This window comes from Littorina saxatilis, linkage group LG7 (genome assembly GCF_037325665.1).
Source record: "Littorina saxatilis isolate snail1 linkage group LG7, US_GU_Lsax_2.0, whole genome shotgun sequence".
NCBI lineage: Eukaryota > Metazoa > Mollusca > Gastropoda > Littorinimorpha > Littorinidae > Littorina > Littorina saxatilis.
Genome location: NC_090251.1, coordinates 34,344,420 through 34,464,419, shown reverse-complemented (window position 1 = coordinate 34,464,419; position 120,000 = coordinate 34,344,420). Strand labels below are relative to the sequence as shown.

General features: G+C 41.9%; 1 protein-coding gene across 2 annotated transcripts; it reads right to left on the bottom strand.

Annotated features, from left to right (window-relative positions):
* Window positions 1–41,321: 41,321 nt before the first annotated feature.
* On the bottom strand, window positions 41,322–94,016 carry LOC138971255 (aromatic-L-amino-acid decarboxylase-like). Of its 2 annotated transcripts, XM_070343956.1 has the most exons (15): window positions 93,885–94,016; window positions 92,661–92,709; window positions 91,255–91,280; window positions 78,655–78,874; window positions 73,341–73,454; window positions 72,183–72,302; window positions 65,550–65,684; window positions 63,885–64,028; window positions 58,363–58,429; window positions 57,662–57,756; window positions 55,975–56,042; window positions 54,686–54,776; window positions 53,302–53,400; window positions 45,001–45,102; window positions 41,322–42,308 (listed from the first exon to the last, which is right to left on the bottom strand). In XM_070343956.1, the coding sequence occupies exons 1-15, from the start codon at window positions 93,920–93,922 to the stop codon at window positions 42,012–42,014; spliced, it is 1,665 nt and encodes a 554-aa protein (XP_070200057.1). In that variant the 5' UTR covers window positions 93,923–94,016; the 3' UTR covers window positions 41,322–42,011. The 2 variants fall into 2 exon arrangements, with proteins under 2 accessions (XP_070200057.1, XP_070200058.1); XM_070343957.1 differs by lacking the exon at window positions 93,885–94,016 and having other exon boundaries at window positions 78,655–78,885; window positions 92,661–92,704.
* Window positions 94,017–120,000: the final 25,984 nt, after the last annotated feature.

Genomic DNA, 120,000 nt, shown 5'->3' with positions numbered 1-120,000 from the left:
TCGACTAAGTTGTCTGAAAGGGTTACTAAAGAATTGTGTTTTGAATAAAAATGAGAAAAAAAAGTTACATGAAATTAACCGCTCGACTTAGTTGTTTAAAAAGAATTACTAAAGAATTGCGTTTTGAATAAAAATGAATTAAGTATTGCATCCAATTTCCTGCTCCGTCTGTTTTTTTAAGATGGTTACTAAACAATTGAGTTTTGAGTCGACCGAAATGCAGACAAAGAGCTGTTTGGGCTACAGCGGGAGTCTTTTATTGAAAATGAATAATCATTCATTTTAGTTACTAATTAACTATTATAAATTTTGACTGAGAAAAAAATAAAGCCGAGATTGACGTCATATTAAACAACATTCTTTTGTTTGTTCGTCCTTTCTTTTAGTTGCGAACAAACACCGTTTTGGCTTTTATAAGAGAACCCGAGGTTTCGTCCAGTTTCCCACAGCTATAGCTGGAAAACGTTGAAGCTGCGCACAATAACACGAGAAAGAGCGTCATTATTACATATGCATTCATTGTGGCCTCTCTATTGTCACACGTCCTGACAACACGCGCACGCGTGACAGTGCTTCGATCTTGAAGGCCACTTTTATTGTGGTCACTGGAAACCCGAACCGCTAGCATATGGACATTGGCCAAAGTCCATCTATAAGGTCGCGTGTCTGTTAAAAGCCCTTGATTCCAGTGTTATTCATCATGTTATGTCTGAACCAGTGACCATTTTGTGTGAGTTTTATGTCATCTCCTACTGACGAATCACCGCCCTCGTTTCTTTTATCCACGGCTAAAGTTGACTGAGTGGTAAAATACTATTTGGCCGAAATAAAACAAGTACTTTGTCACTCTCTGATTGACCGTTGGTTTGGCCATTTGGTCTTTTATTGTTAACCCGTCGACACGAGTTTAGCAACGAATGTCCTTTGTGCAAATTGTTCCGAGTTTGACAATTGTCTCCAACGGGTGTGACATTGATGTATAATCAGCAGCATGTCAGAGGATGTGTTTTCGATATTATTGTCCCGCGCACATAAAGAGAGAACGGACTGAATTTTTCTTTAGGCAAGGGAGAGTAGAAAAGGGTATTGAAATGTCTTTTTTTTTAGGATTTTGCCTAGTTCTGACTCACCAAATACAGTAATGACCAAAATCATTTTGAAAATGAACCCAACAACATTAAACACAGTAGTCTGAGAACATGATGATACGTGTTGTTGGTCAGTTTTTACATTCTTTTGTCTGTCGTCTTTCTGTCGACCTGTTATCTGTAATTACATACGAATTTATATCATATTAGAACAATAACATACCGTCTGTCGACCTCCCCAACTGGCTGGACGGCTTGAAATTTATCTCTTTGTTCGTCTCTCCGTCTATATTTGAAGTGTGCGTCTTCTCGTCTGATTTCCTATAAATTATTTAGCATTTGAATTGCGTCTGCTGATTGCGTGTTTTTCGTTCTTGTTTTCACTTTTGCACTTCAGTTATCCCTCTATAACGGTTTAAATCAAAACAAATGCGTATGAAAATGAGCCGTGATTTATTTAAGAAAGTTCAGAAAGTGTATTACTGTATAGTAAGAGATCAGGGCAAACATTGCGTTTAATTGTTCTTCTTTTTACGTTTAGTCAAGTTTTGACTAAATGTTTTAACATAGAGGGGGAATCGAGACGAGGGTCGTGGTACATGGTGTATGTGTGTGTGTGTGTGTCTGTCTGTCTGTCTGTGTGTGTCTGTCTGTGCGTGTGTGTGTGTGTGTGTAGAGCGATTCAGAGTAAACTACTGGACCGATGTTTATGAAATTTTACATGAGAGTTCCTGGGTATGATATCCTCAGATTTTTTTCATTTTTTGGATAAATGTCTTTGATGACGTCATATCCGGCTTTTTGTAAAAGTTGAGGCGGCACTGTCACACCCTCATTTTTCAATCAAATTGATTGAAATGTTGGCAAAGTAATCTTCGACAAAGGCCGGACTTCGGTATTGCATTTCAGCTTGGTGGCTTAAAAATTAATTTATGACTTTGGTCATTAAAAATCTGAAAATTGTAATTAAAATTATTTTTTTATAAAACGATCCAAAATTACGTTCACCTTATTCTTCATCATTTTCTGATTCCAAAAACATATAAATATGTTATATTTGGATTAAAAACAAGCTCTGAAAATTAAAAATATAAAAATTATGATTAAAATCAAATTTCCGAAATCGATTTAAAAACAATTCTATCTTATTCCTTGTCAAATCCTGATTCCAAAAACATATAGATATGATATGTTTTGATTAAAAACACGCTCAGAAAGTTAAAACGAAGAGAGGTACAGAAAAGCGTGCTATGCAGCACAGCGAAACCACTACCGCGCTAAACAGGCTCGTCAGTTTCACTGCGTTTTGCACGAGCGGCGGACTACGGTCATTGTGAAAAAATGCAGTGCGTTCAGTTTCATTCTGTGCGTTCCACAGCTTGACTAAATGTAGTAATTTCGCCTTTCGCGACTTGTTTGTTTTTTATTGACGCCCCGCAGACATTCGTTTGGGAATGACACAGCCCACAACGGACACGTGGCTGGAAAAAAAGGATCAAGAATGGACCAAGCACGTCATCGGTCTTCGTCAGAGAGGGTCCACTGGTCAATTGTATCGGACCAGCAAAGATTCTCCCCCTTCACTTCAAGTGATCAGTCTTTAGCGCAAGTTTTGACGTTCAGCACGTGCGTGTACTAAACACAGAGAGAAATTGTAATATTGCGGCACGCGGGTGATAAAACTGTTTCCAAGGACATGATTAATCATGGTCACAGTTAATGAATTATTACCCATCGCGAATGGGTCAGTGAACGTCAAACTTGTTTCCCTCTTGCGCGAATATTTGTAGGTTATCTGGGCCGAGGTGCATGAGAGAGTCACTAACCGGATGGGAGCCAGCCGCGGTGTTGGCTTGGTTGAAATTGATATTTGTTGTGATTTCAAAGAATCAGACCCCCAGACTTCTTTCCCGTTTAGGTGGCACCCAAACTTGGTTCGTGCGCCTGAGCCCTGGATTCCGATCTTGTTCAATGTAAAAGACCTGTTCGTGCTTTTACATGGGATCATAGCATCCTTTGCTTGGGCACAACCCATCTATACAAAACAAGAAATTCCTCCGAGGTAGGAAAAACACCCCCGTCCTTACCATTCTCACTGCCACCAACTGAGAAGGTTATTTCCCTTTGACCATTAATATGTCCCTCTATAAGTCCTTGTAGAATCTTAATCTACCAATAACTCCCTAACCGTGTGTTTGACTGGTCCCAATTTTTGTAAGGACCGTCTCAGGAATGTATAGAACCTGTTCACCAAGTTTGGTGACGATCGGTCCGTTCATTCTTGAGATGTATATGCGAACACAAACAAACAAACAAACACATCGACCGAATCCTATACACACCCCTATACCGGGGGTGTAATAAGATAAAAAGCGCTATGAACGGACAATACCGGTACATCTCTCACCGCACCCCTATCTCTATTCAATACCCCTTTCCCCTACCCCCCTCTCATCCCTCCTTCCCCCTCACCCACCTCCTCCTCCTCACTCCCTCACCCCTGCAACACCCCACCCCTCACCCAACAACCACCCCACAAATTGAAGCTACAGAGGTAATCAATATTAGCGCAGGAAGAGCGTGGTCTTACGGCACGCGCCATCTAAGCTAAACTTGATGTCATCATTATTCACGCCCGATGTCGTTTATTGGCCAACCACCAAGGTCGACTGAACTCAACTCCGCGTCGCTTCAGAGCCAACCTTGGGCCGAGTAAAAACATTGTAAAGCAACACCCTTGAATGTGCGCAAAAAACTATAATAAGACTCTGCAAAAACTAACACACGCATGCCCGCACGCTCATACACACAGCACGCACGCACGAACGCATCCGCTGTCGTTTAAAGGTCAAGGCAAAATGTCAAAACAATAAAAAAGGACGCTGCAATTGTGTTGCATTCAAGGAGGAAAATTTAGCACATTGTCTGATAACTCTCATATTTCTACAACGCCGAGAAATGGAGAACTCTCATCCGGTTGCAACAGGAAGAGCTGGAAATGCTGGCATGTGTGCGCGTGCATTGTGCACGCAACTAGATAGTCTGCTGTTTGAATAATGTTTTAGTAAGTTTCTGTCCTGCATTGGTTGTCTTTACACTCCCGTTTATTCGGGGGTGTTCAGTTTTCAATCTAGCTGTTTGGTTGTTCGTGTGTGTGTGTGTGTGTGTGTGTGTGTGTGTGTGTGTGTGTGTGTGTGTTGTTTGTTTGTTTGTTTTTAGCGAGTTTTTTCGGGAGGGGAGGGGGTGTGTCTTGCACCGGTGCATGCACCTTTCAGTCAATAGAACCTACGCACCAAATATTTCATGAACATGGGGCACAGTTTCTATTACCAAAAACCATTATGAGAATTCTACCACATGGGCAGTCCTGACCCTGATGAAGGTCAGCCCTTGATTAAAAATCGACTTATTGAACTTGTCAGAGGGATGATATAATATTACACACAAGAAAAGCTATAACTACAATCCGCTGGCAAGGCAGACTGAAACATGGATTAACTATCACAATCATTTTTCAAATTAAAACGGACCAGAGAAAAAGGAAAGCTTTCTGCTGTTAAAAAAAAGCCCTCAACCCGCTCGCTGTCGTAATTAATATGACGCCACTCAATGAAGTACTAATCAAGATTTTCTGAGCGCGGCTGAGAACATGGTTTGCAGGAGACAGCACCGACGAGGCGCGTTGCATAGCCTGTCATCAGCACAGTGGGATGGAAAGGGATGAAGCTAATATGGGACAGAGCACGTGCGCTACGCTTTTATACGAAGTTTTCGGTTTTGCGCAGGTGCGTGGCTTTTCGGTGGAGAGCTAGCTCTGTTGAGAATAATGAGACGGGTGTGTTTGTGTGTGTGTGTGTGTGTGTGCGTGTGTGTGTGTGTGTGTGTGCGTGTGTGTGTGTGTGTGTGTGTGTGTGTGTACAATGTGTGTGTGTGTGTGTGTACAATGTGTGTGTGTGAGAGTCTGTCTGTCTGTCTGTGTTCTGTCTGTGAGGTCTAAGCGAGCAAATGCGTGTGTCTTTGCTGGCTCTTCCTGTCTTTTCGTGATTTTCTGTATGTCCGTCCGTTTGTCATGTTTGTGTTACAAAACCAAGAATCAGAAAAAGAAGGTAGGTTAGTTAATGATTGAAACGAAACATTAACAGGCATTTCAATCTCAGAAGTACTGAAAACCCGTTTCCTTCCAAAGTCTTGCAGTTGATTTCCATCAACTCACTGCGCAAAGGGAAGAGAAAGTGAACCGAAAAGAAAAAGAAGAATCCGAGACAGCCATTGGTTTTTAACCGGCACGGTTGGCCTAGTGGTTAGGCGTCCGCCCCGTGATCGGGAGGTCGTGGATTCGAACCCCGGCCGGGTCATACCTATGACTTTAAAATTGGCAATCTAGTGGCTGCTCCGCATGGCGTCTGGCATTATGGGGTTAGTGCTAGGACTGGTTGGTCCGGTGTCAGAATAATGTGACTGGGTGAGACATGAAGCCTGTGCTGCGACCTCTGTCTTGTGTGTGGCGCACGTTATATGTCAAAGCAGCACCGCCCTGATATGGCCCTTCGTGGTCGGCTGGGCGTTAAGCAAACAAACAAACAAACAAACATTGGTTTTTAAAACGGAGCCGAATGATCTGAAATAGGCACAGTACACTTTTAGATTCCACCAACCCTGCTGATTATTTTCATTGACACATTGGTCTAAAATCTTGGGCCAAAAGCTATTTCATATCTGCCAGACTGAACAAAACACGGGGTTAGGGGGGTGTCGATAGTCCTCCACATGATTGTCACTAACTCATTGGCTTCAAGTCTTCATTGGACATGGAATCTTTTGTTTTTTTGTTGTTGATTTTTTTTTTGTGAGGGATAAAACAAAAATTTGTTCTCCGCATCAGCATGAAAGACTCCTGCAGGTTTGACTCGCCGAGATCACTGCGAGGAAGGCCGTTACACATGACCTGGACACAACAGGAACACCCTGGGAGACAAGCGAGACAAAACGATGACCGTTAGGTGGGACCTAGGACTCACAAACGGGACACCCTAGGGTGCCTAGTTAGGCCAGCCTCGCCACCAGAAAAGCTCTGAAAGATGAGAAGGGCTTCCTGCTGTTTTGCACGTGCAGGGTTGATTAAGTCGGAGTTGTTTATGGGTCGCTTCCAGCAGGCCAGTCATTCTCTCCGCTTTTCTGATCTGTCTGAAGATGATATCTCTGTGGCTTTTTAACCGGGTCATTCCCCGCACTGGGTGATTATTGTCAATGTTCGGGTATTAAACCCATTTTGCCGCTGATCTGGTATAGTTGATTTGTTTTGTTCGAGAGCGGAAAATCGCGGTTGTTTACTGTTGTTTGGTTTCGGTTTTGAAATGTAAAAGGTTTTCTGTATAGTTGATTAGCAGGCAGGAAGTTAACTTCTGGTAATAACGGAGATATATGTCGCTGTCTGTCTCTGTGATTATGTGTGTGTGTATGTGTGTGTGTGTGTGTGTGTGTGTGTGTGTGTGTGTGTGTCTCTCTCTCTCTCTCTCTCTCTCTCTCTCTCTCTCTCTCTCTCTCTCTCTCTCTCTCTCTCCGACAGACGAGCAAAGTACACACACTCACACACACTCACACACACACACACACACACACACACACACACACACGTGCCTTGTGCCTTGTGCAATCATGGATCTGTCAAAACTGAAGATAATAACTAAAATCTCTTTGTGAGTGTGTTTGTGTGTGTGTGTGTGTGTGTGTGTGTGTGTGTGTCTTAATCGTGCACGGTTTTCTCGACCATATTTTCGTACTGTACTCATTCAGAGTAACCCCCCAAAAAGCAAATATGCTAATACATTCTACATCCGTGTGTGTATGTGGGTGTGTGTGTGTGTGTGTGTGTGTGTGTGTGTGTGTGTGTGTGTGTGTGTGTGTGTGTGTGTGTGTGTGAAAGAGAGAGAGAGAGTCGTTTACTATGGTTTTCCTAAAGCCATTGGCCCCTAAAAATAAGAGAAAATAAAAAAGTGACTATATTGTTCTTGGCGAGTAAGTACAACTCGAACATAAAAACAGAAGTCTGAATGTTTTAATGAGTAGGCCTTGGGCCCTTTTCATGGAGATGAGCACATCTCAAGTACCAGCATACAAATGTACATAGTAAACAACAAGTCGCGTAAGGCGAAAATACAATATTTAGTCAAGTAGCTGCCATTTTTCAGCAAGACCGTATACTCGTAGCATCGTCAGTCCACCGCTCACGGCAAAGGCAGTGAAATTGACAAGAAGAGCGGGGTAGTAGTTGCGCTAAGAAGGATAGCACGCTTTTCTGTACCTCTCTTTGTTTTAACTTTCTGAGCGTGTTTTTAATCCAAACATATCATATCTATATGTTTTTGGAATCAGGAACCGACAAGGAATAAGATGAAAGTGTTTTTAAATTGATTTGGACAATTTCATTTTGATAATAATTTTTATATATTTAATTTTCAGAGCTTGTTTTTAATCCGAATATAACATATTTATATGTTTTTGGAATCAGCAAATGATGGAGAATAAGATAAACGTAAATTTGGATCGTTTTATAAATTTTTATTTTTTTTTACAATTTTCAGATTTTTAATGACCAAAGTCATTAACTAATTTTTAAGCCACCAAGCTGAAATGCAATACCGAACCCCGGGCTTCGTCGAAGATTACTTGACCAAAATTTCAACCAATTTGGTTGAAAAATGAGGGCGTGACAGTGCCGCCTCAACTTTCACGAAAAGCCGGATATGACGTCATCAAAGACATTTATCAAAAAAATGAAAAAAACGTATGGGGATATCAATCCCAGAAACTCTCATGTCAAATTTCATAAAGATCGGTCCAGTAGTTTGGTCTGAATCGCTCTACACGCACACACACACACACACATACACACACACATACACACACACATACACCACGACCCTCGTTTCGATTCCCCCTCGATGTTAAAATATTTAGTCAAAACTTGACTAAATATAAAAACAAGAACATCCTACTCATTATATATAATCCTATTCCAATAATTCCGCTGTGCTTTTCACACACTTGCGCGTACATGGGTGTTTGTGTTTACGTGTGGTCATATGAATGGTGTGTGTCTGTGAGTGTATGTTTACGAGCGCGTGTATGCTTTGTAAGGGAGTATCGCCCTGTTTCGTTTACGGATTACAAATGGAAAGCGCCTTCATGACAAATGTAGAAAAACGTAGCAATAGCGGCTTACTAGTGTTTGAAAACAGCATGAACATAAAAACAGAGAAAGAGAGAGAGAAGGATTGGGGTTGAAGGTGGAAGCAAGAAGGAAGAGTGGTTGAGAAGGGGAGAGGGGGAAGGAACAGAAAGAGGGAGGGGGAGGGGCGACACGTGAAGAGAGTCGTTAATTCTCGGTTTGCCGTGCGGGGGACGATGCAGACAGGCAATGAGACAGGAGTCGCGTGCCCAATGTCTGACTGACACGTGCAACGCAGCCATCTACATGCATGTCAAATGACCCCAATGCCGTCGGACACGTGAGCCGCGTCGTGCCGGGACCAAGGCTTGTCACAGCCAAGTGCTTGGAGAACGGTCTCTAAAATGTCCTTTGTTTGCTTTCACTGCTTCCAGAGTTCGCTCCGATTCACTCGTTATGGACACCCGTCTTTATGGCCGCTGCTCGTCCTTGTCCCGTACGCATGCGCGTGGACATGCGCGTCCCAGTCGAGGAGGGAAAGTAGTTTTGTATACGCGCTTGGATTTAAAAGAAGGACTGTACCTCGACAGAGATATTCGTTGAAAAAGACGTCCCCATGCGCGTGGACATGCGCGTGGACATGCGCGGACATGCGCGTAGACATGCGCGTCCACAAGGCTTGTTTTAATACGCTTTGATATGGGGAAGAAAAAAAAGATATTTACTGGAGAAGGCACCAAAAAACCACTTTTTTCCGCAGGTTCCCAAAGCACGTAAAAGAGTAGATGCATACTACTGGGTCTGAATAGACGTAGATCGGAGAGGGGATCGTACAATAATTCTTATACAAACACGAACAAACATGTATATTACAAGAGAAAAGCCAAAGGGCGTCTTACAGGAATGCCTTCTTCTGAATGTAAAAACTAAAAAATAACCTAAAGCATGAATAGTCCTTTAGCGAATCATGGTTAATGATGATTTGAATTTGGGAGTTTCAGGGCCATATCACTGTTACCAGCTATTTGACCAGAGTGCACAAAGCATTTACCGTTGCCTTATCTTGTCAGCAGACTAAATTTGTATATCACCATACATTAGTCCAGGTTATTACGTGCAGTAATAGCATTCCTCCACAAGGACAAAGTGCAAAAAATTACAACTTGACTGCTCTTTGTGCAGAGTGGGAAATATTATTTTCGCAGATTGACTTAGTTGTGAAATTTATTGAACAACAAAAAATTCCACCAGTGCGAGCGTCCGAATCATTCAAGCAGACAATGAGAGATAAATACACAAGCGCATGCGTGCACATGCACACACACACATATACGCAAGCGCGCGCGTACACACACGCATATGCGCGCTCGCGTCCAAACCATTCATATCGAGAGAAAGTCAGTAACACACAAACACAAATGAATACGCGTCCAAACAACACACAGAGACAGATATAGGGAGAGAGCGAGAGGGGCAATAAAACACACACACACATGTGCACACACTTACTAACTAGCTTTCTAACTAACTATACGCTTCAATCCGCGCTTAACGCTTATTTGTTCTGATGGCCTGAGATTTTGGCGTCAGCTGGCAAGCGGGGTTTCTGTGGAGCGTCGTTATGAAAGACGAGAAAAAAAAGCATCTGTTCCAGGCTATCCATTCACTACAGCGTTATGAATGAACTCGCTATTGTGTCTGACTGGCAGTTACTCTAGCGGAGGAATACACGCCGCGAAAATTCGAAACTTCATTCATGTTTTGGTCTCTAAATTATGCCATTGTTGATTCTGATTTGTACCTTTTCTTAATAAATAAACCAAAATCAAGCATCGTCCATCTTTTTATGATTTAACATGTTTCTACGTTTCGTGAGCTTTGATTTAACATAAAAGAATGCTGCGTCTTGAAGACAAATCACGAGAATGTTCAAATTCTACAACGAACTATTTCTACTTGGCGCTTTAAGAATCTGAGTAATATGGCTTGCAAGTTTTCATTCACAATATTCTCAAAAACTTTTTGGAGCAGGTTTGACTCCAGTGTTTTCCCAACAACCCATGTCGGCAAACGTCAGTTTATTTCATGGTAAGTGTTTTAATTTCGGCTTTTGATATACCCCAAAATGTACTCAAACCAAAGTTGCAATCATTATGACTGTGCAAGCTATGTGGTCATGATTATGACTATAATTATTGTCCCCAAAGCGCTTCTCAAAAGAGTGACACAAGTCAAAACAACATTTCAAATGAATGATGGTTGACACACGTATACTACTTTTGTCCACACGAAGTTTACAGCTTTATACCCTTGACTGAATTCTGTGTTAATTTCTTTGTGAGTTTGCCTCAAAACGACTGTGTTTCTTTTCATTAAAAGAATATTTTTGTTTAGTTTCAGATGCATCATGTCTGAGAATCATTCGAGAATAAGCGCAGAATGTTACCAATCCCAGGAATCAGTGCAACAAGATGGCTTCAGCAGAACCCAAGCAAATCTGGAGGCGCAAGAATACTCCAAGCTCAAAGATCTGCTGCCACATTTGTACAAAAGAACAGATCTCACCAAAGTAAGTGTTTCTTAGAGGGGCCTTCATGTTTGCGTAAACTTCTTTTGTTGGTTTAAACAAAATTTTATTCAATTTTAATCATGACAAGAACAATGCATGGATGATTACATACTCAAGCATATAATGCTTATTTTAAGCAATCATAATAATTACAAAACAAAGGTTAGCATGATGGCGGAATAAGTACATTAGCTCATTTCAGGAAACGAAAAACAAAACAAAAGACAAAACAGATACACAAACAAGCAGAAAATGGGAAGGGGTTGGTGATACATGAGGTGGGGAAAGGGCAGCTAGCTAGTAGCTAGCTTAAGGGAAAAAGAAGAAGAAGAAGAAGACTTGGAGCGCCAAAATTTGAGGGGATTTTTTCAATTGTAATAAGTGCACAGAAGACACTCGCACAAAGTTAATGCGTATTGTGATCAGAGGAAAAGTCACTACATTGCGCATAAATCGAGACATAATTGATAAGTCGGAAAACAACAAAAGAACATGAGAGAGGTTATGGGGAAAAATTTGTCAGGCAGCATGTCGCATGACAGTGTCTAATAAATGTAATGAGTGAAGTATAGAGGCTCATTTATGGAACCTGCCCGTCTGTCTAATATAGTCCTGTACAGTTATTGTTGTCTGTCATGTGAGCGTAGATGCGTTGTGCTGCCGTTACGCGCCTGACAAGTCAGGCCCAGCACATCCGACTTCAGCTTGTTTTTATATCAGAGTGTTCGCTCTCCTCGATTGATTGCTTTACCGGGCTGCCGAGTTCAATCTACCTGTTTTCTGGATGGCCGTCGTATCTTCCGCATCCACGCTGACGCCCTGAGCTGTCCAGTCTGCTGTTGTATTCGCCTTCGGTGCCAGGTTGTGGGCATAAAACATCTTTTAAATTGACTACCACAGATATAAAATTATAAAACAGATAGATTGCGAACGTTCCACAATTCAGAATCAAGAACAAGAATTGTAGATTATTGGAACGCCTAATTATTGATAAAACAAAACGTTACATTAGCAGTACCACAGATATGTCAAGGCAAGAGTGTTCTTCCATTTGAGCACATTCGACAGCCTGGCTGTTTTTTGTGGGCATTGTTTTCAATCAAGTGTCACCTATGTCAATCTGCAAAATTAATTTAGAACACACAAATATCACTTTGCCTAAAGAACAGTTAAGTTGTCGATTTTCTTGTATTTTTCAAAGTGGAAGGATTATTCTTATCCATGAAAATGTGTATTGTAGTACCCCCCCCCCCCCCTCCTCGAGCAATTTTGTTTTCAATAAATACATGTTGAGCAGTTGCAAAAATGTTTTCCTCTGTCTGTGTTATTCATCCAGTTTTGTTTTTTTGTTTTTTTGTTGTTTTTTTTAAAGAGAAGAAGAAGAAATAACTAATAACGGGTGTCAAAAAGTAGGGTTGGTCGACTTATATGTAAGGGTGATTTTTTCACTTCTTGCTTTACTAGCAGAAAAAAACTCTCAAGGGAAGATCTGCATTTCCTGACAACTGAGCCTCTCTCGATGTGTTCGCTTCACTGACCGGTGTCTGAGGTATGAACGCCTGACATATGCTACCCAAAGTTCTGCTGTTTTTGCGAAGAATTAGCCCCGGTGGGAGCTAGGTTTTTTTGTGGCTTCTTCAGCAAAACATTGACCTAATCCCATCATCTGCTTGACTGGTCGACAGGAAATGACGCGTTAAAATGGATTTCCGGAAGTTTCGTACCTATTTTCATTTCTTCTTTTTGAGGTTGTTTGGCCGCACTGATAATTTTTTCCGGTTGTGACTTCAAAGCTACATTTTGACTCGAAAAGCTTCGGAAAGTATACTCCGTAATAATATATGTATGAGTATTTCTCTCTCTCTCTCTCTCTCTCTCTCTCTCTCTCTCTCTCTCTCTCTCTCTCTCTCTCTCTCTCTCTCTCTCTCTCTCTCTTTTCCATATCACTCACTGCATCGTTGACAACAGCAATATCGTCAAAAAATGGATCATTGACATCTTTATTTCAACGACAAAGAGCTCGACGTCAGACGTGCGAGCACTTATTGCGTTCTCTAGGATGATTTAAGACCAAATCACACAGCTCACAGTTTTAACTACAAAACCATTTCACGCTAAGTTTAATCTGGCATACATAAAACACAGATTTCTTCATTGGAACAGTGAGAGTAGGAGACGAGGCCAGGGCAAAGAAATCGACCCGGAAACTCTGGTGAACAAGTAAACGAATTATTCGCCTTCGTAGCTCAATTATAATATGAATTTAGCATCAGACGACTGCACAAATCCGACTAAAGCAGCAATTTTGCGTGGACGTTTCCTCCTTCATCTCAGGCAAGTTTTCCCGTGTTATTCTACCGCCTTTACCTGTAACACTTTCAAGAAAATGAGCCCGTTTACCTTTGTCTCGCTGTCTCTAATTACAGAGGCGGCCTATTTCAAAGCGATCGCTGAACCCTATACAGTCAGACCATTAGAGACGTTGTTCTTACGAATGCAGTTTCTCTTCAGTTCTTCAGCTTACAGATTTAGTGTCGCAGTGCAGGTGTTTTCTCACCTTGGGTAATGTCTGTTACTTTCACCGAGGTCACTACGCACCGTGAAATCTAATCTACTTCCTCTTTGGTGGAATTTGTGAAGCTTCCCGACGGAAACGGCGCTCTTTGTTGTCCGTGAGGACTTTCGTTGTGTTGTGATTGAATCATCCCCTCCCTTTTCATGGCTTTGCCTGTTTGCTTGGTGATGGGATCCTCCCATCCCCCCCACTCCCACCCACCCCACTACTCTCTCTCTCTCTCTCTCTCTCTCTCTCTCTCTCTCTCTCTCTCTCTCTCTCCTCACAGTTATACCCGTTTGTGTTGCGACTTAACTATTTTCCCCTCCCTCCTCAAAGTAATACAATGGAACCATTCTTATAAGACCACAACAAATCTGGAAAAAAAATCAAGTGTTAAAAGGAAGGGAGTCTTAAAGTAGAGGTAATTTACCAGACCGTACTAACAGATAATCTGGAGAGAGAGAGAGAGAGAGAGAGAGAGAGAGAGAGAGAGAGAGAGAGAGAGAGAGAGAGAGAGACAGAGAGAGAGAGAGAGAGAGAGAGAGAGAGAGAGAGAGAGAGAGAGAGAGAGAGAGAGAGAAATAGGGTTTGAAATGGGGGTCTTTAAATGGGGAGTCGTAAATAATGGCTCCACTGTGGTCGTATACGGCTTTAACTTGAGAGTGCGGGGAACATAGTAAGGTGCTCCCCAAGGTGCACTGTTGTCGCCTCTTTCGCCGTGGGTAGCAGGGGGAGGCTTAGGGGCTAATACCTTTATAGCGCTGCTCCGAGGCCGCCTCGCCTCAATAGAGATGGGCAGGACAAATAACTGAAGGGGGTCCCGGGGCAGTTACGAGAAGGACATTTGTCGAATAGCTTTCAAAAGAGTTTACCGACAGTTAGTCAACTTAGAGGATGAGGAGTTTTAAGGACGGTACTTTGCTAGTTTTGTGCGTCATATGGAATTCGTGGGTTATATGCGGTCTGTCGGTGTGTTTCATGTCAATTGCCTTCAAAAGGGAAGGACTTCGAGATTCCGCCTTATACCGTGATTAAATGCGTTCTTAGTTTCAGAGATTAGTGTCAGCCGGTTACAAGAATGTAAACCGCGGCAATGATAAAAATCGTATGTGACAGTATAAAGAAACTAAGGTTCGTTATCTCCTAGCTTGAAATGAAAAAGTGATTGTAATAAATTCAATAACAATCTAATAAAATAGATTGCATAAAAAAAGATGATGATGATGATGATGATGATGATGATGATGATGATGATGATGATGATGATGATGATGATGATGATGATGATGATGATGATGATGATGATGATGATGATGATGATGATGATGAATTTCGTCGCTATGAAATAATACACGGTTCAAAACCCGTACGACTTGGATAGCAACGCTGTGCAGACCAACCACACATCTTACACAGAAACTTCAAACGTAGGCTTAAGCGACTTTTTTCTTTTCTTTATTTGGTGTTTAACGTCGTTTTCAACCATTCAAGGTTATATCGCGACGGGGGAAGGGGGGAGATGGGATAGGGGAAAGGGGGGAGATGGGATAGGGGAAAGGGGGGAGATGGGATAGAGCCACTTGTTTTTGCTGTATAGGGCGTCCATGGTCGGTAATCACTTTCATCGCTCTCTCCGCCCCTAGTTGATCCACACCTGGGAACTCCATTCCTTCACTCACTCCATCCTCTCTATCCCTTTCTTCTCCATTCCAATAGAACACTTCCATTTGACAGTGGGCTGAGCTCATTGAGCTATATAACTCAGTGGGTTGACCACACCTGTTAAACTCGTTGCGGCGTATCTTTTGAGGGCAAGGATTTCGGTCAGTTTTAATGGATTGGTCACACTGTGCGCGGGTCTCATTAGTGATCGAAGATATTAGGAAAAGAATCGTTTGCTTTTGTCCGGTTTTAAAAAAAAAAAGAGTACTAAATCGCGTGAAGTTTTCATTTACAGGCAAAAGCTAACACAAATCTATTAGTGTTCACGTTCGTTCGCGCTCTCTCTGTCTCTCTGTCTCTGTCTCTCTGTCTCTGTCTCTGTCTGTCTCTGTCTCTCTCTCTCTCTCTCTCTCTCTCTCTCTCTCTCTCTCTCTCTCTCTCTCTCTCTCTCGTTGATTTACCCCTGGGACTCCATTCGTTTACTTCACTGTGTCCATCTTCGCTGTCCTTTCTTCTCCATACCGATATACGATACTGTCGTTAGCTACACCTGTTACACTTCCTGCGGCGTTGCTTTGATGGCAAGGATTTCTACGGTCACTGTGTTGAGCTTTGAAAGGATTTTGCATCACTGTGGGTGGTCATATTAACTATTTCGATTGTGGACGATAGAATCGTTTGGTATCTTCCATATTAGATAATATCGAATGCTACATGGTGTGAATGGGTGTACACCTTCTCTCTCTCTCTCTCTCTCTCTCTCTCTCTCTCTCTCTCTCTCTCTCTCTCTCTCTCTCTCTCTCTCTCTCTCTCTCTCTCTCTCTCCCTCTCTCCCTCCCATTTCCTAGGCTCTCTCTGAACTTCTTCCCCTCTTAATGGTATGTTTTCACTCTCACAATGTGTCTCTTTGGTTGCTGCTGCTTTTGTGTTTTCTTGTGTACGATTTACTCTTGGCTTTCTTCATTAAACAGCCTGAATCAACCTACACACGCGAACGTTCGCTGCAGTCAAATTCTTTAACAATCTAAGGAGAGAAATAGCACCGACATGTATAGAATTATCCACTAATTGAAACGACGCGGACATAGCAACAAAAAAATCCATTCCATATCGTATTGTGACAGGACGCCAGAAACTAGATATAGACCTTGACCAGCGTCCAGTCTCATGGCAACCCTCTCGTGTTTCTGACAGACAGAAGAACACACAAAGAAGTGAGAACAGCAATGGTGGAAAATTAATTAAAGACCACTGACATAGTCCATGAGCGCACTGCCGTGCGTACGTTCCTTTTCCCACATCCAAGTCTTGTTCTCCTTTTTTGAAACTGAGGAATCGGTCAACCGAACACCGTGTCCGTCACTGGCACGTGGCAGTAATCTCCCTTGCCGGAAATAATTCTTCGGTTTTGGAGAGGAAGAGAAGAAAAAAACAAAGGTGCGGGCCGGTCGCGCAAATGATCAACGGGCATGAACTCTTTGCCTTTTTGCTTTATTTTTTACCCCTCTGTCTTTCTTTTATTTCCACTCTCCCACCTTATTCTCCAACCGAACTAGAAATATTGTTTTGCCACGCTTTCTTTGACAAGTGATTTTTTTCTGCGATTGGAATGGCAGCGTGTCAGGGTATCAAACTGGAAAATCATTCACAAAAGAGCAGTTCCAATTAATCCGGATCGCTGCCATAAACAAAGCATTCACTGGTAAGCTATGGGAGAAGAAAAGGCACAAGACGGCTTTTGAGAGTTGTTGGCCTTTTTGATTTTGAAGATTTGGATTGTGGAGTCTACCGTGAAGTTCAAAGAGTCACTTCGGCCAAAAGCAGGGTTAGACGGGTGTATTGGGGTATGGTGTGTGTGTGTGTGTGGGGGGGGGGTACAGTTTGTCGGTGAGCAAAAGACATCAAACATTGTATGGAAAAATGCGACGTTCTTGGACAACTACGACGAACCAAGATTTCACTAAACAAAAATCAGACGTTAGATGCACAACCTGTATAAAGCACCCGGTTCAGTGCTGTTAATTTCCATCGTAAAAAAAATAATAAATAAATAAATTTGTTGCCAAATACTGCAGTGCTGAAAATAATAACACGGAATTATTTTCACTGTCGCAACTGCTATATGAAAATTGACCGCGACGCATTAGTTTGAAACATAATTTATTGAAAATATTTATCACCAAACAATGAAGTGTAAACAACTTGGGCACGAACTCAAGCAAAATCTTATATAACGTGACCCAAACAATACAAAATTACATAAATGTTCATCATCTTCTTCTTGTCGATCGCCTCATAAATGTTCATGATGGTGGACATGACAATAATAAACCAGGAAGAACAAATCCAGGGGGTCGCAAAAATAAAACAGAGGAATCTACAGATGCATCTAAACCCTTGTTTTGTCGCATACGGAATTCAAATTATCATTTACAAGTTATTTCAAAACGGAATGCATCAAATAAACTTTCAGCAAATCATTCCGGCAGAGACACGTTCGGGTGTGGCACCCTAATAAGAGGCCTTACACATCACATGACTATGTATATATTTTGCTACATCTGCAAACATTGGCAAGCGCTTTCTGAACATTCAGACAAATCTGAAAAAATCTCCTGTTTATATTTATATATGTGTTCAAATTAACTTCGATAAATTTATCCGCCATCGTGTTTATTTCTGTTTTATGAAACCAAAGTTTCACTAATATAAGCATATTGTGTTGAGTACGGATCCTGAATGTCAAATAATGTGCATATATAACTATTCTGATGGACACGTGGGGGAATTCGGGGGCTGTGATTGGATGGTCTCTTCCGATCATCAAAGCATAATGCTACGGAAGTCGGCCATTTTTGCCAATATCCAAAAGCATATTGACAATAACAAAGACGCATGGTTCCGGTTTACCCATCTGTACCACACGATGTTTCAATCGACAACAGCACACACTGACAACTTGAAATTCTTCTCGGGAATGTTTTTCAGCTTTACAAATGTCGATAGCATACCCTTTTCTGCTAACTTCCTGATGAAACAGGACTAAACTAATTATTTTCTGTCCCTAAACACCACAAAATGCCCTAAGTCGAAAGATGTAGTACAAACAGGGGAGTAAAACGGAACAGCCGTTTTTGTGTGCCTGTGTGAGCTAAGTTGCCGACTGACACAAACTTTCGCATTCGGCTTTTCTTATCTCGTAACTCCACACTAAATACCACAATTCCCCTCTGAAGTATTGATGTTCACTAACATTCATGTAGTCGTTTATAACTGAGGTTTAAAAATTCGCTTCATGACGAGACAAGAATAAATGCCATTCACCAAACTGAAAACTTCGCTGCCGCCTGTTCGCGTTGTACGGATTAGCAGCTGTTCTCTTCTCCTCCCCTTGTTGCATCCTAGTTCTTCAGTTGTTTCTAGTTTTCCGTTGATGTTGTGTTTTGGTCTTCTTCATAAGTAGTCTTGTTCAAAATTAAAAAAAACTCAAACTTCTTTTTGTTGTATAGGAATGAACTAATAAAAAGCTGTTTAACAGCTGTGTTGTCAAATCGAGTTTTTTTCCAAAGTCAGTGTGGCGCCTGCGCAAAACTAATGCGCATAAGAAACGGAATCTGCTATCAAAACCTGAGATCAACGCATCGACGCAAAAACTGTCATTTTGTAAGTTTGGAACAACAAATCAAGGTCAGAACAGCTATATAATCGCTATTGTATTTTCAGCGTAGCAATAGGGTCCGATATTTAGACTCGAACAAGTACTCGTCAGCATTATACTTGTCTCGTCTAAATATCGGACCCTATTGCTACGCTGAAAACACAATAGCTGTTAATGTTACGATATCAAAATTGAATACAGTATTGTTCAAACCAAGAGGCATTGAGGAATTCTACACCCGAAGAGAGGTCCACAATTTAAATTGATAGTTTTTGTGTGCATTTTCAGTGCACAATCTGAAGTCATCAGTCTTCATAAAATTGCCTGTGGAAAGCAGCAATAACAAAGTGAACATACATGGTAGGGCTCGGGGATAATTATGGATGCGCAGAAGTCAAGTTACTAGGCGTGGCGATAAACTTCTCCCCTCAAAAAATCTCGGACAATGTCACATTGTCGAAGCTGACAAAAAATCTGTGCACCATCCAACTCCGCACTTTCAGCGTCGTCGCATATGTCACGATTCCGCCACAGGGCGGGGGAGGGAGGGGGCAGGTTAAAGGTCCCCTGCGCGTGCGGGGGGAGTCAAAAATGCACGCGCTGAGAGTGACACGAACGAGTGATGCCTTTCGGGCGAGTTGCCTGGAACAGCGTGCCGCGCTACGCTGTCGTGTGTTGAAGCGCGCTCAGGAAGGGAGCGAAGCGCTCGTGCTACGGTGGCGTTTGTGTGTCTGTCGCGGTGTTCCTCGCTCGGCGCACCTGGCATTATTCTGGGGTCTGTTTGGTTCCTCTTCTGACAACAGATCGCCAGAGATGATCATGTCGATGATGACAGCTGTTGTGGATCTGACGATGGCTAACTTGCCCGGCATTCTTTGCGCGATGATGGACTTAACTGTACTATTGAGGATGGTGGCGTAAAAATGCTGTGCAGTAGGCCTAACAATCAAACCCAAAACAAACATCTTTCATGGCAGTGGTGAATGGTTGTTTTGAACCTGAAAATTCAGCACCGTAATTAGCATTCTGAATTTAAAAAATGTTTCTTGTAGCCTTATCTTTATAGGTACGTAAGAACAGACATGAGGGTGTAAATGAGTCAGTCAGTGAGTGCGTGAGTGAGTGAGTGAGCGAGCGAGTGGGGGAGTGAGGGAGTGAGGGAGTTAGTTAGTTAGCGCCTTGAATCGCCTTGTGGTGAGATATGTGCGCGTTATAAATTCTCGTATTATTATTATTAGTTAGTTAGTTAGTCGGTTAAGGCTGTTTTAATGCTGGGAACGCGACCATGACAGTTAGGATTTACTGTTCTTTCGTTTCGGTGTATTTCAACACTTTCGTTGTGCTTTTCGTATTTAGTTCTTTTAACAACTTGTTCCCTTTTTGGTGGCCTTTTCAGTTATAAACTGTGTCCTCTGTAGTTTGCAAAGCAGCTGCATTAGCAGTTGTGCGGACTTCTAATTCGGTAGTCTGCTCTTCTTTATCTCTCAAATAATAGCCATGTCCTACCTTTTCCCCACCGATAATGATGTCTGGGTTCGAAATAATATAGGGCGGGTATCGATCAGGCTGACTGAGACTGAGAGTCCTGGCAAACGTAAAATACTGTTATCTGTCCTATACACCGGTCGTTGTCTTCATGGCATCACGATCATCAATAAACTCCAGGCATTGCCATGAACGTTAGGATCGTTTTTGCTAACCATTGTTGGCTGTATGAAATAGAATAGGCGTTGCTGAAACAAATGATAGAGTTCTGTTGAAGTTGCTGTTTCATTATCTACGCTGAAGTTTCATTACCGTCATGTGTGTTTTGCCGTCTAAAGAATGGAATTTCATGGAAAGATTTGATTTGATTTGACTGTTGTTGCTTTTTGGCCAAATAGGCCAAATCAGGACCCCTCATGGAAAGATGAAACAGTAGGTGTCTTTGTTGTTTTTTCGTTGAAAGACAGAGAATGATAACGTAGATTTTGTTTAAGTGTTTTAAAGGATGAAGGTTTTTGTTGTTGTTTAGGGGTTTTTGTTTTTTTGCATATTTTACGTATGTGTTGTTTATTTGTCATTCATTTTCTGCATAAATGAAGTGAATGATTACAAAATCAGCAGCAACAAAGCTTTAATGTAAAATATAAGAAATAACCCCAAATCCAGACACCACTAGTAAATATAGCCTAGATCAGCGTATCATAGCGGTTGACATCATGAAACCAACATATCACAGAAAGATATATCATAAAATCAAGGTATCATAGCTACAGCTATAAATAAATCAACCTATGACAGCTACAGATAAACCAACGGCAATGCTGCTCAGTGCAGATAACATCAAATCAGCATATTATCATGATCTGTGTGGAGCCTCTGCAAAAGCTGTTCCGCACAGCAAAAATCACAGCATCGCTTTCTGTCCACGCCCTGCAAGGTAATAATAACGATCATTCCAACATTTGGCCCCACACTCGAGAAAACAATACCCCTCCTCAAGCCCGAGCCCCTCCAGTGTCTTTTGGCGACAGGTCATGTGACAGAGGGCCACGCCGTGATTGGACCATTTTGGGACAGTGGCACGCGCCTCACGCGCACTGTCGGCGCGTGCACGCTTCGTGTCAACTGCCCGGATGTGTTAATCGGGCATTTCATGGGCGTTAATGAAGACAAGCGTAAAAGGAAGATTTAGTTCGCGGGGACGGGTGAGAACAAAGGGAGACTGGCCTTTTTGCGGTGAGGAGAGGCGTGACACGGGGAGAGAGACATGTGTGGCTGTGTGTCCGAGGGGCCCGATGGTCCAATCGGAACATGTGTGCGATATCCGAAAATGTTCCACGGTGCGATATTGGTTTTCAGGCAGTATACTGACACGTCACGGACAGAAGGCACTAAAACTTCAGCCGGATGACGTTGGCGCGGGCAACAAGCGAACATGTGGCCGTGTTCGAGGTGTCGAAAGCTTTGGGAAAATCGAGCATATGGATCTTTGCTTGAAGTTTATTGAGTTTAAAAAGCGGTTCTGAAAGTATTGAAAACATCAGTTACAATTAATACATTTAAAACAAATTAAAAAATTCAGACGAAAGAGAACTTAATGCACGCCAGTGTCCGGACTGTTGTGAATAGAATAAAATATTGTCATCAAAATCTGTTTAAAAAAAAAAAGCCGAATTACGGCTTTTGCACTTGATTTTAGGTCTCAAAATCTGCCAGCCTTTTCAGAAGTCGCCGAATGAGATGTTGTCCAAGAAGCGTTTACCAACTTGTGTAAATGCTTGGAGGTGGGAGGGGGAAGACGTGTATGTGTGCAGTCGTTGTGCACACAAACAACATGTGAACATTCCTAAAATACTTGTTATGTGATGTTACAGGCGGAAATTGTGGACAAAGCTGCGGAGCACATTGAGGAGTTGAACAGACGTATGTGGAGTACTTACTCCAGCCCCTCTGGTCAGTTCAACAACAAACTTACACACACACACACACACACACACACACACACACACACACACACGGAGGCATAGACACACACACACAAAACACACACAAACACACACAAACACACACACACACACACACACACACACACACACACACACACACACACACACACACACACACACACACACACACACACACATAATACAAGTAACAAAACTAAGCGAAACAAACAAGAAAAAACAAGCAGACGCGACTGTTGTTCAACAGCAAATTAGAAAATATAGAAACACTGAAAGACACAAAGTCCTCCCGGTGTCCTTTATGTCTTTACAATATTTCTATAAGTCTAGTTTAAGATACTGTTTTTGAAATTATTACTGCTATCAAGAATGAACAAAGAAAACAAGCGCTACAGGTGTAATCAGGACTGTGGGGGGGGGGGGGGGATCTGACACAAAACTCGTTACATTTTGAAAAAAATACGGTATTGTTACTCCTTATTTTCCCCCATTTTAGAGTCCTCTTGTATCTCATCTGATCTTACTCTAGCGAAGCAATTTTAACTTTTATCGTCCTTTTTTCCCCGAAGCAGAGTCAAACAACATTGTTCCATCGGATGACTTAAATTATGGCTTCACTGAGTACCTTCAGCTGTCGAAATGATCTCTCTCTCTCTCTCTCTCTCTCTCTCTCTCTCTCTCTCTCTCTCTCTCTCTCTCTCTCTCTCTCTCTCTCTCTCTCTCTCTCTCTCTCTCTCTCTCTCTCTCTCTCTCTCTCTCTCTCTCTCTCTCTCTCTCTCTCTCTCTCTCTCTCTCTCTCTCTCTCTCTCTCTCTCTCTCTCTCTCTCTCATTGCCTTTTTTTCGATCAAGGGCGTCACTAGACTCACTGCTGATAATAAAGGCCCTGTTTTTCTTAGCGCTCGTTAAAGAGCAGTTTAAAGACCAAGAAACGCAAGTCATACCAGACGTTCACTTGCTGTTCGAACAGATAATAATGTGCAATTAAGTCACGAATGGTTATTAGTGCATGAGCACGGAGTAAGAAATGACAGTTATTATGTTTGTTCTTCAGATGCTACTTTTCGATAGTCGAATATTAGATCCCCTTTGCGTCATATCACTATTCGTTTCTTTTCTTTTCTTTTTCTTTCTTTCTTTTTTTCTCCCTTTTTTTTTATAAGGAATACTAAAATGATATCCTTGTTAAGACGTTGCTTTTGAGCTGCAATGGTTGTTGATTTTTACATTTAGTCAAGTTTTGATTTATTCTGTACTGCCGTACCTTTCCCTCTCCACCCACCTCTCTCTCTCTCTCTCTCTCTCTCTCTCTCTCTCTCTCTCTCTCTCTCTCTCTCTCTCTCTCTCTCTCTTTCTCACTCTCTCTCGCGCGCTCTCTCTCTCTCTCTCTCTCTCTCTCTCTCTCTCTCTCTCTCTCTCTCTCTCTCTCTCTCTCTCTCTTTCAGCTGCATCATGATCATACAATAATACAATTAAAACTCGAAAATAAGTCTAAAATCATAAATCACAACATTAAAGATTAAAAGAGAGAGAGAGAGAGAGAGAGAGAGAGAGAGAGAGACTCAGAGTGTGTGTGTGTGTGTGTGTGTGTGTGTGTGTGTGTGTGTGTGTGTGTGAGTGTGTGTGTGTGTGTATGTGTGTGTGTGTGTGTGTGCTTGCTTTTTCGTAAATAGTAGGCCTATCTCCTTTGTCTAAAGCGTTTCTCTCTCTCTCTATATAATGCTCTCACGTAATTGCCTTTGTCGGAGTTGTACTGGGCTATGACTTTTTCAACACGCACGCACGCACACACGACTGTCAGCCAACTCTTTGAACTTTGAATAGATGTTGTGAAATAAGACTTGCTCGTTCAAGGTTTCAACGAAAAACAAGAAAACACAACTAAAACGCCACCATCTTTTCATGTTCCAATAAAACTAAATTAAAATATTCACTCCCATGGAGAACAAACAACAAGCTTTCAACGTTTTTTTTCTCGTTTTTATCTCCTTCAGATGCAGCAAAGGCCAAGAAATTTCTTTTTCAGCGAGTCTCTCGGGATTTCAAGGGTTGTCGCCAGAACAGCGGAAGAGAAAAACAACCTAGTTCTACTCTGAAAAGGTCGGCAGCTGCAACTACGTCAGTCGACTATCCAGAAGATGAATCGATGAGCAGAGAAGTTATGAATTGTGATCAACAAAAATGTGAATCGAACAGTGAGGAAGTCGACGACGCTGGAAGTAGGCAACCACCAGACTAGTATTCTTGAAGGCGTATTGGTCGATAAAGTCTAGTAAACCGAGTGCCTGATTGCAACTTGAATGTTCCTGTTTTCTTCTTTTTTCTTTGTTTTTCTTTTTTTTCTGCTTATTTATGTTTCTCGTTGCCATTTAAAAGAATTAAAACTGCATAATTTTGAAGATTCAGTGTTGTTTTCTGTGTTATCAGCGACGATGAGAGAATGTTAGCACAGCAGTCTTGTCGTATCCGTAAATAGTGTGAAACACAACACACATAAAAAGAAGAAATAGGCTGTTCACAACCCTATTATGCAGAGATATGTTATTGTTTTAGAAAGGGTGTAGACCCATAAATTAAGGAAACTGTACTTAGCTAATTTATAACCTCCCCTGTCGGCTATTGCATGTAAGGTACATGTTCTATGCAACCAAGGTCATCCTGGGCTGCAATGCAGGGAACACTCTTAAAGGTACTTAACATCCAAACTATTATGCTCACTCTCAAAGATCTGTCCCCAAATGAGCTTTCTTTCTCGTTGACACATACCAAAATCCATTACGTGGCTGCGTTCCGGGCAGAGTTGGAATATTTTGCGTCAGAATCTAGATCAAGGTACACTGGATTCCTCAGATTCGTCAAATTCGCCAGAAATTCCCACCAAACGGTCAGATCAATTATAGTACCCCTTGAAAGGCTCCTCTCAAGGCCTGATGACCTTCAGTTCACAAGTTGAACAAGAGGCGAAGCCTTCAAGGCTCACGTAAGAAATCGACAAACAGTAACACAAACTCAATCACTCCGTCACACATACACACACACACACACAGTAACAATAGGTGACACTGTGCAAGAAAGCGAGACACTAGATCTAGATCTGTCTGTCTGCATGTAGCCTACTTACAGGGACACGACTGCCAACTAGTCTCGGCCCGCTCAAAATAACAATGACCGAGACTTTCAGTAATTCCTTCGCGTGACGTCTAACCCTCTTACGTCATAATGTGACGTCTTCAAATGACGAAATGTTAAAGTTTCTACCACAGACATACACACGCACACACACACACACACACGCACGCACAGACAGACAAAGTTACGATCGCATAGGCTACACTTACGTGAGCCAACAAACAATTGGTGCTAACGTAATTCTTAACAACAAGAGGTCATAACGAGTCAAAATTAAAAGCTGTGCTCAAGGCCTGGTAACCTCAGTTAAACTTTTGAATTGTATGTGTGTGTGTGCCGACAATAGGCAATTAACAGGTTGCACGAACAGTTGACCCCACTTGAACTAAAAGAAAAACTATAAGGACTAAGAAGGGCTGTTTGTCAAAACATAAACTATGATGACAATGCAAGAAGTCATCGAACAACTGTAAAGGTTGTTTTTAAGGCCTGGTAAACTCAATTAACCCCTTCTTGTGGCCGCGCAAGAAGAGAAAAGTAATCCACACCACAACTTTTGACAATGACAGCTGCTGTGGGGTTAATGCAGTGTCATAGCGCCCCCTATAGTTCTCAGACACGCCTCTCGGTTACATAAAAACACAACCTTGACGCCGTTCCGTGCCGAATATAGCCGAACGCTTGTCGAAAACGAGTGGAAATAAACGGTGGGTTCCGATCGTTTGCGTAAAAGACCGAAGTCAAAAGGGGGGCAACCGCCGTCCGTACCACACTGAAAGCACTCGTTCTCAACGTCGAAAACCTGTCTTTTTCCTGTCTCAAATTGCAAGGTGGCCGCCCTCACTATTTTCCACGCAGCTATCTGAGCGATTGTTGGATGGAGGGGGTGTATCGTTTTCACCCGCATGTCTCAATAAACATATCGACGTCAGGTATGATACCCCTCTGCAATGTTGAGAAAACCTGGATCGAGAATTAGGACCTGGGCTGGATTGTGTGCGTACGTGTGGTGCGACTTTTGACCCGCATGTAGTCAAGATGTCGACTGTCTTGATAGATTAGGGTAATTATAAGCATCTTTTTTTTTTTTTTTTTTTTTTTTTTTTTTTAACATAATGTTTATGATGTTGGTGGTGGAAGTTGATGAAGTGGTTGAAATGGCAGAGGCAGTATTTTAATTCGCTAGGACTGTCTTCGTAATTTGCAATGTGACGATTATTTTTGTCAAGGGCATGAGGGCGAAGTTGAAAGGTCGTAGCTGACATGCTGGATTTTGTTTGTACGTGTAACATATGCTTGTAACTGAATTGTCTGCTTTAAAAAAAAATGTAAAAGACGGAAACAAGAAAAGAAGAACTTAAAGAGAGAAAACAAAAACATTCGCGAACGCAGAGAGAGAAGCGATTACATTTGGTTTAAACAAGTTTATTCAATAAATGTCATTGGTACTATTGCCGCATACATGAAATTAGGAACATGGAGCACAACAAGCTAGGCTTATGAGCGTACTCTTAAAAGCAAATGAAATTTGGCGGACGATTTTTATATAACAAGTTTGAAATAATGTCAAAATAATAATGGTAATTTATGGTAGACAAACATGTAACAATAAAAGGAAAAAACAACAACAACAACAACAAAAAACATTTAGTCAAAACTTGACTAAATGTAAAAACAATGCTAAACTAACAACAGTACTCACAAGCGCTCGCACACTCACTCGCACACACACGCATACAATGACTTTCACATGGTTGAAAATAGAATACTACCAGAACAAGAAAATGTAAACAGTACTGCACATGGTCGTTTCGAACATGGATGAGATAAATGCATTCATTATTCAAAACGTTTGCTTAATAAGATAAACCTGAATAACTGGTCAAATATCAATGCATTTTCGCTGTCTGGCCTGTCTCCATTGCCATTCAGAAAATCATCAGCGGTTATCAAATCATAGTTGGGCAGTGTTGACAAGGTGACTTCACGTACTTGAAGAGATAAGGGGCAATGGAAAATATAGTGCTCCGCATTTTCAACAGGATAACCACAAGTGCATGACGGGTCGGGAATTAAATGTCTGTCAAATAGATCACTATTCAGATTGCTGATCCTCAATCTCAGTCTGCAATGGATAATTTCTGATTTTCGATCAGATGTGTATATATACGAGGGAACAACAGAATTATCAGAACTAATACGTTTTTTAAATAACCCAATAGAATCAAGTTGTTTAACAGTATCTGAAAGCTCATTCCACAGGGAAGTCGAAGACAGAAAAAATGACTTTTTATACAATTCAGTTCGAGAGTGGGGAGTCTGTCTGTCAAGTGGTCTTCGTCTATGGTAAGGGTTCACAGAGGCAACGAGAGGTGGCAGACGTTCTAGTAAGTATGGTGGCACGCGTGCATTAACTAATTTGAAATACAAAATCAATTTGCGATTACATTTGATTGTGCTTCGTCGTCAGCTAAGTAAAGAAGTAAATTAACATACTATTTTATATGTATATTGTGTTTTTCGCCCTCGCATAATAGTTTCATAGAGATACGTTCATCATGTATTCAAAAAGGAAAAACTTACCGGAATGTGCTTGCAACACAAAAAAGAACTTCCTGTTTCTATTCAAGAGTAGTATTTTAGCTTTGAGAAAGCTATTTGACCTAAGGTTTTTTGGAAAGAGAGAGAGAGAGAGAGGAGGCGGTTTAGGAACAAAAAATAACAAAAACATATAGTATTTGGGCTTTTATGAAATAATTAAAATATTCTGCCTGTCCGCCTGTCTGTCTGCCTGCCTGTGCTCAAAAGTGAATGTCTGTTTATACCCTCAAGCCAGATCTCTGTGTGTGAGTCCAGTTGTTCAGTTGTGACAGACGGTCCAGTGTTGTCCGCAACAATCGCGGAGTCCGGTCATTTCAATTTAAGGTCAGTAGGGCCCTGACCTCCGCATCTGCCGGTCACTTTAACAACTGCTGGGTGGACGTGACGGGGTTGGGGTGGAGGGACGGGAAGGGGGGTGAATGGGATGCGTGGGAGAACGATCACTACCTGACATTTGATCATTTCAAAGGTCACGGAATGAAAGATTTTTTCACTTCTGAATAGTAGCTTTGAGTTGTAGGCTTATACCAGGTATACATTTTGCGGTTACAATAAAAATGGTATTGTGAAATCTTGAATCTTTCGTTTTGTCTGTAATCAAACGTTCCATAGCCTATCCTTTCGTGTTTTAGTTTTTTTATTCTTAGTTATGAAATGCTGATTTTCTTACCCACCCCATCCACGAATATTAGACACTTCTCCTGGCTTTGTGGTCCGAGTAATTTCGCGCGCCAGAGCATTCAACTCAGTGTCTAGGCGTAATTAATTAAACAATACACTTTTTTCTTACATGACATTAATATGTGTATTGACACTCATCTTAGTATAGAGACAAAGTGAGTGGTCAAAGTGAGTTGTCTTCGAGATAGAAAGACGTGGACACAACTAATTCTAAGCCATTAGCCATCACACATTACATTTTGTAGGCACAGTCCTTTGCCAAGCGATTCGTCTTCGAGTTTGTGTGTGTGTGTGTGTGTGTGTGTGTGTGTGTGTGTGTGTGTGTGTGTGTGTGTGTGTGTGTGTGTGTGTGTGTATTTTAAGAGCCTGACATTCCAGATTCCTGAGTCATTAGCTATCATCATCACACCTGTGGAGCTGGTCATCCATCACCATGACAACCAGAAATGGAATGCTGAATGTCAAACAACCCGATCTTTTTGGGCGCTGATTCCATCGTCCGGCCCCCTGCAGATTTGGTCAGGGTTGACAACAAGAGCAGAAAACCGACCTGTCACTCTCTGAGAAAGCGAAGAAAGAGGAAGGAAAAGTTAACGCGGCTGTGACGAAACAAAATCTCGTCTGCTTCCTTTACAATCTGGGGTTGCGCCCCCTTGCTGTTTCTGCCAACAGAGTTAATGTTCGTGGATTGGAAACTCGGGAGAAGAAGATGAAAGAGGATGATTTGGGCGTCTTGGTCTCGTCTTTCTTTTCGGGTTGGGACAGAATGGTTTCAGGGATGCTTTCAGGGTCCCATCTTTTGTCGCTGAGATCGTTTTGAGGCTGACAGAAAAACGGGTGTGCGATTGTTGTTTTTGTTCTATGCGAGGGTTGTCCAGTAGTGTAAAGGGGTGCGGGGAACAGATGCCAAACATCCGGACCCATCAGGGACTGGACCCATATGGTTAGCAGCTCCAGGTAACAAGGGTGGGCTACTGGTCAATTGAAATGGGGGGTAGAAGGTCGAGAAGGTCTGCTGATCCAGGTCACAGTGACCGGCTGCCATGACATCTGTTTTGGTCAAGACTGGATTGTCAGATCAATTCAAGTAAATAATTAATTTAACAAGACTTTCAGGGGCACGTGAAAGTAACGATTTTTTTTCTTCAACGAATTAATATAGAAATCCCAAAACAAACAGACTGCCAACGTTCCACAATTCACAACCAAAAAACAAGCAAGGTATGTTTTAGTAACGTTTAATTGTGACAAAACAATTATCGTATTTATTGTATTATTTATCAATCATTGCACATGTACCGTATTGTTTTGTTAGAATTAATATACTAGAGCAAAAGAGACAAGAAAAAAAACCAGAAGAAAAACGTATGATAATATTCTTTTTGAGCGATGGATTAGCGGATGCTGCGACTTTCTGTCAGCAGGCATGCTGAACAGTTTATCTTTCTGTCTTTGGGTTTTTTATTTTGAGATTGCCAGACAAACGAACGGGATTTTCTTTCTTTCCCATCCCAAGCTGAGCAATAGTCTTTCCCTGGTGTCACAGCTTCACCGGTCTTTCTGATCAGTTTTAAAACAAGAGCTCTTCGGAATCATAAGAGCTCATTTTAATCACACGCAAAACAGACTGAATTTGAATTGTTTGAATTCGATGAGTAGTTAGTATTGGTCAGTTTATAATCTTTATACGGTTTCGTAAAAGAGAAACAAAAGAATGCTCACGTATATATACAAGGACTGGGTGGCCGAGTGGTAACGCACTTGCGCTCGGAAGCGAGAGGTTGCGAGTTCGACCCTGGGTCAGGGCGTTAGCAATTTTCTCCTCCCTTTCCTAACCTAGGTGGTGGGTTCAAGTGCTAGTCTTTCGGATGAGACGAAAAACCGAGGTCCCTTCGTTGTACACTACATTGGGGTGTGCACGTTAAAGATCCCACGATTGACAAAAGGGTCTTTCCTGGCAAAATTGTATAGGCATAGATAAAAATGTCCACCAAAATACCCGTGTGACTTGGAATAATAGGCCGTGAAAAGTAGGATATGCGCCGAAATGGCTGCGATCTGCTGGCCGATGTGAATGCGTGATGTATTGTGTAAAAAAATTCCATCTCACACGGCATAAATAAATCCCTGCGCCTTGAATATGTGCGCGATATAAATTGCATAACAAGAAGAGCAAACGCTCGATCGAGTCACTTTCGCAGTTCTGAATATTATATGAGGCATCAGATGGACAGGAAGAAATTGCTATTCACAACACAATGAGTCACGTTCACATAAAATTTGAGCCCGGTCACTTTTATAGTTTCCGAGAAAAGCCCAACGTTAAGTTGTGTGTTGCCGAACAGAAAAGGCTAGTTATCTCCCTTGTTTTTCTGATAACGTTCGTAAAAGGCTACAGATGTAAATACTTTGATGTAAAGAATAATCCTACAAAGTTTCAATCACATCCGATGAACTTTGTCAAAGATATAAAATGTCTAATTTTTCCTTTGACGCTGACCTGTGACCTTGAAAAAGGTCAAAGGTCAACGAAACCATCGTTAAAGTGTAGAGGTCATTGGAGGTCACGACTAAACAAAATATGAGCCCGATCGCTTTGATAGTTTCCTGTCAAAGATATAAAATGTCTAATTTTTCCTTTGACGCTGACCTGTGACCTTGAAAAAGGTCAAAGGTCAACGAAACCATCGTTAAAGTGTAGAGGTCATTGGAGGTCACGACTAAACAAAATATGAGCCCGATCGCTTTGATAGTTTCCGAGAAAAGTCCAACGTTAAGGTGGTGTCTACGGACGGCCGGCCGGACGGCCGGCCGGCCGGACGGCCGGCCGGCCGGCCGGACAGACTAACACTGACCGATTACATAGAGTCACTTTTTCTCAAGTGACTCAAAAAAATTAAAAATAAAAAAATCCCTGCGCTTAGAACTGTACCCACGGAATACGCGCGATATAAGCCTCATATTGATTGATTGATTGATATATTCTCTAAACAACGTTCTTCAGTGTATTTGACTCATGACAACAACAACAACAACAACAACAACAACAACAACAACAACAACAAATGCGTCTTAACCTGTTTGAGCAATATCTATGAGGTAGAAGTCCACTTTGTAGTGAAAGAACTTTGTTTTAGAAAATGAGTGGCAAAGGTCGGGCTTTTTTTATGTTTGGGAAGACGCTATAGCGTGCTCTTGTAATCAATAAAACAATAAGAACGTGCTGCAAGAATAATTGTTGAAACAGGTAACGTTTGTAGCTGCACCACTCTTATTTTTCTTAGTTTGCTTCAGTCTAAACAGACACATGCTTCCTTTCATTGTTCTCCTGCAAGCTTCGTTGAATCTTTCAGCCGACACTAAAATCGGCATTTCATTAATTAAACGGTCTGGAGTTCAAACGTGGCACTCTTTGCATAATGTAGCCCGATTCGCGAGCACGGGTGGAACAAGCTCTCAAGAATTAATAACAAGCTTGGACCATGCTCTTGAGACCTAATAACAGGCCGTAATGGGGACTTCGGACAGGGGTTACATTTGTCTCGCTGACCCGTCCGTCTGTGGTCAGAGACGCTTAGTGACCATGATAGAAAGATGATCACTGAAATTGACAACTTAAAGGTGCTGTTCAACGCTTTTTCTCGGTAGGCACGTTTGGTAAAGGAGCCGTTGATATTTACGAACAAGAAAGACAATTTGTGCTCCACTTCTGTGCTCTCCGACTACAGAAAACCACAACGAACCCACCCACCCCTCCCCCCACCCTCCGCAACACACAAACACACACACACACACACACACACACACACACACACACACACACACACACACACACACACACACACAACTTCTTTTTTACATTTAGTCAAGTTTTGACTAAATGTTTTAACTTAGAGGGGGAATCGAGACGAGGGTCATGGTGTGTGTGTGTGTGTGTGTGTGTGTGTGTGTGTGATTGTGTGTGTGTGTGTGTGTGGGTGTGCTTGCGTGCGTGCGTGCGTGCGTGTGTGTGTGTGTGTGTGTGTGTGTGTGTGTGTGTGTGTGTGTGTGTGTGTGCGTGCGAGCGTACGTGCGTGTGTTTACGTTACAACATGCAAAACCCTTAATTCCGCGACACAAACGCTCTACGAGCAGGCTCCCTACTCACGCCGTGGATCGTGTAACTCTGCATTTGCGCCACCGCAACTTTTTATCGCTTCACGCCGACGAAGAGGCAAGCTGCGAGGTAGGTCTCTCGAATGATAAATTAAATTGTTAGAATGCTAGGCACTCAGCATGTTCTCAAGTGTTGCATTTCACATACTTATATCCTTAGCTATATTTCTGTATATATTTTTGTATGCTTTGATGGCCCTGGTGATCGTGACGATCTGTTTTTCTTCTCGTTTCCCCATGTTTTGGGCATATTATCAGTTTCTGCGTCAAATGCAACAAAACGGAGATTACTGGTTATTCTTGGACATGTTCACTGATAACTTTAATGTTTTATGAATCTCCACGTGTAGTTTCTCTGTATATAGTTCCATATATACTTTGCAAGAAGCAGATAAAAACAGAGTGTCAACAACTCTCTGTAATTCGCCACCGCATCAATTCAATGTTAGATGTAACTCGCCACCGCATTTTTTGTTATTCGTCACCGCACTACGCAAATTGTTATTTTCAAACGCATCAACATCGTGGAGGCATTTAAACCTTTATTTTTGTCACAAAACTGACAGCAATTGATAGGAGCATTTTGGGGTGTTGCAGGTAGCTTTGTTTCCTCCTTGGGGATGAAGCTACCAGGGGAAGGGATTGTGTTGGAGGTGCGGGTAGAGGGGTAGCCCTCCCGGTGCTCCCCCTTGGACCTCCCTAGTCTAGGACCCTGGGTCTTCGCGAGGTGGCCATTGTGGCGTAATCCCTCCGGACTAGCATAACGTTTCCCTATCCCAAGACCGACCGTGCGTGGTCTATGACCACATCCTCTACGAGGTGACCCTATCAACTAGGCAGCGAAAGCCCCTAGGCGAAACACGGCGGATCTAGAGGAGAGAACCTCGATACAAAATTTGAGCTGCCATGAAGACGGAGCATGTTGGCTGAGGACAGCGGGCAGACCTTCTGTGCCGACACCCATCTACAGGAGAAAACCAGGCATGCACGCATCAAACCCAACATGGCCACATGGGGATAGGAGCATTTTAACTTTAGTGCTGCAAGTTTTAAACTCAGGGGCGTGGCGTGATCTTGCCTATGCAAAGGATTTAAAGGCACCATGAGTTGACAAATCAAACTGTAGTATTTCTTCTTCTTCTTCTTCTTCTTCTTCTTCTTCTTCCCGGACTGTTCCAAATCCATCTGCAACCAAACCACTCGTATCCCGTCAGAAAAGTTATTGTGTAAGCATATGTGATTGAAGAGCGCAGCGATTCTTGCCATTCCTAGCAATAAACACTCAGTGGCTGAAATCACTAAGTTTGACAATATGGAACCTACCTCTTCCTGTTTGATTTGCGGTCACTTGAGTCTGAAACTGGGCCTGGAACGCTCCTGTTAAAAACATTGTGGGGCCAAATACCACATAATTCTAAAATTATTAAGCTTCGTTGGTGTTTATGTGTGTGAAATAATTCTAATATTCAGTCATTCCTATTACCAGCGACAACACAAAAACTCATCAGTTTGACGCTGGAAGAGAAAAGAACGCCTCTGACAGACGTGACGTTTTTCGGGAAAGAAGAATGACGAAGAATGTGGGAGTGAAACGCCGCCAGGTGCGTCTCAGAAACGTGTTCTACAAAAGCTGAACTATACACTGAACTGAACAACTCCAAATCAATATTTTCAATTGGAAGTGACAGAATCACTGAACTCTTCAACATATTATGCAATTCATTAGAAAGTTGCGGTGGCGAATAACATCCAAGACGTGAAATTGCGGTGGCGAATTACACCAAGCATCGGTGGCGTATAACAAGAAGTCTAATTGTTTGTGTTTTCTTTTGCCGCGTGCGTCACCCAAAGACAAAATTGTGCAACAGCATTCATCAAGAATACAAAGGACATGTTTAGCTCACAGGATATCATCACGGGAATGCATCAACTAGTGCTGTTTCGTTGAAGTTACGAAGTAAGGGACAAATCGTGCAATTTCAGCTACAATTCCAGCAGAAATCGGACTTCTGAACTGCCGAAACCTGACATTTCGACTAAAAAAGCACGTACCTTAGACCTTGAGTATATACTTCTTTAAAATGTACTAAGGAAGAATCTAGATGATGCCTGAAAATCCTACAAATTTTCATTTTCTGTGAGAGACCTACCTTGCAGCTTGCCTCTTCGTCGGCGTGAAGCGATAAAAAGTTGCGGTGGCGCAAATGCAGAGTTACACGATCCACGGCGTGCTACTATCATATGTTTGAATTGTCTGACTTTTTCTCGACGGTAAAAGAATTATTTTTGTGTTGTAACAATGTTTGTCTTACAAGCTGTCCATAAGTGTTTTTTTCTAGAAAACAAGTCGCGTAAGGCGAAAATACAACATTTAGTCAAGCTGTCGAACTCACAGAATGAAACTGAACGCAATGCAATTTTTCAGCAAGACCGTTTTCTCGTAGCATCGTCAGTCCACCGCTCGTGGCAAAGGCAGTGAAATTGACAAGAAGAGCGGGGTAGTAGTTGCGCTGAGAAAGATAGCATGCTTTTCTGTACCTCTCTTCGTTTTAACTTTATGAGCGTGTTTTTAATCCAAACATATCATATCTATATGTTTTTGGAATCAGGAACCGACAAGGAATAAGATGAAAGTGTTTTTAAATTGATTTCGAAAATTTAATTTTGATCATAATTTTTATATTTTTAATTTTCAGAACTTGTTTTTAAACCAAATATAACATATTTATATGTTTTTGGAATCAGAAAATGATGAAGAATAAGATGAACGTAAATTTGGATCGTTTTATAATTTATTTTTTTTTTACAATTTTCAGATTTTTAATAACCAAAGTCAGTAATTAATTTTTAAGCCACCAAGCTGAAATGCACTACCGGAGTCCGGCCTTCGTCGACAATTGGTTGGCCAAAATTTCAATCAATTTGATTGAAAAATGAGGATGTGACAGTGCCGCCTTAACTTTTACAAAAAGCCGGATATGACGTTATCAAAGGTATTTATCAAAAAAAGAAAAACAAGAGGCGAAGCCATCAAGGCTCACGTAAGAAATCGACAAACAGTAACACAAACTCATTCACTCCGTCACACATACACACACACACACACACACACACACACACACACACACACAAACACACACACACAACACACACACACACACACACACACACACACACACACACACACACACACACACACACACACAGAAAGAGCATAGGTGAAACTGTGCAAGAAAGCGAGACACTAGATCTAGATCTGTCTGTCTGCTTGTAGCCTACTTACAGGGACACGACTGCCATCTAGTCTCGGCGCTCAAAATAATAATAACCGAGACTTTCAGTACTTCCTTCGCGTGACGTCTAACCCTCTTACGTCAATGTAATGTGACGTCTTCAAATGTTAGAGTTTCTACCACAGACATACACACGCACAGACGCACGCACGCACGCACGCACAGACAGACAAAGTTACGATCGCATAGGCTACACTTACGTGAGCCAAAAACATCTGGGGATATCATACCCAGGAACTCTCATGTAAAATTTCATAAAGATCGGTCCAGTAGTTTACTCTGAATCGCTGTACACACGCACAGACACACACACACATATACATACACCACGACCATCGTCTCGATTCCCCCTCTATGTTAAAACATTTAGTCAAAACTAAATGTAAAAAGAGTTAATTAATTCTAACGTGATAACAACGCTTTGTTTACACCTGACGTCAGCGCCCTATCAGTATAGCCGAATATACGGCTTTGAAACTACTAACAACAAAAAGGTTTAAACCTGCAAATAATATTAAGATGCTCTTTTTAATCTGCCTTACTTATTCTTTTAAATTTAACATGTGTATGTTTCATTCCTTGGAACTGTTAAAATGTTTTACACTGAAAACCAAAGCCGATTACTTGCCTCATTATGATTTTTGTTAGCATACTGAATTACGTCATAATCACAAAAACAAACAGATAATGACGTCATTTTAAGTGGCACAAACGTGTACATGAGTGCCTTCCCTTTCGAATGATTTACAGTTATATAATTTCTGTGAAGCGGTTTAAGTTTTATGTCCGTTTTATGAACCCAACCCTCAAAACAAGAATAGTATCGCCAAAGAAGGAAAACATACACACAAACCAACGTTTTTCTCACCGGTGGTTTGGAATATTGCCCCAAAACTTTAGAATTAGTGTTGTGGTGTTAAAATCTATCAGAAAAATGTGTTTGCTAACGTGACGCCAACAAGTAACCAAAACCGTCCTTCGCCGACTGACTTTTAGGCTTGCACCCCATCACTCGTAAATGAACACATTGAAAGCATGTCTATTCGACAAAAACAGCTTTTATTTAAAATCAACTTGAACAAGAAGGGCAAAGCCCATACGACTCACATGTTTGACATTGACCTTTACATGACCTTGACCTTCAGGGTCAAGGTCAAATAACTAAACCTAGCAATGACATACACTAAGAACTGCTTTACACATTTTTCCTACCAAAATACATGTGACCTTGACCCAAGGTCAAGGTCATCCAAGGTCATGCAACACAAAGCTGTTAATTCAAGACATAGGAAGTACAATGGTGCTTATTGGCTCTTTCTACCATGAGATATGGTCACTTTTAGTGGTTCACTACCTTATTTTGGTCACATTTCATAAGGGTCAAAGTGACCTTGACCTTGATCATATGTGACCAAATGTGTCTCATGATGAAAGCATAACATGTGCCCCACATAATTTTTAAGTTTGAAACAGTTATCTTCCATAGTTCAGGGTCAAGATCACTTCAAAATATGTATACAATCCAACTTTGAAGAGCTCCTGTGACCTTGACCTTGAAGCAAGGTAAACCAAACTGGTATCAAAAGATGGGGCTTACTTTGCCCTATATATCATATATAGGTGAGGTATTGAATCTCAAAAACGTCAGAGAAAATGTGAAAAATGTGAAAAATAGCTGTTTTTTAGGCAACATTTATGGCCCCTGCGACCTTGACCTTGAAGCAAGGTCAAGATGCTATGTATGTTTTTTGGGGCCTTGTCATCATACACCATCTTGCCAAATTTGGTACTGATAGACTGAATAGTGTCCAAGAAATATCCAACGTTAAAGTTTTCCGGACGGACGTCCGGACGGACGGACGGACGGACGGACGGACGGACGACTCGGGTGAGTACATAGACTCACTTTTGCTTCGCATGTGAGTCAAAAACCTGAAATCCTCAAAATCTGCCGGCATCTTCTGGTTACTGGACGTACAGAGGCGAATGGATACATGGTGCCATTTTTTCCACCTTTGTAGCCACATGTTTGACGCATCAAAGTCTTGAAGTTTCAGACCCGCCCCTAACTGTCGCGCTTTTCTCTGCAAGTCTTTTTTTCTAACAACTCGCCCTTCGCTTCTTTCTTCTTGTAGAAACTCAAAAAGTATCACCTCCAACTCCTCCGACTTCACAGTCCGACAAGGGTGCAGTTTCAACTTTCGCTTTTCTCTGCCAGTTTCATGCTGCAGAAGGACATCTCTGTTAGCTCGCCACATCCTAATTTGTTTTCTGTCCACACCAAACTCTTGAATTCTACTGAGTAAGATTTTAGCTTCGGCATTTTCTTGGAAAGAAGCGCCAAAAGCAAGGGGAAGAAACTCTGACACGACATTCTTCGGCATTCCTTTTCTCTCTCCCTGTTCTCGATTTTTTTTTTTTTTTTTTTTTTTTAGCCATGCAAAAGTGTGGGGTGGGCGTTTACTCCGTACTTCACCTTTTGCATAGATTTTGCTCCAAGGTGGGGGATGGGCGTTTACAATGTTATGGGCTTATACTCGGTACTTTACGGTAAGGACCTGAGTGTTAGACGAGGTTGGTGACAACACCTGATAGTTTGAATTCCAAACAAGAAGGGCAAAGCCCATACGACTCACATGCTTGACCTTGACCTTTACATGACCTTGACCTTCAGGGTCAAGGTCAAATAACTAAACCTAGCAATGACATCATACACTAAGAACTGCTTTACACATTTTTCCAACCAAAATACATGTCATGCAACACAAAGCTGTTAATTCAAGACATAGGAAGTACAATGGTGCTTATTGGCTCTTTCTACCATGAGATATGGTCACTTTTAGTGGTTCACTACCTTATTTTGGTCACATTTCATAAGGGTCAAAGTGACCTTGACCTTGATCATATGTGACCAAATGTGTCTCATGATGAAAGCATAACATGTGCCCCACATAATTTTTAAGTTTGAAACAGTTATCTTCCATAGTTCAGGGTCAAGGTCACTTCAAAATATGTATACAATCCAACTTTGAAGAGCTCCTGTGACCTTGACCTTGAAGCAAGGTAAACCAAACTGGTATCAAAAGATGGGGCTTACTTTGCCCTATATATCATATATAGGTGAGGTATTGAATCTCAAAAACTTCAGAAAAAATGTGAAAAATGTGAAAAATAGCTGTTTTTTAGGCAACATGTATGGCCCCTGCGACCTTGACCTTGAAGCAAGGTCAAGATGCTATGTATGTTTTTTGGGGCCTTGTCATCATACACCATCTTGCCAAATTTGGTACTGATAGACTGAATAGTGTCCTAGAAATATCCAACGTTAAAGTTTTCCGGACGGACGGACGGACGGACGGACGGACGGACGACTCGGGTGAGTACATAGACTCACTTTTGCTTCGCATGTGAGTCAAAAAGCGCAGCTCAAATCCGGAACAGCACAGATGACAAAGTGGGTTACAACAAAATGGAAGCCGCCAGTGGCGATAGGTCACGTGGTCCTCCATGTCACCTTCCCCAATGGCAGCGGCCATCAAAAAGTAACTGACCTCGTGAGAACGGCAACAACAACGAGCCGTGCGATCTCTCCCAACTATCTGTAGAAGATGGCCGCTCCTGCGGCCATCAACAAGTTCCTGTGGTTTACACGAAAGTGATGACGTAAAGAATGTCACAAAGATGTGGGTATGATGTTTGTGATGTGAAACCACGGCGTGATTTTAACCTCCCTAAATATTGAAGTGCGATGGTCTCTTAAAGCCACAGTAAGCCTCCCGTAAACCATCACAGATACTGTCAGGCTTTTACACACAGTACAAACACCCTTTCATTTACACACTCACCGCTTTTGAACATCCCAGGTGCCGTCCGTAAAGAGCGAGCAATTTTCAAAGAAATTATTTGTGCGTGGTTTATCTTACCCCTGAGCCATCGCGAACCCGTGTGATCCCGTGTGATCCCGTTTCCTTTTTTTCACAATGTAGTCGTCAGTTTGTGATTTGTAAGCTCATCTGCAATAGCACGTTATTGTGTACCTCTGCGGCTGCGGTTCACACGAACTAGAGCGATGACAGTTGACTGTTCAGAGGAACGGGCGCCTAGCAGAACCGTCGTCTGCTACGAGAAAGACGGTTTGCGTGACACGTTTCCGGGCTTTTCTTTTCTCAAACTTTCAAAACTTCGAATTGTACTGATCTTGTATTGATGAAAAAAGAATTCTTTTATGATTTAAGAATGTTTGTGTAACAAGCTGTCAATTTATTATCTAGATTTTAAAAGTTAGCTCTGGCGCCAAAACGAGGCGCCTGATTTGCTGATCAGAGGGTCCACGAAAATAAATTCTTTGAAAATTGCTCGCTCTTTACGTAGGGCACCTAGGATGTTCTCAAGCGGTGAGTGTTTAAATGAAAGGGTTTTATTTATTTATTTATTTGGTGTTTAACGTCGTTTTCAACCACGAAGGTTATATCGCGACGAAATGAAAGGGTGTTTGTACTGTGTGTAAAAGCCTGACAGTATCTGTGATGGTTTACGGGAGGCTTACTGTGCCTTTAAGGTAAATGATTTACTATGTTCTATATTATTGAAGTTTGAATACATAGCTGGAATGTAAAGGTTAGTGTATACAAAGTGCACTAAATTCTAGTGTGAAGTTTTAAGAGAATTCTTGTTGTGATTGTATCACGGTTTTTGTTGGGAAATTTCTTGAACATAAATGTTACGCATTTATGTTATGTTTAAGACGGTGATGCTATGTATGGCAGTGTTATTCATAGATTAAGTATAGCTTGGATATTGAATGTGGACGGAATGTGAATGTAGAATGAACGAGAATGTATGAGATGATACATGAATGTTTTGGAAGAAGAGATGGTTTAAGAGAATGGTTCTTTTCGCTAATGACGGAAGTGTTTCTCGGGGAGAAACGTGAAAGGTGTGTGTTGGCATCTATAAGGAGAGTTTCTGGGAATTCATCATCTACGGGATTCAGCGACACAAGGATGTGTAAATGACGACATGCAGTGAGCCGTGATACGAACTCGTGAGTGTCTGTCAGCACCTGTTCTTGTGCGTTAATCTATCTTTGAGAAAGTATCTTTATACTATGTATTTACATGCATTGAGTGAATGCTATAAGATTGTGTGAACTGTGTGTTCGAGAAGTTGATTCGTATTGATGTATTTGAAGTGAAGAATTGTGTTGTAATTTGTGAGGAATTAATAAGTCTGTATCCTCCCAAATTCTGTGTTTGAAGTGTGTAGTGTGAAGAGTGAAGAGTCAGTGTAATTAGATAGGGCAGAACACGTACATATAAAAGTAACTCCTTTATTCACACTATAATCCACTTCATGCTTGCTATGAAGTGCTTTGTGTTTGAACAGATTCTTTACCAAATAAGTGGGTGCTCTCTGTACTTGGTATCGCCTTTTTGTCCGAAAATACAGGTTCACAAAGTTGCTTTGTGTATGAACAGAATCTTTCTTGGTCCCAAATAAGTGGGTGCCCCCTACGATTGCAAGAGTATACAAACAATTTCGGTAGCTGCTTTTTGTAAAGACGGAATCTTTCTTCTTCTTTAATTTTGATTTTTTCATTTTTAAAAGCCAGGTACACGAAGTTGCTTTGTGTATGAACAGAATCTTTCTTGGTCCAAAAGAAGTGGATGGTAGCTCCCAAAAATTGGTAGCGCTGTGTAGTCCCAAATTTCCAGTAGTTTCTTTGTCTATAGAAATAATCCTTTTTTGGTCCCAAATGAAGTGGCTGCTGCCACTTTCAGTCCGAAAATCCCGGTACAGTGGAACCCCCCTTTTAAGACATCCCCATTTTAATCCTTCCTCCATTTTCAGACACTGTTTTCTTAGACTTTCTGTTCATAACCTCTGTACATTTACCCCCAAGTTAAGACTCCCTCCTTGTTAAGACCTAATTTTCTAAGATTTTTGGAGGTCTTAAAGGGGAGGTTCCACTGTAATTGCAGCAGATTAAGCCTTTTCATTGCGCTACTTCTTGAAGTCAGCAGGACAAGCGTCGTTGTTGATGAGCGGCATGTAATCGTCCTTCACCCCGTTCTTCTCCGTCTGCAGCAGGTCAGCGTATCTCTCCTGCACGCAGTCCGCGCTGCGCTGGATGGCCCTGAAGGTCACCTCAATGTCATCTGACGTCATGTACTCGGACACCATGGCAACGCGGATGAAGTAGACGCCCTTGCCCTGGGCGCGTGCGTAGTCCGGGATGATATAGATATCGCCACGAGCCATGATGTGGTCGTGAAGCATCTCGCTCAGCTTGTTGGTCCCCTGTGCCACGGACAGTAAACTGAATCAATACACGTATCATTTTAGAGTACAGCAATCAGTGTAAATATAACGGTCATACACGTAAAAGCCTACTCGTCCTCTGTGCCACAGACAGTAAACTGAATCAATGCATGTACATGTATCATTTTAGAGTAAACTGCAACGAGTGTAAGTATAACGATTGTACGAGTAACAGACTACTCGCGCAAAAATAAAACCAACCGAGTGCACGTGAGAGTTACAATCCACGAACGCGGAAGAAGAGGAAGAGGAAGAAGAGGTATAACTAAACCACAATGGGCGGGCTTTATCTGCTCGTTGCCGGAGGTGTGATATAACTGTGTATCTCACACCGCCATAGTCAGATGCATGCCCTTTGTCCTAACGCTGATTTGAGGCACAAGAAAAAACAAGTCGCGTAAGGCGAAAATACAACATTTAGTCAAGTAGCTGTCGAACTCACAGAATGAAACTGAACGCAATGCATTTTTTCAGCAAGACCGTATACTCGTAGCATCGTCAGTCCACCGCTCATGGCAAAGGCAGTGAAATTGACAAGAAGAGCGGGGTAGTAGTTGCGCTGAGAAGGATAACACGCTTTTCTGTACCTCTCTTCCTTTTAACTTTCTGAGCGTGTTTTTAATCCAAACATATCATATCTATATGTTTTTTGGAATCAGGAGCCGACAAGGAATAAGATGAAAGTGTTTTTAAATTGATTTCGACAATTTAATTTTAAAAATAATTTTTATATTTTTAATTTTCAGAGCTTGTTTTTAATCCAAATATAACATATTTATATGTTTTTGGAATCAGAAAATGATGGAAAATAAGATGAACGTAAATTTGGATCGTTTTTAAAAAAAAAATTTTTTTTTACAATTTTCAGATTTTTAATGACCAAAGTCATTAATTAATTTTTAAACCACCAAGCTGAAATGCAATACCAAAGTCCGGGCTTTGTCGAAGATTACTTGACCAAAATTTCAATCAATTTGGTTGAAAAATGAGGGCGTGACAGTGCCGCCTCAACTTTCACGAAAAGCCGGATATGACGTCATCAAAGACACTTATCAAAAAAAAGAAAAAAAAGTCTGGGGATATCATACCCAAAAACTCTCATGTCAAATTTCATAAAGATCGGTCCAGTAGTTTGGTCTGAATCGCTCTACACACACACACACACGCACAGACACACACACACACACATACACCACGACCCTCGTCTCGATTCCCCCCTCTACGTTAAAACATTTAGTCAAAACTTGACTAAATGTAAAAACAGCATTTCTTCCTTAATCATTAAGCTTGGTTTTAACAACAAACCGCCGTTTTGGACGTGGCTTTTTTGTTTTTAGTTCAGGGATATGACTAACTGACTTTGTCATCATTTTCACGAGTTTTCCGCATTCACAAACACCTGGGAAATAAATCTCATGTTCCCCATGCAATAAATCGAGGTGGTGAATGGGTTTGAGCTTTCAGGTGAAACGTTGATTGTCAAAGTAAAAGCCAATCAGGCTAATTAATCAATTGTTTGATGTGTGGAACCATCGCGGCTTTGGATTTGTGTTTCCGAGGACAACGACTGTAAGCATTCACTCTCAAAGACCCAATCAATGTTGATAATTACCGCGGCGACTCATGGTCAATTTGCAACTTATCTCTGTAATCGCAAAATCCACAACAAAAAGTCATAAATACTGAAAAAGAAAAGAAATATGCTCAACTCTTACTGAACTCACAGTATGATCGCAGCTCTGTACATTTTCAGACTGGAAGAAAAGCGTCAACAAGCTACGTTTGACGTCACATACAAGGTTGACGTGTTATCTCGAGCTACTGTGACGATGCTTTGTGGCCCGGAGTTGGATTCTAAAAATTCGTCTCCCTGTGGGTTATTGTGCATTTTGTTGCACAACCAAAATGATGACAAAAACGATGTTTGGTGGCTTGTCGTCAGACCAGCATTTTGTTGTTGGTCCTCGGGGAGCATATCGCCTTTTGTCAGGGGCGGACGAGCGGGGGGTGCACAGGGTGCAGGTGCACCCCCCCCCCCCCCCTCCAGCAAAAAAAATAAAAAAAAAAAATTTGGAAAGCTGATTCTATGACCATATCTAAGTTCAAATGGCACCAGATGGCACCATTTTGCTTCTTTGGGCAATTTTTTTTCCGGGGGGGGGCATGCCCCCGGACCCCCCTAGTAAATTCGGGCGCTTCGCGCCCATCATATTCACTTTCGATTCAAAGTGCCCCCCCCCCCCTTACAAAGCAACTGATCCGCCCCTGTTTTGTCTCATATTTATCAACCGCGGCCTTCGGCCTTGGTCAATAAAGATGAAACAAAAGACGATATGGTCCCCTTGGACCAACAAAAAAGCTGGTCTGCCAACAAGCCACCAAACATCTTATAATATTCAAAAACTTTCTTCAATTCAGTATTGTACACCCGGCCTGTCACATCAACTTAAAACTGTATTCACATTCTAATAATGTTGTCAAATGTTACAGAAAAAGGGGGGTTGGGTCGTGATGTCTGTTTGCTTCTAATTTAATTGATGATTTCTCACCCCAAACATCTCAAAGTCACTGACTTTCAGGTTGTGCTGTTGCCTTGAACTGTCAGACCCGAGTTAAAAAGAAGAACACATCTGTGTTCCACGTGTGAACGACTCTTGCTGATGGTACCCACCTTCAGCCTGAAACAGACGAGAGCCATGGTGGCGGGAACATGCATCTCAAAGCGTCCATCCTTCACAAGCAAGGCCTCCAGTTCTTCAGCCAGGGACACGTGCTGCACGTGCACATTTTAACTAGGTCAACGAAAACACGTGCATTAGTAAGGTAGTATGTGAACAATCAAATACGTTAGAGGTACCCTCCCCCGCCAACCCCACCCTACCCTCGACATTCTTTAATCTTCCCGCGAAAAACGGATCATGTAAACTACCACTGACCTATTAATCCTCGAAGGTAACTAAGATAGCTAGAGATCGATACAGTGAAGAAAACCTTTTCCAAGATGGCGGACGGGTAGACACGCGAGGGTGGCTGTCTCTGTTAAAGTGCGATTTACCACGTTCCTGGGGAATATATGTGCCATGTGAATTAAGTGACATCTGTGCGTTATAATGTTGATGAGCTGTACTTCCAGTGGAATCAGATAAGTACTGTGTTTGCTGTATCATGATACCCTGAATCGGTGGTATTTGGTAGTGATGACTGTGTTGTCAGCATGAGTGTGCATTTTTGACTTGCACTTAGGTGCACGAGCAAGGTGAAACTTACTGGACTTCAGCGTGCTTTAATCATAGGCGCAAGGAATAACTTTTTTGTGCATCTGCTTGACACTTGATATGTTGAAGCGCATGGCTTCTCCACTGGAAAATTTGGAGAAGCGCTTGTGCGAGGACAGTCAGAACAGCGATCCGGACGAAACTATTATCACCGGACTTACCGGACTCAAGTCACTGGCGGCCAGCACCCCAGCTAAGACTAAAGGAAGGACGATGGAAGACGATGCTCTGAAAAGCCAGCTTCAGGCAGCATTCTGCGAGCCAGAAGTATTGGAAATGATTTCCAAAGCAGTTGCCGCTCAAGTGGCAACTCATCTCCGGAAGGAAATTAGTCAGTTCGAACTGAGCTGCAGCAATACAAGGCAGAGCTGGAGAAGCGGGACAACCACATCGAGCTGCTCCAGGACAAAGTGGACGAGCTTGAACAGTATTCCAGGCGAAACAGCATCCGCATCAACAACATTCCAGAGAAAGAAGGGGAGGACACTGAAGAAGTTGTCAAGGCAGTGGGGCGTGCTGTAGGCATAGACTTCACCGACGCCATGATCGACCGGGCTCATCGTGTGGGGAGGAAAGCCGGGGTCGGTGAAACTTATGATCGTGCGATCATTTGCAAGTTCACGGCCTACAGATACAAGAGGAACTTGATGATGCAGAAAAAGAAGCTAAGTCAAATTGATCCCAAGAAACTCTTCTCTGATAGGGCCTGGCCGGTTTCCAAAGGACCAGTACCCAAGTTGTTCATCAATGATGACTTGACACAAGAACGAGCAAAGATCGCCGCAAAAGCCAGAACATACAAGCGTGAGAAGACGATCGAGGACACGTGGGTGAGAGACGGGGTGGTGTTCGTCAAAATGAACGGGGTTGTCCGCAGGATAACAGAAATGCGCTGCCTGCTGTTCTTAGTCCAACCAAAGTAAATAAAGAACTATAGCATCAATGAAAGACCTGTGACTTTACATGAAAATGCGTATAGGAACCCTTGACTGGCCTACATAATCAAGTTGCCAATTTCACTGAACTTGCATATTGCCACCACAGTGTGTGTGTGTTCAACATATCCTGCAGAGTGTATTGTGTTGGGCGCCTGTACCTGGTCTCAGTGTCGACTGCCCAAGCGACGCCTTCCTTATCCCTATACCTGTGTGTGCGCGAATGTATGGACATTGCGTGTACTTGTTGTGAAATGTTGCGAGGGTCGAGCTTCGCGGTACGGAAAGAAAAAGCAGACTCACGTATGGAAGTCTGTTGGTGGATTACATTGTTTACTGTGTGCCGTGAGCGTTATAAACGCTAATTTATAAGCGAATTAACTTGATTTAACCTCTTAACAGATGACAAGCATATTAATCATATACATGCATACACGACACTCCTTTATTCAGCAAAATTGAAAGTCAGGAACCTTTTTTTTCATAAAAGGCCACTCCTCGTTTTAGTTATCTACTTTTGAAACCAATTTTCCTCTGTACATCTTCGTTCATTTTGTTAACCTTTTTTGACAGCCGCGTCAGCGATTTTGACTAGAATCATGTCAAAATTGTGTCATGTTTATTCATTATGTTTCTCTATGTTGTATAAAAACTGTTATGACCTCTTTGTTTATCTGTTTTTCGCTATAGCTTTCCCCTGTTTTTCGCTCTTTAACCACTGTTATCCCTTTTTAGAGAGAGATACCCGTTCACTGATTTTTGTTCCATGCCTAGCTACCAATGCCCAGCCCTGGTTCTTCTTCTTCAAAGAAGTTGTAACTTAAATTTTGAATGCCTTTAGACGTCGTTAGCTTAAGATCCAGGGCTGGTTGTTTTTACTCAATATCGGCCAGATGCTCGCAAAAATTCTTTTTTCTTGATTTTGACACCGTTTTGGTATATATGTTTCTAGTTTTTTATGGACAAAATGGTTTTCGAATTTCTCTCTTCATCTTTTTCCATGCTCATTTTGTGTGTGTGTATCACGAGAACAATGTTGAATGTTTTAACTCCACACTCTCAAAACCCACACCAGACTCAAAACCGCAACCCTCCTACTTCACCAAACCAATTGAAAACAAGCGTTACGGTCATATGCCCTGGAACATTATACTCGTGCATAGTTTTGTGACACATGTTTTTGTCATTTTGCTGTTGGTTTTATTGTCAGGTGATGTCCACCCGAACCCAGGCCCGCCTGGTAGAGAGCATGCTAAAGATACTTCTATTTTGCATATAAATGTACGTAGTTTGCGAAACAAGATTGATATTTTACAATGTGAAGTTCTAGAGCACGATATTGTGACTTTGTCTGAAACTTGGTTGTGTGACTCAATATCAAACGACAGTTTATGCCTTAAAGGATTTCATCCCCCAGTGCGCCTCGATAGGCCAGATGGATATGGAGGGGTAGCTGTTTACGTGAAAAACGACTTTGTTTGCAAACCAAGACCTGACCTATTAATTCCAGGTCTTGAAGCAGTCTGGGTAGAAACTAAATTATTGCAAGAAACTGTGTTGATTGGTTCATTTTACCGACCACCAGACTCTCGGGTTGATTATTGGCACTTGGTTGACGAGTCTGTAAAGCAAGTAATGAGAACACCACATACATTTCTAATTCTTGTGTAGAAAGTCAATTGCGTGTTTTGGTTTATTCAAGTATCGTCTAAACAGAAAATCGCTTGAAGTTATATACAAATCCTTTATATTACCATTGTTTGATTACGCGGACGTTATTTGGGATAACTGTACGAAGTGTTTGTCAGACGAGTTGGAGACCTTGCATCTCGATGCAATCCGAATTATTGTAGGTGCAGTTCGTGGTACAAGCCACCAAAAATTGTATAATGAATCGGGTTTTGTGCCCCTGAAAGAAAGGCGACGTCGACATAAACTCTTGCTGTATTATAAAATTGTAAATCGTTAATTATTAGTACGTTTAACCCCAGCATATTTATATTCCAAACTGCCTGTCTTGGTTTCCGATGTAAATCCTTACCACAGACGACGCCCTCTTGAACGTAAGGTTCCATTATGCAGAAGTGAGTTATGTAAATCTTCATTTTTTCCTTCAACGACAGCTTTGTGGAATAATCTTCCAGAAAATATACGACAAACGCAGTCAATTGGTGAATTTAAAAGATTTTTGATGAATGGAGATGTTGTTGTTCTACAGTATTATTATTTAGGCAACCGTAAGGCACAGGTATTTCACAGCAGGTTGAGATTAAATATGAGCGATTTGCAACAAGACCTTGTTAACCGACACCTCTCTGATAATTTAGAATGCACGTGTGGAGTACGCCCGGAAGACGCTGAACACTTTTTGTTACATTGTCCAAAATTTAAAGAACATAGAACCATTTTATTCAATAGTCTACCAACGTACGCTCTGGATTGCAAAACACTTTTGTTTGGCAATACTGATTTAACTATATCTTTGAATACGAAAATATTTTCTGCTGTACAAGATTACGTTATGTCAACTGATCGCTTCGGCTGATATTATATTAACAGTGACAGCAATAGATGTAGCAAAGCATTCTCTCTCTCTCTCTCTCTCTCTCTCTCTCTCTCTCTCTCTCTCTCTCTCTCTCTCTCTCTCTCTCTCTCTCTCTCTCTCTCTCTCTCTCTCTCTCTTTCTCTTTATTTGTATAAAATATTATGAAATATTTTAAAAGAAAAGGGTTGAAGTTATCACTTGTTCGCCATGTCTTGTTATCAGAATGTGTATTGATTATTAGTTTTGGAACGTGTCCATAAGCAGTCTGCTTGTTAACGTTCTTAATGTTGTTACTGTATATAACATGTATACAAGAAATTAATAAAAACACGCTTAAACCAAGAAAACCCCAACAGTTCTTTCCATGGTTTAACACTTTCTACCCCACCTATGTTGACCAAGTTTAGCCAAGACTAGCTGTGCTGCAGCAGGTCATTAAGAATTGTAGTGCGTGTAACTGTGTAGTAACTGTGTATCAACACGCTGTAATGCAGGCGTTAGATGGACGTTACAGGAAGCGACTGAAGCTAACAGTCTGAGCAGATATATCCGTACCTGGTCAGATAGAGCCATATGAGTGGGTACGGATATATCCGTACCTGGGAGACAATGGGTTGTGAGAGAAAAAAGCATTCTTCCCCTTGGATGCATACCAAAGATCTACCACCTGACTGCTTATTGTACGAGCGCAATGGATTTTTCTTCTGAATTCACTTCACAGATTGACATAGGTGACAGTTAAGAAATGAATTCCCACTCTGCACAGAGAACAGCAAGGTTGCAGATTGCTGGCATATGTATCCGTAGAGGATTAGGACTTCGTAGCGGATTAGGACCCGTTGCTTCGGCGAAAGATGACATTATGCAGAAATGCTGCAGAAAAGACAGTTTTTCTCCGGCATTTCAGTTATTCTGCAGAAAAGACAAATGCTGGAGAAAAACCGTTCTTTTCTGCAGCATTTCTGCATAATGTCATCTTTCGCCGAAGCAGCGTTTTTTCTGCAGCAAAACATTTTACTGCAGTAAAATTGAAATCAAGAATGCTGCAGTAAAACGGTGCTGTTGTTTTACTGCAGAAACCCTGTTTACATTTTTTCTGCGGCATTTTGTACTGGCTCTTGGCTGATTATGACATTATTCAGTTATTCTGGAGAAAACCCGAAATGCTGGAGAAAAACTGTCTTTTCTGCAGCATTTCTGCATAATGTCATCTCTCGCCGAAGCAACGTTTTTTACTGCAGTAAAACAGTTTTTCTAAAGCATAATGTGTACTTGGTTTTCTGCAGCATTATTGCGATTAACTTTTTCTTCAGAATAGTCTGTGACAGTTTTTCTGGAGAAAACCGAACGACCTTGTAAAGTAGCGTTTGTATTCGTCGCCCCCTGGGATAGTATAATAGTTTGTAACTTATTGGTAATTCTGGATGAGTTCATCTCTCGACAGAGGGGGGCTCGCGTGCTCCAACATTATAATGAGCCAGTACAAAATGCTGCAGAAAAAGTGTAAACAGGTTTTCTGCAGTAAAACAACAGCACCGTTTTACTGCAGCATTCTTGATTTCAATTTTACTGCAGTAAAATGTTTTGCTCCAGAAAAACCCGTTGCTTCGGCGAAAGTTGACATTATGCAGAAATGCTGCAGAAAAGACAGTTTTTCTCCGGCATTTCTGTTTTTCTGCAGAATAACTGAATAATGCCAAAATGCTGAAGAAAAAGTGTAAACAGGTTTTCTCCAGTAAAACAACATCACCGTTTTACTGCAGCATTCTTGATTTCAATTTTACTGCAGTAAAACTGTTTTACTGCAGAAAAAAAACGTTGCTCTCGCGAAAGATGACATTATGCAGAAATGCTGCAGAAACAAACAGTTTTTCTCCAGCATTTCTGTTTTTCTGCAGAATACAGTTGATCCTGTCTATAACGATCACCCAACAGACCGATCAAAATCAGTCGTTATCTACAGGTGGTCGCTATGGAAAGGTTGAATTATATAGAAAACAAACTCTTCTGGGATCCCAGGGAGTGGTTGCTGGTAGATGATCGCTTTTGAGAGGAGGTCGCAAGGGCAGGTTTGTCTGTAGATGGTTTACACGATCGTTTTCAGGAACAACATCAGATAAGTATTGACCACCAAGCAAACGAGCGACTTCAATATACGTAATGCAACCAAGTAAACGAATATTCGAACTACGTTTGGAAGCAAAGCCAATCACAATAGTAGGGGTGGGCTGACTCAAAATCCCCATACAAATCTGCTTGAGGAGAGGCAAGGCAAGGCAGTGCAAGGCAAGGCAAAAATATATTTTCAAAACTCCTTGGAGTGACATGAAATAGGTAAATTACAACAACAAAATCAAACAAGTCGCGTAAGGCGAAATTACTACATTTAGTCAAGCTGTGGAACTCACAGAATGAAACTGAACGTAGTCCGCCGCTAGTGCAAAAGGCAGTGAAAGTGACGAGCCTGTTTGGCGCGGTAGCGATTGCGCTGTGCTTCATAGCACGCTTTACTGTACCTCTCTTCGTTTTAACTTTCTGAGCGTGTTTTTAATCCAAACATATCATATCTATATGTTTTTGGAATCAGGAACCGACAAGGAATAAGATGAAATAGTTTTTAAAACGATTTCGGAAATTTAATTTTGATAATAATTTTTATATTTTTAATTTTCAGAGCTTGTTTTTAATCCAAATATAACATATGTATATGTTTTTGGAATAAAAAAATGATAAAAAATAAGATGAAATTGTTTTTGGATCGTTTAATAAAAAAATAATTTTAATTACAAATTTCCGATTTTTAATGACCAAACTCACTCATTAGTTTTTAAGCCACCAAGCTGAAATGCAATACCAAACCCCGGGCTTTGTCGAAGATTGCTTTGCCAAAATTTCAATCAATTTGATTGAAAAATGAGGGTGTGACAGTGCCGCCTCAACTTTTACAAAAAGCCGGATATGACGTCATCAAAGGTATTTATCGAAAAAATGAAAAAAAACGTCCGGGGATATCATACCCAGGAACTCTCATGTCAAATTTCATAAAGATCGGCCCAGTAGTTTAGTCTGAATCGCTCTACACACACACACACAGACAGACACACACACATACACCACGACCCTCGTCTCGATTCCCCCCTCTATGTTAAAACATTTAGTCAAAACTTGACTAAATGTAAAAATGTAACCGGCCCCCGTAGCGCAGTGGTTAGCGCATCGGACTGTGGGCCGGGAGGTCGTGGGTTCGAATCCCATCAGGGTCATGTGGGTTTTTCGGGCTACGGTCGGCTCCTACCCAGAGTGGAAGTGCTATGGTTCCTATGGGAAGGCTGGAATCACACAGCCGAGTGTCATTCACTTAACGAATGCGACTTTGAGGGTGCTCAGGTTCTGTTTACCTGACCAACACCGCAGGTGCGGCAGTTCTCGGGCCTGGTTGACACCAGGATATATTATGACAGTAAGCGTAGAGTGCTGCCCTGTCACGTAGTCTCAAACCAAAATTGGAAATCCATAGCATCATCATTATAATCATCCTCATCTCATTAATCATCCAAAAATTATAAATTGTCCTTGCTCTTGTGGCCCTTCATGCCCGGAGCTCTCATGGTGACCTTGGTCTCAGTGTTCCTGTTCCATCCTTCCCTGAAAAGTACTTCTGCTGTCAGTCTTCAACGTGTGACGTTCTGGGGGGTCGACGGAGGGACGTGGTGGCTGTCTGCTCTCTGGAGGGGACCCTCACTCAGTCTGGCTCCGCGACTTAGAAGTCAATGTCGTTAGTAGGGGGCATAGTAGGTAGTGGGCTGCGTCCGTTAGCTCGGGACAGACCCACTACTGAACACCGTCGAAGTGACTCAGCAGAAGTGCAGTGTCATCTTCCGAGGGTAGCCTACCGCAACGACCCGACATCCCTCCCTGGAGCGTCTGTAAAATCGGCAACTCCTGACAGCGGAACGAAATTCAGATGTGGATGGAGCAGTGAGTGCAGGGACGGGGCGGCGTGAGAGCACACCGGGACAAGGAACAGGTGTAAGGGGGAAAAAATGTAAAAATGTATAACGTAACACAACGTAACATTTCATATAGAACACCAGACACGAAAACCCACAAGTCTTGTGTACCGCAGCAATTGGGCGTTTCACTGACGTTGCCTCCAAACGTATTCGACTATTTCGTGTACTTTGTTACATCTGCGCAGAATAACGAAGTATGCCTACCGTGCGGATATACTGCTGGATACCCTTAACACCGTAGCATCTCAAAACAAACCACAGTTTTAGAGCTCGGAATCGTCTACCCAAGGGTATCTGCCAGTGCTGAAATCATAAACCGTACACGGTCATCAGTTAGTCCGAAACTCGAATCTCTGAAGTGTTTTATTCTATAACAAGTCGCGAAAGGCTAAAATACAACATTTAGTCAAGTAACTGTCGAACTCACAGAATGAAACTGAACGCAATGCAATTTTTCAGCAAGACCGTATACTCGTAGCATCGTCAGTCCACCGCTCATGGCAAAGGCAGTGAAATTGAGAAGAAGAGCGGGGTAGTATTTGCGCTGAGAAGGATAGCACGCTTTTCTGTACCTCTCTTCGTTTTAACTTTCTGAGTGTGTTTTTAATCCAAACATATCATATCTATATGTTTTTGGAATCAGGAACAGACAAGGAATAAGATGAAAGTTTTTAAATTGATTTCGAAAATTTAATTTTGATAATAATTTTTATATTTTTAATTTTCAGAGCTTGTTTTTAATCCAAATATAACATATTTATATGTTTTTGGAATCAGAAAATGATGAAGAATAAGATGAACGTAAATTTGGATCGTTTTATAAAAAAATGTGTTTTTTTACAATTTTCAGATTTTTAATGACCAAAGTCATTAATTAATTTTTAAACCACCAAGCTGAAATGCAATACCGAAGTCCGGGCTTTGTCGGACATTACTTGACCAAAATTTCAACCAATTTGGTTGAAAAATGAGGGCGTGACAGTGCCGCCTCAACTTTTACAAAAAGCCGGATATGACGTCATCAAAGGTATTTATCGAAAAAAAGAAAAAAAACGTTCGGGGATATCAATCCCAGGAACTCTCATGTAAAATTCATAAAGATCGGTCCAGTAGTTTGGTCTGAATCGCTCTACACGCACGCACGTACGCACGCACACAAACACATACACACACACACACACACACACACATACACCACGACCCTCGTTTCGATTCCCCCCTCTATGTTAAAACATTTAGTCAAAACGTGACTAAATGTAACAAAAAGCAGTAAAGTCGTAGAAATGGAATTGTTGTTGTTGATGTTGATGTTGTTGTTGTTGAAATTGCAAATCGATTTTTTATTACGTTTTGTATAGCATCAGTTAGTCCCAAACTTTAATCTCCAAAGTGTTTTATTCTCTAACAAAAAGCAGTAAAGTCGTAGAAAGGTGTTGTTGTTGGTATTGTTGTTGTTTTTGTTGTTGTTGTTGTTGTTGTTGTTGTTGTTGTTGTTGTTGTTGTTGTTGTTGTTGTTGTTGTTGTTGTTGAAATTGCAAATCGATTGTTTTGCGTTTAGAATGGAGAAAAGCATAATTGTGTATCTCACCCTAAAGTCAGGGACGCGTCCTTCATTCTGATGTTTGAGATAGAATGGATCCACGTTGAAGGCATCCACTAGATATTCTCTGTTTTTAATCCTGGTAAATAATAATGGTATAATACATGACTATTGTTGTTGTGTATTCTTTTATTATCAAGAGGCATTAGCGAGAAAAATACTGCAAGCGATAAAACTTGATTAATAAAGAACATTACGAAAACGATTAGAAATTAATTAAATGAAACAGGAGTTGTCAGATCAATGGATAAATACACTACAATATTCTTTTTTTCATCTGAGTTTGACTTGGTATTGACCTTTTCTGTGCTGCACACTTTTCAGCCGTCCATTTGAATCTAATAGCAAGATCTAGATATGGCACTTTTCAGCACGTGTACGGGAACGTGTACGGGTAACGTCATCAAATCTAGTTTTTACGTCACGCGTTTGCCAAGATCTGCAGTCTTGGTTGGAGCAAAACAACGTATGATTTGGAACATTGGAGAAAAAAAGGGAGTCACGGGTGACGCAATATCTACACGTACACCTACAGGTCTTTGCTACACGTTCGATCATCTAGAACTCTGTTTATTAAGGACACTCTCCTCGTGAAAACAGTTCGTCTTATCGTCTCGTATCTGGCCTGACTTTTACAGGGGATTAGGCAATCCCCGCCACTTGGTCACATACCAAAACTGAACTGTCTGTTTACTCTCTGAGCACAGTGGGATTTTATTGATGAATTTATTTGGCTAGCAGTTTGGGTATTGAATTTTAGTATGTGTCCAAGTGGAGGGACGGTGTTATCCCCTGTGAAAGCCAGGCCAGAGGCGAGACGCTGAACCGTATTGTTTTCGCCACAAGGAGCGTGCCTTTAGTATTAGATGTCAAATGCTACCGTAATAATTATGTTTTCAAGTTCTATATGTTATCATACTTTGAACAAATTGTAATGTGAACAAAATATTAATAAGAATAGTAAAAATGACATAAAACAGCTATTCCAGAACTGTGGCCGAGTGCATGGTAGGCTCTTTCAAAATGTCCCTCTTTTTCTGAAATTCCCCAATCTTGCCAACTCTCTCTCTCTCTCTCTCTCTCTCTCTCTCTCTCTCTCTCTCTCTCTCTCTCTCTCTCTCTCTCTCTCCCTCTCTCTCTCTCTCTCTCTCTCTCTCTCTCTTTCTCTCTCGCTCTCCCTCCCTCCCTGCCTCCCTCTCTCTCTCTCTCTCTCTCTCTCTCTCTCTCTCTCTCTGATAACAGTATAGCTTGAACACAAGAAAGAACATTGGTTTTACCACATGACGGACAAGTCATAGTTGCACAGCATCCATTTGTGCGGGTTGGTGCTGAAAGTCTCTGCGTACTGCAACATAGGGAAGAGATATTTATTACATCCAACTAAGATTCTATAGATACTGCTTGGTGAGATGCGGACTGGTGATGAGGGGAATGTGGAAAACACTTTTTTTTTAATTTATTATAACTCTAGTGGGTTTGTGTTAAATGTACACAGGCGCAAATGTGACTTTTTAGTGGCCAGACATCGTGCGAGCAGTGCCCCACGGATCTTCCAAAAGATCCACTTTCCCTTTCAAGTCTGCAAAATCGAGTTAGCCTATATCTTCTTTTTTTTCAAGAGTCAAACAAGTCGCGTAAGGCGAAAATACAACATTTAGTCAAGCTGTCGAACTCACAGAATGAAACTGAACGCAATGCAATTTTTCAGCAAGACCGTATACTCGTAGCATCGTCAGTCCACCGCTCATGACAAAGGCTGTGAAATTGACAAGAAGAGACGAAAAACCGAGGTCCCTTCGTGTACACTACATTGGGGTGTGCACGTTAAAGATCCCACGATTGATAAAAGGGTCTTTCCTGGCAAAATTGTATAGGCATAGATAAAAATGTCCACCAAAATGCCCGTGTGACTTGGAATAATAGGCCGTGAAAAGTAGGATATGCGCCGAAATGGCTGCGATCTGCTGGCCGATGTGAATGCGTGATGTATTGTGTAAAAAAAATTCCATCTCACACGGCATAAATAAACCGCATAAATAAAAAAAATAAAAAATAAAAAAATAAAAAATCCCTGCGCTTAGAACTGTACCCACGGAATACGCGCGATATAAGCCTCATATTGATTGATTGATTGAGTAGTTGCGCTGAGAAGGATAGCACGCTTTTCTGTACCACTCTTCGTTTTAACTTTCTGAGCGTGTTTTTAATCCAAACATATCATATATCTATATGTTTCTGGAATCAGGAACCGACAGGGAATAAGATGAAAGTGTTTTTAAATTGATTTGGACAATTTAATTTTGATAATAATTTTTATAGTTTTAATTTTCAGAGCTTGTTTTTAATCCAAATATAACATATTTATATGTTTTTAGAATCAGAAAATGATGAAGAATAAGATGAACGTAAATTTGGATCGTTTTATAAAAAAAAAATTTTTTTTACAATTTTCAGATTTTTAATGACCAAAGTCATTAATTAATTTTTAAGCCACCAAGCTGAAATGCAATACCGAAGTCCGGCCTTTGTCGAAAATTGCTTGGCCAAAATTTCAATCAATTTGATTGAAAAATTAGGGTGTGACAGTGCCGCCTCAACTTTAACAAAAAGCCGGATATGACGTCATCAAAGACATTTATCGAAAAAATGAAAAAAAGGCCGGGAATATCATTCCTAGGAACTCTCATGTAAAATGTCATAAAGATCGGTCCAGTAGTTTGGTCTGAATCGCTCTACACGCACGCACACACACGCACACACACACACTCACACACACACACACACACACACACACACACACACACACATACACCACGACCCTCGTTTCGATTCCCCCTCTATGTTAAAACATTTAGTCAAAACTTGACTAAATGTAAAAAGGTCAAGGGTCGGGAGGAATAAAATGGATGAATCGGAAACATTGATTTTTTTTTTCTCTTGGCCTTATGCATGGAGTTGTCTCACCTCCACCCCCTCCAGGTGTTCTCTGTATTCCGGACAGACAAAGGCACTGCCGGCGTATGCAGCGTCGATGTGCAGCCATATTCCTTCCTTCTCGCCTGGTTGAAGACAATACACGATAACTTTTTCACTTTGTTCAGAATTAACAAGCAACCCAACCGCATAATAGCAACTTATTTTGAAACGCTTCCATAGCTTAAAACGTCATGAACATTGTGTAATAAAGACTAATAGGTATCCTAGACAGGGCTAGTAATGTTACAACATATGCAGACGATCATTATTTGTGAATGTCAATGTCAATACAGAATTCAAAACGCTCTAAACGCTGGCAACAGCGTCTCAGCTTCAGCCGACACATTCACCCCTAGAATGTGTGTGTGTGTGTGTGTGTGTGTGTGTGTGTGTGTGTGTGTTTTCGTGCGTGCGCGCGCGCGCGTGTGTGTGTGTGTGTGTGTGAGTGAGTGTGTGTGTGTGGGTCTGTGTGTTTGTTTGTTCGTTCGTTTGTTTGTGTGCGTGCGTGCGTACCTACGTGCGTGAGTGCCAGTATGTGTGTGGGAGAGTGCATGCTTGCGGGCGTGTGCCACGGTGTGGGTGTGCGGGCGTGCACGTGGCATTCGCGAGTACACATCTGTCTGAAGTCGGTGTAGGATAATAAGTTTCGCTGTTCTGTGTATAGATCTGTACATATGAAAGCATCTTACACAGAGGGCCAATCTCCTTGATGCTGTCGAAGGCGCAGCACCCCGTGGTGCCCAGTGTGGCGCAGATCTGTCACCAAACGGCGGTACGCACGTGTATCAGTGACTTTTCTTCTGTGCACGCTGTTATTTAAACCATCACAGACCTACCAAAGCGTTTTTACATGTGATGAGAGCAGCCGCCCACTTGGTCACATACCAAAACTGAACAGGGTTCCCTAGACTGTGCACAGTAGGAATGTTTTGATGAAGTGATTTCGTAAGAAGTTAATTCATCAAAGAATTCCAACTCAACACAGCAATTAAACAGTCAGTGTTGATTTTTGGTAAGTGTTCAAGTGGTACGCGATGCTGTCATCATATTGTGAACCCTTGGTGGATCTGAGACGGCGCACATGGTCACTTACACGAGAGGCATGGCTCATTGTATTTTGATACTCAGTATTTTACCACACAGTGACATTAAATATATACATAAGGCCAAAAAAAAAAATTGTCTGTTTCTGGTCACCCGACCGACCCTAAATTTCGACGCCGACCCTAAACTTTTTTTTCCAAACTCAAATTTTTTATTTTATTTATTTTTTGGTGGTATAAGGACAGGGTGAGAAAATGAACAACAAAAACGTGTGAAAACGAAAGTCCGCTGACGATTGAAGGGGCATAACCCTCGATAGGGCGAACCAAAATTGAAAAAGTATACCGGTAACAAACCGTGGAAGAATGAAAATAAGCTGCACATCAAAGGAAGAATACAGAGTGGAAATATGTGAGAGGTGGTTCCCCTGTCACATCTGAGAGAGGAAACGCTTCCTGCACGGGGTCAGTGACCGGTCAGTGACCGAGTTTAACAGACTGGAAATGTGTGTGCTCTGTGTATGCGGTCAGATCAAAGGCAGGTCAATTGTGATAGCTGGGTGGCCTTGTTTATAGACACGACCTTCTTCTCAGGGGTCAATGACCCAGTTTTTGCCATGAGAGGTGGTTCCCCTGTCATATCCTGCACCGGGGTCAGTGACCGAGGCAGGTCTATTGTGATAGCTGGGTGGCTTGAGAGCTCGAGGAAACTTGGCCAGGGCAGTACCTAGTAGCTGAAACATGCATTATCACAAGTTGTTTGACTGGTACTCAGGCGGTCTCTTTGATTTTTTTTCGTATTTCATACACGGATTAGACGCTTCGTTATACAAGACGCAGGGGTCGAACTCGAGGAAGGAAAAAAGTCGTGCCTTAATATGACCCGGAAAGTACAAAGTACGGTACTTCCTGTAAAACCACCAAACACCGAAGCATTCACGCTGCGTTGAAATATCGAATCTAAAGGTGATGTTCGACACATTCTGGTGTTGACGCTGGAGAAGTGCGTGCACGAAAAAACGGGAGTTAAACTTGCGTATCCTGAAACATTCACGCTCCGGGATGTGTTTCATGATATCCATACACCCGAGTTTGACTTGAAAAAACATTCGGTGCAGGTGAAAGCTTCTTTCTTTCTTTATTTGGTGTTTAACGTCGTTTTCAACCACGAAGGTTATATCGCGACGAAGGTGAAAGCTGACGAATAAGACCTTGACTGGTCACTGACGATCAGACCAGGTAAACAAAGAAAATAAGAGGCGAAGCCATCAAGGCTCACGTAAGAAATCGACAAACAGTAACACAAACTCAATCACTCCGTCACACACACACACACACACACACACACACACACACACACACACAGAGAAAGAGCATAGGTGAAACTGTGCAAGAAAGCGAGACACTAGATCTAGATCTGTCTGTCTGCATGTACACTAGTCTCGGCCCGCTCAAAATAATAATAACCGAGACTCTCAGTACTTTCTTCGCGTGACGTCTAACCCTCTTACGTCATAATGTGACGTCAATGTAATGTGACGTCTTCAAATGTTAGAGTTTCTACCACAGACATACACACGCACGCACGCACGCACATACGCACGCACGCACAGACAGACAAAGTTACGATCGCATAGGCTACACTTACGTGAGCCAAACATGTCATACTCTTTCAGTCTTTGTCACAGATTTGTAAATGTGTTGAGTGTCTTGTCTCTATGTATAGTGAATCCAGTCTCTTTGCGCGATTTTTAAAGTTAGTTTTATTGGTCTACATTTGGGGAAGAAAAAAAAAAAAAAAGAAAAAAAAAAAAAGCCGACCTACCGACCCTATTTTTTTAGCCATGTTACCAGAAACAGACAATTTTTTTTTTTTGGCCTAAAACATATGGGTAGAAAAGTAGTTCAAGCGGATCTGCAGTAAAGGTAATGACACCAGTCCTGTTCACAAAGCAGGAAGCATGATGTTTCGTAGCCGCTAATGTACCAAGTGCAATGAAAACACAGTAATTGCCGTTAATGCCAGTTAGTGGTGTCCAGACTCAAGGTCGACAATAAAGGTACGCTCCTTCTCTTTAATAAAAAAATTAAAAAAAACAACAACAGCTGTTAAGCTCGCCATTTCAGATCCGGCTAGGATTGTGCAAGATATAAGATCATTCCTCCACCTCCCAAATACCAAAACCCCAACAACCTAGCTGACTGCTAGCCGTGGTGAGTTGGAATTTATTGATGATTTCGTGAGAAGACATTAATTCATCAAAACATTCCCACAGTGCACAGGTAGCACCCATGCGGTTCATTTTTTTGTAAGTGTCAAAATGGAGGGACGGTCTCATATCAGCAATTTTCTCCCCCCTTTCCTAACCTAGGTGGTGGGTTCAAGTGCTAGTCTTTCGGATGAGACGAAAAACCGAGGTCCCTTTGTGTACACTACATTGGGGTGTGCACGTTAAAGATCCCACGATTGACAAAAGGGTCTTTCCTGGCAAAATTGAAAAGGCATAGATAAAAATGTCCACCAAAATACCCGTGTGACTTGGAATAATAGGCCGTGAAAAGTAGGATATGCGCCGAAATGGCTGCGATCTGCTGGCCGATGTGAATGCGTGATGTATTGTGTAAAAAAAAATCCATCTCACACGGCATAAATAAATCCCTGCGCCTTGAATATGTGCGCGATATAAATTGCATAAAAATAAAAATAAAAATAAAAAATAAATCCCTGCGCTTAGAACTGTACCCACGGAATACGCGCGATATAAGCTTCATATTGATTGATTGATATCATGTAAAATCCTGGCCCGATCTAACATGGTGAGCCGAACTGTTTACACAAGAAAGTCTTTTCTTAACCTCTCATTTAAGTTATTTCCACGCCTACAGATCAGTAATCCTTTTTCCAGGGATCGATTGTATGTGAGTCTTAAGTAGGCTGCAGTAAATCACATAACAAAACCATTAAAGGCATATGTACGCGCTCCCGTGTTTACAAAGTGTAGTTTGCCCATAATCGATGTCAAACGCACCATAAGACCATGTAATGACGATATGTCGCCATGCGCGGACCATATACATGCATTACAGCTTGTTTTAGAGTCTCAAAAACTTTAGATGTAAACAAAGACGCGGAGTTATTTCCCTTGCGACCACGCTACCTCTGTTGGCAAATCTATAAATAGGACGATCCAGATCAAAATGAAAATTAACATATCTCAACATTGAAGGGGTCCTAGACCACAATATTTTGCAGGGAACTTAATTTAGCATGTCTCCAGCTGTTGGTAAAGCAATTAGCGTGTATAGTCATCGAGTACATATGGCTTTAAGAAACAAGTCGCGTAAGGCGAACATACAACATTTAGTCAAGCTGTCAAACTCACAGAATGAAACTGAACGCAATGCAATTTTTCAGCAAGACCGTATACTCGTAGCATCGTCAGTCCACCGCTCGTGGCAAAGGCAGTGAAATTGACAAGAAAAGCGGGGTAGTAGTTGCGCTGAGAAGGATAACACGCTTTTCTGTACCTCTCCTCGTTTTAACTTTCTGAGCGTGTTTTTAATCCAAACATATCATATCTATATGTTTTTGGAATCAGGAACCGACAAGGAATAAGATGAAAGTGCTCTTAAGTTGATTTCGAAAATTTAATTTTGATCATAATTTTTATATTTTTAATTTTCAGAGCTTGTTTTTAATCCAAATATAACATATTTATATGTTTTTAGAATCAGAAAATGATGAAGAATAAGATGAACGTAAATTTGGATCGTTTTATAAAAAAATTTTTTTTTTACAATTTTCAGATTTTTAATGACCAAAGTCATTGATTAATTTTTAAGCCACCAAGCTGAAATGCAATACCGAAGTCTGGCCTTTGTCGAAGATTGCTTGGCCAAAATTTCAATCAATTTGATTGAAAAATGAGGGTGTGACAGTGCCGCCTCAACTTTTACAAAAAGCCGGATATGACGTCATCAAAGGTATTTATCGAAAAAAGGAAAAAAACATCCGGGGATATCATTCCCAGGAACTCTCATGTAAAATGTCATAAAGATCGGTCCAGTAGTTTGGTCTGAATCGCTCTACACACACACACGCACAGACACAGACACACATACACACACACACACACATGCACACACACACACACATACACACACACACACACACACACACACACACACACACACACACACACACACATACACCACGACCCTCGTCTCGATTCCCCCTCTATGTTAAAACATTTAGTCAAAACTTGACTAAATGTAAAAAAGAAGCCATCCCATAGCCCAAGAAGCCTGTGTTTTCAGATTGAAAAGCTAATACATAATCACGTAGACCATTCAAACAGAAAGGAACAAACGCAAACTTTCCACACCCCTCGCTAGTGCCTGTAATGCCACTTGGGAGAGTGTACCTTAATTAATAAAATCTAAAATATTCACTCTTTCACAATCTATACAAACCCGATAGATTTATTTCCGAACATCGTCTACTGCCAAAGAAGGACTTGCACAGAACGAAAACTAGCCAAATATGTAGCACTAACAAAGAAAAGAAACTAGCCGATAGCCAATGTAGCAATAACAAAGAAGGGAACTTTTCCAATAGCCAATTTGTTTGTTTGTTTGTTTGCTTAACGCCCAGCCGACCACGAAGGGCCATATCAGGGCGGTGCTGATTTGACATAATTATAACGTGCGCCACACACAAGACAGAAGTCGCAGCACAGGCTTCATGTCTCACCCAGTCACATTATTCTGACACCGGACCACTAACCCCATAATGCCAGACGCCCGGCGGAGCAGCCACTAGATTGCCAATTTTAAAGTCTTAGGTATGACCCGGCCGGGGTTTGAACCCACGACCTCCCGATCACGGGGCGGAGGCCTTACCAATAGGCCAACCGTGCCGAGTCCAATAGCCAATGAAGCACTTACAAAAATAATGAACTTAACCAATAGATAATGAAACACTTACGAAGAAAGGAGAGTATATCCAATAGCAATGAAGAACTTACACAGAAATGAACTTATCCAATAGCTAACGAAAAAACCTAGCCCGTTGCCAATAAGACACTTAAAAAGAACATAACTTTTCCAATAGCTAGTGAAGCACTTAGGAAGAAAGGAAATTATTCAATAGCCAGCGAAGCACTTACAAAGAAAGGAATGAGTCCCTTGGCCTTGTCTTCTTCGATCGCTTTTCGCAAAGTTTCCCCGCGCAGAGAGAAATTGTCGTCTGATTGTAGCTTGCGCATGCGCACGTCCGCCAATAATCCAGACCTATGTACAGAGGAGTTGGCCTGAAACAAAACAAAAACATAATATCAATTTTGCTAGACAGTCAGGTTTAGACGTATCGAAGACAATGCTTACATTCTAATGTATTACTACTGCTTTGTCTCGTATATACTATACTAGAGGAATACCCGCTTCGCCGGGTAGCCGGCTTCGCCGGGATGAAATACTTAGAGCCGTACGCCGGCTTTGCCGGGTCCGAACAATGGACCCGCCAAGCTTAGGTCCCTTCCAGATTCGTGGAATGGGAACAGCACGAAAATGATTCAGTGGCCATAATGCCATTCCTGACCATATCGAGTCCCATCCTTGTCGACGAATGTAACCGTGTTAATCACCTTTGGAGGCGAACTCCACTCAAACAGGATTGAGCAATTTAGAGCTTATCTCTAAGCCCTTTTGATCTGTTATGGCTTCTCAAAGGAAGGCCAGTGCATACAAATACACAAAAGCCGCCAGACCACATCACAAACAGAACTGAACAATCCACAGGTGTTGCCCACATAGAGAGAGAGACACACACACACACACACACACACACACACACACAAACACAGAGAAGCCGTATATATAGAGAGATAGATGACAGTGTATTTTTCGCGTGGCTATAAATTGATTCGACCTTTGCACTTTTACAATGAGGATAATTTACGGGTCCAATTTACGTTCTGGACACTGCGGTGACCTTCTAAAAATAGTAACAGAACGCCGGGAATATCCGAAGATGCCCCACTCATACTATAGTGCACCATACGAAGGAAGGGAGGTAAACGCTGAAAACCTGGAGAAGATAAGGAAGAGTTACTTATAATGGTGAAATGAACACAAAAACCAAAATCGGTTCAGCGCTGCGCGCTGAGAGCACGTGTTGAAATATCTCATCGATGATATTGTGTCCGGGGTGTAGCTGAATACGGTGTCCAAATTTGAAAAAGATCCACCGAGAACTTTGGCGTTGTGATGTGGTGTAGCGGCTTTGGTGTGTCGGTATGGGGGCCCGGGTAGCTGAGGTGGAACCAAAATCGGTTCAGCGCTGCGCGCTGAGAGCACGTGTTGAAATATCGACCAGGTTGTGTCCTGTCCCGGGTCTACCTGAATATGCCCACCAAATTTGAAGCAGATCCATCGAGAACTTTGGCCGTGCATCGCGAAGACACAGACAGACACACAGACACACAGACACAAGTCGTATATATATATATATATAGATACTATATGGCTTGCTGTGTCACATCAGATTAACAAGAGTTGGATGTTTTGGATATTGAAATGCAAGCGAAATTATTTCAATATTTGAAACAGCAACGATTGATGATGATGATGATGATGATGATGATGATGATGATGATGATGATGATGATGATGATGATGATGATGATGATCCGTCGCGATATAACCTTGAATGGTTGAAAACGACGTTAAACACCAAATAAAGAAAGAAAGAAAGAAAGAAAGATGATGATGATGAGGATTATAATGAGGAGGAGGAGGAGGAGGAGGAGGAGGAGGAGGAGGAGGATGGTTACCTGATCTGACGAGTAGCAAACGAAACGTGAGATGACACTATGGTGGTTCATGTCTGGGTCGGTCTCCTTCATCCTGGCCACCATTCGGTTCCTCGCTGCCAGGACACACAGTAACACTGTCTCGCTCGCCGTGGTCTGCAGGCAAAAAAAAATCGACGATTCCACGATTTGAGATCAGAACCAACATCCCTGGCATCACTGGAAAACAACAACAGAGCCCTGAAAGCCTTCGCCCTGAACGAGATACACCAAAGGTTCCCAACCAAAACGTGGACGCATGTTTTCACCGATGGCTCGGTCGAAGGAGCGACAAGAAATGGAGGGAGTGGAGTTCTCATCCGATACCCAGGTAGACCCTCTGAGACTATCTCTAGCCGCTAGTGGTATCCTTTGCTCCAATTTCCGAGCAGAGGTGGTTGCCCTCCAAAAAGCAGCCGAACATCTCAACCTCATGGAGGACACACCGGAAAAGATTGTCTTCTTCACAGACTCCCTGTGTGCACTGCAAGCTCTAACAGCAGACACGGCCGACAAGTCCCTAAAAAACCTAAAAAGGGACTCTGTACAGCTTATGACAGAAATCTGCCACAGTGCTCCAGTGGATCCCAGCACACTGTGGCATTTCTGGCAATGAACGAGCAGACCGGCTGGCCAAGGAGGGAGGAAGACAACCACAGTCTAAACCAACCCTTTCCTTCCGAGAGGCAAAAACCCTTATTGTCAACCGCTGGACTTCAACCTTCAAAGCTGCTACAGACAGCTACCAGCCCACCCAAGACCCCATCCTCCATCTGACTCGCGCAGAGCAAACTGCCATTTTTCGCCTTCGTACTGGACATGACTGTGGCGAGGACGATCAAACCCCACCGCACATTCTACAAGCCTGCCCTCTCCATGCCCCCCTGCGCGACCTGACCTGGCCAGAGAGGACAACCTCCGACACTAAACTTTGAAGAACTGTGGAAGATCTGCGCCGAACCTGCGAGTTCATACAATCAGCAAGCCTAAGATTATAAGGACACAACCGTCGAACGCTGAAGAAGAAGAAGAAGAAGAAAGATGATTCAACACAGACATATAGTTACACAAACATGGAACGGTTTTGCAACAGCATCCAATAGTCACTCCTGTAACCTAACGTCAGTGATACCACAGCCATGGTTGTGTTGCCTGTGTTGCTAATGTTCAACTTACTTTTCACATAATTCCAGACCGTCATTTGCAAGCAACTCTGCTTTTCTTTTTACATTTAATCAAGTTTTGACTTAATGTTTTAACATGGACGGGGAATCGAGACGAGGGTGGTGGTGTATGTTTGTATGTATGTGTGAGTGTGTATAAAGTGATTCCGAAAAAAACTACTGGACCGATCTTCATGAAACTTCACATGAGAGTTCCTGGGTATGATTACCAGCTATTGTGTTTTCAGCGTAGCAATAGGGCCCGATATTTAGACGAGACAAGTATAATGCCGACGAGTCGAAGACGAGTCGCATTATACTTGTTCGAGTCTAAATATCGGACCCTATTGCTACGATGAAAACACAATAGCGTTTATATAGCTATTCTGACATTAAATTCTGTGTTAAAATCATGTGTTTTGTCAGCAACAAGTACCAGAATGGTCCATGTCGTTGATTGCAGACGACGGTTCCCTTTCCGCATGAAGCCACAGAAATAACCGAACATTGAAAAATCCACGGACATGTATTACGGAGAAAACTCGAGATAACCGGATGTTTAGCATTACGTCAATATGCTAGGTATCATATGACGTCATGACGTATCATGCTTGCCTACGTATATTGTATGTTCGAAAGTCTGACTTCTGTTGGGAATTCGCGTGGTGAAGACTGCGGTAAATTAGTACAGCGCACCTATGATTGCTGCTTACTTGATGCTCACAATAATGACCATAGATTTGATTTTAATTGTATTACACTCCTCAGTGTCTCTAGTTTATGCTGTAAAAAGTCCCAAGGAATCTTCGGATAGATAGTATTGTTTTTTTGCCTGTTTTGTTGGGCCTACGTCTCGGTGAGCGGACGCTCTTGTGCGGCGGAGATCGGAATGCGGTCGCATAGTTTTACTGCAACGCGCGTGCAGCCGGGAGTTGAGTATTTTTATCCTCCGTCCCATAACACCATTTCTGGCAAACAATAGGGCTTTGTTTCCACTTCTTTCACACTGTGAAGATATCTAACACCATGTATGGGCTAAACAACACGTTTGGCGATTGATTGCTGTATAGATCTAGTTGATTAGCTCAGTGTAGTGATTTGATTTGACTAGACGACTCCAAAACAAAGATGGCTGCCGAATCTTCGAGCAGCACATTTGTTGAGTCATCGACGAACAAAACAGAGGTAAGTGAGCACATTTTACGATTAATAGTGCATTACAGTAACAATTGAAGCAAAGTAGGTAGAAAAACTAACATGCATACGCCGTAAGAAGTTTTCCGTGCTTCGTACTGTACTGTTCAAAGTGATTCTGAAACTGAAAGTGAAAGACGAACACAGCACACTCATGTGTACACGCTTTCTCGCCCTGTTACAGACACCCATCTAAATTAATATCTAAGAAATGGTATGGTATGGTATGGTATATATTTATAGTCACGGCAGAGTTCTCTGCGTGAAATTCGGGCTGCTCTTCCCAGTGATAGCGCGTCGCCATAGTACGGTGTCACGATTTCATCTTTCGCCTGTGTACATATTTCCCCCTCGATTATATACTCAAGACTGAAATGTTGTTTCCTAGTAAAATTAAGAAGTGAAATTATGTATGGACGAAAGGCATGTCAGTTTCTTGCATTTGAAGAAAATTGGTGGTGAAATTTAATAGATTTCATCCCCAAAATCGATTTCTTCGAAAACGTGTACCGAGTGGTTACGTCCCTTGAGTAAGAAGGGAAACATTGTGGGATGAATCAAATTTCTAAGTTAAATAAAACAAATTGGTTGGACAAATTTGGCCCCATGAATGTAAGGTACACAATGTCGCTCATCAGTACTATCGAAGGGTGGTTTTTTGTTCAGTGTAGAGTTTATACTAGATCAACGAGGCCGAGAATCGAAATACAGATCAACACGGCGAAAGATGAAAACGTCACACCGGCACCACCCCCTTTTTTTTCCCTGTGTGCATTGTGTATTTGTTTACCTATTAGGTTGGGTTTTCTACAGAATTTTGCCAGGGACAATTTTCTTGTTGCCGTGGGTTCTTTTACGTGCGCTGAATGCGTGTTGCACACGGGACCTCGGTTTATCGTCTCATCCGAAAGACTAGCACCCAGACCACACCACATCTGGTCTAGTGGATGGGGGAAAGGTATAGGCTCCAAACAAGATTCGAACCCATGACCCCTCAATTTCTAGCTGGGTGCATTACCACTAGACCACTATGCCACCACTTTCAGGGAATGGAGTCAGCACAAATGTTAACTCCGGGAAAATATCCCCCTAGGCAGATTCGAACTCTCGTCGTCAGATTACAAATCCTGCGCGCTACTGACTGAGCCCCCCCCCCCCCCCCTGTATGTAAATATAACTGTGTATATTTAAAATCTGAGTAACAGGCGCTCAGTTTCGACTCATCTATTCGTCAAGCGTCCAGCATACTGCTGATCATTATTGATTTCATTTTTTCCCTTGTTGCAGAACATTCCGTTGAACCTGGACTGTGCGATCTGTGAACAAGCGACACAACCAGGGGATCATGTGAAATTGACTGAAAAGGGCTGCTCTGGGATAAACTCTGCTAGCATAGAACGAGGGGACAACCTCCAGGTCAAAGCAGGACAGCTGGTTCACGCAAAATGCCGCAAGGACTACACTCATCACAATTCCATTGCAGCATTGAAACGGAGTGTGAGAGAAGGGACCCCCTCCCCAGTTAAGAAGAGGAGAAGCCTCCGGTCTCATCATAATTTCGACTTCAAGGCTCAGTGTCTCTTCTGCTGCCAAAGCACAGAGCCTTTGAGGAACAGAAAAGTTGAGAAACTAATTCCAGTAAGAACAGACTGTTTTCAGGAATCTATTGTGAAAGTGTGTGGGGTGAGGGGGGATGATGACAAATGGGCCAATGAAGTCAACAGTCGCCTGGCATTTGCGTCTGACTGTTGTGCCTATGATGTAGTCTACCACAACGTGTGCAGCACTAATTTTCGAAAAGGATCTGGAATTCCTCAGTCTTTCTCTGATGAAGCAAAGGGGAAGAAGCCAAAAGGTCGTCCTGAAAACCCAGTGATAAATCGTGCTTTTCAAGATGTTGTCAAGGTTCTGGAATTTGGAGATTATGAACAGGTAACACTTCCAGACCTGGTCTCCGTGATGCAGCAATCCCTTGATCAAGTTCATTCTTCTTCTGTTTCATGTCAAGTCAGACATGAAGGATGTGTTCTTCTCCTCAAGCAGGGCAAGTACAACAAGACTTTGGGACATCAGATCAACGCAGAGCCGTCTTGGCCCCAATGTGTGCAAGAATATCTTATTTGCGCATGCATTTAGTGGCTGTGACACAACTTCTCGGCCTTTCAGTGTCGGAAAATTTGTCCCAGTGAAGAAACTGCAAAAAAAGAACAAACTGTTTGAAAATAGTGCCAAGGTTTTCCTGCAGACTAATTCGGATCACCAGATGATTGCAGAGACAGGAGAGAAACTGTTAGTCGACATCTACAAAGGAAATGATGGTGACACTCTTGACAAGCTTCGGCTGGTAAAGTACCACGAGAAAGTGTTCACCGGCTCTAAGCAAGTTCAGCCAAAAGTCCTGCCTCCTACTTCAGCTGCAGCCACAGGGTCTTTTACCAGGTTCAGGAGTGGGCTTGTTTGGGTACCAGTCTGGAGCTCATGCTTGAAGAATGGGGGTTTCAGCTTCAGCGGGGACAGCTGCTTCCTGTTCACACTGACATTCCTCCAGCCCCTGAGGAGTTAATGAACATCATCAGATGTGGTTGCACTACTGACTGTTCCTCACAACGCTGTAGTTGCCGGAAGGTCGGCCTTAGCTGCACAACTGCCTGTGGACAGTGCCGTGGAATGCTTCCCATGGATGAAGAGGAGGAGGAGACTAATATTTGAGGTAGGAGTCACTAGGACTGTAGAAATAGAGTCAGATAGGTATCTAGGTTGAATTATGCATCATGTAAGGGATTTTCTTTGTTATGATGCTTTTCGTCATCAGGTATGATCACCGTTACCGCGGGAAATAAAGTTCTTACTGAATATTTCATCAGCATTTGACCGGAAATGGATTTTAGCTTAATATTCTTGTTATTCAGCTCAAGCCCTTTCATTTGATATGCAGCATGATAGGGTTCTCATTTTTTTCCAAGAAATTGCTAATTTCTTTTTTCTTTTTTTTTTAAATATCGAAAAAGCCCGAAAAAAAATTAATTGTTCCAGTTTCTCACCGGGACTTTTCATATGTGTTTTTTCTTGGTTGGTACTATGTATTGTGATATAAATCAATTCTATGGTCATTATTGTGAGGTGAAATCATAAGTGGCCTGGACTAAATCTGTAGATGATAAGAGAACAAGGATTGTCTCAGAAGAAACGACTAAATGTTTCAGACCGGTAACTTCATTTCAACATTGCACTATACAATGGACGTTCTATGTGGCAGGAGAGTTTGCTGATTTTGTGTTAAACATTGGAGAGATCGTCTGCTAGAATCAGAGATAGGTCGCTTCAGATTGCAGCTTCTGAAAATTTGCAAGGTTTCTTGCCTGTTAAAGAACTGGATTTTACACGTAATGTATGTCATGTACAGTAAGCAACAACAAAAACACACACAAAGCAAATGGCATCGTCTGTCGACTAGTCACAGAAACAAACCTGGCGAGGTATGCGTGTACTTTATACACGTCAATCAATCAATCAATATGAAGCTTATATAGCGCGTATTCCGTGGGTACAGTTCTAAGCGCTTGTCGAAGAGTTGTCAACACAGGACTAACAAAGAAACTAACATCTACAGACGGAAACGAACCCTATCACACACTAGCAAACCCTGATAAACATACAACAAACAACTGTTTAACAACAATGGAAGAAACCGGAACCATGCGTCTTTGTTATCGACAATATGGTTTTGGATATTGAGTAAAATGGCCGACTTCCGCAGCATTATGCTTTGATGATCGGAAGAGACCATCCAATCACAGCCCCCGAATTCCCCCACGTGTTCATCAGAATAGCTATATATCCTCATGTTTTGGATAGATGCCTTTGATGACGTCATATCCGGCTTTTTGTGAAAGTTGAGACAGCACTGTCACACCCTCATTTTATAACCAAACTGAATGAAATTTTGTTCAAGCAATCTTCGGACAATGGGATTGCATTTCAGCTCGTAAGTTCGTTAAATATTAGTTAACATGTTTGCTCATTAAAGTTGTCATTAACAATATAATTTTCAAAAACAGATTAACATATGATTGCATTGTATTCCCCATCTTCTCCTAAATTAAAAAAATATACATAGATATGTCATGTTTACTCGCAAAACGTCCTCAGAATGAAAGGAAATAGGTTCAGTAAGTACTATACGGTCGCACGCTTCGCGGAGACGAGCGTGATATTCGTCTCGGTCTTCGGGTACCTCCCCCTGCCGAATTGCACACACCTGTATAACGCCACCGCCGAGTCCGGAGTGTGAGTGGAGGAAGTGTTCGGGTAAGCCCATCATCTTGCCCAGCCAGTCTGTGGTCACCATCTCCAGCTCTGTGCAGGCCGGACCGGAGGCCTGGCAAGGAATAACGTAAGACATAAGATAATGTGTTGTTCATACAATTAAACAATGGATGGAAAAGTGTGGTTCATCTGCTCTTAAAAACAACCAAACAACATATGACAACAACCATAAACATAATAAACAATAAAACATACGAAGTAAGAACACCCAACGTACTCCAGACAGCTCTCAATCAAATGCTATTTTAAAGGCACAGGATATAGATTTTTGATCCTCTCTTACGAAACGAAATTTCTGACGGCAAAAGGGAAACAAAGTTCAAAAAGACCTCATTGCGTGGGTAATGGCGTCACCTCTCGATCATGCATGTTTCAAGAGGAAAGTGACGAAGAATTTCGAAAAATTTGTCTCGGTGACTTCAACCTATCAGCAGTAGAAAATCAATCGTAAGGTCACCACCACCAGGCTGTGCATGTGTCGGTATCGTGTATCATTAAGATCTGATATACAAAGGGAAGTAAGCGCTCTACATTCATACATGTGCTTTCTTGCCTTTGTTTCAAGGAACTTACGAAGACACAAAATAATGTCTTTCCTGGGTAAAGAATTGTATATCTGGCCAGATCTGAGAAGGTGCGTGCCTTTAAGCTTGACTATCTCCTGTTTTGAGAAAACTTGCTTGAATGTAAAACGCGCCCTTCTACCAACTGACGATTTATCACGACGATCACGTCTGACATTATTAAGAAGAGAATGGAAGTAAGTGGTCTAAATATAGATCGACATTAACAGTAAGCAAGAGTTATGCCGAACCAGTCTCCTGGACTGATGTCTACGAGAAAGGTGTCAACCGAGTGAGAGCCAACCGCGAAGTCGGATTGGTTGAAACGGACAACAAATTACCGCGGGTGGCTCCCAGTCGGTTGGTAACTTTCTCGTGCTTCTGAGCCCTGGTGGTACGCGAGAGAATAACTAGTACTAAAACGAACAGACGAATTTTATCCTCAAATCAACAAACCACTTTGCGAAGAACCGAAGTGCAAAGCAGACAAACAACAGACACACAGACAAACAGATGAACAAAATTACCCAAGAGAATCCAATGCAGCCGATGGCATCACCCAGCATGTCGCCAAGTATGGACGGATACGATCCTCCTACGGCAAAGTAACCATGGAAACGAGGACTCCTCCAGTGCATCACCTAGTGCAGTGTTGAAGACTCGTGAAAGCAAATTGGATATGAGAGTTTGTTTTGATGCATGACTAGTTTTTTGATAACTTTTGAGAATAGTGTCTAGCCTCATGGTTCATTCGTGGCTGTTGTGTCAAATAAACTCTCGCAACAACAACTAAAATATACACCCCTGTTATAAATAGCAGTACATTAGGTTAATTATGTCGGTTAAAGGCAGAGTAAGCCTCCCGTAAACCATCACAGATACGGTCAGGCTTTTACACACAGTACAAACACCATTTCATTTAAACACTCACCAATTGAGAACATCCTAGGTGCCCTCCGTAAAGAGCGAACAATTTTCAAAGAATTTATTTTTGCGTGGTTTATCTTACCCCTGAGCCATCGTGAACCCGTGTGATCCAGTTTTCCCTTTTCACAATGCAGTCGTCATAGTTAGTCATTTGAATGCGACTCGACGTGAGCTTATCTACAATAGCACGTTTTTTTTATGCACGAAACAACGGCTGTGGTTCACAAGAACTCTAGCGATGGCTTTTGACTGTTGAGAGGAACGGCGATTTGCACTGATAAACCGGCCGTCGTCTGCTACGACCCTTGCGTGACCCTGCTTCCGGGCTTTCCTTTTTTTAAACTTTCACAACTTCGAATTGTTCTGATCTTGTCTTGATGAAAAACGAATTCTTTTATGATTAAAGAATGTTTGTGTAACAAGCTGTCAATTTATTATTTAGATTTTAAAAGTTAGGTCTAGCGCAAAAACGAGGCGCCGTTGTTGTTAACGGAACAAGTCTACGAAAATAAATTCTTTGAAAATGTCTCACGCTCGACAGAAAGCAGCCAGGATGTTCCCGTTCGGTGAGCGTTCAAATGGAAGTATGCTTGTACTGTATTTAGACGCTCGGGGAGCTCTGTGATGGTTTACGGGAGGCTTACTGTGCCTTTAAATCATTGAGCTTATTCAATGGTTTGTATGAAAAGCATATCTATTAAGCTTACTTATTTACTAATACTTTCGGTTGGTCGTTGGTTGTTGTTAATTGCTGTTGGTGGTTGTTGTTGGTTGTTGTTGTTGGTTGTTCTGGTTGTTGTTGTTGTTGTTGTTGGTGGTGGTTGTTGTTGGTTGTTGTTGTTGGTTGTTGTTGTTGGTGGTGGTGGTTGTTGTTGTTGTTGGTTGTTGTTGTTGTTGGTTGTTGTTGTTTGTTTGTTGTTGTTGGTTGTTGTTGTTGTTGGTTGTTGTTGGTTGTTGTTGGTTGTTGTTGGTAATGTTGGTTGTTGTTGTTGGTTGTTGTTGTTGGTTGTTGTTGTTCTTTGTTGTTGTTCGTTGGTTGTTGTTGTTGGTTGTTGTTGGTTGTTGTTGTTGGTTGTTGGTTGTCGTTGTTCATTGTTGTTCGTTGTTGGTTGTTGTTGGTTGTTGTTGTTGGTTGTTGTTCGTTGTTCATTGTTGTTCGTTGTTGTTCTTTGTTGTTCGTTGTTGTTTGTTGTTGTTTGTTGTTGTTCGTTGTTGTTGGTTGTTGTTGGTGGTTGGTGGTTGTAGTTGGTTGTTGTTGGTTGTTGTTGGTGATGGTTGGTGGTTGTTGTTGGTTGTTTGTTTTTGTTGTTGGTTGTTGTTGTTGTTGTTGGTTTTTGTTGTTCGTGTTGGTTGTTGTTGTTGTTGTTGTTGGTTGTTGTTGTTGTTGGTTGTTGTTCTTGTTGGTTGTTGTTCTTGTTCTTGTTGGTTGTTGTTGTTGTTCTTGTTGGTGGTTGTTGTTGTTCTTGTTGGTTGTTGTTGTTGGTTGTTGTTGTTCTTGTTGGTTGTTGTTCTTGTTGGTTGTTGTTGGTTGTTGTTGTTGTTCTTGTTGGTGGTTGTTGTTGTTCTTGTTGGTGGTTGTTCTTGTTCTTGTTGGTGGTTGTTCTTGTTGTTGTTGGTGGTTGTTGTTGTTGTTGGTGGTTGTTGTTGGTGGTGGTTGTTGTTAGTTGTTGTTGTTGTTGGTTGTTGTTGTTGGTTGTTGTTGTTGGATTTTGTTGGTGGTTGTTGTTGTTGGTGGTTGTTGTTGTTGTTGGTTGGTTGTTGGTTGTTGGTTATTGTTGGTTGTTGTTGTTGGTTGTTGTTGGTTGGTGGTTGTTGTTGGTGGTTGTTGTTGTTGGTGGTTGTTCTTGTTGGTGGTTGTTGTTGGTGGTTGCTGTTGTTGTTGTTGTCGGTGGTTGTTGTTGTTGGATTTTGTTGGTGGTTGTTGTTGTTGGTGGTTGTTGTTGTTGGTGGTTATCGTTGTTGGTGGTTGGTCTTGTTGGTGGTTGTTGTTGTTGGTGGTTGTTCTTGTTGGTGGTTGTTCTTGTTGGTGGTTGTTCTTGTTGGTGGTTGTTGTTGTTGTTCGTTGTTCATTGTTCTTCGTTGTTGGTGTTGTTGTTGGTGTTGTTGTTGGTAGTGTTGTTGTTGTTGTTGGTGTTGTTGGTGGTGTTGTTGGTGGTGTAGTTGGTGGTGTTGTTGGTGGTGGTGTTGTTGGTGGTGTTGTTGGTGGTGTTATTGGTGGTGTTGTTGGTGGTGGTGTTGGTGTTGGTGGTGTCCTTGTTGTTGGTTGTGGTGTTGTTGGTGGTGTTGTTGTGTTGGTGGTGTTGTTGTTGTTGGTGGTGTTGTTGTTGGTTGTGTTGTTGTTGGTGTTGTTGTTGGTGGTGTTGTTGGTGGTGTTCGTGTTTGTTGGTGTTTTTTGTTGGTGTTTGTTGGTGTTTGTTGGTGTGTGTTGGTGTTGGTGGTGTTGTTGGTGTTGTTGGTGTTGTTGTTGGTGGTGTTGTTGGTGGTGGTGTTGTTGGTGGTGGTGTTGTTGGTGGTGGTGTTGTTGTTGTTGTTGTTTGTTGGTGTTGGTGTTGTTGGTATTGGTGTTGTTGGTGTTGGTGGTGTTCTTGTTGTTGTTGGTGGTGGTGTTGTTGTTGCTGTTGGTGTTGTTGTTGGTGGTGTTGTTGTTGGTGGTGGTGTTGGTGTTGGTGGTGTTGTTGGTGGTGGTGGTGTTGGTGGTGGTGGTGTTGGTGGTGTTGTTGGTGGTGGTGTTGGTGGTGTTGTTGTTGGTGTTGTTGTTGGTGCTGTTGTTGGTGTTGGTGTTGTTGGTGTTGTTAGTGGTTGTCACGATTTAGTGACATGGATTGAGAAAGTGTCACTCTGTGGGGTGCCTTTCTCGAATTGCGACAGAAAGCGCCTGTTGTTTTCTGTCAACGGCTGTGGGTTTTAGCTGACAGAGCGGCATAGCGAACACGGGGATTTTGTGTTGTAAAGGTTTCACGTGGGTGATTTCTGCTGTCAGGGCAAAACTGGCGATAGCTGAACTTGGTACGTGACAAGGTGAGTCACGTGATTTTGTCAAGGTTGTCTGTGTGAGACATGTTAGGTGGACACTCGAAACTCAGCGGCTAGAGAGAGCAGTCGGTGTCTTATTTTCCTACAAGTTTGATGGTCTTCAACGCGTTGACTTCTGCATTGATTTTCAACGTGCCGTTCTGCTTGCACAGTAGGGCTTCAAGGAATTTCAGTTAGATACCACTTTCTCTCTGTTTACATGCTGGCTGACATGACGGGTCGTCAAAGTCTCTTCGCTGTGCGGGGAAGGTTTTTCACCGCATAAGGATTCAGCGCAAGAGGGTGGATGGCGGTATTTCCGTTGACGAACGGGTGCCATTCAAAAGGAAGCGGATTCGCTTAAAAGAGAGAGCTACCTACATTAGGCTGTTGAGGTAATAAATCATTATTTAAAGTGGATTTGAAAAAAAAATATATATATATTTTTTACAACTTTTTTTTGTTTTTTTGTGAATTTGAAAGAAACTTTTTGAGGTGTGACTCTAAACACATGCCCCCCCCCCCCCCCCCCCCCCCCAACAAGGTTTTTGTTAAAAAAAAAATTAAAATGAATAAAAATTTATTTTGGCAACTATCTCTTTGTGACTGACACTGGGTGATTATTCCCCCCCCCCCCCCCCCCTTATGTTGCAGTTTTCCAGAGAATGTGCAATACTAAATGTGAGAACATTTTTGTTTCTGACTACACATACCATGCCATGAGACAATTTGATGTCAAATCATTGTACCCTTTTCGAGACAACGGAACTCATTTTCTAGGCTTCTTAGGGAGCCAGACCCTGTGGTCTATGGAGGTTGAGGGGTAGCGTGGCATGTTTAGTGCACCGATGCTTTTTGTTGCAGCCTTTTTTCATATCTTCCGTTGCTTGCTGTTTTCAACGGCCTACGTATATCTACTACGTGCTATGCTGAGCGGGATGCTGTAACCAGGTCGTCCGCGGCATTGATGTAACCCCCTGCTAACCTGATGTACTGGTGATTTGCTGTCGCTGTCGCCGTCCTACCAGCTACACCTCTACTATTTCTGGTAGACTACGGGAGGACCTTCAGCGACTGAGTGTGGCGCCTGATGTCTCCACTGTTCCCTGCTCCGTTGCCACGCCAGCCGGCACTACATTCAACGGAGCAGTTGTGGAGACTATAGACTAATCACGGGCTGCCCACTCAGTGGCAAAAAGCTAAGTTGCACCATGTCTTTTGCACCCTTCTTACCACCAAGTCATCTATTATATTTATGATTACACTCGAGTGGTGACAACGTGGGGTGTGTGACACCTGCATGAACTAGTACTTTAAGGCAGATCAGTGACTTTCTTAACTATACACGGGATCAGCGTGTTATTATTATTTTCTGTACTTTAACTGGCATTTTTGTCAGTGACCACTTGTTTTTACGTTTTGAACGTAAAAAAAAAATCTTTGGAGTGAAGTCTCGAGGGAGGTGGCGTGTTATTACATAAACAGGCGTCTGAAACTTATACTTTTTGTTGATTCTATTTATTTGTATGACTGCGAGAGTGGATCGTGGTGTGCTTAGTTAGTTAGAAGTAACTAACCGTTCATAATCACCTTATGTGATATATTGAAACGTGACAGTGGTGGTGTTGTTGGTGTTGGTGGTGGTGTTGTTGGTGTTGTTGTTGTTGTTGTTTTTGTTGTTGTTGTTGGTGTTGTTCGGAAGTGGAGGGGTGTTCGTTTGCTTGCCTGCTGTAAGGACGCTTTTTTGTTTTTTTTTGTTTTTTTGTTGCTTCTTTGTTTGTTTTTAACAACGCAGGTCAAAATGCCACACATGATAAGACTCCGAGCTCTTCACTGGGTCATCCTACCATAACAGCCCCAGATGTAACGGTGTGTAGATGAAAGTGACGTACATGAACTCACCCCCGGCATTATAACCTTCTCGATGTCCTTGAAGATGTCTTCCCAACGCTCGGGATCTTCCGGAGCAGAGTCGGGCAGCAGAGGGAGAAGGTAGCCAGGCGAGACGTTGTGCTTCACTGAGCGTTGACGAATGTTGTCGTGGTAGTCAGCTATGTAGTCGATCATCTGTTTGCCAACCTCTCGGAACTGTTTCGAATCCATGCTGGCTTCGGGTCGTTGGCTGAACAAGTGCTGATGGTTGAAATGCGGCACAGTATAAAACCTTTTAAAAAAAATTCTAAACAGCCCCCCCCCCCCCCCCCCACTTTTCCCCCATTACTGCCCACTCACTGTGCACTTATTCGAATGCCGAAGGTCTCTTGAGCAGCTGTTGCGAGCATACGAGGGTAAGTATGCTCAGAATGAGAAAAATCCCAGTGTTATGGCCTGACCTTACTTTTGTTTGTTTGTTTGTTTATTTTTATTGTTTTATTTTTTATTGTTTTTGCTTTGTCTCGATTCAAAACTAAGATAACAGCATGACATCGCGAATTTTATGACGTCATGAAAACACGCTGGAGAATGATTTTGAATGTGCTGGTCAAACCTCTGTCACCATTTCCACGGCAGAGGCAAACATTACTCTGTGTGGTGACGCAAGGATACGGGACCGGGGTAGGCGGAGGGGGCTGGTGAAAATGGCGAAAGCTTTTAAATGTGGTTGCGTGTCTGTGTGTGCGTGTTTTTTGTTTTTGTTTCTGCATGTTTGTTTGTGTTTGTTTGTTTGGTTGGTTGTTTGTTTGCTTGGGTTGTTTTCTTCTTAACTCCCCTTGTTTTTCTTTTTGATGCTTTCCTGAAGCTCATGCTTGACAACAGGTCGCATCATGTGCACATCAGTTTATCACCCACCATCACTACCTCAGATAAAGAAGTACGACGTAGAAAAGATGGTTTGTGGCTGTACCAGGGAATCATTCCATCAAAAAAAAGCTGAATTCCACAGTAACGATCGATGTCCGGAATTATTCTCATTATTATCAGTTGAGCACTCGTACGATAATATAGTTTTAGAATGCACAGTCGTTTTGTAAGTTTGATAGCAGCATGTCATTAATTAAAATGAATGTTATCTTTAAAAACTTAATGTCTGAGTAGTTTAACGCCTTTTGACTTACCAAACTTAGTATTACGTCAAAAATATGCTGTGCATTGTATATTCTGAACATATTTTTGTTACACTATTGCTACATGTTCGATTGCCACCAGCTTGTATTTATAATTACCTGCATAGTATGCATTTGATTTTATGAATAACCACATATGTATGCTCTTCATGCCTCATCTTTATCATCATCATCATCATCATTATCATCATCATTATCGTCATCATCATCATTATCGTCATCATCATCATCATCGTCATCTTTATTATCACGTTTTCCGACCTCCTTTTGTTGGTTAACTTTTTAACTTTTTAATTTTTTTTAATTATATAATTGTGTGTCTATGCGTCCCAAGGACAGATTGTAAGAAAAGGCGTAGCCTTAAATCTAAATCCTTGTAAAATAAAGTTCAATTCAATTCAATTCTCTCTCTCTCTCTCTCTCTCTCTCTCTCTCTCTCTCTCTCTCTCTCTCTCTCTCTCTCTCTCTCTCTCTCTCTCTCTCTCTCTCTCTCACACACACACACACACACACACACACACACACACACACACACACACACACACACACACACACACACACTTTTAAACTTCATCAGCATAATTATCATGGCAAAGCTTATCTACAATCATTAACTTACTCTAGAGCTTGCGTATCAGGATAATATATTCTTGGAATTGTCATACGACTAAGATTTAAAGATATGGGCGTCACGATGGTCACACTCAGACAGGTTCACATGAGGTTATTTGCCCTGGTCCTGCACTCCGAAGTCTCTGATATTGTTCAGTGACGCATTGTCCTGCTGGCAACCAGCTCCACGTGCTTGGGCATGAACGGTCACCAAGAAGACCATTATCTCTCATATATATACTGGCTGTGTGAAAGCTATTAAGGTCAATGACAGAAAAACCGTGTAGGCTACTTCCTCACTGCAGCCCTGGGAATTTGTTTAATCCTGTCCCACTCAATTATCGGAATGTTCCTGTACACTATGTCTTTGTATCAGAGAGTTGTAATGTTCATTTGTAAGGACGTGCTTTCCTGAAACAGATGAAGAGTTGGATTACAACGCTGCAGTGTTCTCTGCCTGCCCTGGATTGTAGCTTGCCCGTCGTAAACTAGCAGTAGATCTGCGGGTGCTGTGTTCATTTGGAAATCTACCATCAGCTGTCTTTTGTACTGCAGACACTAAGCAATAGGTACCTGCCATGTGGCCACTTTTTCCACTGCTGTCCTCAGTCATATACTTTTCATCAAGACTTGTCACCATGCCGAGTGGATCTAAATTCAGAAGTCGTCATGTGGCTGAGGCATATCTGACATAGCGTCGATCTTGTTGTAGCTTATCCTCCTTTCTGAAACAAAAGGCAAAATACGATTAGTTGTAATGACTACAACCTACACAAATAAAAACAGTGTTTTGATACTGAATAGTCGCGTTATACAAGCTACTTTACCTATGCAGCATGCATGGGAATCCTACATTATGCGAAACATGTCAACTGACTGCAGCAGCCTGGTTCTTAAAATAATTCTGACGGTCAACACAGTCAACACACTATTCACAGTCCATTTTGAGGAGCAACTGAGGTACTCTCCAGTGGTGGATTTAGGAGGGGGGCGGGGAAGGGTGCCCGGACCCCCCTATAGGGAAACAGAGAGAGATTCAGGGGGGGTAGAGGTCATGCAACCGACCCACCCTGGCATTTTCGGGCGCTTTGCACCCTCAATTCAGGCGCTTCGCGCCTTCAAGTTCGTGAAAAACAGTTTGGGTGTGCCCCCCTTTCCTGGATCCACCCTTGCTATCTGATGGTCTTGTTTGAATGATAACGATCAACTCAGAAGGAAGAAATCAACAGAGGAAAAAATAAACCATTAACATTAACCGCTGAAAAATACAGAATCACACTGTGCCATTATGTAGAACAAAATTCCACAGCAAGCTTTCTTTGGACGACTGTCGTTGTCTCAAAACTCGCATTCTACCTGCTGTCCAACAGAAGCTAATCTTACGTTGTACTGCCTTGATAAAAAAAAACAAGTCGCGTAAGGCGAAAATACAATATTTAGTCAAGTAGCTGCCATTTTTCAGCAAGACCGTATACTCGTAGCATCGTCAGTCCACCGCTCATGGCAGCCAAAGGCAGTGAAATTGACAAGAAGAGCGGGGTAGTAGTTGCGCTAGGAAGGATAGCACGCTTTTCTGTACCTCTCTTTGTTTTAACTTTCTGAGCGTGTTTTTAATCCAAACATATCATATCTATATGTTTTTGGAATCAGGAACCGACAAGGAATAAGATGAAAGTGTTTTTAAATTGATTTGGACAATTTAATTTTGATAATAATTTTTATATATTTAATTTTCAGAGCTTGTTTTTAATCCGAATTTAACATATTTATATGTTTTTGGAATCAGAAAATGATGGAGAATAAGATAAACGTAAATTTGGATCGTTTTATAAATTTTTATTTTTTTTTACAATTTTCAGATTTTTAATGACCAAAGTCATTAATTAATTTTTAAGCCACCAAGCTGAAATGCAATACCGAAGTCCGGGCTTTGTCGAAGATTACTTGACCAAAATTTCCACCAATTTGGTTGAAAAATGAGGGCGTGACAGTGCCGCCTCAACTTTCACGAAAAGCCGGATATGACGTCATCAAAGACATTTATTAAAAAAATGAAAAAAACGTTCGGGGATTTCATACCCAGGAACTCTCATGTCAAATTTCATAAAGATCGGTCCAGTAGTTTAGTCTGAATCGCTCTACACACACACACACACACACACACACACACACACACACGCACAGACAGACAGACACACATACACCACGACCCTCGTTTCGATTCCCCCTCGATGTTAAAATATTTAGTCAAAACTTGACTAAATATAAAAACAAGTCGCGTAAGGCGAAAATACAACATTTAGTCAAGTAGCTGTCGAACTCACAGAATGAAACTGAACGCAATGCAACGCAGCAAGACCGTATACTCGTAGTCCACCGCTCACGGCATAGGCAGTGAAATTGACAAGAAGAGCGGGGTAGTAGTTGCGCTGGGAAGGATAGCACGCTTTTCTGTACCTCTCTTCGTTTTAACTTTCTGAGCGTGTTTTTAATCCAAACATATCATATCTATATATTTTTGGAATCAGGAACCAACAAGGAATAAGATGAAAGTGTTTTTAAATTGATTTGGAAAATTTAATTTTGATAATAATTTTTATATATTTAATTTTCAGAGCTTGTTTTTAATCCGAATATAACATATTTATATGTTTTTGGAATCAGCAAATGATGGAGAATAAGATAAACGTAAATTTGGATCGTTTTATAAAAAAAACTTTTTTTTTAACAATTTTCAGATTTGTAATGACCAAAGTCATTAATTAATTTTTAAGCCACCACGCTGAAATGCAATACCGAAGTCCAGGCTTCGTCGAACATTACCCGACCAAAATTTCAACCAGTTTGGTTGAAAAATGAGGGCGTGACAGTGCCGCCTCAACTTTCACGAAAAGCCGGATATGACGTCATCAAAGACATTTATCAAAAAAATGAAAAAAACATCTGAGGATATCATACCCAGGAACTCTCATGTCGAATTTCATAAAGATCGGTCCAGTAGTTTAGTCTGAATCGCTCTACACACACACACACAGACACACACACACACACACACACACACACACGCACGCACACACGCACATACACCACGACCCTAGTCTCGATTCCCCCCTCTACGTTAAAACATTTAGTCAAAACTTGACTAAATGTAAAAATGCCAACAAAGCCAAGGAAGCTGTAGCAAGGTGAGTTTACCAAACGTTGCGGACATTAACGAATCGTGATAAGCTTAGTGCGTAAACAGCAAATAGTAAAATCAAAGAGAGGAGTCTGGAATGAAACGCTATACAGATCTAGGTAGATCTAGCATTCACAAATTGTCTGTAAGGCACCACATTTTACAGACAGAACCATGACAGAGCATGTTTTGAAACTGAGGCAAAATCGTAATAATTTTGACTTTGAGAACAGATTCATCCTGTTTTCCTTATATCTGCATGTTTAAGTAAATAGTAGACAGTTTTATACGGGCAGAGTAAACTTGAGACTCTACTGCAAGTCACTTGAAATTCACATAAATCGAACCAAGAACAAAGACATCCAAACATTACAGGCAGTTTAGATCAACTAATTTCACTGGAGGTGACTGCCTGGCACTGTTTTTCATATCCGTGTCTGCTGAAATAGAAAAAAAATAAACAAAACGAATGATCAGTAAGCTTATGTGACATGAGTGGGAGACACTAGATCTGTCTGTACTTACATTGATCTAAGGACTAAGTCCGGTCGAGAATAAAAGCTGGTTCTTGTACGTAGGTATTAGTTGGAGTGCCTTAGAGAATGATGAGCATATGAGCTTGCGGTGATCATCCTTTTTTGAGGATGAAAGTCGCTTGTTCATTTCAATGCTTGTTATTCTCTCAGGTGCCAGGAGAAAAGGTTCCGTACAACTCTCGCTTACTCTATTACACATGTCGTATGCATTAAGAGCGATTACTTCCCTTTGGTTATTTGATATCATAACATCGCTCTGCCTCATTCTGTTTGAGATTCTAATTTGTACTTACATTGTTACTGGGACACGACTGCCAGATCAACACTGCGCTTTCGACAGCTGATCTTCCCTGCGCAGACACTGGAAACACGCTGTGCAGATCAAACCGTTGGAAATCTCCTTTGGCTTTGGTATCTTCTTTATCTATTTTTCTTGAGCTAAGAAAGCGAACAATGTGAAATCGTCTTCCCCGAATCGGCGAATGCAGAGGTGAGAACTGGAAAGTGAGTCTATGACCACAATCCTTCACGCGACCTGACCTGGTCTACATACCACACACGACACAAACCAGTCACCTACTTTTACCCGCCCAAAACCCCCCACCACCCGTTTTCTGTGGATACACACTTTAACTACACACATGCCGACGAAATGTTGATCATTGCTTCAATACTTTGAAAATGTTGCTTGGATAATAACCAGGTGAAATTAGTATTTCGGTGTTAAGTCAAATGTTAAAGTTTCTATCACACACGCACGCACGCACAGACAGACAAAAGTTAGCATCGCATAGGCTACACTTACGTGAGCCAACAATCGAAACGAGTTAGCTTACAACAAATAACCATTACTGACGCCTGTGTTCACAGCCTGAAAGCAGCGATGATGCTTACTTGCTAATACCGCCCTTTATTAAAGGCACAGTGCAGCTCACAGCCTACGTTTTGCGTTTTTGTTGCAGCTGAGTGCATTTACAGTTCAAAAATCCTCCAATGGTAGTAATACAAACCCAAAACTACCCAACGACGACATCTGTGAAGCTCGACAGTTTCTTGTTCACGCGAGTGCATACATTACCATAGTTATAACGTGGTGTTTGGTCGGAGTTCGATTCAACTGAGTGATTCCGGCCTCCATTTTGTTTTACACAAACTCATGATGATGTCTGACATAGTTTGCTAGTGACGTGTCTTTTTGTGCATGATGTGATGATCTACCTGATCTAAATTTAGATCCAAAAAATAAGTCAAGACCAGCCGGGTCCGAGTACGAAATTAATTCGTAAAAAAAATCGCAGTTCTTGACTCTTTGGGTGCAAGTCAATGAAACTTGGTAGTTCTTCTAACGGATAGCTGCCTGAGGTATGACTAAAAGCCCCAGGGGCTCCGTGCACCTGGATTTGACAAGTTCAGTACCTTTAAAGGCTGCCATATTCGTAGCGTTCATTAATTAATTCATATTGTTTACATGTGCCAATCATGTTATAAAACTGTACCTAAGGGGATATAATAACGATTGGCTGTAGCTTTCGAACACAGAAAAAATTATTTCAGTATTGCAAAGTCAGTGGTGTTGATACTGATAGTGTCGAATGTAAACAGAACAGTCTCAAACGCCATCTTTGGTTTACGAAACGTCACGGAGTGACGTCAACGGTCTAAAAATAGCCCAAGTCCTGGAGAACTGTTGCTAAACAATGCAATAAAGAATTAATTATTTCTCGTAATTGGTAATAGGACTTCAAACCTAAAACTTTGCAGGAAGCTTAATTTATACATCCCCGCAACGATGGGAAAAGCCCTGGAAGTAATTAAACTAATTAAATAGGACTATGTCATTGTCAGGTACATGCAGTTCATACTTTTTCAAGGGATACTTGATGGGTGTTTTTTTCTCCACAATTGATTTCAGCGGTGTGCTACTATGCCACTACTATATTTTGACAACATTCCCTGTGTGTGTGTGTGTGTGTGTGTGTGTGTGTGTGTGTGTGTGTGTGTGTGTGTGTGTGTGTGTGTGTGTGTGTGTGTGTGTGTGTGTGTGTGTGTGTGTGTGTGTGTGTGTCTGTAAGTCTGTCTGTCTGTCTTCTTTATTTCGCTGTATATTTGAGTGTGTATTTTTCTCTGTCTCTGCACAGGTGCTTGCGTACTTACGTGTATGCGTGCGTAGGTTTGCGTGCGAGCAATTGCAAGCATGTATGCATTTTTTGTGTATAATATGTATGTGCAAGTGTGTGTATGTCGAGGGTATGGGTGTTTGTGGGCGGGTGTAATGGTGCAGGGGTCATGCGGTTCACTCAGTGTCTTATCGCTGTCACAGATACATGACATGTCGACAATGTACAATGCTCACGTTGACGAAGAACATATTTGAATGTTGAAACTACAATGAATAACAGATACTATGGAGAGGGAGGTATCGGCAACAGAAAACAAGTTAATAAAAAGGCATTTGTCAAAGGACGAGGTTGGGTTTTTTTAATATTGAAACGCGAGCGAAAACGTTGTCGTTAAGTACAGTGCGAACTTGCTTTGGGGGTCTCAGCCTGTAGTATGACCCGACCTCATTTACATATATTACAAGCACGTGTGAAGAGAAGAGGATAAAGAGAATTGTGCACCAAGTAAACATTCCATTTGCTTTATTTGAGCCAAGTAACGTCGGAGTCCGACAAAAACTTAGTTTGGCAGCTGGCCGAGTTTGCATGAGTGTGGGTGTGCGTTTTATTATAACAACAAATTATGAATTAAAAACGAAACAAAAGTATTAAACAAATTGGATCGAGACACAAAAAAGACAACAAACCCATTAAACATAAGGTGAATCAGTATTAGTATTACTGATTATCACTGTCAGCATAAATGACAATGAAGTTCTGTTTTATTTAACTGAAATGCAAGAGATGGGGAAATCGCGCGCGCGCGCGCGTGTGTGTGTGTGTGTGTGTGTGTGTGTGTGTGTGTGTGTGTGTGTGTGTGTGTGTGTGTGTGTGTGATTAGTGGGGTGGGCGGGTGGTGGAGGGGGGGGTGGTATTGGATCGGGGGAGGGAAGCGGGGGGGGGGGGGGGGGTTGGCAGGGGGTATCGGTGCACTAAAGGCACCAAGTGTTTGGGTGTATGTGTTTGTATTGCGATTTAGAAAAAACTACTATACAAATTTTTATGAAACTCTGCACACTTCTCCCTACCACCTGACCTACTGGGCTCCCAAATGAATGTTTTCATCAATTTTTGTCAGTCAAGATGTGGTGCGGGGATAATTGTGGAGTAAGCAATAAGGAAACACCTTATGGTTTTCTTAGGTATTGCAACCGTATATAGTGAAGTTAGCTGTGTTCAAATTTGTTTATGATCTGTCGAGCCAATTTTGTGTTACGTTTTTGAGTGATAATTGTATGTGTACGCTGGATAATCTTCGGCATGCACATTGATAAGTACCGTATTATAATAAAGTGATACTCTCCATTCTTTTATCTACACAAAGTAATGTTTTATTTATCTTTTCTAAAGATAAAAATGTCAGTTAGGATGACGTTACGAATTACAGTGTTTTCTTTAAGGTCATAATTATGTGTCCACCCGGTACCCCCCAAAACTGACAAAACTCTTATAAAAAAAATGAATAAGAAAACGTTTTTTGTCTGTCTGCAGTTGGGGACATATAGCTTAGAGAAACATGTGCTCAAAACGTGTAATGGATGTCACGTGCGATTTTTTTTCTTGGGTTGAGAAGAGGGGGTGGGGGGGGGGGGGGGCGTATGCCCCTTGATCAGTCTCGGGGGCTCTGCGACCTCGATTTACACTCTTGAATTCTAAAAACAACCCCCTTACAAACTAACTGATCTACCCCGGTATATATATATATATATATATATATATATGTATGTATGTGTGTGTGTGTGTGTGTGTGTGTGTGTGTGTGTGTGTGTGTGTGTGTGTGTGTGTGTGTGTGTGTGTGTGTGTGTGTGTGTGTGTGTGTGTGTGTGTGTGTGTGTGTGTGTGTGTGGTGTGCGATGAAACTTTGCACACAAATGTTCCAACCCCCAACCCTTCACCCTGATTCAAACTCATGTATCACAAGTCCAGCGCTCTACCAACTGACCTACAGCGCTCCCAAATTATTTCTTTTTATCATTTTTGTCAGTCAAGATATGGGGGTGGGGTTGGTACGGGAATAATTGTGAAGCAGACAATAAGGCAACAACTTATTTTGTTTACAGGTATTGTATCTGTATACAGTGAAGTTTAGTTATGTTCTGTCGAGCGAATGTTTTTGAAATACGTTTTTAATACTAAAGGAGTGATAATTTTATGTGTACGCCCTCGAGAAACCTCGATCATTTTCTGAAAATGCACGTTGATAAGTATCGTTTTATGATAAAGTTATACTCTCCATTCATTTATCTACACAAACTAATGTTTCATTTATCATTTGTAGAGCTAAATATGTCAGTTGGGATCATGTTAAGAATCGCAGTGTTTTTCGCAAAATCGTACTTGACAACCACCAGTAACAAGAAGGGCAAAGCCCATACGACTCACATGCTTTACACATTTTTCCTACCAAAATACATGTGACCTTGACCCAAGGTCAAGGTCATCCAAGGTCATGCAACACAAAGCTGTTAATTCAAGACATAGGAAGTACAATGGTGCTTATTGGCTCTTTCTACCATGAGATATGGTCACTTTTAGTGGTTCACTACCTTATTTTGGTCACATTTCATAAGGGTCAAAGTGACCTTGACCTTGATCATATGTGACCAAATGTGTCTCATGATGAAAGCATAACATGTGCCCCACATAATTTTTAAGTTTGAAACAGTTATCTTCCATAGTTCAGGGTCAAGGTCACTTCAAAATATGTATACAATCCAACTTTGAAGAGCTCCTGTGACCTTGACCTTGAAGCAAGGTAAACCAAACTGGTATCAAAAGATGGGGCTTACTTTGCCCTATATATCATATATAGGTGAGGTATTCAATCTCAAAAACTTCAGAGAAAATGTGAAAAATGTGAAAAATAGCTGTTTTTTAGGCAACATTTATGGCCCCTGCGACCTTGACCTTGAAGCAAGGTCAAGATGCTATGTATGTTTTTGGGGGCCTTGTCATCATACACCATCTTGCCAAATTTGGTACTGATAGACTGAATAGTGTCCAAGAAATATCCAACGTTAAAGTTTTCCGGACGGACGTCCGGACGGACGGACGGACGGACGGACGTCCGGACGGACGGACGGACGACTCGGGTGAGTACATAGACTCACTTTTGCTTCGCATGTGAGTCAAAAAAGGTTAATAGGGCTGCCACCTTTTTTCTTTGCACAGATGTGTCCATATTGCTTAGAGGAACCTGTGCACAAAATGTGTAATGTTTCTGTCGAGCGATTTGAACACACAAGTAACCCCTTAAGAGGCCAAATTAATAGGCTATAGGACATAAATATTCCTCTTCATTCGATTCAAATCATAACTACATTAGACATTGCAGTATTAACATCACTGTCATGCCGAAGAAAACTTCATGGAGTCTTGAGGAGTACTGACGGCTTCCTCCTGCGAACCCCATTTTTATATATATACCAATTCCCATAAACGCTGCCAATAAGCCATTATACGGTAGCTGTAAGTTACAAACACGTCCAGTAAGTTCTGTGGTCGTCCGGAACACGTCCAAAACGTCTACATACGGCAATATGCGTTGGAGACTAGTTCGACATAGGTTCAAACAAAGCACGTTACTCATAAGTTAGAAATAAGTTTTGGGTACGCTAGACATTATCTCGACGTATGTCGACTTATGAGTAACTTGCAAGAAGTGTAAATGATCGTATAACTTACCTACAACTTATGGCCTGCGTATGCGGGACGCATAAGCTATATGCTGGCATATGTTGAAAAAATGTGTGCAGGCACAACAATTTTCGACAACCTCGCCATACTACGACGTATACCAGCGTGCTTCAGTGTACTCTTAACTTATATATATATATAACTCACCCATAACTAATTCGACGTACGCTAGCGTATTCGCCACATTATTCATACGTCAGCATACGCTGGCTAAATCGTGAAGTTGTGACAGGGCTATCACATTTGACACCATTTTGAAAACCTGTAACACTGTTTTCTCAGAATCGTTTTGGGAACTATTCATCTTCGACTTCAAGATTAATTGTTCAATCTTTTCACTTATTAAAAAATTATCATCAGAAATGATGTCTCTACCCAGTAACAGAGAGACTTTCTATGATTTATCGAGTAATAATTTTAGAAGTCCTGTCAAAGAACAAAAACTTGCTTTTTAAATTTTGTTATTTTGTGTCAGGGAACAAAATCTGTCCATAAATATCAAAAGTTTCTCTGTTACTGGATCTAGGGGCCTCTTTAGAGTGAAATAAAATACACTTCTACCTTTATTATTTTTGAAGATGAATGTGTTCCAATAACTACATGCTTTACCCTAAAAAGGCGCAAAAACGTCAATTCTGACACATAAGTCCTTCAAATATTTCCTTTATATACAGTGTATGACAAACAAGAGGCGAAGCCTTCAAGGCTCACGTAAGAAATCGACAAACAGTAACACAAACTCAATCACTCCGTCACACACACACACACACACACACACACAGTAAGCATAGGTGAAACTGTGCAAGAAAGCGAGACCCTGGATCTGCCAAGTAGTCTCGGCCCGCTCACAATAACAATGACCGAGACTTTCAGTAATTCCTTTGCGTGACGTCTAACCCTCTTACGTCATAATGTGACGTCTTCAAATAGTTTCTATCACACACGTCGAACACTTTTGACCGAGACTGACGTAATCCATAGACTCGGAAATGTTAAAGTTTCTATCACACACACACACACGCACGCACAGACAGACAAAGTTTATCATCGCATAGGCTACACTTACGTGAGCCAAAAACACTTACTGAGGTTTTTATCAAGGACCTTGAAAAAAAAAAACCTTACCAAAGAAACAAATCTTAATTTCCTTGCCATCTCTGCCAGAGTTTGTGTCCTAAAATGCATGTATTTTTGTGCAAGAACGCATGTGCACACAGATTTAAGCGAGGGAGCTGGGAGACACCAGAAGATCTTACCTCACAGAACCACCAGCACCACCACCCTGAAAAATACAACAGCCAGCCAATCAGGACACAACAGCACATTTCTTGGGAAAAGCCTAATTAAAACAAATCGAAAAACAAAGAGACTGCCAACGTTCCAAAATTCAGAATCAAAAAACAGGAAAGGTAGGTTGTTGGAACGTTTGTTATTGACAAAACAATACATTCACAAATATATCGACCCAACGGCCTTAAGTGTACAGACAAACAATAACGAAAACTTATCTGGCTGATTTTTTTCTTCCGCCTGCCACGAAGCCGCAAGCGAATTAATGATTATATGACGAAATGAGTGACGTAGACAGGGAATGATGTCAGTGTCGAAAAAAATAAATAGAACATGACAGAGAGATAGAATGAGAGAGAGAGAGAGCCGGGGCTCACATCCACGTCGGACATCGGACATACACGGATATATTTTCCAAATGTCCTATACATTTTTCATGCAAGAGGACATATATATGTCCTTTTGGTTTTGTCACAAAGTGGCCATTGTCCGATTATGCTTTTATTTGATCCGGACATTGTCAGTAACATTTCTTAAATACTGCTTGACTAAAATTTTTACAAACATTGACTATATTCTATCCAAGAAACACTTAACAAGGGTAAAAGGAGAAACAGAATCCGTTAGTCGCCTCTTACGACATGCTGGGGAGCATCGGGTAAATTCTTTCTCGTCCCAACCAAGGGACTCCCCCTAACCCGCAGGGGGCAGCAAGTTTTACCTATGGGACGGTCTCCTTTGATGTCAGAGAGGAAACTCTTCCTGTCTCAGGTTACAGACACTGACCTTCTTACCCGGGTTCAATCACTGAGTTTTATATTATTAGTTATCGTTAGATTTGACTGTGATATCAACATTTATCAGTCTGAATGTTGAGAAAGCTGAAATCATATCAGATCGAGTCGTAAGCCGAGATCTGATATGATTCAGCCTTCCTGCGCGATGTCAATTGATATACAGTTCCTAGTTGACCAATGACAAAAGCTGTTTTTGTCATGTGATCAGTAAAAATGCGATAAAGTTTTATATATGAGACCGTGTGTGTGTGGATGTGTGTGTGTGTGTGTGTGTGTGTGTGTGTGTGTGTTGTGTTATGCCTGCCCGTCTGTGCGCTGGTGTATGCTGACGTACATCATGTTTATTCATATGCACATCAAATGGGAACAAAAATAGGACAACGGACACAACTTTCAAGACTGAACTGCCCAACAGTTGCCACCCCTGTGAACAAAATGATACCTCCCAAACTCCTAATAAAGACCCCTCCTTTTTACGACCGATTTTTGCTGGACATTTTCAAGGTCGTTAGTGGGAGGTTTTACTGTACAATATAATACAGTACAATACACAATTATCGTCATGCTGTAGCTACCTTGCCAGCTCCGGATCCAAACTCCCCACCAGCGGACATGAAGCGGACTCTGCAGTGCAAAGATAACATGGACAACATGATGCGGTTTGCCTGACACATCATTTTTCAGAGTAATCTCGCCAGCTATACAATATTTTGACATGTGAGTGAAAACAAAATTTGTTCCCCCAAAACAGAAGCTTCATAAAATAGTTCATTCAAGAGAACTCCTTATGTGACCTTCATCAATCAATTTAGTTATTCAACCCAAAGAATAATTCACATATTCAAACTTGCACAACCCCAAACCTGCTTCCCACCACCATCACTAACTAGCAGGGGCGGACGAAGGGGGGGGGGGGGGGCTCAGGGGGCACGTGCCCCCCCCCCCCCCCTGAAAAAAAATTTGGAAAGCTGATTCTATGACCATTTCTAAGTTAAAATGGCACCAGATGGCACCATTTTGCTTCTTTGGGCCCAAAAAAATCCGGGGGGGGGTGCATGCCCCCGGACCCCCCTAGCAAATTCGGGCGATTCGCGCCCATCACATTCACTTTCGATTCAAAGTGCACCCCCCCCCCCCCCCCCCTTACAAAGCAACTGATCCGCCCCTGACTAGCCTGATGTAGACTACTCAACATCCACTAAATTTTGACAAGAGATTTTTTTTCAAAGAATCATAATAATTACTCATTTTCAAGACCAAATTGAGTTTTGGCTAGCCCAGACAAAATAGGTATACTCAGACACTTATGTGACTGACCATGGGACGTCATTTACACGAAAGAGTTGTCTCCCTTGTCCGATCATACGGATAATTCCTTCTTTAACCCATGTAAACGAAATGCATTCGTACAGTTCATCGGAGTTCATTCCGTAACTTCAAACGGATCTAAAATGACTTGTTATGATTACAAGTGCAGGTTCTACAAATTTGGAGACTTAAATGCCTCTGAATTCTGAGCTATGAATTTAACACGCTAAAGTTCAAGATTACCCGCAAATCTTCTCTCCTGTTTAATGTGACAAAGTAGTCTAAGACAAAAACACAAGGAGCTCGTTCTAGATCTAGAATCTACATGTCTGCATAACCGGACCCTGTATAACTGCAACGCAGAGCTCAGCGACGGTTGACCCAGGCAAGTTCAAGGAACGTCGCACAACAAAACAGAAATAACAACGTATTTTCCATTACTACAATGCCTGAAAATCTGTACAGCTATCGCTACGATTCTAGTTTTTTACCCGGCAAGGCGCAGTGTCAGTGGCAACCTCGATGCCATGTTGCGATGATGAAGTTTCGTTGGTTCTCTCTCAAACCGTCTCGAATGGGCAGATGCATGGGAGGCGATGCACGTAGAATCCGAAATTTGTAAATGATAGAGTTCTTTCCCGTGGATTAAAAAAAGAAAAAAACATCGGTTGACTGCACTTTCAAATTGCATGGGAAGTCCAAGTACTGGTTTATCTGCGCTGACGTTTAATACATTAATTTTAATACAATGACAATGTCTAAGATCATTAGAGGCTGGAGTTTACCTTTGAGAGTATAAAGTAAATATGAAATACAATGTAGATAACTGACTCGCCCACAGTCCCACAGAAAGAAAAAAAACAATTATTAAGAAATTATTAATGATATTATGTATGTATGTATGTATGTATGTATGTATGTATGCATGTAACCCGATTATGTAATGAACAATGTGTGCGGTGAATGTCAGAGACAGAGAGAGAGAGAGAGCGCGCATGCGTGGCCGCAGTGTAGTCGGTCTTACCCCTCCTGGTCTTACAGAAGGAAGCGTTTGCTGCCGCTTACATCACGTTTAGATTTTAAGGAAGACATTTTCATATCTTTTTATGCCTATAGGCCTTTTACGGGTTGATTAATAATGAAATCAATTGTAATGTATTTATAACTAATAATGGACACGTCATAGTGATCGAGTGCATGAATGTGGATATCATGATTCATAGTGTATATGTGAGGCCGGTGCGGGTATATAATGGATGTCCGGTGTGGTTTAGGATATGTTGTGCAGATGAATTCTATGTGTTTATTTATGTTTTGAGAGCGATGTAATATATTTGCATCTATACGAGCCAAAAGAAATATTTCTTTTTGTCTCAATGACATTCAGATAATAAAGTTAATTGAATTGAATTGCCACTCGATCAGTAATGGAGGCATGTAAATGCATGCATTATGTGTGCTTGTGTTTTTGTATTACGTTATGTGTGTGTTAGGTGTGTGTGCTTTTTGGTATTTAACTCGCATCCGATGCAGTGACAAATAAGGACTGATATAATTTCTTCATAAGTGTTATGATCAATGTATCCTGAATAAACTTGACTACTGCAACTCATTGCTTGCCGCTAACCTCCCCACTGAAGAACTTTATATTGCTTACAGAGCCGGTGTTCAATCAGAATAGTGCCACAATGCTCCTTCTACAGAAGTCAAAGAAAGACCATGTCACTTCTCTATAATTACCACCCTTCATTTGCTTCTAGTGAAGTGCAGAATCGAGTACAAGCTGGCTGTGTTAGGGTGTCGCTGTTTGAGAAATCACTGAACCCCCTATCTGTCCAATTCCCTCAGTATCTACGAGCCATCCCGTTTCCTCAGATCCTCCTCTGTCTGAAAAACTACTCCGCAAAACCTTTGGTGAAAGAACCCTTAGGCATTTACATGGGATAAGGGCCTCCCTCCACTTAGACAACAACATAAACATCCTGCATGTCTTTTTCTGGAGCAGAATTGGACTTTGTGATGAACTAATTTCGCAGAATAATGTTGTTGTTGGTTAGGAAATCAGTTCATCAACATATCATAACCCTGCACAGAATGCAGCCACGTACGCTTTTGAATGTTGGTATTTGTCCATGTGGAAGGATATTCTTATTCAATGTAAAAGCCTGGTTAAGATCTGATGTGGGAACATGATCGTGTTCGCGGGACGGATGAAATGTTTCAGCGTGAGGGGGAGGAAGGAGGGAGTTACCTTCATGCAAACCGTTGTGGAGGGACTCTGGCCATGCTTCCAGGCTTTCACAGATGTCCATCAGCAGGCGTTCTTTTAGAACGTCCTCAAAGCCTTCCTCCAGGAATCACGCTAGCACCTGGTTCACTACCTCATGCTGGTAACAAACACACACACACACAGACATGTCATGCACGTGATCACCAAGCATACGTTTTTCTGGACGGAGAAGTAGATGAGCGATGTGACAAACGAAGAAAAGACCTCATGGGAAGATGGAGTGTGAGAAACAGATTGAGTTTTACTATCATAACTGGCGATGGGCCGAGAGTGAGCAGAAAGGAAGGGGTGGTGGGATAGAGACACTTAGGTAGGAGCAAAGAAGAACTGTGTGTGAGTGTATGTGTGTGTGTGTGTGTGTGTGTGTGTCTGTGTGTCTGTGTGTCTGTGTGTCTGTGTGTGTCTGTGTGTGTCTGTGTCTGTGTGTGTGTGTAGAGCGATTCAGAGTAAACTACTAGACCGATCTTTATGAAATTTTACATGAGAGTTTCTGGGTATGATATCCCCAGACGTTTTTTTCATTTTTTCGATAAATGTCTTTGATGACGTCATATCCGGCTTTTTGTAAAAGTTGAGGCGGCATTGTCACACTCTCATTTTTTAATCAAATTGATTGAAATTTTTGTAAAGCAATCTTCGACAAAGGCCGGACTTCGGTATTGCATTTCAGCTTTAAATAAGTGGCTTAAAAATTAATTAATGACTTTGGTCATTAAAAATCTGAAAATTGTAATTAAAATTATTTTTTATAAAACGATCCAAAGCTACGTTTATCTTATTCTTCATCATTTTCTGATTCCTAAAACATATATATATATATATGTTATATTCGGATTAAAAACAAGCTCTGAAAATTAAAAATATAAAAATTATGATTAAAATTAAATGTCCAAAATCGATTTAAAAACAATTTCATTTTATTCCTTGTCCGTTCCTGATTCCAAAAACATATAGATATGATATTTTTGGATTAAAAACACTCTTACAAAACATGTACAGGCTCGTCACTTTCACTGCCTTTTGCACTTGCGGCGGACTACGGTCATTGTGAAAAAATGCAGTGCGTTCAGTTTCATTCTGTGAGTTCCACAGCTTGACTAAATGTAGTAATTTCGCCTTACGCGACTTGTTTTTAAATTTAAAAAAAAACACAAAACAAGACATAAGAGAGACAACAGCACGCAGCTGCATAGCTCCGGTGTCCAGAAATGTCAAAAAATGCAAAATACACTGCGTTTTTTTTTACGGATACAGCGAGAGAGAAAAATAAATTCAGTCAAGACTGACAAAACCAAGAGTCGTTTATTGAGATTTCTTGTTCGCATTTACTGACTGCATACGATTATTCTCTTTGCAAACCACCTTTTCATTTAAATATGCGTGTGAGGAAGTTGACTGATAACGAACAAATCCTTGAACATAAGATTCGTACAAAACGCAATTGACTTTTGATTTTTAAAAATAATTACAAAATTACAAAATTAAAAACAAGAACGGAGCAAATTAAAAGTGAAAATAAAGTAGCAATCACGCTAAAAGAGCCGGAGCCGTTCAGCTCAAAGTAAATAATAACAATCTCACTCAGACGCAGCCAAACGAGCAGTGTCATTTATTATTGTTAGATTCATCGTCTCATTCATCTCATTTTATTTGCTGTAATGTTTTAGAGTGTCTCCAGCGTATATCCGTATTGCTTCTTCCGTGTGATAGTGTATTTGTTCACTCCACGTTATATAAGTGTTTGCTCGCGTTTATACCCCACTTCAGTTGTTGTTTTTGTCCGTTTATTACTGTATCATGATTCAATTCAACCAAATATTCTGTAAACCGATCCTTATCTCAACTTTGCCTCAATCCGCTCACCATACCCATCAAAGAGCTGACCTGGTCAGTTACGTCGCGTGGACACAACAGCTTGCTCCACTCCACACACCGTCTGTCCAGTTCTGTGACCGCTGTCTTGAAATTACTCGTCCCATTGTCTTCCCAATTTGGTCACTGATGTCCCGGTCAAGGAAGATTATAAGGTGAAAAGTTGACCACAAGGCGGCGCCGTCTGATGTCGCAAGGACACCGTAATGAGACAGGGCTGCTGATTGGTCGATTTGATAATTGTCTGAACGTGCATCCCGGGAAGAGGTACTCGTCGAAGTGGTTAAAAAGAAGTTGGTAAATCAGTGATCGTTGCCTTTTAAAAGATACATGCCTTCCCGTGTAAACGATCATGTACACCACCACAGATCCGTCCAGGCCTTTACATGGGAGAAAAATAGCCTTCTACTTGAACGCATACCAAATATCAGCATCATTTGTGCATTCTGCAAAGAGAGACATTTTTTCTGAATTTATGTTGCAACTTTACACTGACTTAAACTTTGTTTTGTTAAAGTTTTGACTTCGGGTTTTCGCATGGTTGAAAGTTATATATGACAAGATCATGCTAACAAGATCCAAGGAATGTATGGACTAAATATTGAATTCCTCACTTACCAAAGATATTGATAGGTATGTCACGCTCATCAATGCTCAAGCTTTTGGCGATTTCGTTAAACTAACATTCTATTCTTTTTATCCACAAGAACGAGTTTTTTGTTTTAGGTTTTTTTTCTTTCTTTTTTCTATATATTAACCTCGTTTTCGAAATTCTATGAAGACTTCATTAAAACTATGCATAACTGAACTTTAAAACACTAGTTTTTATGTATCCCTAGTGTGGGATGTCAGTACTTCATACCCCAAAGCAAATTGTGTACCACTTGGGGAAATTTGAGGACTTTTTTTCGGCAGGAAAGGGAACTTCAAGTGTTGTGCAAACAAGAACTATGACCGAACGACAAGGCATGCCCTACCAATGGCCTGAGGACGGGTCACAGGTCACAGAGGGCAAGGGGCAATCCACGCAGCTCTTTGTAGGGGAGACAAACTGTCCATCTGTATGATTGCACCATCTTTTGACAAGCATCGATCCCCTTTGGCCCAACTTCTCTTTAATTCGCACTACTTTGCTCGTTTGGTCCTAACAGCGTGCCTAAAACCGCATCGGTGCTCATCCAGAAGAAGGAGACTATTTCGAAAGGCTCAGACACTCTAACTGCACACGGCCCTGTAATTGTCCGATTGTTTTCCCAAGCCGCCAAACGCTTCTCGTTTGTTAGCACACAGATGTCTCATTTCTGAAGCTTCACGTGTCTCATACGCCTTTTTGCAGTTTCTGTGTTGCGATTGTGCGATTGTCGTCTTTTACGTTTTCGGCACTCCAGATTTCTTGTTTCTCCTTTTCAGTTCTTTCTTCTTTTCCTTAAAGACTCAGGGGCGGATTGGGGGGGGGAGGGGTTACAGGGGTTCCGGAACCCCCCCCCTCCCCCCGGCTGTCAAAAAAAATTAATACTAACTTTAAAAGAAATAATGAGTGGCTGCTGACACCAGTTGATCATGTTTAAAATCAAGGATAAGTCATAAATTGTTCATAAAATAGCTAAAACTCTTCAGCTTCTGGGGGGCAAAGCCAACGGGGCCTTGCCCATGTACCCCACAAGGGGTGACCCCAGGTTGTAACACCCCCCCCCCCCCCCCCCTCTGGCTTAACTGCTCCGCCCCTGAGACTCGTTTGTTGAGAAAGTTGACACGGAAAACTCTGTCTCAATTGTTGGCAAATACAAAATCCCCGTGTTCGTCTTTTCGTGGTGTGCGGTTGTTCTTCTTCTTTTTCTTTTTCTTCTTCGTTCATGGGCTTAGACTCCCACGTACACTCGTGTTTTTGCACGAGTGGAATTTTACGTGTATGATCGTTTTTACCCCGCCATTTAGGCAGCCATACGCCGTATTCGGAGGAAGCATGCTGGATATTTTCGTGTTTCTATAACCCACCGAACTCTGACATGGATTACAGGATCTTTTCCGTGCGCACTTGGTATTGTGCTTGCGTGTACACACGAAGGGGGTTAAGTCACTAGCAGGTCTGCACATAAGTTGACCTGGGAGATCGGAAAAATCTCCACACTTAACCCACCAGGCGGCCGCGGCCGGGATTCGAACAATCGACCTTCCGATTAAGAGGCCGACGTCTTACCACCCCGCCACAGCGCCCGTCGTGTGCGGTTGTTCAAAGTTTACCGTTAGACCATTTAATGGGTTGTTCCAAGTTTGCCAAACAAAGCCTAAGGTTACTCAAAGTTTGCCAGACTGCCAGTGGTTCCTCTGGGTCATTTGTATTCTCTCACCTTGTCCGATGGCTGTAAGTGGCATTGTAAGAGCTCCACGCGACCTTTTCAAATAAAAGCCACCGTCGGGCTTTAAAAGCCAGCCCTCTTCCTTTCTTGTTTTGGGGGTCTAAGAATTTGTTCAAGAGGGTTTCGTGCTTGCGTGCTCATTTGCTATTACTTTCTTAAAGAAAGTCCTTGCCCTCTCGAGAGAAGGACAAATAGAAGGGAAGAGAAAAAACTGATCGGAGTGCTAATAACCAAAATGCTCAGGTATCATGTTTTCTGTGTTCCGAACTTTGGGGCTGAAGTGCAGTCCTTGTGTGGAGCTTTCTGAGACTGTTAATTAAATTTCTCTATTTTGATTCTATCGTATAAATAGTTACGCTGTTGGAAGAGAGTTAGGGGCGGTAAGGGGTTGGGAGGGTGCTCTAAAAACGAGATAAAGATTGGTTGTAAGCGAATAAGAGCGAGAGAGAAAGAGAGACTGACAGACAGGGACAGAGAGTTAAACAGACAGGGAGTGTTAAAGAGAGGCGGTGGGGGTGACGGGGGGGTGTCAGAGAAAGAGAGACTGACAGACAGGGACAGAGAGTTAAACAGACAGGGAGTGTTAAAGAGAGGCGGTGGGGGTGACGGGGGGGTGGGGGGGGGGGGCGGGGGGAGAAAGTGAGTGTATGTAGTGCAAGAAAACGTGAGAGAATGTTTTATAATATGAATTAGTTTAATCAAACTATCTCTCTCTCACTCTCTCTCTCTCACTCTCTGTCTCATTGTCTCTCTCTCTCTCTCTCTCTCTCTCTCTCTCTCTCTCTCTCTCTCTCTCTCTCTCACTCTCTGTCTCATTGTCTCATTCTATCTCTTTCTCTCTTTCTCTCTCTCTCTCTCTCTCTCTCTCTCTCTCTCTCTCTCTCTCTCTCTCTCTCTCACACTCTGTCTCATTGTCTCATTCTCTCTCTTTCTCTCTCTCTCTCTCTCTCTCTCTCTCTCTCTCTCTCTCTCTCTCTCTCTCTCTCTCTCTCTCTCTCTCTCTCTCTCTCTCTCTCTCTCTCTCTCTCTGAGTGTGTGTGTGTGTGTGCGCCGCGCACGCGTTTTTGTGTGTGCGTGAACGTGCGCGCGTGCATGCGAATGTCTGTCTGTCTGTTTGTCTGTCTGTCTGCGTGTATCTGGACACGGTGTGTCTTTGTCTGTGTACAAGTGCGGCGTATTCATTTCACGGAGTATTTATTTTTGCTTATGTCGAGGTAGCCGAGACGTCTGATGATGCTAATAAAGTCACAATAACGGGCGTAACCGGATACGGTCTCGTTCACGCACGCAGCCACAGAAAATATATTCTCCGACATTTGTGATCAGTTACCGTTAAATCTTTTTCTTCTTCTTTCGTATCCGTTTGTTTCTTGTTTGTTCGTATTCGTTTGTTTGTGCAAAAGAGAATGTCACAATCCCGAAGGAGAGGTGAGGTGCGTGGCGAACGGCGTGAGACACAGACAACAAAAGAAAACAAACGAAGAATGACAAAATAATAAACAAGACAGAATAAACAGTATCAAGACTTTATTCACAAATTATAAATAGAAGATAAACCTATCTAAACCTATCCTAAGAAATAAAAGCCTACCTAAAGAAATAACTAACGAAATCAAAGAAGATAAGGTAAGAAAATAGAAGTGTTTAACACTGACACTTGTGACAGAGAATCTGTGACTTGGGTCAACCGGAAAGTCGTATGGGCTCACTACAGGGGACTTTCCGAATCATATCAAGAAAATGTTGATTTAAACATGTTTATTCTTCTTCTATTTTTTTCTATTTTCTTGTTGCTCATATATATTCGTTTTTCAGAAGCAACGTGTAGAACAATAGAAAAAAAATTAAAAGAAACAACAACAGCAATGCTAATAAAGAGAGTGTTCATGTTGACTGTCAAATATTAACTGAATGAAAAAAGTACATTGATCTAGACGTTCTGTAAATTAATGCAGTGGTACATGGTAAGAAAGGGACTTTGTGATGAAATATTATCAACTCTCGCTCTTGTTTCGTCTCGATCGATCGTTTCTGTCTTGTTATTTTACTGCTTAAAATATCATGATTAATGCTATCATTTATTATGACATAGCGTTGGTGTCGTTTCCTTGACGTTGAAAGGAACGTCGATTTTCTAGGACAGTTTTGAAAATTCAGTTTCGTTACCTCTACCGTGAAATTAACTCGATTGCTTAAATAATACCAAAATTAGCTGCAATTTCAAAAATGAATTCCTACTTTTGGATTTCACTGCAATGCTTCCTACCAGTGCGCAATGCTTAGTGCTAATATTTGTCTCTATCTGGATACAACTGCAAGAAACACAGCGCATTTCCACTTTGTTGAAGAATTTGTTGTAGTTTTGAGACCGCATACGAAGAACGAATTGAACAACGAGCGCTAAAATCGGAGAGTACGGTGGCCGAAAGAAAAGACGAAAGCAGTCATCACAACATCAGCAAAGATTTGGAATCTTTTTGTTCAAGCTCAGAGGAATACAAGAAAATTGGTTGATTAAAATCAACATGGCCGAAGCAATGTTTTCATAAAAGAAGCGGTTTTGTACGGGCACATGTTGAATTTGGGTTACATGTGTTGCAGAGTATTTGAAAATTCGTAGGCATAAAAACATGCAAAGAAGAGTGATAGGTCCCTGTTGTAAATATAGTCAAGTGGATAAATTGATTACTTATGTATCACACTAGCTTTGCTGTTACAGCAGTCCCTCTCATGAACGGACACGCTTGGGGCAGTGCAAACCTGTCCGTACATTGCAGGTGGCCGGTCACGGGAGAGCCCCACCCCTCCCCATCACACACACTCAGGCACACTGACGGACTGAGTCTTTGCTACTGGCGAACGAGCTCTACTTTTGTCCTAAAACAATAAGGTCAAACTACTACAACTTATAACTGAAAGGAAAAAATCTGTCCAGTAAAAATGACGTTAAATCAACAGTGTCAGAAATAGAGAGATAAAAGAAATCCTCAAATTCCTGAGGATACAGGCACCCCATGAAAGCAGCCACGAACATACTCACAGAGGCACACATGCTTGTGCAGATACTTTGCAAAAATATGAATTGAAAACCAGCATATGTGGTATTTTCTCTTTTTGTGTGTGTGGCTTTATTGAATACTTCAGGCAGTGGCTTTTCCCTGTCCAGTTTTCTCTTTCGTCTCTCTTACCCCTCGCTTACCCACCCCCACTCCCTTACCCTCCACTCCCTTTACCCAGCCCCGACAGCACAAATTTCTAATCTGCAAGCCAGAGTACACATTTTCTAAAAGGAAGACTACTCCTCTTCAATTATATCCAGAGATCTTCCATCTTTCTCCACCATAAGCCAAGTGGTCGAGTCTTATACCCCCTTTCCACACAACCGTTCTAGCTCCCGTTCCCGTACCGACCAAGGAACGGTGCGGGCAGGGGAGGGATCGGGAGAGAACCGCAATGAACGTAACTGCTGTGAACGGTAGGGTCGGTAGGGACGGCTGAGTTTGGGCTGCATGTTCAAATTTTTAGCCGTTCCCCGCCCGATCAGAATGAACGGTAATGGAACCTCAACCCATCGGTAACGGAACGCTTGGATCGTTAAAAGAACTTAAAACAACGGTAACGCAAAGGTAGCGCTCTCACACACTGAGTTGTCATACCATTCATCCGTTCTATGTCCCGTTCCCTTACCGACCAAGGACGGCTGCCACTATGGTCAGACTAATAGACGCTGCTGAAAGATGCCAAAAACGGCCGTTTGCGCAGCGTTCCATTGTTGTGGCAGCAGTCCTTGGATGGTACGGAAACGAGACCTAGAACGGCTGTGTGGATCCGAATGGGGGTACAACTTTTGACACCGACAAACTGAAGAATGAACAGATCTATGAGGTAACCGCCTCAATTGTCCAGGCTCAGGAAACAAAGAGTATGTATGGTCTGGGGCGATTGTAGCTTCCCTTCTTCGTGTCCGATAGACAAGGACAATAAATAGTAGAGCATAGTGCAATTTCATGTTGGCATCTTCTCCACTGAAAGCTATAACCCAAAGACTGAAGACCAAAGTGCTTACCCAACTTCTAACCCGAATCACCCCCCTCCTGCTGGGTACACGTGCACTCAAGTTAACCTCTGCTTTGACCTGTGTGCCAGGAGTCGGATGAGAGAGAGAGAGAGAGAGACTGAGAGAGAGCGCGAGAGCTTTTCTTCTTCTTCTTTGTTCATGAGCTTAGACTCCCACGTTCACTCATGTTTTTAGCACGAGTGGATTTTTACGTGTATGACCGTTTTTACCCCGCCATTCAGGCAGCATACGCCGATTTCGGGGGAGAGCGCGAGAGCGCGAGCGAGAGAGAGACACACACACACACACATACACATAGACAGAGACAGACATAGAAAGAGAGAAGCGGAGAGACTCAGAGGGAGACACAGACAAAGACATACATACAGAGAGAGAAAAAAAACCTGTAACTGATCTCGTGAGAACGGTAATAACAAACAAGACATGTCACCTCTCCGAATGCATTCCAATAGATGACCGCTCCTGCGGCCATCAATGAAGACACTGAAATAGGATGGAAACCCAAAAAGCAGGATGATGAGAAGCGAAAATAAAAAAGAGAAATGAAAAAAGCGAATCATGGAGGAAATGTGTGCGCGTTTGTGCGTGGGATGTTTTTTTGTTTTTTTGTTTTTTTGTTCTATGTCCCTTCAACCTATTTGGCTATTCGGGACCGATTCAAGTTTATTTCATTTCTCAGTTTGCATGTGTGCGTGCCGTTATATGTCAAAGCAGCACCGCCCTGATATGGCCCTTCGTGGTCGGCTGGGCGTTAAGCAAACAAACAAACAAACAAACAAATGTGTGCGTGCGCTCGTGTGTGTGTCCGTGTCCATATCTGTGTGCACGCGCGCGCATCTGTCTGTGTTTAAGAGAGAAAGAGAGATTGTCTGTCTGTCTGTCTGTCTCTCTGTCCGTGGGTGCGTGTGTGAAAGAGTGAGCGTCAGGGGTGGGGGAGATGGGCGAAGGGGGGGGGGGGCGCTTGGGCAGAGAGAAACAGATTTGAAAGGAGAGGGAAGAAACCGAGAAAGGGCGGGGGGGGGGGGGGGAGAGTTTGAAGAGGGAGAGAGGGTGGGAGAAAAATACAGAGAGACAGATAGAAGCAGAGATTCTAACGTAAAAGAAGTCGCAGTGAGGACAGCACAGCGAGAGACAGGCAGATATACATTATACAGACGTACTCGAAAGTCATGAAAGAAAATCGAATAAAGAAACCGGATACAGATTTAATCAATGTCTGTGGGATCCACGGAATGGATGTCTATCAGTATTCATTGTAGAAATGGGAACATTGCGAATACTTGATGATACTTTTCACATTTTTCGACTTTTTTAAAATGTTGTGTGTGTGGGGTTGTTTTTTTGCGGACAGTCTGACATTTCCAATAGCCGTAATGCGTATTGATATTTATTGAATGCATAAAAGGTTCTGAATTAACAGAACTCAGAGCATCAGAGTCACTGCAACTAATCTTAACCTTCGAAACCACCTTCCTTTCCATGATGTTTCAAAGTTTTCTTCTTGAAATGAAATCTTACTGTGAAAAAAATACCAATTTGGGCTAAATGTCACTGAAGTTGTCGATTTCTATAGTTCCTGTTTCTTGTACAGCTGACGAATGAGAGTTGACACTGGTGTCATTTTATGAAATTAGTTCCACCAATAAAAATGCCACTCAGCGCAGAAAGTAGCCTTGTTTTTGATTTGTGGTATGTGTCCAAATGAAAAAATGCCTTTTTTGCGTGTATAGAAAATCAGCTCATTCGCAACCCTCTGGTACTTCGATTTTCCCTTTATTTCAGAAGCGTGTGTGTTTTTGTGTGTGTTGTTTTCGTAATTTACTATGGAAATCAATTAGAGACGACCGGACTATTATAATGATGGCAATAAAATAATATTTTAGACCTTGATGATAATAGTACCTTCATTAACACTACTCAATTACAAATCAATCCACTTCGCTTCTTGACAAGTCTAAGGCCTCTCAGCTTAGTAGGATCCCCGCGGGTTAGGGGGAAGAATTTACCCGATGCTCCCCAGCATGTCGTAAGAGGCGGGCGACAAACGGATTCTGTTTCTCTTTTTACACTTGTTAAGTGTATCTTGTATAGAATATAGTCAATTTTTGTAAAGATTTTAGTCAAGCAGTATGTAAGAAATGTTAAGTCCTTTGTACTGGAAACTTGCATTCTCCCAGTAAGGTAACACATTGTACTACGTTGCAAGCCCCTGGAGCAAATTTTTGATGAGTGCTTTTGTGAACAAGAAACAATTGGGTGCTTATACCTTGTGACCGACTAGCGCGTTGGACTTTGCAAGGGGGAAGGTTTGCCTTGAAATTTAGTAGTTTGTATGAAGACCTATTAGACAGCCGTCTTGAAAAATTAATTTATTATAAAAAATGCTAATTGTCCCCGTTTAAGGAACCGATTTAGCGTAACAAAAAGAAAAAAAGTGATCACTGAATGGGCAGAGTTGTAAACAGATACGAAAAACAAAGTACAGTAGCATAGTGCTTCAATGATCTAATAAAATGCACGTGAAACTCACGACAGAGTAGCATGGTATTCGGAGGCAAAATCAGCGGTTTCTTTGTTCTGCCGTTGAAAATGTTCAACACATTCGGTTTGAAGCCGTCCCATTATTCAAACTATTGCACAAACGTTCCTTCCATTTACTTCCCACTTTTCGTCCGACTGGCAGCATTTCTTCACAAAGGACGTTAGCTCGTCCCATTATGTCATTAGAATTGGAACCTGGCTTCCTCCTTCGCGCAAGGCGAGCCTCAATTTCGCGAGCTTTTAAGCTCTTAAAACAGCTTTGATTATTTAATTAGATTCATTAAGTCCAGACGGAAGTGATCCCGCGGTCCAAGGGCACATCAAATATGCGGCCATGATGAATCTGTCTCTCCCCTTTTCTCTCGTTGTCGGCGGGAGCGGAAGCGAGAGTTGGACGTCACCATGGTGACGCCATTAGGACCTTTTTGTGTGTAATCATTCGCGACCGACCAGGGATGACGCATCGCGCACGTGGGGAGATGAGAGCCGTTCGAGTTCAGCTTGATCGGCAAGAGAAAAATTATTAGCTGGATACGACGTCAGCTGAACGATTGGGCGACTAATTTTGAATAAAATGATCTGAGTCTCGGTTTGGTTTTTTATTACATTTAGTCAAGTTTTGACTAAATGTTTTAACATAGAGGGGAATCGAGACGAGGGTCGTGGTGTATGTGTGTGTGTCTGTCTGTCTGTCTGTCTGTCTGTCTGTCTGTGCGTGTGTGTGTGTAGAGCGATTCAGAGTAAACTACTGGACCGATCTTTATGAAATGTTACATGAGAGTTCCTGGGTATGATATTCTTTTTTTCGATAAATGTCTTTTATGACGTCATATCCGGCTTTTTGTAAAAGTTGAGGCGGCACTGTCACACCTTCATTTTTCAATCAAATTGATTGAAATTTTGGCCAAGCAATCTTCAACGAAGGCCGGACTTCTTTATTGCATTTCAGCATGAAGGCTTAAAAATTAATTAATGACTTTGGTCATTAAAAATCTGAAAATTGTAATTAAAATTATTTTTTTATAAAACGATCCAAAATTACTTTTATTTTATTCTTCATCATGTTCTGATTCCAAAAACATATAGATATGTTATATTCGGATTAAAAACAAGCTCTGAAAATTAAACATATAAAAATTATGATTAAAATTAAATTTTCAAAATCGTTTTAAAAACAAATTCATCTTATTCCTTGTCGGTTCCTGATTCCAAAAACATATAGATATGATATGTTTGGATTAAAAACACGCTCAGAAAGTTAAAACGAAGAGAGGTACAGTAAAGCGTGCTATGCAGCGCAGCGCAACCGCTACAACGTTGAACAGGCTCGTCACTTTCACTGCCTTTTGCACTAACGGCGGACTACGGTCATTGTGAAAAAATGCAATGCGTTCAGTTTCATTCTGTGAGTTCCACAGCTTGACTGGCTAAATGTAGTAATTTCGCTTTACGCGACTTGTTGTTGGATAATACATAGAATCAAACATTGATATGATTTGAAATACAGGTATAGAGTAATATGAAAATAATTAATTTTATGAAAATATTGATTGGTCCAGTCGTGTTGTGGTATATAATTATAGTTAAGTTAGATTATTCTAATCTATAGATAGAGAGTATCGGGCAGAAACGTGTTTCGTTCTCTGCTAAATGCTCCCGTCATAAACTAATCATAAGAAAACAGAAATGTCACGCCTAACGAATAATTTATTAGGACAATATTTCACGGTCTTCTTTTTCATTGCATTAACTTCCAATGAGACCATTTTCCCTAAAACGTTACCCATCAATTTTATAGGGACATACAGTTGGAGGGTGGGGGATAACAACCTTCATCTGATATTTAAGAAACAAAAAAAGCTAAGCGATCTTTGTACAAACAACAGTAATGAGAGGTTCTTCATGTTCTTGTTTCACTCACTGTCGTTGTCCATATGTAGACCGCGCTTACTTCCCTATGCTTCAAAGTTATTATTATATCTCTGTGTTTAGTGGTCCGCCTCAGTTGGTTTTGTCATCGCCATTTCATTCAGTTTGTTTTCCTTCTTCGATCATGTGTCGTGTCCTCTTGAACTCCCGTGCACAGGCCGGTCCAATTTTTGCACGTGCAAACGCTCGCCGGAAGTACGTAACAATGATGAGCGTGGCGCACGTGCGCTGGAGAGCTTCTGCGCATGTCCAAGTCTTGTGCAGTCAATAAAGATGTTTAATACATGATCGACTGACGACTTCGTCAGAACGAGAGATCAACTTTGTTGTTTTTTCTAGGTCGTGCCTGTTTTTTTTCTTCTTTTTTTCTCTCTCTTTTGTTTTAGATTGGACAAAGCACTCGTACTCGTATCGGACCTTTTATAACAAAGGCATTATGAATGATTCGGTTCAAAAGATTCTTTAAACTCATGCTTTCATTCACTGATTCATACATGTATTTATTGGTGAATATAAATATATGAGCAGAACACACTGGTCGTCTATTTCCACAGGTCGACGCGTGCAAATTAAGTTTTTGTGTGTGATTTCTACGCGCGCGCGCGTGTGTGTGTGTGTGTGTGTGTGTGTGTGTGTGTGTGTGTGTGTGTGTGTGCGTGTGTGCGTGTGTGTGTGTGTTGTAGTTTCTTTTTTCTTTTTTTTAATGTGCGCATTAGGATAGGAGTAAGGTATAAGTGAGAGACAGTATTGTATGAACAACTTGTCTTGTCAAAAACACCCGAGACATAGCTGGAAAGACATACAGAGGTAGACATAAGACGGACGTGTTACACAGACAGAAACACACACAAATAATAGAAACTAAAATGTCCTTGCTTACGTAAACGTTCGCTGAGGGGAGACAGACAGACAGACAGACAGAGTTACTGTACTATGTTAGTACTGATTGCCTTTGAAAGTACAAATGAATGCTTGTTCAGATGTGCCTGAACTCAAGACCTGAGCTAGACCTAAAATTGTCATCGCCTCTCTCTCTCTCTCTCTCTCTCTCTCTCTCTCTCTCTCTCTCTCTCTCTCTCTCTCTCTCTCTCTCTCTCTCTCGCTCTCTCTTCTGTCCTTTTTTACCACTAAGCTTTGCGAAAGGCTGCAGTATTGAATGTGTCAGCACTGACGAATGGTTTTTGAGAGTCTGAGACATGTAACAGAAAACATTAATTATTGGCCACGTGCTCATTGGAGGGTAACTCCTGCTGCTTTGTTTGCCTGGGTTGTCTTTTCCTGCTTCCGAAGATGCGGGTTTTCTACGCACTTTTTGGCCTCCTTCCATTTCCGAAAACGTGCACAGTTTGAAGAAAATAATTAAGATGGAATAGTTTATGGAAAAAAGAGAAGAGTGGTAAATATTAGAGAAGAGGAGATGGAGGTGGGGGGGGGGGGGGGGTGGGGGGCGAGTTAGACTGAAAAGGAAGGCAAACATGTGTCTATAGGGAGCTATGTGTGTGTGTATGTGTGTGTGTGTGTATGTGTGTGTATGTGTGTGTGTGTGTATGTGTGTGTGTGTGTGTATGTGTGTGTGTATGTGTGTATGTGTGTGTGTGTATGTGTGTGTGTAAGTGTGTGTGTGTGTGTGTGTGTGTGTGTGTGTGTGTGTGTGTCTGTGTGTCTGTCTGTCTGTCTGTCTGTCTCTGTCGCTGTGTCTGTGTTTGTGTGTATTCCTTCTAATAAAAAGAATCTTCATGTCGATGCAAGCTTTCTATATAAAAGAATGAATGTGGTGTTTAAATATGTGGACAATTCAGCTATTCGATCCAAGTTCTTAAGAGCCATTGGTAATAAATGGAATATCGCTGTCGACGTTAAAGAAAATAAAAACTAACTCAAGTGAAACTTCTTTCTCTCACCGTAGTCAGGCTGTTGTAAAGCATGAACGTATGTAAAACAACAGCGTATGTAAAAGTCTTGATGAGATTTTCCCAGGAATTATTTTCTTCTGCAAATGTACCTAAATGGTCGTGCAGTTTTCGGAAGTTTAAGGCGGTCCTTCATGAAACCATTCTAACACCTTGAAAAAATAAACTGGTAGCTCTGCGATAATTTGTCAATTTGAAAGAAGTTTAAGACGTTTTGCAGACAGCCGAAGCCAAACAACATCCCGAACTTAGTTGCATTACTAATGACATGCACAAGAAAGCACAGTCGAACCTATCTATAACGCCGGATCACCCAAAAGACCGAACCCAAAGGTCGTCACAATGACAAGGTGAATTATACTGACGAAAACCTCATCTGGGATCCTTCAGAGTTGTCATTTTGGGCAGGTGGTCGCTTTCGAGAGGTGGTCACAAAGACAGGTTCTACTGTATATGTTTTGCGACCGATTGTTGGTTACATGTCGTTGGACAGAGGTAGCACTGTATCTACGTTGTCGGACGCGTAAAGTGTCAATAGTCACCCATTGTCCTACAAGGCACGACAGTGCGCAGATGAAGCCGTAGTCCTGATCATTGGTTTTTAACAATACTTTGCCGTTTGCAGGGCCAGGTGTGGGCTATTGTTTTCACCTGTTGCAGGTGGTATCTTTCATTGGTCATTTTGTCATCCCTCAGTTTAAAGGCACACTTCTTCTCGTGAAAACTGTTGGGCTCACCACTGAAGATCTGGCCAGGCGTTTACATGTGGTAAGACCATCCCTCCACTTGGTCACATACCAAAAAACAACACCCTGATGGCCGCTTGCTGTGGTGAGTTGGAATTTGTTGATGAATTAATTTATTAAACGGGCCTCTATAGTGCCTTTTACGAAATGAATTCATCAGAATAATTCCAACTGTGCACAGAGAGTCCCCAGACTATTAAATCTGGGTATGAGTCCAAGTGAATAGATGTTCTATACCGTGTGAAATACTGGGAAGATATGAGGTGCTGTACGTGATCGTTTCCGCGAGAAGGAATGTTTCTGTGTCCGAAAAAGAGTTATTTCAAGACCGATTGCCGATGTCGCCAGAATAGGAGTGTGAAAAAGGAAAGAAAGTGAACCTTTGGGTTTTTTTTATTATTTTTGTTTGTTTGTTCTCTCTCTTTTTGTTTAACATCTACAATACATACTCATTACAGACTTAAACATCTTATTGAGGATCACATTAAAATACGTACCTAGCTTGTCTGAATTAAAAGCATATATAGAACCCCTTTTCTATTGCTAATTCAGGGTTGTATTTGATCCCCGGTAAGTTTTTTTAACACAGTTGTCTTTATAATGTGCACTTAACCCCCCCCCCCCCCCCCTTCTCTCTCTCTCTCTCTCTCTCTCTCTCTCTCTCTCTCTCTCTCTCTCTCTCTCTCTCTCTCTCTTTTTATTTTTTATTTTTTACTTTAATGTTTATTTTTTGTAATTGTTTTACGTTTGTATATATATGTATATAAGATTAGAGTAGTCCCTCTCTGGGCGAGGGCTGGTTGAAAAGAAGCTCGTTTATATTGCTTATGCCACAACCCTCGTAAAATAAAATTTGATTTGATTTGATTTGATTTAATTTGATCTCTCTGTCTCTCTGTCTCTCTGTCTCTCTCTCTCTCTCTCTCTCTCTCTCTCTCTCTCTCTCTCTCTCTCTCTCTCTCTTTATTTTCTTTCTCCCTTTCCGTCTTTCTCTCTTTTTTCTCTTTTGAGGGACGGATGAAAAAAAGCATGTGTACATTGCTTATTCTGTCACCCTCGATAAATACATTTCAATTCAATTCTCTCTCTCGTTCTCCTTTCCTTCTGTAATATAATGCAGATAATTTTGAGAAGCAGGTGGGTGAGTGTCAGTTTTGTGTGGGAACTAAAAGTTTGCACCAGGCGGAGAGAGGCACAAACAGGTATTCTAGCGCAGGTGAATGCGGCTTCATAGTCACAAAAACGTGGGAAATCACCTGCTAACCAAGACTTTTTTTTTTAACTTTTACAAACAGTTTGTGTGTGCCTTAATTAGTTTGAATTTTAGTCGCTCTTTGTTCTGGCATCTGGAGTAGATCATTGATATTGACTTAATTAAGTGTGTGTGAATACTGACACCATTTATTTTAAAAGTACCTTCGTGTGTGCATGTGAGTGTTCGGGAGGGGGGGACTCTGTGTGTGTGTGTGTGTGTGTGTGTGTGTGTGTGTGTGTGTGTGTGTGTGTGTGTGTGTGAGACTGAGAGCCTGTCTTTGTCTGTGTTTGTGTGTATTCGCACTCCGTCTGCTTCGTATCGTACGAGAAAACATGTACGCGTAACCATGCAATTTATTTTTTGTTTTGGCAGGCACGTACATGTCTGTCCTATGGCGATAATTGCCATTATCAATTAACTGCTTCTGATGGAATACGACAAAAACAGGGAATCTGCCTTTCGGTGTTAAACAATAGTACTTAGGAAAGACTATGTTATCAGATCGCATAATGTACATTTCTATCTGAGTATTTATTAATTTAGAGAGAGAGAGAGAGAGAGAGAGAGAGAGAGAGAGAGAGAGGGGGGAGACAATAAGAGAGAAAGAGAGAGAAACAGACAGAGAGAGAGAGAGAGAAAGAGAGAGAGAGAGAGAGAGAGAAAGAGAGAGAGAGAGAGAGAAAGAGAGAGAGAGAGAGAGAGAGAGAGAGAGAGAGAGAGAGAGAGAGAGAGAGAAAAGAAGGACGAGACAAATGAGAGAAAGCGAGAGAGAGGGAAAGGCCTGAGGAGAAAAAGAGAGAAAGAGAGCGAAAGAAAGAGAAACATGGAGAGAGAGATCGAGAGATAGAAAGAGTGAGAGTTAGGAGCCAGACAGAGACACACAAACAGACAGATACACACAGACTGAGACACAGAAAGACGGGCAACAATGTCAAACGAAAATAAGGGTATGTTAAGCTTTGAAAGTCAAAAGAAACGAGGAAGTTAAAATTGGACTCAGAACTATCAGTTTCGTCTGCAGCAGTAAACGCCCACTAGCTAAAAGTCGAGGTAGAGTCTATAGTGGGTGTGAAGGACATCGTTGAAAGCCAATAAATCCAATATCTCCATGGGTGGGCCACTGAAAGTTACACTCTTGAACTTTGATAGAATGCATTCCGCAATAAACGGTTTGCATAGTTCTTTTTTTGGGGCTTTACGATTTTGCTAATGGGACCCAAAAGAAAAGGTTGAATCAATAGATAATGTGTGTGGGCTATGTATGTGTGTGTGTGTGTGTGTGTGTGTGTGTGTGTGTGTGTGTGTGTGTGTGTGTGTGTGTGTGTGTGTGTGTGTGTGTGTGTGTGTTAGCGTGCGTACGTGATTACGTGCGTGCGTACGTGCGTGCGTATATGCATGCGCGCGTGCGTGCGTGCGTGCGTGCGTGCGTGCGTGCGTGCGTATATGCGTGCGTGCGTGCGCGTGTGTGTTGTTATGAGTTACAAAACATTCTGCGGCCCAGATGAACAGATTTATTGTTTTTTAAAGGTACCATCTTCCTCGTGTAAGCCATCATTTTCACCATCACAGATCTGTCCAGGCTTTTCCACGGAATAAGAGCAACGACACATTCCAAAAATCTACATCCCGGTTGCTTTTTGCACAGAGTTTGGACCTTTTTGCTGACTTGATTTTGATAAGGCCAAAAAAAAAATTTTGTCTGTTTCTGGTCACCCGACCGACCCTAAATTTCGGCGCCGACCCTAAACTTTTTTTTCCAAACTCAAATTTTTTAATTTTTTTTGGTGGTACAGGACAGGGTGAGAAAATGAAAAACAAAAACGTGTGAAAACGAAAGTCCGCTGACGATTTGTAAATGTGTTGAGTGTCTTGTCTCTATGTATAGTGAATCCAGTCTCTTTGCGCGATTTTTAAAGTTAGTTTTATTGGTCTACATTTGAAGTTAAAAAAAAAAAAAATAAAAAAAAAAAAAAAAAAATCCCGACCTACCGACCCTATTTTTTTTAGCCATGTTACCAGAAACAGACAATTTTTTTTTTTTGGCCTAACTGGCCCGAGCATTCTACTTCCACTCAGCTCAGCCCATCATTGTTGAACTCAATCAGCGCAAGTCACTGTGAGATGATGACTGTCTATTGCATTGTTTGTGGTGTTGTTGCTCTATTGTTCTGATGGTTGTTCGTTGGTGAAATCTTCTCAGTCAAACCAATAAAAATTGAGTCGAGCAAGCGAAGTCGTTTCTTGTTCTTTACTTTCCCAACGCTCCTGCTCGACTGCTGAGATCTTTCACGAGTCTCGCGGTCTCACGTGATCATATATTTCACACGTCTTATTAGTGCGCCACAACGCAACAACTCGCAAAACAATCCAACAAGCGCGCAAACAATGCAATAGACAGTCATCATCTCACATCACCATCTTCAGACTGAGGATACATGTAGGACGTTGTCAGCTCTTCTCCCATCTTCAAAGATTAAAGATCCCCAACATAAACGAATACCCATGCGGCATGGACCCTCATACCCCTGACCACGTCCTGCAGTCCCACCCCACCTTGGACGCCCTGAGAAGCCAGACATGGCCCAGTGCAGTGGAGGCCCTCGAGAAACTGTGGGGAACGGCATGCAGTCACTGCAGCGGACCGCTAAAGCCTGTCCTTAACTTGGCGAAGTCGGCAACGCGCAGTGTACTTTGCGAAGCTGGTTGCACGAAGCTTTAGCACTAAGTTTTCGGTAAAAAAATAAAAAATAAAAAAAATAAAAAAAGACTTCGCGTCGACTTCGGGCTGAATTAAAGCCATATGTACTCGATGACTATACACGCTAATTGCTTTACCAACAGCTGGAGACATGCTAAATTAAGTTCCCTGCAAAATATTGTGGTCTAGGACCCCTTCAATGTTGAGATATGTTAATTTTCATTTTGATCTGGATCGTCCTATTTATAGATTTGCCAACAGAGGTAGCGTTGACGCAAGGGAAATAACTCCGCGTCTTTGTTTACATCCAAAGTTTTTGAGACTCTAAAACAAGCTGTAATGCATGTATATGGTCCGCGCATGGCGACATATCGTCATTACATGGTCTTATGGTGCGTTTGACATCGATTATGGGCAAACTATACTTTGTAAACACGGGAGCGCGTACATATGCCTTTAAGGAACGCCTTTATGGAAAATATAGCATGGCTGGGCACGTATAAGACGAAGGATGAGAAGAAGACTTTAGATTTTTTTTAGCCTTCCGAAGTAGTCCTTTTTTCCAGTCGAACGAGCCGAACCTGGAGGCGATCTCAGACACTCTGTTTGGTTCAGACTTTCTATTGAAACCCTGGACCCACTCTCTAAACACGGGTGTCGGTCTCGGTCAACTACATGGGCTTTTCACGCACTCTCGTCGCGAGTTTCTCGCGGACGATTGCGAGACAATGACGGGAGACCCTCATGCCGCTCGAGCCACGAGCGTAATTAATGAGCTGTGCGCGTCAGTGCACGAGCGGCGCGTGCCGGCACGTGCGCATGCGCGTGGCGCAAGGGCGTCCACCGAAACCCTTCGATCTCCTTTACGTGACTGTGTTCACGAAGGGAGAGAGACAGAGAGAGAGAAAGAGAGAGACAGACGGACAGACGGAGAAAAAGAAAGAGCGTGAGAGTAACAGCTATCTTGTTTTCAGCGTAGCAATGATAGGGTCCGATATTTTGACGAGAACTAGTATAATACTCCGAGTCGAAGAAGCGGTGGAAAGATCGTCTGTAAGAGTTGGTTTAAACAATAGTTTATTATGTCCATTTACTTGTACATGAAATGTACATACATTTATAAATATGAAAACAACAAGCCTATGGCTTTTGGTCTGTTCGAATTGAACTGTAACCAAGTGTATTTTTGTTGTTGTAAATGCATAAATGTATATTGTATTTACGATATCTAGAAATAGATCTATAGAAATAGGGACCAATAGCGAAAATAGGGCTGTGCGAAAATATCCAATCACAACCTCCGAATTCCCCCACGTGTCAATCAGAAAACATTCAGCAGCATGGAGAGATTATTTTAAATATCCAGCCTCATAATCAGAAGTGGAATGATAATACACATGCAAGTGTCCCAGAACCCTTCAGGTGGGGAGTCTGTGGGGAACCTCGATAAAAGAGGCTGAATTTTGAGAGACGTTTTCACGCCGTATATTCGGCTATACCGAGAGCGCACCTCCGGCACACGGAAGTAAAGCGTTCCCGACAACATCACGGCTAGTGACCTCCATTCAAAGGACAATGTGTATCTTTGAAACTACATACAACCTTTATTCATCATTGTGTGGATGCATAAGGTATGTATCTGGCACATGTGTGGTTTTCAGCGAGAAATGTACACGTAAACGAACATACGAACCGATTTACTGTAGATCTGTCCATATTTTAACATGTTCGTCCGCTCTCATCTCATCCTACAAGACTCCTTGTCGATAAATGGACTGCTAAGCCTAACTATTATTTTTATTAATGTGTCCCGCGCAGATATGTGAAATTTCACCATTAAAAACTGTCTGGATTTTGCTAAAAAAATGTAATTCAAAAAGAAATGATGCGGTCAAAACTGTGTGGTATCGCACCTCTGCGACGCCTAGATCGAAATAAAATTGCCTCCGTTTTGGAGACTATACACAGCATCATGATCCTTGATTGAGCTAAAGAGTCCGGGTGCGGAGGCGCACGCTCGATATAACCTTGAATATATGGGGTGGTTTTTGGCAGCGCCGCACAACAAAGTGACAAAAACACCACCCCCACCACCACACCTCACCTACCCCCCTCACCACCCACAACAAGCACCTCAACTCCTTACCCCTTCCCTGTCATTTCAAGCGGTTTTAGAAAATAAAGAAAAATCACACACACGATATTTACAAGCCAAGCCTCATAAACAAGGAACAAGACCCCAAAACATCCTACTACCCCCACAACACTTGAGCCAATCTGCCACTTCACCTGACCCCAAGCACGTGCATTACCGTTAACACAACGTGGCCTCACCACCACGCATAAACTTACATCAACACCACCACCACCACACACGCTATACAACCGTTCCAACGAATGTCCAACTCTCGACTCTTTTCCTGTGAGGTCTTTGTTGCGTTGGGGCAATTTGAAGCCGTGGCCTGGAAGATGTTCAACACCGCGACCATACACGCTACAACCGTTCCAACGAACGTCCAACTCTCGACTGTTTTCCGGCGAGGTCTTTGTTGGGTTGGGGCAATTTGAAGACATGGCCTGGACGATTTTGAACAACGACACAGCCATAGACGCATCAACCTTTTTTCACTTTATTACCCCGCCAACATCCTTCTTCTCCTTCTTTTTCCTCGTTCATGGGCTAAAACTCCCACGTTCACTCATGTTTTTGCACAAATGGGTTTTTATGTGTATGACCGTTTTTACTCCGCCATTATGTTCAGGCAGCCATACGCCGCTTTCGGGGGAGCTAACATCCAACGCTCGACTCTCCTCTCGTGAGGTCTTTGTTGGGTGGGGGTAGGCCGAATAATGTTGGGTGGGGGCAACTAGAAGATATATGTCCCGGGAAGAATTTGGCCAAGCAAACCAAACGCGTGTCGATGTGTAATATATCTAACCCGCTGGTGACTTGATCAAACAGTTCTTGTCATTCTGTGGCTTAAGCGGCGGCCGGCCCGCATAGGGGTCATCGGGCGAGTTGTAAGGCTGTGTTTTTATCCGTGTGACCTGCGGCTGGTAAAACGGTGCCGCGGAAAGTCATGTAAATTTTATCGTTTCCGCGCAACAATGATTGGTGTATGGTATGGCTTAACTGGTAACTGGAGGTGGGTTTTTTCTGGTCTGGGTGAGTTTAAAGTGCTTCCCTTTTTGTGGATATCTCTCTCTCTCTCTCTCTCTCTCTCTCTCTCTCTCTCTCTCTCTCTCTCACTCTCTCTCTCTCTCACTCTCTCTCTCTGTCTCACTCGCGCTCTCTCTCTCTCGCTCTTTCTTTTGCTCTCTCTCTCTCTCTCTCTCTCTCTCTCTCTCTCTCTTGTTCTCTCTCTCTCTCTCTCTCTCTCTCTCTCTCTCTCTCTCTCTCTCTCTCTTGTTCTCTCTCTTGCTCTCTCTCTCTCTCTCTCTCTCTCTCTCTCTTGTTCTCTCTCTTGCTCTCTCTCTCTCTCTCTCTCTCTCTCTCTTGTTCTCTCTCTTGCTCTCTCTCTCTCTCTCTCTCTCTCTCTCTCTCTCTTGTTCTCTCTCTCTCTCTCTCTCTCTCTCTCTCTCTCTCTGTCTCTCTGTCTCTCTCTCTCTTGTTCTCTCTCTCTCTCTCTCTCTTGTTCTATCTCTCTCTCTCTCTCTCTCTCTCTCTCTCTCTCTCTCTTGTTCTCTCTCTCTTGTTCTCTCTCTCTCCCTCTCTCTCTCTCTCTTGTTCTCTCTCTTGCTCTCTCTCTCTCTCTCTCTCTCTCTCTCTCTCTCTTGTTCTCTCTCTTGTTCTCTCTCTCTCTCTCTCTCTCTCTCTCTCTCTCTCTCTCTCTCTCTCTCTCTCTCTCTCTCTCTCTGTAATGCGGGATGTTACGGATGCTGCCTCCAGCTAATGTGTGTTGTGTGTCTGGATTTTACTTTCCCTTCGTTTTCTGTCTTTCTTTATTTCTTTTCTGTCGTCTTTCTTTCTTTCTTTCTTTCTTTCTTCTCCTCGACCATTCAAGATCTCCAGTCGTCTCCGACTGCGTCTCCGGGCGAAGCGTCGTGCTAACGACCCAGTATAATTATGTCTTGAACGAGTCAAGCGGCGGTGCAATATGTCGCGGCTCATAAAAACTACACGGATGATTTAGCATTGACAAAGAAACGCGACGTTCCGGTTCCATCGCCAAAATGGTGCTACCCGCAGGCCTGGCGTATGCACGCATCTCTCTTTTGACCTCTGCGGTAAATAAAGTTGCTGAAGCGGTTAACCTCCGCCAGTGATTTTAATGAGGCACCAACTGTGTCGATGAATTTAATGTGAGGTCTTAATTTGCTTTAATGAGGGGTCACGTGGTGGTGGTTGCGGTGGTGGTGTTCAAATCGCAATCTATGTCTTTTGATTCTGTCTCTGTTTTATTCTGTATGTGTTTGTCTGTCTTTCTCTGTCTGTCGGTCTCTGTCTCTTTCTGTGTCTTTCTCTTTGTCTGTCCGTTTTTCTCTGTTTTTCTATTTCTGTCTGTCTCTATGTCTCTGTCTCTGTTTGCCTCTGTTTGCCTCTGTCTGTCTGTCTGTCTGTCTCTCTGTCTCTGTCTGTCTGTCTGTCTTTCTGTCTGTCTGTCTGTCTGTCTCTCTCTCTCTCTCTCTCTCTCTCTCTCTCTCTCTCTCTCTCTCTCTCTAGCACAAGACCACCTCCCTTCCCCGTTCTCAATCAAGCTAACGCGAAAAAAACGTCTATACCCACAGTCATTGTATGATTGGTACTGAGATTCAAATCTTGTAATTGCATGCATTCGTCAGAACAAAAAGGTGTGGGGAAACCAATCTGCCGGGTACGAGTCCCTACACACGTAACTACAGCAAGAAACGGGGGACTGGATTAAACCGCGGGATGTCTCTACACACGTAACTACAGCAAGAAACGGGGGACTGGATTAAACCGCGGGATG

Excerpts from the sequence above, each read along its gene's own strand:
- LOC138971255 (XM_070343956.1), bottom strand. The coding sequence starts at position 93,922 with ATGGCATCGAGGTTGCCACTGACACTGCGCCTTGCCGG. Across the intron at positions 92,710-93,884 it reads CTGACACTGCGCCTTGCCGG|AGTCCGCTTCATGTCCGCTG; the intron begins GTAAAAAACTAG and ends TTTGCACTGCAG. Across the intron at positions 57,757-58,362 it reads CAAGGAGATTGGCCCTCTGT|GCGAGAAGGAAGGAATATGG; the intron begins GTAAGATGCTTT and ends GTCTTCAACCAG.